The sequence below is a fragment of the Stegodyphus dumicola genome, chromosome X2, assembly GCF_044657685.1.
Source record: "Stegodyphus dumicola isolate Sdum_Otavi_A_Nest chromosome X2, ASM4465768v1".
NCBI classification, from domain to species: Eukaryota; Metazoa; Arthropoda; class Arachnida; order Araneae; family Eresidae; genus Stegodyphus; species Stegodyphus dumicola.
The window spans coordinates 40,563,240-40,670,200 of record NC_140781.1 but is presented as its reverse complement, the minus strand read 5'-3'; the positions used below and the strand labels follow the sequence as shown (position 1 = coordinate 40,670,200).

General features: G+C 32.2%; 2 protein-coding genes and 1 non-coding gene across 5 annotated transcripts; 1 reads left to right on the top strand and 2 right to left on the bottom strand.

The window, feature by feature from the left end:
* Positions 1-513: 513 nt before the first annotated feature.
* msl-2 (male-specific lethal 2) lies at positions 514-12,132 on the top strand. Its single transcript, XM_085809134.1, has one exon. The coding sequence runs from the start codon at positions 860-862 to the stop codon at positions 1,847-1,849; it is 990 nt and encodes a 329-aa protein (XP_085665260.1). The 5' UTR covers positions 514-859; the 3' UTR covers positions 1,850-12,132.
* A 171-nt stretch (positions 12,133-12,303) lies between these two features.
* Positions 12,304-104,161, bottom strand: LOC118204263 (F-box only protein 28-like). Of its 3 annotated transcripts, XR_015038921.1 has the most exons (5): positions 103,927-104,132; positions 70,036-70,278; positions 59,438-59,633; positions 46,055-46,294; positions 12,304-16,313 (listed from the first exon to the last, which is right to left on the bottom strand). XR_015038921.1 is itself a non-coding variant. In XM_085809136.1 (4 exons), exons 1-4 carry the CDS (start codon positions 104,002-104,004, stop codon positions 16,222-16,224), a joined length of 609 nt encoding a protein of 202 aa, XP_085665262.1. In that variant the 5' UTR covers positions 104,005-104,117; the 3' UTR covers positions 12,304-16,221. The 3 variants fall into 3 exon arrangements, 2 of the variants coding, with proteins under 2 accessions (XP_085665262.1, XP_085665261.1); XM_085809136.1 differs by lacking the exon at positions 46,055-46,294 and having other exon boundaries at positions 103,927-104,117; XM_085809135.1 differs by lacking the exons at positions 12,304-16,313; positions 46,055-46,294 and adding an exon at positions 26,044-26,316 and having other exon boundaries at positions 103,927-104,161.
* Positions 58,321-58,392, bottom strand: TRNAT-AGU (transfer RNA threonine (anticodon AGU)). Its single transcript has one exon. It is a non-coding gene; the product is annotated as a tRNA-Thr (tRNA).
* Positions 104,162-106,961: the final 2,800 nt, after the last annotated feature.

Here is a 106,961-nt window from a genome sequence, read left to right as displayed (position 1 = left end):
TTAAACCTGAAAGTAAATCAAAGAGGCAATTGTGAAAGAACTTAAACAAATTTTGCATCATATTGTTTATGTTAACGAAATAATGTTTCATAAAAGAAAATTTGTTTTCTTGTTTAGGAAAAGAAGATTCGAAATTAGCAGAAATCTTGATAAAATTACCACACATTCCTCACAAAGTGAAAAGAAACAGCAGAGCTGTCCGAAGAATGTAACGAGTGAAGCACTTGCCGTCTAGTTAGCCTTGACTTGCCTATGGTTAAAAAATGCGGTGGGCAATTTGAAGAATAATAATATAATTATTAATAGGAAAATGTTAAAGAGGGCAGTTTTAAAAATTATGTTATAAATTAAAAATCCGTCAGAACAGGTATGAAGTCAAGTATATTTTAAATACTTCTTTTTAATTTTTTTTTATTTTGTTTACGCTTTACTTTGTGCTTTTGCGACAAGACAGCCTAATAAAACAGTTTATTTACTTTGATTATTCTTTTATGAGTTTATTATTTGATTATTCCTTTCCGACAGATTACAACTTTTTCAAATTTGCATTAGCTGAATTATAATTTTATCTCGCTGAACTAAATAATATATTTTAGGAACTAGTTCTGAAAAACCGGTACCAGCCGGCCGAATCCACCTCTACCCATGAGTTTCTGAAAAACTTGCTTCCGTAAAGAACGAGTATGTTTGAACCTCCATATGTAAAATGCAGTACACCGGTCTGGCAACATTTGTGCTCTCAGTTTTCGGAGATATGTTAAATTAAACGGTTTCAATATTCGCATTGTAAAGCGTTTCAGTAAACACATTTTGCGAGACATATATTGTAACATATCTTATATTTCTCTTTAACACCATCATGACTGCACTGAGTCTGTACGTAAACACTTTTCGTATAGCGCTTGGAGTTAACCCAGATGATGTGAATTCTTGGTATCACATTTACGGATCACTGTCGTGTCTTCGTGAATCTCTGTTATGCTGTGTCTGTGGAAAACTAATGGTAATTCCTATGCGATCAAGCATGGCTCATTGCCAGCACAATGTCTGCAAATATTGCATAGGTGGTCAAATGAGGCTGCATCCACAGTGTGTTTGGTGTTTAGATTACAGGAAGTTTGAAGATAATGTACAGTTGAGAATTATTTTGCAGTGTTATAAAAAGATGTGCAGATACATATTGTCCAGAGGATTTTTCCGTACGTGGAATCACAGTGAAATGTCATCACCCAAGTTAAGTTTTATATCAATGGTTAGTGAAGGTGCTAAATTAGAGGATGACTATCACTATACAAGCATGGACTCTGACAGGATTTATGACAGCCAGTTAACTTTATTATCCGGTTTTGATCTTGGAAATATTGACGCTGTAAACGGGAAAAGAACTGTATATAGTATAAAACTGACTGACAGTGATTCTTCTAAGTTTATGATAAAGAAAACTACTTTTAAGGGGAATATTCAGGCAACTTATGTTGATTCCGATGAAAGTTCTGATACTTCAGGACAGGAGAGTGTAACTTTCATAGAAGAATGTCTGATGTCTCTGAAGAAAAGAAAAAGTTGTCGTTGTGGCTTAGCAACTCGAAATCCTGGAAAGTTGACATGTTGCGGTCAGAGATGTCCTTGTTACGTTGGAGGAAGAGCTTGTTTTAATTGTCGTTGCAGAGGCTGTAAGAATCCACAGAAACTACATGTATCTGCACCTTCTTTTCATACGATACATAACATTTGTCAGACTTCATTTGCAGAACCATATTTTTCTGATGGGAGTAAAATCTCTGGAGAAAGTACTGATAGTGATTATGAAAAAGGTAATTCTTGTGAACGTTATTCATGCTATAAATAACGTTTGAATTGTTACTTATTTTGCATGAATGACGTAAATTATCTTAAGTAGTTTTAAAATTTTAAACATATGCAGATTTTGATTATATACATAACTGCTCCTGGCTGAATAATAATTTATGAAAGAAGAAACTTTCTCTCCATCTGAAATATAAACACCCATGTAAACTCGTCCTCGAGTTCTCTTATTAATTAATAGTCTGATAGTTAATAAGAGTATTTAAGAAGCTGTAAAAGTTATGCATGTTTTTTCACATATTTTTATTATTTTTTAAACAGATTTCTGTAATGAATTAGATAATGTATCAAATGTCTCTGAGCAGCAGATCTGAATGAAAGAGGAGATAATGAATTTAATTAATGCTAATAATATGCAGCAGAGCTTTGTTAAATTTGGTTAATGCTTGTTTACACTTAGTAGAGACAATGTAACACAGTTATGGAGTTACCTCATTTGTGTGTTACCAAAAAACAGTTCATAATTTCTCATATACTTGTAATTGTATTAGATAAATTTAGGTTTTATATTACAATAGCATTTCTTGTTTTTATTGTGATTAATTAATACAAATTTGTATGAAGTTTCTGTGAATATTGGCTTCAGATTTTAATGGAAAATCAGTCTGATCTTTTGTGCGGTGGTTAGGAAAAGGTTATTATTGTAGATCAGTGGTCTTCAAACTTTGTCAGCTTATGGAACTTGTAGATTATAAGGTTTTTTTGGGGAATACCATCCCTCCTTTAGAAAAATATATCATAAAATAATATTTGACATAAATCAATATTTTATAGGTATTTTATGTAAAGACAGAGAAAAAGTACTGTATGTTTTATTAAAATATTTGGAAACATAGAATCAATGTAATTTACTCATTAATTAAATTAATTTACTCATTAACTCAAGCCCCAGGTGTCACTTACCCTTGCATTATATTTAGTGGCCCTGATGTACTTGAGTTTCAAAGATAACTATAAAAGTATGTTTATATTTTTTAGTTAATAAGCACCTATCAGCTAGTGTGAGTGCTTCATAATTTTATTTTCGGAGTTTTTATTTTGACTCGAAGAACACCTGGATTTCCTGGAATACAGTTTGAAGACCACTGCTATAGATTTCCTGTTCCTCAGTGGTCACCATTAAGTAATTTACTATTAATGGATGGTTAAAACTCTTTTGGCTACTTATTTCTTAGGCATATAAACTACTTTTTCCAGCCTCCTTGTTTAAAAGACTCCTTACATTTTTTAAGCAATAGGCAGGCTAGAAGATAATTAAATGAACTATAAAATTAGGCATCACCAATAGTACTGTTAGATCAAAGGCGTAGCTAGGGTTTTCAGCGCCCGGGGACAACTGAAGATTTTGCGCCCCTTTCTCTGTGCCAAGAACGGAAAAATTTCATAACATCAATTTGGCGCCCCCTGAATGCTGCGCCCGGGGACAGATGTCCCCCTTTGCCCCACCCAAGCTACGCCAATGTGTTAGATTTATCCCTTCTTGTATTGCAATCTTTCCTACAGGATATGTATTACAAGTAAAAACAAAAGACATGGACTTTTATATTAAATAATACAAATTTGTGCATGAATGCTAATGTAAAATGATTTTGTACAGTAATTAACTGCTGGCTGAAATCTAAGTTCATGTTAGATTTAGAATTATTTTTTTTATTTATTTCTTGCAAGTACAGTCAAAAGTCGTTAATTCGGACACCCATAATCGGACCTCAAAGCTAAAATCTTTCTGCACATTGACGCGTGCGCGCAAGACCTTTATGACTGCGCATATGCGTCTGCGCAAGCGTAGAACACGTTTTCGCGTGCGCGTTTAATGTATAACGGACGGTATAAGCTAAAATTATCTAATTATATATTTCAGTTAATGTTGATGATTGCATTGTTCCTTAATCTTCGAATTGGATCCGGCTTATTATTTTTTGCAGACTGTAAGAGCAATTTTATAAAAGTAAGCTTGAACTTTCGATTATGTCAAATAGAATTTCCGATGCTGGAGCTCCCAAAGGATCTACAAAATGAAAGTATGTTTCGATGTTTATCAAACAAAAAGTGGAATTGCTACAAAAAATGGATAAAGGCATATCCTTTGTTTATCTAACCGTTCCGAAATCTGTTTATCAATTTCACGCTGCTCTGCGCGGGGGGTGGAGACGTCGTGGCGCGCAATGAACTGGAAGTTGATCTGTCAGCACTATCGTTATCTTCAGGGCAGATGTTTTTATTTTATTCGGCTTATAATTCCTTACTAAATGTAGTATTTCATCTCGATGTACTCCGTCTTTGATATGATTTAAATCAAATTCCTCGTCATTATAAATATCACGAATACAAATCAAATAGTTTTCTGGTTGCAATTTTCTAATTTCGGCTATGCGTAATGTATGCTTTACGCATGCGCGTGTTGAAAGAAATGTTTATAAAGTAAACAAATAAATATTAAGCTTCTTTTTTGTAAATTTTGATACCCTTTAGATCATAACTGCTCATTATTTTATAAATTACGGTTTCATATTTTTAATTTTATAATTTTTGCATGCCATCTTACCAGATTTAAACTGATCTATAATACGGAAAAATCAATAATCCGGAATCGCCGAAGTCCCAATGAGTCTGGATTAAAGACTTTTGACTGTAGTCAGCATCTGCTTATGCTACTAATGCAATAATGTGCAGAATAACCTTTAATGATGAAAGTTCTATAGTGTCTTCAGAGTTCTTTTCATGGAAGCACTTCCGCAGAGAACCCGGTAAATGTAAACATCGCCAACTTTGGCGATAATAGTTCAAACCTGGTAACCCAGCGGATTTATCCTATTCCCTTGTTCAAAGTTTGCAACCATTCCTCTTGCGTTCACTTTGTTGAATTATCACTGTCGTTGTTCGCATTTGCAGACTTATATTATTATTCTCTTATTTATTATTATTTTTTCTGAATTTTTTAACAACGAATAGATAGAAATATTTTTGTATAATTAAGTAATGCTTTTATTTTTATTATTGATTATTGTCATCTAAAATTATGAGAATAAATCAATTTTTATGGCGTAAAATTTTAACAAGATAATATATTGTTAATGCTTTTCTAACAATAACCTTTCAAAGGATGGCAGGTGTGACATAAATAGATAATTAAATTGAAATAAAAGATATGATTGATTATCTAAGATGACAGAATAGTTTGATGTATCACCATGGTCATCAAAATTAGCAAACCACTGCTGGTGTAAGGAATGTATTGTTTTCTGTGTTAACTGGAATTTAAGACAATTTTTTTTCGTTTATCACGTTTAACCGGGTAATTTCAGTACATTAATACTAATTTATATTTTTTATTTTCATTATAAATGCTTATACATTGTGTTATGCATAATATATCGTTTTCTGTGCTAACTTGAATTTAATACAAATTTATTTTCGTATATCATGTTTAACCAGTTAGTTTTACATCTACATGCTTATTATCTGTGAATTTTTACTACCATATGCTTAATATATTGTTTTGTCTGCTAACTTGAATTCACATGCACTAAAAATCACGTTCACAAAATATCACATTTACGGCTCGGCTCATCGTCGATGAACTGAGAGCTTGGCGAGTAAAAATGCAACGGCCCCAATGGGTTCCTTCCCGAAGCGCCAATGGGTTCTCTGCGGATGAAAACCCCTTTTCATAATTACAGTGTTAGTTTTTTTATGTAAGATAATTAAATTTCTTTAATAACAAATTATTCTTATTTGTGGATACTTAACCTAGTAACTGATTATTGAAAAATGTATTTTAAAAGAAAGCTCTGTAACTAGAAACTGTTGAAAGAAATGGTTGTGAACAAAATGTTGAAAGTAAGAATTCCATGTGATAATGCAGTTTATATCGATTAGGTACTGTTAAATTTTTAAGAATAGACGTATGAATATATTTTTTTAATCATAGTAATTCTATGCTTAAAATTCAACTACACATCCCTGTTCTGGCATGCTGTGAACATTAATTCATATTAAAGTCATGATGGTAATCCAAAAGAGATTAAAGCAATTTAAATGTAGCAAATAATACTAAGTATATCTTACACTTCGAACGTTTTAGATTTGTAGTGATTATGTGGTGCGAGAGACTTCAGTGGTTTCGGTTGAGTAGTTACTTGCTCATGTCACCATCTTTTAGCACCATTGAGAAGTGTAGCAGTGCATGAGTTTTGCATGCCCTTGAATAGTAAGACCTTGGGATTTGATCTTGGGTCTAAATGTTCAAATCACTTCGGGGTCACCAAGGTAACGATCACATGATAGGAGAGACTTCTGGGGGGGGAGGAGTAATTACTTGCTCGTGTTGCCATTTATTAGCACCAATAAAAAGTGCAGCAGGGCACGAGTTTCAAATGCCCTTGATGATGGTAAAGATCTTGGGATTAGGTCCTGGGTCTGTTTAATGCGAGTTGAATTCTCTGTCACTAGTGCAAAAGTGCTCACATGCGCTAGGTTCAAGAATTCTAACTCTTTCAAATTTGTGAGCGTTGAGTTGCTCACAAGATTACAGATTTAATATTTGGGGTTAGATCTTTTATATCAAAATTTTTATTTATTACTGAAACATGATTTACAATTTTAATAAACTGTATCTACTTACAGCAAGATTTTGGGTGGAAGTGCAGAACCGCCCACTTATTTGGCGCTTTTTACAAGAGTAAGATGAATTGGATTTTTGTCAATTTCCTTTGACTTTTTAAGTAACGATACATCAATGTGTACGTGGGAAGTCAATGGATTGTGCAATTCTCTGATTTTTTTTAGTTTTTTTAAGTGAAAATAGGTTGATGTGTACATGGATACCGAGTTTGTGCAATTCTTAAAAATGCGCCAAGCAATGGGTGATTTTCCATTTTCCTTAGATTTTGTATAAGCAAGGCTAATTTATATGTGGATATTGTTACAATTAAGGATGTATACATATATTATATGTACTAATGTAATAAGTGTCTTTTGGGTTTTTATTCACTTATGCATCTTTTCTATTTGTGGAGTAATTTGTAATGCTCATATATCTATCTACATTTGAATATTAACTACTTGATGTGATAAAATTTTTCAGTTTTTCTCGGTAAGTAATCAAAGAAATATTAGAATTGTTTAATATGCTGTCTTACAAAGAAAGCTAAGAACATATAATTTGCATTGTATATATAGAAATCGGAGAAGATGTTAAATAAAATAATAACTTTAATTTCTAATATCCCCTTCAGTCTTCAATTTAGTTTGGTTATTTTCCTTTCTATCCCCAAAATAGTAATGTACTTATAATTGGGGCTCGGAACTAAAATTCCAATAAAAATGCCCTTACCGGGAGGGGGGAATGCCTTTAAGTAAAATTCCTGTAAAAGTAAACAATAATAATAATATAAAAGGCACAATTGACAATGGATTAAAACCCAAACAATTACACATACCTATTATTTTATTTTTCCTCCGAATTTTCAACTTTACCAATTGTATTACAATTACTCTGAATTATTGTGTCTTGATATTTTCGAAAGTGAAACATCTTTTGTTGTCAGTGTGTAAGTTTTAGTATTGTAAGAAGCTTCTCTTGACATCTACTTCAAATATTGGAGCATACATGAAAAAAACTGCAGTACGTATCATTAACTTTTCTTCACAACAGAGTTTGGAAGCCATAGTTTTTAGTTGAAATAGTGCTGAATATAGCAAATGTAGTGTTTGAAACTCTGCCTTTGGCCTTGTTTAAAACATTGCCTAATTTATCTGTGTGCATTAAATTCTTTTAAAAAACAGCTAATTTATTGCACCGGCAAGTTCCATATTTCACTCTTGTAAGGATTTAATAGCTGGAATTGGATCTGATGTATGCAAGATTTCTTTCTATGTTGTCTGTTGAGAAAACATTCTGTACAGTTTGCATCAAAGCAGTTCACAGTCTGAAAATTTTTACTGTAGTATATATATTGTAACATTGAACTATATTTCCCAACTTGTCATAACTTCAGTGGCTAAGGTAGATTAGGAAATTATGATTGAAAACACTGTATATGATATGGTGCTTTTAAGAAAATTTTGTTTATGTTAGATACAGGTTTGTTAATGATGGGGTAATTTGCTCAGATTTCTTCCATGAGACATATGAGCAAGACAAGTCATATGAACTAGCTTGGAATAAAATCCCTTTATTGATTTTCCTGCTTTTAACTTTATATGGTGCAGCATCACTTAAAAAAGCAACATGGCATTGTGTTCAATGCAATTTAGCCATAAAATGTTTAGTGATTTTTCAAACAACTGATAAATTGCAGAGTGTTCAACTTTTACGACTTCATCGACATTAAGTAGACATATCTTACCAGCTAAATCTGAATCCAGAGTACCTATTATCTATCACATTGCACACATGATGACCATCAGCATAATTCATTTTTTATCAATTGAAATATATTTTTTCCTTTTTTACGGTATCTGTAATTTTCTCCTTTGTTTCCAAAAATAATCATGAATATAATTTTTTCACAGCATAAATTTGTCAGTTATCATTTAGCCTGTATATTTTTCTAAAAATTGTCAAAATCCTGCTTTATTCAGTTTCTTTAGAGGGATGTCTATGGACACGAAAGCCTCATGTATTTCTTTATAAAATGATTTCTTTGATAATACTGCTAAATAACTCGCACCAGGAAAAGTTGAATTGCCTGGCTGGTTTTTCTTTGCTAGTTCAGCTGCTCATTTATGCTTATCTCACTTCATATGCTGTATGATGGTAAATCTTTTTTTTGTTGAATCTTTTCCTTCACATAGTTTACAAAATAAAATAATTCCATCTGTCAAAAACACATTTTCTCTAAACTCAAAAACAATCTTGCATAAATGGTGAAGAAGCTTTTATTTTGGGCATCATCCAAATACAGAATTACTTTCCTTCCCAGTTTGTGAATAATGGTTTTCACTGTACTTCCCAGCCAAAAATTTCTGCCAGAAAAGTTTTGGTGAAGTCTTGAGCCAGCATTGCTGAGAAGTGGTACTGACTTGATATCCCCCTTTTCCATTTCAAACAGCAAAGAAGCTGTCATTATCTGATTCCGTGAAGTGAACCTTATAGTCCGTTGGTGATAGAAAGGCATTTGATTCATGATTTCATGATTCCATTCTGAAAATATAGTAAAAGATAACATACTTCTGTTATCACATCCATGAAAACTAACGGTGGCTTCCATATTTGGCACTGTTTGCCTGTTTTTGTGTCAAGTCATAGTCTGAAATTAATTATACTATTACTGTTAATACCTAAAGCCTGACTATTGTTATAATTCTAAAAGGTAACTTAAGTCTTTTAAAAAACAAGTGGCCCAAAAATTTTTAAAGCAAAATTTAAGTTTTTAAAATAATTGTTCTTGATTGCTTCAGGGAAGTTAAAGAAGCATATTTAAAAAACATTTCTTCATGCTGTCATCATTCATAGGGGGGGGGGAATACTTTAAAAGAAATAATATCACAGTTATTCTTTCATAATTAAATCTGAAATTATAGAAACACTGATTAATAAGATTCATTAAAAAACATACACTATACATCTGGTATTGATAGACCTAACGTGATCATTGTTAGATAAAACAAGTGTAATTCTGAGAATTGTAAATGTTTAAAACCTAAGAAAATCAGAATTTCTTCTTTCTATGTGTGAGAAAATTAACATAACAAAATTCAGCTGTGAAAGCTTTCCAATGTTTTAAACTGTTGTGAAATCATAATCTGGAAAAGTGTAACGTAATATTGATAACAATTGCATATTATTTTGCAGTGATTATCGGCAACAAATCATAGATAATTTGAAATTGACATACATTTTGTAATCATAAATGGCATTTAATAAAAATTCACACTTTTATATTATCGCTATTCACAAGAATTCTGTATCCTTGAAAGAAAAGTGCTTTGAATTTTCCATTGTAAATTAATTTTTGATACTCTGACTTAACATTTGAAATGGAGTATTTCTCTCTAAGCAAGCAGTTTCATTCCAAAGCATGCCCTATGTTACATATTATAAATTCAAGACCATTTTTCCTTAACTATGGCAGAAAAATTATTTGTTGCTTCAGCTTTCATTATTATTGTTTTTAACTCAAAATACATGAAAGGAGTAGCATAACTGCTTGTGTTAAAATAGATGCAATGTTAATTCAATATTTTAACATGAAATAAGTAAAATTATGTGTCTGATCTTATTAGTATTTTTTATTGGGATTGTCTATTAAAAAAAATCTGTAAGGTCTTTCTGTATAAAGAACAAAAAACAGAAATTGAGATGCATGTTAAAATATAATTTAAGGTACAGTACAAAGTCTGTAATCTGGATGTCCATTATGCGGACCTCACAGCCACGAACTTTACGCATGCGTGTAAAGAATGCGCATACATTACACGCACAATTCCGGATTACAGACTGTACTGTATAACAAATACAGTACAAAGTCTTTAATCTGGACTCATCACTACTTCGACGATTCCGAATTAGGGTTTTTTCCGAATTATAGATCATCAATTTAAATCTGGTAAGATGGCATGAAGAAATTATAAAATTAAAAATATGAAACCGTAATTTATGAAATAAAGAGCAATTATGATCTAAAGGGTATCAAAATTTACAAAAAAAAAAAACTTAACCCATTAACTGCCAAATTTTTATTTCATCAATTTTTATTTTATTTCTGTTAGTTTACATCTAAATAATAAGAAAAACGTGTTTTTCTTTTTTCTCATAAATGCATCAATTTTTTTTCAGAAATTTTAAATTTAAGTCCGATCCCCAAATGGGGATCATGGTTGATACTATCTACTTTTAATGCCAGTGTTCAAAACAGTCTGCGTGTAATCCAACATTACATTTTCCACATTGTTTTCTTGCATTTGTTTTGCACACTGCACATTTTCTTTTACCATTTTCAGTCCGTTCATTATAATGATTACCAGAAGTTCTGATAACAATAGGAAAACGATTAATTGATGCTTTAGTGAAAGAATTCCTTCCACCCTTTTTTGCATCCGAGAGTTCTGAAGATAAAGCAAGATATCTTCTAGCAACCATCCTCCTAAAATCTAGCAATGGAATTTTATCATTTGAAATACAATACAGTGCGTGGGCATTAACCAGTGTTACGTCGATGGCATTATTAAGCAAAAAAAAAAAAAAAAAAAAATACCATTTCCCCCCCTTATTCTGTATTTTTGAACATTCCAATCCATCTTGTCTACTCCATGTATTTGTTATATTCTGATATCAGTTTGGGTTGTGGTACTTGAATATCTTTCTTCTCTGTTCTACTCCATCGCTTCACCTCTGATATTGGTTCGATAGTTTCATGATTAGACAGAAACCTTACACAACTGTTGTCATTCCACATGACAGCTAAAATTTCATTACGGGAATCAAATCTGGACTCATATGCCCCGCGTTCTTTTTTCCTTATCTCTTTGTCTGTTGCAGTAGGGCATTTGTTCATTCTGTTGAATCGAACAGTTCCTGTTGCTCTAACGTCAATGTCCTGCATATGTTTCATCAGGGAAAATTAAACAGTAGTGCTAGTTCTTATGAATTTGAGTGAACTATAATCCACCTGACTTTTAAAGGATTTCATATTCTCGAAGTGGAAAATCTTCTCTTGGGTCTGCTCTTGACAGCTCCTTTTTAAGTAGAATTTTATATGATGCATTTGAACTATTTCATTCGTCAATATTTATAATGTTATAGCTTTTGCTTTGTATTACATGATGTTTAAAAGTGTACAAATAAATTTGTGAAAATAAATATAGTCCGTTACTTTAGATGTGGTGCTTCAAGATCATTTTCCCCCTTTTGGCATACCTCATAACCATGATAATGATAGTTATGAAAAATGGTTCAATCCCTTAATTTAAGATTATAAATGGGGAGGGCATTATGGCCTTAAAGTGTCTATTTTAAAATAAGACTTAAGTAATTGTGCAATAGGCACTCATGTAGCATATCCATTCTTTATAAAGTAATTCAGTGGATGTAATCATTGTCTGTATGTATAATATCTTTCAGATATGATGAATGAATTCTGTTTTTGATTGCAATATCTGCCACCATTTGTTTTTTTATTATTTGTAATTTTATTTTAAAATGTAATTTTTTGTAACAGTATGCAAATCACTCATTTATTTTATATCGAAATCTTCTGTATTTCTGAAAATAGGAGAAAATGTATTATTCCTGTATGTGTATAAACTTTGACATTTTTCTTATCTCTTGTTTTATTTTATTTAATTACACAAATAAAACAGATGCCACATAAAAATATCATTCATGCTACAAAGGTACACCATCATTTGGATATTTTGTTACATTTCTTTTATTTAATGATAATTTATATATTTAATTTGATGCAGCTCCACAATAACATATTTAGCACACACTTTTATATGAAATTTTAAATATTTATTTTTATATTTAAAATAACAAAATATTATACAGTAATATAATAATTATATAACTAAATAAAAATAGATTGCTAGATAGTACAGGTGTAGCAGTAACATTCAGCATTCATCTTACCAACCAATTAATACCTTCTACAATAAATGATTATATACTTGCTAGAAGTTATGAAAATGTATGTAAAACGACATTTAGACCACATCATACAACGGTATACTTACAGCAAGGATGGAAAATTGTAATTCATCAACTTATTATCATACACAAAAGCACATGACCAAGCACAACAGTACACCAATTTGCAGATTACATTTTAAAATAGCACTTTTCTAGCTTAATATTACTGACAGTATAATTTAAAATTAAAAAATTTTAAAAATAACAACTAAAATAGTATATACATGTAATACATGACAATTAACAATAAAAAAATCCATAGAACTATATCATATGTTTAACAATGAACAAGACAATCTTAATAGAGTTGAAAGTAATTTCCAGGAAAAGATTTCAAAACAATTTTATGCATTTTAAAAAGATTGCACAATTACACCACCAATTATGCCTAAAGTAGCACCATCTTAAGGAATTCATGACTATTATCACTCATCAACTTGAAAAATATTAAAAAAGAACAAAACGTAAAATCTCATGAGGAGAAACTACAAAAAAGTTTTAAAACTGCATTCATTTTGCTTACTGTATAAAAACAATTCTAACACTTAAACATAAAACAGTGGTTGTACAAAATAATGAAAAGACCAGCCTTCAATTTGTTTCTGGTCAATTAAAGAAACAAGTTTAACTATTTTTTATTAGTGAGTCATAGCTGCCAACCTTGAAATCTTAAAAACCAGGAGACCGTTACAAGAAAACCGAAAAATTTTTTTCATACTATGTGGCAACACACCACTGCAAAGGAACTGACTTTAATTCACTTTATAATGCATGGCTCATGTTACTGAACTATTTATCATTCTATTCTGGTGTAAAACACATAAGCATTAAATTATATATTCTAAATTTTGTATTCTTTCATTTTAATTTTTCTTACTGAGAGAATCCTAAGTACTGGAGGAAAGCTTTTATTTGCCAAAATACTTTTACGTGCTGTGGACATAACATTAATAATTAAAGGATGTAACATTTATGCAGAGAAATTTCGTAATGTACGATATATAAAATACAAGTATTAACTGTGAATATATTACAATATTGCTTAAATCTTCATACAAAAATCTACAAATGTCTGCAGTAGATCAAGATAACTCAGATCAAATTAAATTTACCATGAATAAAACATAATAAAAAATATAATCTAGATAGATTAAAATTTAATATGAAAAATTACTATGAAAATCATTAGAGGTGAGGGAGCAGATTTTTATTAAGTTCCATTAAATTTCATTTATTGCAGGAAATCATTTTCTATAGCAAAAGCTAAAAATAAAAAACTGCAAGAAATGTCAGCTATGCTGTGCATTGCAACACAGCATGATATTTTTACTTTCCTCAAAGGACCAGAAGAGGTTTTAACATAAAAAACCACTAACCTAACCGCTTTTTTGTGTGTGTACCTGTTAGAGAATTCGTTCTAAAACAGATCCCAAATACCAATTCCCTTCACTGAGTAAATGAATAGTGTTTGCACAAAATGGAGTGGTTGTTCTTTTACAGTTCACAGTGATATGTTGTTCGAAGCATGCCAGGAACAGAGCTTTCCAACTTTTTGAATTTTTTTTTTTTGTTTTATGTAGAAAGGACATTTTAGGGAATCTCAGAATTACAGCTGAAAGAAATTAGTTCAATGCATTAGCATTTTATAGCATCAAATCTTCCAATCCTGCTGATTGTTTGATTCCTTTTGTTCTTCATTCCAACCATTAGAACTATTTCCAATCCCACTAATTCGTTCGATTCTTTGCACTCCAATCCACCCTCACTACCCACTCTCAAGTTACACTCCTCCAGTAAAGAGAACAACAGCTTTAGCAAGAAAAATGGTATAAAATATATTTAATCATCATTCATGATGATTTTTATTTATCTAAAAATAATATAACAAGGATGATCATAATAATACCGAGAGAAGGATTACTCTGCAAAACCACAAAAATAATTATTTATTCTAAAAAGGGATGAAAGCCATCAGTGGTTATTAGAACAACAATATATTACATTCTGAAGCAATGTTTAGTGTTCCTTAAAATATTTAATTTAATTTGTGGTGACATTTTACATTTAAATGAATCATGGTGCAGAACAGAAAATGCAAGTAGACTGCGTTGTATTGAATGCCATCACCAATGGCGTATTTTTTCAGAAGTCCTTTTCATGAAAGTGTTTTGGTTTTAAAGCTTTTCATTTGGATCACTAGTTTTTCCTCATGGGGTTTGAAAATTTTTCAAATTCATATGAATACTAGTTCTGTGTCAAAAATAAGTTTGGCAGCACTGTCTCACTTCAAAAATATTCAACAGTATCCACTGCAAGGAAGACATAAGCTGTTTTACTAGACAGAAATGGTCTTATAACATATTACATACATATTCCTTTTCCCAGGTGTTTTCATTATTTTGTACAAATGTCATATTTATACTACAGTCAAAAGTCTTTAGATAATTTTAGCTTAGCTTATACCATCCGTTATACATTAAATGCGCATGCGTAAACATATTATGCGCATGCATAAAAGTATTACGTGCATGCGTGAACGCATTAATGCGTTCAAGCATGCGCAGAAAGTTTGTAGCTTTGAGGTCCGGATCATTCCGGATTAACGACTTTTGACTATTTCTGGACATTATTTACACCACAGAAATACTCTTGAAATGCTTTCAAAAACTATCCATAACATTATTTTTTTAAAATAAAGTATGTTTAATCTTAAGCATAATCAGATAACTGATTTACTGTCTGCTGCTTTTATACTCAGATCAAATGAAATTTACCATGAATAAAATGTAATAAAAAATATAATCCAGATAGATTAAAATTTAATATGAAAAATTACTATGAAAATCATTAGAGGTGAGGGAGCAGATTTTTTATTAATTTAAGTTCCATTAAATTTCATTTATTGCAGGAAATCATTTTCTATAGCAAAAGCTAAAAATAAAAAACTACAAGAAATGTCAAATGTTATATTTATATATATCAAATAAATTACAGTGAAACCTCATTTATCCTAACTAAGGAACACATGGTTATTTTCAAACACATTTTTTTTTTCCAGATCATCTATCAGAATTCACTGTCAGCAGTTAAGGGAAGAAATAAGTACCTGTAACAATGCCGTGCAAAAGTACATATTACAATACATATGACATTTAAAATAGTGAGCAAAATTCTTTTGAATGAAACATATAAATTAGATTGTACCACCATTTATTTGATAAATAATATACATGAAAATCAGATCCCAAGTTTTAAATACTATGCACTGAGATTACTTTTTTTCATTATAAAATGTGAATTTTCTTCAACAGAATGAAGGATCATTTTTGAAAAATGGTATTGGCCACACTTCAAGAAGCCAGATTTTGCTAATGTGATCTGGATTTTACAGTGGTATATGTCATTATAGTATATGCCTAATCAACAATTAACAAAACATTATAAGCAAAATTTCAACCAACTTCCATGTTGAATATGAAATACACAACTTTTTTTTTGTTTGATTTAGTCATTATAAGTATAAAAGAGCATAATTTTTTTAAAGTATACAACAGCATAAAATATTAACGTCTAAGTACATAAATAAAAGAATGTCAAATTGTGCACATTTTATAAAAATAAAATAATAAAAGTTTTAAAATACGTAATTTTTCAGAACAGAAAACAAATTCCACTGCTGCTTTGTGAAAATTTCATGTAGAGATTTAAAGCTCTCAACTTCAGGTTGACGTTTTTTGTTTTTTACTTGTTGATGGAGCATTGTCATCCTCTTCATCATCACTCAATGGTTTGGGATAATAAAGACACTGACCTGAAAAATAAAATATATAAAGATTATAAAAACTAAAGTCTTAAGAAGCTAGATTGATCAGAAACTACATTTTCTTACAGTATAGAGCAATGCAGAAGTTATAGCATTTTGCAATTGCTAGTGCAATGGATTCACTTTTCTTAGTTAAGATGGCTAATAATTTTTTTCTGTCTTTTCATCATTAATTATGTTTATTTATTACATTATTAGTTTATTTATTAAACCATCATGTTCATCTCATTTATGCCATATAAAATTCAGTTCAACATCAAAATCACAAAATATTTAAAAACACCATATCCTTAGAATTCCCGATAGTGTGTTTAAGTTTGCCATACATATTTTTATATTTGCTATATTATGCCTTTAAAACCTAGTTGCTTATGTGGCTACTGCCTAAAATAGTTATCATAAAAAAGAAAAAGTATATAATAATTTTAATGAGTTCGGCTAAAGTTATTACATAAAAATATTGAATATTTTTAATTTGGAACCCTGGTGATTTTTCTATGTACTAAGCAGAAAATCATTAAATATTAATATTAGAATGGGAGACTTATAAGCATTCAATGATGAAAGCTAACATGTAGACAACACCAATTAGAATGTAAACAAAACCTACTAGAAGCTCGCCTATAGCAGTGGCCATGATAAGTCGTGACATCATACCAAGACGTTTCATGGCTTCCTCTTCATTGCATGTGGAATATGAAAAATGCTTACTCCATTTATTCTAACCTTCTTGGAGTCGAGCTTGTTATTGCAAACTGAGAGCAAAACTGAGAGATGTTACATTTATCTGAATGGCAACAGTCTTGCACACTGGAGATAAAAATGTTTTATTTCACTGCTCGCTTTCAAATCGATGAAATTGTTCATAAAAAATTCATTCAAGATTTACAAAATATGAAAAAAATAATAAAACAAATTCAAAATTCGGGCTTTTGGGTGCACCTGTTAAGGTGGAGGACTATGCCATTCAAAATTTGATGGCTTTAGGTACTATCACTTTTTCACAATGCGAGGAACATATATTCACACATGTGGATTCTCTACTATTTAATTTCTTTAAAAGTAATCCAGAGTGATAATATTTAGTATTTTTTTAAGCTGAAATTTGAAAAGTGATACACCATTTATCGTGAAACAATGCAATACATGCTACATTAAACTGTAAGAATCATTCATATTAATAAATTTAAGTTTAATAGTAAGACTGATTTTTGGACTTAATAGAAATGCTAATAACAGATTAAATATATGAACAAAATTAAACACTGCAAATGACATGTTCCAAAAATACATACGACTGCAAATAATATACAAGGATTTCTCTTTTAATTTGCAAAGTATATTCCAAATTAAGTATCTAAATCATGCCTAGTTACTTCTTAGATTTATATTTAAAAAATATCTATTAAGTATTTGATCATAATAATGAATTATATAGAAATAAATTAATATACATAACAATTAATGAAAAATAAAATACTACCAATGTCATAAAAACATACACCTGTTCCAGGCATTTTTAATTTAATCATCTTGTAATTTGATTAGTCTTCTTTTAGTGAAGCAAAATCATTAATTTTTTTTTTTTTTTTTTTTAATATAAAATCTATTGTTAATGATGTCAGTTTCTTGTAGTTGTGGTTTTATTTTATCAAAAGTTATACAGGTTTACAAATCATTTCATGTGTATCGAACACTTATTATTGCAAATTAAAAATAAATGTTTTATGCATCCCTTGCTCAATCAATTTACTTTATGTACCGCCAGAAGCAAAACTAATTGCTGAGAAAGTAGAGTTGCTAAAAATCCCTATTTTCACACTCAGTTTGATTCCAGAGTGAATACTTACTTTCATCGTATGCAACATAAGTAAAACCAGTTTATTTAAAAAAATTGCCCAAATTTCTTATGTAAAAACTATTAGCATTAAATGCAGACTGAATATCAATTTCGAATTCAATGAAGAATTTCCTCAGAAAATTTGGAAAGATGGAAAATTTTAATTTGTTTACTGTATAACAGAAGATGTTCAAAAGGGTCTCTGCAGGCTTATTTTATTACATATTGATTCTGTGCATATATATCCACACACAAAAGTCCTTAAAATAAATCATGTAACGTTATGAAAACAGCTTCTGCATAGTGGGGAGGGTTGTATAAATTATTTACAAAACCCTCCCTGTACAAAACTAATTAACACCCAAAGTAAATTTTTATACAGACCTCACCAAAGCGAATTTCTAATTAAAAAAATCATTTATTGTTTTTAATAAATTAAATAAAAATTGCCATACCTTTACATGCACACTTTGCAAAGATTCAGTAGCCAACAAATACTTTTTAGAATCTAAGTGACTTTGGACTTGGAATTTTCTTAATTGTATATGTCTGTTAACTACTTTAACCTTTAAAAGACTGTAAAGTTTGAATTGTTTTATTTAAAGAGACGGGGAATAGAAATGTACTTCCACCCCTTTTGAGCTGGAAGTGCACAGGGAACTACCGAAGATTTTCGAAACCTTTCCTTTAGGATGTCACTTTTGTTCATTTTCAGATAAGATACTGGGGAATACAAAGGAACTTTTTCTGTTTTCTACTGACTCTTATACCTAAACTAGGGAAACTCATGAAGTTGCTATTTCGTAGTTGAATGATCGAATTTTGCAAATACTACCTTATATTGAAAATAGGCCTTGGTAGCAAATATTTTCTAGGTATACCTAACATCAATAAATATTCTAATCAGTTTTAATTTGTTTTTCAAACTGAATACAGTTTAGAATTGCATGCATTGAGTAACAGTTTTAATTTATAAGTGAAAATAATTTTTCATCATGTGTTTTATGCATAATTCGGCACTAATGTTTAATGAAAACTGAGTAATAATTTTAGCTGTATACATAAATAATAACAAATCCCCTTGCATTTTAGTGATACTAGCATATTTTTTTTTTCATGAGTATTCTTTCTAATACTTAGATTTTAAAAAATATTGTTTCCCCCTTTGTATTGTAGTAAATATTTCATTACTGAAACAACATCACTGTTAATTTTTCTTTCTTTCATTTTTGTGATAATAGCTTCTTTTCTTTTTCAATGTGTGCATTCTTTTTAATATTATCCTTTAGTTTTTTTTTTTTTTTTTAATCATTTTTTGGTAAAATTTTCATTTTATTTCACATTTTTCAGATGGCAGTATTAGTGGAGAATTCGAGAGAGTAGGCGGATTATGTGAAATATGCTGGAAGTTTTTTGCTCCAACCTGACATTCCACTACAAAACTGTATAGTTGCGAGTTGTGTAAATGCCATCAGACAAGGGACAAGGAAGGTCATTGGACAACAACTATCCTCAAAGTCTGAGAGATTAAGGCGGCAGAAATTTTCTGACCAATTTTTCAGTCAGAGCCTTTTTTTCTTTTTCTTTTTCTTTTCTTTTTTTTTTTTTTTTTTTTGAGACATTGCAACTCTGGCCTATATTTTGCCCACCATCTTCAAAGCTTTACTTTGCTGCAATTTAATTTCACTCCTCTCGTTTCTTAAGTTATTCAGCAAAACCTCACCTAGACTCTGATTAGACATACGCATAAAAGGTATCTAATACAAATGGGTACAAAAAAGTCTTTTTGAGACTAAAGAAATTTGGAGGAAAAACTTTACTAGAATCTTTTAAGTAATATACTTATTTCACCTATACATCATTATGAAAAGCTTCCATTGGGTCTCCAGTTTTCAGGAAAACATTCACTGTTCATCTAAAACAGCTGACTGCTGTCAAGACTTGGAATTTGTGAAGAAATGTGGAGAAGTGATAATCAAGGAGATTGATATAACATAAGTTTTACACTGCAATGGCAGTGCTCCAATCATAATCAATTAATGTCATAATCAATTAATGGCTAGCAAAACCATTATATAGTTTTAAATTCAGAATATATCACTAAGCATAGGGAAGAAAATTATAAAAAGGTTGAGGATGAACATATTCTGATTGATTGTTTAGTACAGTGGTTCTCAATCTTTTTTGCCATGCACCCCTTTCATCACTGCTAGATAATCATTCCTCTGCCCCACTCTTTTCCAAAACTTCAAAAATGCTTATGCATTTATTTATTTATTAATGTGCTTTATAAATTAAACAATACAAAGTATAAAAAATGTTGCTAAACACCAAAACTTCAATAGAAGTAGTTTTTTTAATACTTACAAACAACTAAATACTTAACAGATAAACAAAAGGCCAAACACATTCCCCCTGAAACTATAAAATCTCTCCTATGGACGAATTCCCCCCACCCAAATTCTCGATACAACTGCAGAACTTGGGACAATGGAACTTTGTAACTGAACAAGAAATTATATCTAACTAAAAAATTAAAGGGAAAATAGCTTAAACAACTTATGGAAATATTTAATAAAAATGAACAAATAAATAAAGAAACACCTATTTCCTATTTGTAATTTTATAATTTCTACATCTTCTTAGTACATTTAAATATAAAATGATGATCTAAACTTCAGAAATTTCCTAAATCCAGAATCACTTAAGTCCTGACGATTTCAAATCCCAGACTTTGTACTGCATTTAATTTCACTTTAAATACAAATGCGTTGGTCTCTGTAATGCCAATTATTTTACTAAAAGCCGCCTTGAACCTCTCCTTAAAATTAGCAATCCATCATTAAATTTTTGGAGTGATGATGTCAGAACATACATAATTTATTGTATTTCACTTAAAGCTCTCTTCAAAATTAACACAAATCAGACCCATAGATAATTAGGGACACAAGTGACTCTGAAAATTTGCTCTTGGGATCTGCATTAGTCATCCCAAGCCTGACCACAAAGATGATGAGTAAGAGCTTATGAATTAGCATAACAACTGTTAGAAATTTTCAAGACCAGGATTTTCAAACCAGGGCTTAATTGCTAAGATTAGAAGTGCCAGAGCCTTATGGAAGACCGTCAGCAAAGAGGAACAAGAGTAAATAAATAAATAAAATGACTATTAAACTCATGAATAATTTTTTTAATTAAATAGTTATTTATTATCAAATTAATTAAAAGCTATTTAATTAATGTTTATAAATTGTTATTTAATCAATAATTATTAGATAATTAATTATTATGTATTGAAATAATTAAAGATTGAAGTAATTAAATAATTAAAATTAAATAAAATGTAAAGAGATCAACTGAAATTTAATATGCGATTTTTAATATAATTTTATTGTTAAAATAAAATTTTTGAGATAAAATTTCTACTGAAATTGTTATTCAGTTACATAAAAGAAGCGCCACAGCCGCCTTATTCAGGGCTCCGGTGTGTTCTGGCTAGAATTATGATTTATTACAAAAACTAAAAAGCACCGGAGCCGAGATCCGGCGGGCTCCGGCACAATTTAAGCTCTGATCGTAGGGTAATTTCAGCTCTGATCATCATCACAAAATTAAATATATATAAAGTATAACTGATGAAAATTCCAGAACGAAACAGAATGAGGGTATGAGTGGGTGGAAACAAAAAATCAGGGGAATCTTGGTGAGAGAGAACGTTCTCTTTGACTGCAGCTCTCTGCTGATATAATTATAGCCATCAAGCAGATGTGTGTCAGGGGTAAAATGAGTCCTGAATCTGACTCCTAAGGATGACTGTAAAGTTTCTGGTTACGCTTCCACCCTATTAGTGGATACTGTGAGTAGACGATGTATAGGACGTGCTTGAGCAGTTTACTTCAGTATTTCCATCTTTAGCCTCATTTCCCTACGAACACGTTGCGTCAATTGAAGACATGCCTACAGCATCTGTACAAGCGTTTCCACTGCTGCGTATCCATAGATTATTTTCATTTTCCGTCGCAAGGTGCCACTGTAATATTTTCGTGCCAAACAACCAGTTAGCGAGTTACGACGCTAAACATCTGAATTTTTCCAGCTTAGCGAGTATTGTTTGTTTTGGAATTGATATGGATCCTGACGTAAAATGCAGAAAAGTTTTATTTACTTTACTTTCAAAGAAACGGAGAGGGCATGAAAGGAAATGGTAGGTTAGACCCATTTACCAAAATCGACAAGATCTAGGAGCCCATCAAAATCTTATAAACAAAATGCGACTGCATGATAATGACTCATTTTTAAATTTTTTCCGGATGACTCCACAAAAATTTGATGAATTGCTATCAGTTGTCAGTCCACGAATGAAGGCCACTTCATTCAGTAATCCCATCTCTGCACAAGAAAGATTAGCTATTACCATAAGGTAAGTAGAGTTCACTATTTAAAATTCATTTTTAAATTCTATTTTCCATAGCATACTTCGTCATTTATTTTCATATTTATAAAAAAAAATAACTATTGTATAATGCAATGTATAAATCTATTAAATTAAATAGTTACTTTTCATTTTTTTAAATCTGCATGACATTAATTACTTATTGTATATATTTAGGAACAGAAATAAAAAGAAGCCAGTAAAGTAATCTGTTTAATTCCTTGGTTAAAATGATTTACAATAAAGATATTCTGAATGATAAATAGCAAACATATGATACATAAGTAGAACTAAACTAATTACATTTATTGGAAAGGGAGCATCTTTTATTTTTATGTATTTGAAAGAAAATAATTATATATCTTTCTCTTTGACATTTCAAGTTTATATTATTTTCCAGATTCTTGGCGAGTGGTGATTCCATGACCAGCATCTCCTACCTTTTTCGTGTTGGAAAACCAACAGTTTCAAAAATAATTAGACAGGTGTGTGATGCTATATGGGATCACTTGTCTCCAGTGGTATTAAAACCACCCACAACAGAAAAGTGGAGGGAAATAGCAACCGTTATAAACAATGAGTGGGAATTTCCAAACTGCATTGGAGCTGATGATGGGAAACATATAGTAACGTAGGTAACTTTTTCATTTATAGTGCTGACTGATTTTTCTAAGCCAATAAGTTTATGTAAAGGAATTAGAAACTCAATTGACCTTCTGCCTTTTATCCATGAATTTTTATTATCCAATAATCCTAAGAAATAGTATGAATCTCGCAAAAAGTAAACAACAAATAAAAAAAAAATTCTTTAAAATACATCATTTACTCTATAAGTAAAAATGTTTAGAATAAGAGCTAAAATATTGTGTGAAAGAATATTCTGAATATAATATATTCTGCTGTCAAATAAATCTAAGTAGGTAGAATTAAAAAAATTGAATTAAAAATTGACATGCAATTTCAGTAATTATGGGATGTAATACTTCTTATATTATTCCTTTGGATCATTATTTAATTTCTTTAAATATAATGCAGAACTCTGATATTTGGTGGCAATAGTTTGAAAAGTGAAACAACATTTATAGTGAACCATTGCAGAATGACAGAACAACATTAATAACCCTTCTGGGCTAATAAATAAATAAAATAAAAGAGGACAAGTCAAATATTTATAAATAAAAAAAAATTGTTAAACACTGTATCATCATTAAGTTTGTTTACATTACATCATTTGTTAAACATAACATTATCATTAGCTGATTTAGAATGACTTGTTAATTTCATGTCCTGTAGTTCAGGTTTATAGCAACCCTAAATTGTTTGTAGACAATGGTTATAAATTACATGATTTTATTACATCACCAGCAGAGTTAAAATATTAATAATGCTAAATGAAAAAAAGTAAACTTTCTTTTTTTAAGTCTATCAAAAAATCTTGATTGTTCTTCACATTGATCTACCTTTTGCCTGCTTCCTTAAAGCCACTTCTGATCACATTAAAAATATTCGTTATCAATTATGTTTCGACTTGACAATGTACTGGATATATTTTAAATATTACCTTTTTAACAGTAAACTAACTAAGTAGCTTATTTTATTTGTCCAAATTTTGATTCCAAACCTTTTATCTATGCTGTACTAAAAACTGTACCTTCATTGTCAGCTGTCTATTTCTAATGGTAGTAGGGAATGTTTTTATTTATTTACATATTTATCGCATTCATGATTCTGAAGCTGATAGATAATTATAGTTGAACTGTAAATATAATTTTAAAAGTTAAATAATGTATCATTAACGTGATGCTATTTTATTTATTGTAATATTAGGAAAAAATTTCATTAACTTTACCCACATTTTTCAATTTATTATTTTGATAATTCTGATATTTAATGCAATGTATATGCATGTATGTGTGAATATATTCTTGCACATTAGTAAATAAATGAATAAATCTTTATATCTAAAATTAATCGAAGTTTTGACCCAGTCTTATGAATACATGCTGAAAATATTCACGAATAGTGAAGTAATCACAAGACTATTATGAAAAGAACTTCCTCATTAAAGCGACTATCGCAGTTATTTCCCATAATTGGTAATTTTAATTAAAGATTTTTAATGCACAACATCATAAATCAAAGCTGTTAGACATTGAACTATTACTAAAAGCATGTATGATGTCCTCTTCAGTGAAGTAACATATGAATAGGCTTACCATACATCCTGGTTTTTTACTGTTGTCCGGTGTTGCAAAAATGTCCAGGGTTTATGACTTGAGTTTTTTTTAAATTTTAGACCTATATGTTCGATATCATCTTTTTAAAATTCTCTTACCGCCGTGCATTTCTCAGCCAACCTTGCAGCAAGCACTGCCGATTTTGACGGAGGTGTGAGTACCATCCCACCACAACGTTTTACTTAGTTATTTGGCAACACAAATGCATTCTCTAAAAGAAAATAATGATATTCAGGAAGAAAAATTCTTCTCAAGCGTAGACAATTTGGTACTTTTCTGTTTCGCCGGTGCAAATCTCGTCAAGCAGACTTTGTTGGTGACAACATACAGTATACACATAAAAAATGTTAACAAATGTTAGTTCTAAGAACTTTTTATTCAATTATTAATTAAATAAATTAAATTTGATACACAAAGAAAAATTTATAATTATAGACTGTCTCGTTGCAGACAATTGATTGAAAATACCTTTGGAATTTTAGCATCACGCTTCCGGATTTTCCGAAAACCAATCATTGGTAAAGCAGAAACTGTGGAAAGTATTGCAAAGGCTGTAGTTTGTCTTCACAATTATTTGAAAATATGTGATGACATGTTGCCAAATGCAGAAAGAAAATACTGTCCATTTGGTTATGCTGATTTTGAAGATCATGAAGGGCTTTTTCATGATGGACAATGGAGAGCATATGGTACAGGTAATGGTTTTAGAGATCTGGCCAGAAGCAGCTTCAACATGCATGCGAAAGAACCAGCCAAAATCAGAGAATTTAAAGAATTCTTTTGTGGTGTTGGTGCCGTTCCTTGGCAGATGAAGCATATTTCTGCTTTCAATTAATTTGAAAATTTTTATCTAGTGCATGTACAGTCATCATTAGCAGTTTGCATTGTTAATAATGCCTATTTAGTGCAGCTATTTTTTTAATATAATTCATTCCATAATATGCATCTAGAAGTGTGTAATATATATGTACTATTTTGATATGCAAGTTACAGATGAAAATTTTGATGTATAAATTTAATTTGCACATGTACAGCCACCATAAACAATTTCTATTTCATGTGTCCTGACTGTTACACTTGTTTGGAATATTGATAATTAAATTTATGATGAATAAATATATTTAGTTACTTATATATTAAGGCAATTAAATAAAATTTCATAGAAAAATGATTATGTCAAAATCCTCATTTACACCCAAGCACAAGAAGTTATGTATTCATATTGGAGAAAACATTTATTTTTTTAAAGTTGTTTTACACACGATACAATATATATACATATCATTCACTATCGAAATAAAATTTTCGATATGTCTTCCATAGCTTTTTTTCTTTTTTTGTCATCGAAAGTTCTGAGGACACATGATCCATACATCATGAAGTAATATACAGCATCCTTTGGAGTTGTCTCCTCCTCAAGAAGCTTGCATAATGCAGCGTTCACATTGTCTCCTCTTTTTCTTTTCTTAGCGTATAATCCTCCTTAAATGCAAAAGCAGCTTTTGAATTGACAAAGTAAATAGATTGTGATTATGAACATTAAAGAAAAATGAAATGCTTAAGGACATAAGCCAAAAAAGGCATAATTTTAAGACCTTTAAAGTCATAAGACTAACTCTCATAACTGAAATGTATTGTAATGAGAATTCTTTAAATTCTCTGATTTTGGCTGGTTCTTTCGCATGCATGTTGAAGCTGCTTCTGGCCAGATCTCTAAAACCATTACCTGTACCATATGCTCTCCATTGTCCATCATGAAAAAGCCCTTCATGATCTTCAAAATCAGCATAACCAAATGGACAGTATTTTCTTTCTGCATTTGGCAACATGTCATCACATATTTTCAAATAATTGTGAAGACAAACTACAGCCTTTGCAATACTTTCCACAGTTTCTGCTTTACCAATGATAAGTTTATTATATTAGGCAGTAATGTGAATCTAAATTATATTTATTGCATTTGATATTTATGCCACCTGACTATGCAAAGTGTGAAGCAAGATAAATATTTAATAATTATAGTTGCAAAGAATATTTAACATTGTAAATGTATAATGCTATTAAATAAATAAATACATATGCATGCACACACCAATATATATATATATATATATATAATGTTTTGATGATGAAGAAACCAATTGTTCGGAGCTGGTGTTAGCTTTTAAAAAATAAAGGAGCATAAAAATCACTGGACAGTCCAACATCTGTTTATTATTTTCTAAATTTAGCATGTTGAGATTCGCGGCATTCTGGGTTGTAATTCACAGCCCAACAAATTTTAAATTATGCAGATTACAATTATTTACAATTAATAAACAATTATTTACAATTAAACAATGGACGAGAGTGGCAAGTGAAGCAATACAGCTGCATCTGACAAGCAAATAAGCAGAAAAAAGAGGAATATGCAGTTCATAGCGATAATATTTATACAAGAATTTAACTTAACCGTACTGACTGAGAGTTCCTGCACACTGCAGATATGATTACATCTGTAGGATTAATTTTCAGATGATGCACTATTATTTTTAAGATGGGAAAGGGACATATCCAAATTACAAAAGAAATGTATAGGGCCATTGTCACTGATTTATTATTTAAAGTAATATTCAGGCATGAAAGTGCAAGTTGGCAAAAAAAGCTGAACAACGCGCGGACACAAAAACTAAATGCGCATGCCTGACCTAAAAAAACACACATTTTAATAAAATATCAACCTTTTAATATAAAAAGTATTAAACATATACATTTAATTAAACTAAAATAATACTCGTACTTACTATTTTGCTATTAATTTTATCTTCCACTTGGAAAAAAAAAATCAGTAAAACACCAAGAGATTGTAATGAATTAACCTTCTTTAAGATGCTCTTTTATGTAACTTATTTTAACAATTGATACATGATTGATACATAAATACTGTACACAACATTACAACATGCTAATATACATATTTATGTTATATATTACTGCCCATTTCCAGGCAATGACAAGTTTTAGAGATAATATATATATAAATGTTACTATAGCTTTCAATTATCTTCACTTTTAGTTCAATAAACAGATTTATATAAAACCAGAAACAGTAGTCATGTGAGATAATATAGTTACAAAATAACATATAGTTAAAGGAGGAATATAAAAAATAACTATTTTGTCTGTCTCACTCGATCCTGATTAAAAATTTTTAGGGAAAAAGCTTTTTCTTTTTTGCTACTTTTGCAGCCAACTTTTCTAATTTCCGTTTGCGAGCTAGTCTCAATTTCTTATCAGCAGCTTTTATACAATCCATTGATACTTTTTTATTTTCTTCTTTATTTTCTGCAATGTTTAATTACTTTTCTTTTTTCAAAATTCTCGCTCCTCCTTTTTTATCTCTAGCTCTTCTTTGTACAAATTATGATCATTCCTTAAATTTTGACATAGAGTTTTGTGTACTGGAGAATGCAAGTGGTTATCCGTATGTCCGACAGATGGCGCCAGCACCGATCGCTGAAATTATTGAAGTCAACTCTTGTTTGACGGTTGCTTGCTCTTCTTTGATTCGATATTCGTACGTATCTAGTTCCGCTTTTCCATATAAGCCCCACCTACTTCGCCTTGATGTAAAACAATGTATTTAGCGATCTCTGGCATGATGTAAAGTTTCTTTAGAAAGAAAAGAGGAAGAGAGAGAGCTTGTCCTCCGTTTACCCCTACCACACACACACATTTACCGATCGTGATTTCTCAACGGTTTTGCATCGATCTCAGAAAAAAAAAGTGGAATTCGGTGAAAACGTGGAAAACTTTCATGCCTGAATATTACCTTGTGGAGTTGACAGATTTGATTCCCCATTAAAAGGGGAAACCTGTGTGGCTGAGGTACTGCATTTCCCAATGAAAGAAACTTGGCTGCAGTTTCCAAAGGCTTCATCGTTAACGCTATCATTTAAATTATCCAGCGACACATTTGTTTCGTCTGTTGCCTTTTCTGGCAATTGAATATTCAGTATTGATCTGGAACATAAATAATGCAATGTGTATCTATCTATCTATATATCTATCTATATAAACATATAAAAAGATAATAAACGTTTTTGTTTAAAATCGCCAAAGAGTTCTCGACTTATGGTGCATTTTGCAGATAATTAGAAAGTATCTTAAAAGATTATATGAAAATGCATACTTGAAATAACAAGTTTGTAAGTGATAAAACTGTTAAATAAGTATTAACATTTCATGACAATATGAAAGCTGTCATGCTGCTTAAAGGCTTAAAATAAATTCATAACAAATTTTAATACTTAACAACATTATTAACAAGTTGGCTGCCACGGCACTTTTTGGATTCCAGTCCGAGAAGCCAAATCGATTTAATATTATATTATTAAAAATACTAATTATGATTCTTAACAATCATTAAAAAGTTTAAAGGATTTTTTTTTTTTTTTTTTTTTGTGTGTGTGTGTGTGTGTCTGTGTGTAGAAAAAAGGGTTCCATGATTTATCTCGTAGTCGGCTTTTGTTAGACAAGGCTCTTCGCAGAAGCCCACTAAGAGTTAATAAGAATAAAATAAATTGGAATAATAAGATCAGAATAAGAATAGAAATAAAAAGATAAAATAGAATAGAAATAAGATTTAAATGAACCGAATATAATTCGTGACTACAACAACGGAATGTCTGGCATTGACTGATCAGATCAAATACTACACAGCTCTTCAAAAGACAATTAGGTGGTCAAAAAAAGTTGCACTACATATTATTTAGATATATATACATAATGCACACAAACTTTTTCACAAAGTAAAGTGTTCCATGGTAAAACTAATAAAGTTCAGAGAACAATTTGTGAAGACACTGACTGGCAAAAATATTGAATCAGCTTCAGCTAAAAAAATCTAAATTGGACGACCTACATTATTTGCAAAGTATTCTCCATACTGCAAATAAGCAACGGCCGACAAAGTCTTGTTGAGTTTCTACAGGAGCTCAAAAACGCAGCGAAGCGTGTTGTCCAAGAAGCCAAATCGATTTAATATTATATTATTAAAAATACTAATTATGATTCTTAACAATCATTAAAAAGTTTAAAGGATTTTTTTTTTTTTTTTTTTTTTTTTTTTTTTTGTGTGTGTGTGTGTGTGTGTGTGTGTCTGTGTGTAGAAAAAAGGGTTCCATGATTTATCTCGTAGTCGGCTTTTGTTAGACAAGGCTCTTCGCAGAAGCCCACTAAGAGTTAATAAGAATAAAATAAATTGGAATAATAAGATCAGAATAAGAATAGAAATAAAAAGATAAAATAGAATAGAAATAAGATTTAAATGAACCGAATATAATTCGTGACTACAACAACGGAATGTCTGGCATTGACTGATCAGATCAAATACTACACAGCTCTTCAAAAGACAATTAGGTGGTCAAAAAAAGTTGCACTACATATTATTTAGATATATATACATAATGCACACAAACTTTTTCACAAAGTAAAGTGTTCCATGGTAAAACTAATAAAGTTCAGAGAACAATTTGTGAAGACACTGACTGGCAAAAATATTGAATCAGCTTCAGCTAAAAAAATCTAAATTGGACGACCTACATTATTTGCAAAGTATTCTCCATACTGCAAATAAGCAACGGCCGACAAAGTCTTGTTGAGTTTCTACAGGAGCTCAAAAACGCAGGGAAGCGTGTTATTTCTGTCCAGTCTATGAAGAAAAGTCTTTGTGGTGAAGATTGTTTTAAAATTTATCACAAACAATAAATATATTCTTTTTTTTAACTAATAAATAAACATCGAATGTATATTTTTGATTCATTTTCAATAAAATTTTGATTCTTATAAGCCAAACTTTGATTGTTTATTTTCTTCAAGGAGGTCGTCCATTGATATTTACACTTATAAACTATGAACTAACTCATAGCGGCGCAAAAGTCGCAACTCCAGAAACTACGACATATTGGGCGTTCTGAAGAAGGGCACTAATACAAGTTATCTTGTGCTAGGCAGTCAACGTGTTATTTATTAAAAGACATATTAACTTTCTTGATACTCATAAATATAGAAAGATTGAAATGTCATGCCTATCAGGTAAATGTATTATCATAAATTAGACTGCAGTTGTAATAAATATATTATCCATCACTATATGGTACTGAAAGAGTTCTCACACCATACGTCATCAAATGCTGATAACATTACAGCTATATTTGTGTTGAAAGTAGACGTATTGTTTTCCCAGAAGTAACAAAATTTACTTATTGAACAGTTTTTTGGGGGGGTTATTGTTGACCAGCACTGGAAACTACAGGAAACAGTATAGTGTACCAGGATATCATTAAACAAGTCATTGTGATTCTTGAAGCCTATGAACATCATTACTGATTTTTGGTTTGGTTTTGTGTAATTATGGCAAAGCTAACAAGGGATATCTGGCCTAGAGGTTGGGATGCCTTCATGGAGGACTTTATAAGAGAAATATTATTTTTTATGCACGTACACCATATACAAATTTTCAGTATAGCTTTAAAATTCTCGATAACAATTTTTATATTAACTACATTTCTTTAAAAATAACATATGATAACATTTAGTAAAGAGCATCCACTTATTTTATTTGCTACACTGTTTCTTTAAAAATAATACATTGCAATAACATTTGATGGCAAAGTTATTCAAAACAAATTTCTCTGATTTCTAAAATAAAGATTAAAATTTTGTCAGAAATTTTAAAAAAATATATTAATTATAGATGGGCTTAATTAAAAAATTGATATCTGTTTAAATTTTGATGTATATATTACAAATAATGATTAGGAGCATTTTTGAAAGTGTAATGAACTGTGCAATATTGATTATCATGAAGTTTGCTGTTAAATATAGGTCTCATATAGCAATTTTAGACAAAATTAAAATAAAACTTGATTACTTTAGCCTTGCGTATGTGTCTTTTAAGAGACACCACTTTGCTTGGCATTCTGCCTCTAATAATATTAAAATTGGTAAATTAGACATGTAATAAAGCAAATAAATCTGGGCATATAAAATGGATGTAATTGAAAACAAACCAACATGCTACAATGCTGATAAAAGAAACAGAACTATGCTACATGACTGTGTTCCTTGATTTTTGCTATATTATCCATGTAGGAATAAAGTAAATACATAAATATAATGATAGAATAACAGCTAATATAAAAAAATATCCACAAATTTATTTTTATTATTATTTTGGAGCAGATATGGTTAATTACAAAGAAATATGTGAGGCAGTATTTTTTTTTTTAAGTGGTTGAATTTCATATTTCTCATTTTCCTCCTGACTGCTTTAACTGGCATTGAAACTGTGCATTATTAAAAAGGCTTTCAAAGTAAGATGCATATTAAAATACAGTCAAAAGTCGTTAATCCAGACTCGTCGGGACTTCGGCGATTCCGGATTATCGATTTTTCCGGATTATAGATCATCAGTTTAAATCTGGTAAGATGGCATGCAGAAATTATAAAATTAAAAATATGAAACCGTAATTTATGAAATAAAGAACAATTATGATCTAAAGAGTATGAAAATTTACAAAAAAAAAAAAAAAAAAAAAAAAAAAAAAGCTTAATATTTATTTGTTTACTTTATTAAACATTTCTTTCAATGTAAGTTGCTTCGTTTTTTTATGGGATAATACATTCTCTTTAATTCTATAAACAGACATCATTTCTTGTTCAGTTACAAAGTTCCGCTGTTCAAGTCCTATAATTGCTGTGTCTACCGACTAATTTGTCAATCGAAATTTTTTCGTTTTCAATAACCTCTGTCACTTTCTTCGCTATCGGAAGCGAATTGTAATGACGAGGAATTTGATTTAAATCATATCAAAGATGGAGTACATCGAGATGAAATACTACATTTAGTAAGGAATTATAAGCCAAATAAAATAAAAACATCTGCCCTGAAGATAAGGATAGTGCTGACAGATCAACTTCCAATTCATTGCGCACCGCGGCGTTAAAGATAAACAAAGGATATGCCTTTATCCATTTTTTGCAGCAATTCCACTTTTTGTTTAATGAACTTCGAAACATACTTTCGCTTTGTAGATCCTTTACATATTAATAAATATATATGAGAAATTCTATCTGACATAATCGAAAGTTCAAGCTTACTTTTATAAAATTGCTCTAACAGTCTGCAAAAAATAATAAGCCGGATCCAATTCGAAGATTAAGGAACAACGCAATCTGCAACATTAACTGAAATAGATAATTTTAGCTTAGCTTATACCGTCCGTTATACATTAAACGCACACTCGTAAACGTACTTTGCGCACGCGCACAAGCATATCCGCATCTGTAAAGGTCTTACACGCATGCGTCAACGCGACGCATGCGCAAAAGGTTTGTAGCTTTGAGGTCAGGATTATAGATTATTCCGTATTATGGGTGTCCGAATTAACGACTTTTGACTGTAGTTCATCACTCTCCAGATATTACCAAGATGCAAAAACGCAATATTACAAAAGTCTTGTTGTACGCAATAGTTTCAGATAGGATTACAAAACAAAAGTCAGCTTGTTTTTAGGTTAACATGTATTTGTAGTTAAATATGCACAATTTACACTATAAATGCTTTGCATATGTCCATCCATTAAAAGTAAAGATGTGTAATATTTTTAGGTAATAGTATACCTAAAATACAATTGAAAATTAAATGGTGCCAAATTTATAACAATATGTTTAGATGCTTTTAAGAGACTGAATAGACTAGATCCATTTTAAAATGATAAAAGAACTATGTGAAATATTTCCACTTCTTATTTTATATAAATCATCCTAGATCAATCACTCACAAACAAGACCTAATGAAAAATAATTTTGTTCTAGCCTTAAGTGTAGGAATAAAAGTTATGTCATATATCTCTTATAATGCAGGATAACTATCTAAATTGCAAAAGAAGCTTAATAAAGTATACAGAAATCCATCTCTTTATACATTATGCATTGAAAATTTTATGTTTAAGACCAGATTGCAAAGTTAGCCTTTAGATCATTAGTAAAAGTTCATGCACATATAATGCAAAATAGGTGATTAACCTACAAAATAGTATGAATTTACTGATTTCATTTTAAAAGATTTTGTTGCAGAATATAAGCATATCATGCCTATTTGTATTATTGCAACAGATATTATTAAGCCCTTGCCTTGTTGAAGTGACACAATATGAAAACTAAATTCCTAAAATTAATTTATCATCAATGAAATTCTTGTTTTTCAAGCATTTTATGTTAGTGACTTATAATTAAAATACCATTTTATGTTAATGGTTTATGATTAAAACATTTATTGATCTAGGTAAAATTGGGACATTACTTTAAATATGTTAGTCTAGATACTGGTTATTTTTAACATCCTATAAAGGTAACTAGATTATAGGAAGTAACTGAAAAGTGTCAGTTAATAATATTGTTGCGCCTGCGCACGCATTTCATTACTAGCGTCTGCGCATGCGCCTTGAGCTCTTGAAGTTTGTGACATGAGATCGTGTGCTAAGAGCGTGTGAGAGAATTCATGGCTTCGAGTGGCCATTAACAATGTAAATTAATGAGAATAAAAGTGAGATATAATACAGTCCATTGTTCCTGAGTAAAATAAATTATAGTGTAGTGCCTGTGCAAAACATCGTGGTCCATCCTGGTCCAGAGATCTATGGATTATGAGTTATTTACAAGTAACAAGTAAGTCAGCCGTTTCGATTTAAAAATAAAGTGCCATTTTATTATTTTGAGATACTGTGTAAGAGTTTTGAGAAAATTTATAGTATTTATATACTGTGTTTAAGTAATTGAGAAGAATTACTTATTATCTTGTGTTATTTCATTAAGAGTACAATGTTGATAAAAGGTGCACTTAAAGAGGATTAGCTTTAAAACTGAATATAGAATTAAGTGAAAAGATAACTGTTACAGATTTAAATTTAGCGATTAAGAGCAGTGAAGCTTTTAAATCCGATCCAAATTCGGTAATAGAGTTGGGTAATTCCATAGTAGAGCATCGTAAATCTGAAGAAGCTAAAGTATTACAGTTAGAACAAATTAAATTAGAGAGATGTAAAACAGAACTGGAAATTTCTCGATTGCGAGCTGAAAGCAAAAGTGATAATAATGATCAAAACGAAACTAAGGGAGAAACTTCTGATTCCTTAGATTCTCTTATTAAAAGTATAAGAACACTAACATTGAAGGTTCTGAGTAATCCTGAAAACTGGAGTTATTTTTTCTCGTCTTTAGAAAGAGCTTTAGCGACAAAAAATGTGCCTGAGAAATCTAAAGCGGAAATATTGTTAAACTTGTTAGGGGAATGGGCTTCGAACATTATCGTGTATATTAGAGATGAGGAGCTAAGTGACTATGAAAAAGTAAAAGCTATTATTTTAAAAGAATTCGAACCTACACTACAAATTGTTTTAGAAAATTTTAAAAAGGCCCAACGCCTAAATGAGTCTCATGTGCAGTTCGTGTCGCGATTAACCACAAATTTTGAATATTACTTAAAATTGAGGAAAGTGTTTGATTTTTAGGAAAGTGTTTGAAGCAGTTAGTAATATCAAACAAATTGTTTGAGACATTAGATTGAGAAACATCAGCCCATATTTCTGTAAGGCAAGCTGAAAGTTGGTTTCCGCCTCAACAAATGGCAAAGGAAGCAGATTTATTTTTCACATCTCGTGGAAAGTCCCTTGCCACAAGTGTGGACAGTTTTCAAAAATCTCGCAACAATTACAAAACGTCGAAAAATGTTTCAAAGGTATTCCTTGCCGATGTAAAAGGTTTAAAAGGTGTTCTTTGTGAGGAAAATTATTTTTTGGCAAAATGCCCAAATTTCTTGAAACAACTGGTGAATGATCGGGTTGAAATCATCAAAAGTCATAAATTATGCTTTAACTGTCTAGCATTAAATCATTCTGTCAAAAACTGCAAATCAAAGTTTTCGTGTTCCGTTTGTGGGAAAAGACACCACGTGACACTGCATTTTCCAGTAGAAAATAAATCATCGAAAGAGAAGGAAAAAAATAAAAATGAAACAGCAAGTAGTTCCAGTGTGCTTTCTCCCTAGCACCAGACTTTCTGTCTACCAGCGGTAATACTCCGCTTACAGCGACTATTGTAAACAGATAAAAAAAAAAGTGTTCTTCTGAGCACAGCTATTTGCTTTATTAGTGATGGTATGGGTAAGCTACATTCAGTCAAAACATTACTTGATGGCGGCAGTACTTCATCGTTTATAAGCAGAGACTGTGCGAATAAATTCAATTTTGATTCTGAGAAGGTAAACATTGCGATTTCCGGATTAAATGATTCCTTGTTTACAATTCGGAAAAGAGTTTCGGCATGCATTAGCAATAAAGATAAAAGTTACACAAGACATTTAGTCTTATTAGTAGTACCAAAAATCACGACTTGAAGACTTAATTCGTTCAAGGAAAATTGATATTAAAATGCAGGATTTTTGTAACATAAAATTAGCTGATGAGAATTTTAATGTTCCAGAATGTATAGAGATGCTTTTAGGAGCTGAGGTTTTCTTTGAGATATTAAAATCTGAACAAATTCGATATAAAACTCGAGTCTTATTTTACAAAACAGCGTGTTCGGGTTTATAGTGTTGGGAAGCATTACATCAGAAGAACAGAGCCGTGTACACTGTGGGTTAATGAAAACATCTAATGACTTAGAACAAACAATGAGAAAATTTTGGGAAATAGAGAAAGTCGAAATAGCCATTCCAAAAAATAAAGAAACAGCATATGTGAAGAACATTATGTGCAAACTCATAAGCGGAATGAAGAAGGGAGATACATTGTAACAATGCCACTAAAGGAAGATCCTATTTGCTTAGGAAATTCAAAAGATTTTGCCCTTGAGAGATTAAATTCCCTATGGAAAAGATTAGTTAAAGACCCTGAATATTTGAGTCTGTATCAGGACTTTTTAAAGGAGTATGAAGAGCTAGGGCATATGACTGAGGTTAAAGAGAAAAATGAGCCTAGGGTAGTGTACTATATGCCACATCATGGGATATACCGACCTCAAAAAACAACAACTAAATTGAGAACAGTGTTTAATGCATCATGTTTAACATCAAATTGAATTTCGCTAAATTCTTTACAACGTAATGGAGGGGTTATTCAAGATGATCTCTTTTCAATCATGCTTAGATTTAGAAAGTACCCATTTGCATTTACGGTGGATATTAGAAGAATGTATAGAATGATTGAAATTAACCCTGAACAGAGATGCTTGCAGCGAATCCTGTGGAAAAAAGAAAATGATGTACCTGTGAAAATCTATGAGCTTAATACTGTGACTTACGGTACTGTTAGTGCGCCATACTTAGCTATGAGAACTCTTAAACAACTGTCGACTGATGAAGGTCCAAAATTTCCATTAGCTGCGACAGTCTTGCTTAAAAATTTTTATATGGATAATGTGCTTAGTGGAACGGAATCTTTGAGTACAGCTAAGGAGCTTAAATCTCAGTTAACTGCAATACTGAAGAGTGCAGGAATGACACTGAACAAGGGGTGCAGTAATCATGCTGAACTTGCGGAAGAAGATCACTCCTATTCCTTTCCTAATGAAGCAGAATCTACAACACTTGGAGTGTCTTGGAGGTTGAGAAGAGACTGTTTGTTTTAGATTGAAACTCGATAATGACATAGTTGTTACCAAACGACAGATATTGTCCACAATTGCAAGATTGTTTGACCCGATTGGTTTACTAGGGCCAATCATAAGTAAAGCCAAAATATTCCTCCAATGGTTGTGGTTGTTAAAGCTGAATTGGGATGTATCACTACCAAAAAAGGAAGCTGATGAATGGAAGAAGTTCTCTACTGAATTGGAAGTTTTAAGTAAAATAGAAATCGAAAGGTTTATTCTTATTGCAGAAGTAGACTATGTGGCCGTTCGAGAGTGCCACATAGTCTACTGTGCCGTTCGAGAGATGGAGAAGTGAAGACAAGGCTAGTGACGAGTAAATCCAGAGTCTCGCCTAGTAAACGAGTTACAATCCCGAGACTGGAGCTTTGTGCGGCAGTCCTACTTGCAAAGTTAATTGTTAGAGTAATATCTGCATTAGAGATTCCTGTGAACAAAGTATCTGTGGAGTGACTCCATGATCGTGCTTGCGTGGATACAAAAGGAACCTTACCAGTTGAAGACGTTTGTTGCAAATCGAGTGGCAACAATTCAAGAGTTGACTAATGGTCATCAATGGCATCATGTGTCACCAAAGGAAAATCCGAGTGATCTTATATCAAGAGGTTTGGATCCCAGTAAACTTCTACAAAATGATATGTGGTGGAAAGGCCCTCTGTTCCTGAGATACGATGACTACCCAAATAGAGAGATTCCGGTGAAAGTCGTTGTGAAGGACTTTCCAGACGAACTTAAAATCCTTAGTGACTCTAATATTTTTCTTAATGTGAAACCTAACCCTTTCATTGAGGATTTCTTAAATTTAAGTAACAATTACACTAAAATTATTCGTGTTTTAAGTTTTATTTTTAGGTTTGTAAACAACTGCAAGGGGAAGGACAAGGTTTCAGGTCCTCTTCAGAGCTCAGAATTAAAATTAGCTGAAATTAAACTGATTAAGCTAATTCAAGATAGTAAATTTAAAAAAGAAATCTCAAGCCTTGAAAAGGAGGATAAGGTACCTCCAGATAGCAAGGTAAGAAGTATTTTTCCATTTTTAGATCAATATGGAATTTTACAAGTTGGAAGCAGATTAGCTAAATGTAAGTTGAATTTTGATAGAAAATTTCCTATAATCTTACCAAAGAATCATAAGTTGACTAATCTAATTATTGTGATGTTTCATAAGAAATACATGCATATTGGTCTGCAAGGCTTACTGTCTATTGTTAGACAAGGGTTTTGGCCCTTAAACGGGCGCAACACTTGTAGAAAAATAGTACAAGTGTGTCGTATGTTTCAAAGCAAAACCAGTGCCCTGTCAACAACTTATGGGTCAACTCCCCCAAGAAAGAGTCAGCCCGAATTTTCCATTCAATTGTGTTGGAGTTGATTTTTGGTCCTTATTTTATAAAATACCCACATCAGAGAAAAGGTAACAAGGTGTATGTGTGCATTTTTGTTTGTTTTGTTACCAAAGCTTGCCATCTTGAGTTGGTAACAGACCTGTCTAGTCAAGCATTTATTGCAACCTTAAAGCGTTTTTTCAGCAGGAGAGGCAAGTGTGCACGCATATTTTCAGATAATGCAACCAATTTTGTTGGTAGTAACGCAGAATTAAAGAAATTGAATAGGCTAGTCAGCAAACCAGATGATGAATTAGGTAATTATTTATCGAGTGAGAGTATTGATTGGTCGTTCATTCCCCCCTAGAACTCCCAATCATGGAGGTCTTTGGGAGGCAGGTGTCAAATCTGTAAAGTTTCATTTTGAAACGCCTAGTAGGCAATTTAAAACTAACCTATGAGGAGTTTCTTACAGTAATTGCTCAAATTGAAGGCATTTTGAATTCTAGGCCCTTGCATCCTTTATCATCTAAACCAGAGGATTTTGATATCTTGACACCAGGCCACTTCCTGATAGGCAGACCTATCACAACTTTTGCAGAACCTAATATTTTAAACGTTAACGATAATAGATTAAAGAGCTGGCAAAAATTGACTAAAATAGTGCAAACAATTTGAAAGTATTGGAGAAATAACTATTTGAGTGCAATGCAAGGAAGAACTAAATGAGTATTATAGTGTAGTGCCTGTGCAAAACAAATATTCCATTAACTTTCAAAAAGAGTTTTAAATGTTAATGAGGAGAAATGTTTTACTCGCTAAAATAATACCTTTGATTTCGGGTACATTCGGCATAAAATATATTGATTGATTGATTATAACATGAATATGTATAATAAAAATTTTTTGCCACGCTTTAATTGCAGTTATACTTCATCTGATTAAAGAATTTATATTTATTGTTGAATTATCATTTCTGTGCGATTAAAGCCATACACAATATATTTTAATTATGTAGTTTAACATACCAGTAACGCACAAAGAAACAATATTCAGAAAAATATTACTTACCACTAATATTTAAGTACAGCTGATTTCTTGCCACGCATTCTTTCTTATAGATGTGTCTTTATATTTATAGCTTGTGACATCGTACAATACTGGATGCTTCTGAACTTCCTCAATTATCATTTTGTTCACATCCATTGCATCCACCATTTTTGTTGTTGAAAACAAGAATCGGCCAATTCGTTGATTCCATTGGCTTCTTTACTGCACGTGACCCTTCCGCATTGTGGAGATGATGGATAGAAGTTGTACTTCATCCATCTATCATCTCTCACCGCACATCGACCGGATTGCAAATGTCAATCAAAGTGAAGTCGCTCGCAGATTGGAGAAATGCATACGCAACACAACGCAACGCATATGCAGCAGTGGAAACGCGGCTTTATTGTACTCGCTGTCATTTAACACTCATTTAAGAACACAAATTTTCCTTCCTGTGAGGATAAGTAACTGTAAGCATCGATAACAGTACACTAGATACGATGGCATGGTGAGAAATTTACGTGTTCCTACACGAACTTCCCCAAATTTATTGCTTTTCTTAAAGGGAAAGGTTTCTGCATGTGAGTGAGGGGTTACTTGAATGTCTCATGTACTTACAAGTTTGTATTTCTAGGGAAATAGAGTATTGCAAAGTCTGCTTATTGTTAAACTAAAACATAAGGTATTCTAATTTTTTTTTCCTTTAAATTTTGGTTGTTTTATAAAAAGAAGTACCAGAGGTCATCTTATTTAGGGCTCCGGTGCACTTCAGCTAAAATTGTAATTTATCTTTAAAATTGAGAAGCACCGAAGCCGGGCTCCGGCGCAATTTAAGCACTGGTTCAAACTCAACCTGTAATTTTGAAGTTAATGAGATGTTTGCTTATTTCTTCATTTTTGGAAAAGGAATTATACATTCTTCAATATGCTTCAAGCACTATTAAAATTCTGATCGAGAGCACATAATTGCTTTCCTGTTATTACACACTTCTTTTTACCTACAGGACAAATCAGTCGAAAGGATGCTTAAAAGATTTACAGTGGCTATTTACGGCACTGTGGAAACAAACTACGATACATCTTAAGAATACTTTTTTTATGTTGTTTATTCATCATAGACTGTTGTAAAATAGAATATCTCACAGCTGTGTTCTTGGAATCAAAGTACAATTACAAAGATTATAGCTAAAACACACTAGATTCAACTCATAAAATATTTAGGCAGAAATAAAAAAATATTTAAATTATATTTTGCTTTTTATAAACTTACTTTCGTTTCCAAATAATTTTTCTTAGTTGCACCTATTCTATTGTGCACCTATGAAATGGTGCTGCATAAACTGGCAATTTTATTTCACTGCCTTGTAGCTGCTCGTAGAGCTAGATTTAGTAGTCTGAGATCCTTCATTACAAAATTAAAGGGATGCATACAGACTTTCCTTTGAACCTTATATAAGTTAGTTGCATGAATGAAAATTACAAAATGCTGTGATATTTTAAAAATATTTCTCAATATTAATTCTTTTATTGGAAGCGAAATAAACATTTCAAATACAAAAATTACCTTAATCTTTCTATTATAGTATTCAGTTATTTTCTTTTAAGATTATAAAATAGTGTTCCTTTTTAACTGATCAAAAGCGCAACCATTTAAAATTCAGTTATGTTATTGGCAGCAGTGAGATTTGTTATATATAAAAAGACGTTCCAATATATTTCAATATCCATCTATATAAGATTAAAGTAGTTGAAATTGTACGCTCAAAATGGATATTGAAATAACAGTTCTAATTCCTTAACACTAGAACGGCGGTAGGGGTCATTTTTACCCCTGAATACTTTTGACTGTTGATTACTTTTGTTTTATTGGAAGAAATCGTTTCGGATTTTTTTACTTTTCCTAAATAGATAACAAATATTTGTAAACAAATTTTCAGCATTCTAGATTTGTTAGTTTTTGAAATATTGGCATGTATTCCTAGAATGGCGGACGGGTTCATTTTGACCCCCTTACTTTTATTCCTCTTTCTGCTCGAGGCATTGTCAAATAACCCATGAAAAACATTCACTGATGAGGATTTTTCAATTGCATTCATACTATAGTTCAACCGCCTCATCCACAACCATGAGCGCAAACACGCATGCGCCATTCGGACCGAATTATTCTCAAAATAGGGTGGAAGGATGGGGACTTTCTTTCCCTCCAACATAGCTCTTTCCGGAGAAGAGAAGACCTTTCATGTCGCAGCAAGTAATACCGCCCCTTTTGGACGAGTCTGTGTTTTGGCAGAATGCCAACCAGGCTTGTGCTTCAGATGGTCGAACTATATCTCCCAGAGGGATAAAAACCTGTGTGGTCTCACTACTTTGTAATGTCTACATAAATCTTTTTTTCCTTTGTTTTTAATTATCTATTCGTTTGAAGAAAACACTCCAAGGAAGGTAGATGCAGGGTTTTTCATGCTTACATTTCTTTTCAGAAATAGTTTATTTTACAGATGTATTTTCCCGTTTGTTAGTTCAGTTTACTTATTGCAGGTGATGAGAGTTAGGACAGATGTTTTCTTGGTAATTCCAAATCAGTATTTCAGTGCATATGGATTCTGCTGTCACGTTCATTATCACCTTTCCTTTACGCTGTGAGAATCATATGCTAAAATATATTCCCTATTGTTTTCTGATAGTCTCATGTTTTTCTGTTTTTTTCAACTTTTACAAAATATGTCTAATAATGAAAAAGAGGTCTTACGAATGAAGACATTAAAAAATTGTTGCGGGAGCTATCTGAAAATGAGTCTGAGGGAGGTGAAATTGATAATTTTCTGTAGAAACTGAAGATGAATTCCAGATACAAACTATTAGTGAATCCGAGGACAGCAATGTAAAAGAAGAAGAACTCAGCAGAGATAAATGGGCAAAAATAGATATAAAGAGAAAAAAGTGCCAAGTACAGAGATGCAATGGAAACAAATCTCAAGAATATTGTGCATCTTGTTCCAAAGTTGTGTGTGGAAAATGCACTGGAAAAATTGTTAAAAATTATTTTATTGTTATTTTATTATTATTAATTCTTAATATGTAAGTGTAATCTCTAATATTTTAAACATTAAAAAGAATTGAAACGAAATGCTTTACATATTCCATTCAGCTACACATATAATGATATAACTGAAACATCAGAGAACATTTCTCATTTCTGGATTTAGAGAGGGAATCATCCTCTGAGTAAGTACATAAAAAAATATTATTATATAATTTGTGTTTTATTTTAGTTAACATTAGTTTTAATTTGTGAAACCATTTATTTGAAATCAATTCTTATATCAAATTAATTAGTTATTTGAGTAATTGTAGTATGATCCAATTAATCGCCATGTACTCGATACATTTACAGTATTTTAAAAAGTCAATAAATTATCATGTGATATTAAATATAAATTAAGAAATACATATAAAGTACATATTCATGCCAATTTGTGGCATTTAAAATTGTTTTACCGCTGTTATTTCAGCACTTTGCTCGAAGGGTCAAAATGACCCCATACTACCGTTCCAGTAGGTAACATTTTCCCATCGTTCTAGTGTTAATTAATTAGCCCACAACGGACAAGAATTTTGGCCAGATTAACGAGTAGGCAACTAATTTAAAACATATAAAATAGAATTTATAGATTGTAAATAAGACTAAAAGAGTATGCATACACGCATGCTGTATGTAAGTATTTATTTATTTTAAGAAAAGACACAAGATGCTTTAATTTCAGGGTAAATTATTAAACTGTACAGTCATTAGGTTGTTTTGAAGCAAAAGACATGAAAAATGTGCAATGCCCTCGACAGGACTTGAACCTAGACCTCTCAAATATGCGCCGAGTGTGCTACCGTTACACCACAAAGGCATGCTGGAAGGAGAGAGAAAATACCTTATATACTCCTCTTTTAAAGAGCAATTTGGGGATTAGGGGACCCAATTACCAAATCCTCGCAGTGACAAGTTATTGTCCACCATCTTTTAATACAGGTGTCACTGTAGAGAACCAAGTTTTTTTTTTAAAGCAGGAGACATGAAAAATGTGCAATGCCCTCATCAGAATTTGAACCTGGACCTCTCAAATATGCGCCGAGTGTGCTACCATTACACCACGAAGGTATGCTAGGAGGCAGTGGCAAAACTAGAACTCTTGGGCCCCTATGCAAAAAATTTTCCGGGGCCCCTTTCCCAATAAATTTAATGTGCTTCAAAATAAAAAATAAAAAAATATTTAAAAAAAAACATGAAAAGTTAAAAAAAAATCAAAGATTCCAGGAGCCAATGTTTTCATGAGGATTTTTATCACATCTGTATTAATTGTTAAAAAATAAAAGCACGTTCTTGGGGAACCAGTTGAAAGGTACGTAACATGAAGAAAGAATAAAAAGGAAAATAATTTCCCTTGACCAACTGGTGAAATGAAAATTTGCTTTAAAGTCTGGGTATTTGACGTCAGATGATTTTAATTCAGTTACTTAAGATGTTTTGTGGGAGTGCGAGAGACAGACTTTTCTCTCCTTTCACTGAGATGCATACTGATAATAAATGAATAAGTCTATATAAAAAAAAAAAAAGGAACATGTCGACGTATAGCATTAAGAAAAGGAAGAAACCCTAGATTTGCGGAGATTTTTATATAAAATCCAAGAAGTTTGACATACTAATGTTTTAAATTTTTAAATAAAATCTGCGCTGTCTAAGTTTTTTCGCTTCATTTAGCAAACTTATAAATAATTAGCTATATTATAAACTGAGAGACAAGATAATTGATAAACGTACAGAAAAACTATTAGATTAATGTTTAGTACTCTGTGATTTACTCAGCTTACGAACATGATTTATGCAATAATATACAAGTAATAAATAAGAACTTTTATAATGTAAATGATACATTTGTTAAATATAAAACATATTTATCATAAACTTCATGAAGAAAACTATTTGAACATACATTTTTTGTAGAAAATACGTATGGTAAAGTTTTTTTCTGTCTTTTTAAAAAACCTTTTGGTACACTAAACTAATTGAATATATGATTTTTATAAAAAATATGAATGCTAAAGTTTTTTACTGTTTTCTTTTAATTTTCCTCTGTCTGTACTGCTCTTCTCTAATTTTTCCCTCCCTCAATAAGTGTAATGATAACATTGGTGGCCAAAATTCATCATAAAGGGGAAAAAAACTTTCTTTTAAAATTTGCGTCTCCTAACCTTCATTTCCACAAAATTATTTATCAATACTTGAACGTCCATTTTCTCAGCCATCTCAGCTTCAACGCTCAATAGTGAAAGGTTTGACAACTGATCTTAGGTCATACTGTTTCTTAAATATGATTTTATTAGTTTCAGTATTGAAAATGACCTCTCACTCATAGTGGTTACTGATAATGATAAATACAATATAAGTGAATTGCACACTCCCGAATAACTGCTTGTAATGTCATAATATTTTATCATTGCTAATTTAGCTAAATCCTTAACGGATTTCAAATTTTGGATTTCTGTTCTGAAAGTATTTATAAAAAATAAAAGTTGTACTTCCAATGCAAGTCTTCTTTATATGTTTTCCATATTTTTGAAAAATTATTAATAATTTCCGTATTTGTTAACAATGACAGTGTTTTAGGTTCTTTATTTCTCTTTTATTTTTCAAATTTAGTTTCTATGCCCCATTTATTTGCAATAAACTCAGCTTCTTTCATAATGTCTTCAAACTTGTTTATCATATCTTGCATATTAATAGAAACGCTTTTTAGATGTTGATGAGCTCCATTCAAGATGATTGATTTTCGATTGTCGAGCAGATGGATGGGTTGATCGATCCTGCACTATAGTGCAGGACGTGTTTAAAAAATTATGTTTTTAATTTTGGCCTGTTATGATGTTTCTTAATGTATGGAAACATAGATTATATTTATATTTCATATTTATCATAAAAATAGTTCATGTTAATATAACAATACATTATTAATATTAGTAGACATTTGCATTGTTAATGGTGATAATTTTAGTTTTATTCAGATAAATGGATTAAAAGTTTAGCTGACTTGAATTTTTAGCAAGTTTTAAATTATAAGAATTTAGTTTATGATTAATTTAGATATTGCAAATCAATAACTTACCTTTATAATGAAGAATTATATTTGACATCACTTTGAAATTTAATTTTAAAGGAAAACTTCTATTTTTTCTCGCCATAGACTAGAGAAATGGCATTAGAATAAGAGCAAGTTTAAGTTCAGTTTACTGTTCTGAGTCATCAGCCAATTTACAACTATACTTGAGGGGTAGCTTTTCACACTTCAATGCAGCTGTTTAACGAAGAAAGGGGCCCCGCCTCCACTATAAATTTCCAGTGTCTTCTGTTAAATAAATCGATATCATATGAAGAAGCAAGTCGAAAAATAAGAAACGTATCTTTTCACATTTTTTATTGAAACTTAACAACACGTGCACAACATTACAACGGCATCCATAGCTCGCACTCAGAGAAGAAGCTTGGTGTTGCCAATATGGTAAATATAAACGTACCATACTAACATGCCTCCTTACATTTATGTTTACTAATTACAAACAAACATAAATATAAGCAACCTTTTCATCTTTACCATTTACAATTAAGCATAGATATAAACAATAACATTATCCACTTAACACAAATTATTTAAAAAAAAGTTTCTTTCATTAACTTAAATGTTAAAATCAAAGTTAAACACAATTTAGTTTACATAAGGACATTACAAAATCTCTTTCATTTCAAGCAAAAATATTTAAATAAACATCACTTAAATAAACAGTATACAAAATTTATTTCAATTTCAAACCTTCTCTGAATTTCATAAATTTAATCTTTCCTGAAGACTTAGTAAAGATATCTGCAATATTTGATTCTGAATCAATCTTTACAATTTCAATTACTCCATTTTGAACATTTTCGTGAACATAATGATATTGAACTTCTAGGTGTTTTGAATTTTTAGTGAAGTTCCCATAATTAGCAATGGCCAAAGCTCCTGAATTATCTTCATAAATTTTAATGGGGTGAGTTATATCAGAAAAAACATCATTCACAACATTTTTTAAGAAATTAATTTCTGTCACAGCCTCAGATAAAGCAATATATTCGGCAAAAGTGGAAGATTTTATCACACAACTTTGCTTTTTGGATTTCCAGTAAATTGTATTACCAAATAATTTAATAACAAACCCAGTAGTTGACTTCCTGTCAACAATATCACCTGCCCAATCAGCATCAACATAACAATTCATAATATCAGTTTTAAGATTTTTACTATATGTTAATTTTAGATGTTTTGTTAAGTACAAATACTTTAAAACTCTCAAAGCATACTTGAAATGTGTCTCAATATAACAATTTTGAAATCTACTTAAATATATACGCTGAAAGATATGTCTGGTCTAGTACCATGACTAATATACAAGAGTGCTCCTATTAGATTTCTATATTTGACATTTTGATTTAAATTAGATTGGCTTAGTTTAAGATTAGTCTCCATTGGTGTATCATAAAGCTTTGAATTTTCAATACCATACAGTTTAGCTAAAGATTCAATATAATTTTCCTGACTCAGTGTTAAGATATTACTTTTCTCATTATCATATTCAATATCAATTCCAATGTAGCTTTTTACTTTATTTAAATCCTTCATTTAAAATTTATTATGTAGTTGTTCCTTAATATCATTAATTACCCGAGTATCTCTGCAACATATCAACAAATCATCAACAAATAAAAGAATATATACAAATACATCATTTTCAGATTTTACATAAAGACAATAATCATATTTACTTCTACGAAGTCCTAGACTCTCAATATACTCGTTAAAACACTCATACCAAGCACGAGGGCTTTCTTTCAACCCATATAGTGCTTTCTTTAATTTATACACTCTATTCGAATTATTGTTATAGCCTTGTGGTTGTTTAACATAAACTTCAGACACAACATAACCATTTAAAAAGGCAGTCTCAACATCCATTTGATGAATATTTAAATTATACTGACAAGAATATGAAAGTAACAGTTTTAAGGTTTGCATCTTAATGACAGGGGAGTAAGTATCCTCAATACTATCTTTTTGCTGAAAACCTCGAACCACTAATCTAGCTTTAAAAACATTACCTGGTTTTCTTTTGAATACCCACTTCACATCTACAATTGCTTTATCCTCTGGTTTAGTCACTAGTGTCCAAGCGTTATTTTTAACAAGACTGTTCATTTCACTGTCCATTGCCTCTTTCCAATGTCCAGTCTCACTGCATGTTGTCGCCTCCTCAAAGTTACCTGGAACTGTAGCATCACAAAAATTTGCACTAACACAGTAGTACCCGAATTCTTCATGAAATCGAACTGGTGGTTTGATTTGCCTTCTTGGTCTCATTCCACTTTTTGTTTCATCTTCATTTATCACACTGTCCTTGCAGTTATCATTACTCTATTCACATGACACTTCTTGAGGTTCATTCTTCTTATTTGTATCATCATTCTTATCTTCATCATCACAACCTACACACATTGTCTTCTTCAATAATATCAACATGCCTGGCAACTATTATTCTGTTATTCATCAAAACTCTATATCCAACTTCTGTATATCCAAGTAAAATTCCAAATTCAACCTTTTTATCCCACTTAGACTTAGACCACTTAGACTATTTATCTCTTCTTCTGGTATTCTTACATACACTCTACTTCCGTATAATTTCAATTCTTTAGCAGATGGTTTCCCTATTGAAAAATATTTCATATGGTGTCTTCTTTACAACAGTATTTGTTAATGTCCTGTTTTTCAAATAAGCAGCAGCTTTAATTACTTCAGGCCAGTAATGTCTGTCAACTTTTGCTTCGGCTAAGACATTTTGCCATATCCAGTATAGTTCTGTTGTAACGCTCAGCAGTACCATTTAATTCATGTACATATGGTGGGCATGACTTTATCTTGAAACCTTTTTCTCTTGCAAATTTGTATATCTTGCTATTCATATATTCGCTACCATTATCACATCTTAGTTCTTTGATAGTCTTCCCTGTTAAATTTTGAATTTCATTTACATATTCAATTAAGCAATCAGAGACTTGATCCTTAGATTTGATACAATAAATTTTTGCCAACTTGCTATAATCATCAATAAAACTCACAAAGTATTTCTCACCATTACATCCACTTGTTCTGTGAGGTCCATTTACATCTGTATGTATAATCTCCAGAATATATTCTGCTTTTCTTCTATTATTCTTGAATGGTAAATTGTGCATTTTATTTTCAATACATATGGTACACTTCATATATTCAGTTTCTATTTCTTTAAGGATTCCTTCTAATAGCTGATCTTTGCACATAATATCCAGATATTTAAAATTTACATGTCCAAATGAACCGTGCAATTTTTCTTTTAACATTAACTTACTGTTGTTCAAATTTGCAAATATTTTACTATTTTTAACATAACTCTTTACTTTATATAATCTTTCTTCTTTCTTTGCTATTGCTACTAATGAACCATTGACATCATATATTTTAGAGAACTTTTCTTTTGAAACTATTTTATGATTATCAGTAATCTTCGAATAACTTAATAAATTTGCTTTCATTTCTTAAAATACATTCTTCAATGTTATGATAGATTCAGAGTTATATACAGGAAAAGAAACTATTATATTGCCAACCTTTGTAGCTTTCAAGATCCTTCCATCACCGACATTCACTTGAATAGGATCCTTCAAAGTGACTTGCTCTTTCAAATATTCATCACTGTTTATAATGTGGTCTGTGCATCCGCTATCCAGTAACCAACTGATTTCATTTTTATTCGTCACAGAATTTGCACTGGAACTTGTCATGTTACTTTCGATAACAATGGTGTGAAAACTATTGCCTTGATGACTGTTTATTTTCTGATTAGAGTATGTTCCACATTCACGATGTCCACTAAAAGCACAACTACGTCCTCGATTGTTTGAAGAACTTCGACCACGATAATTAGTGGAGCCATTACCACGATAGTTCCTTTGATGGACATGCCAACAATTCTTTTTAAAGTGACCAGGTTTTCAACAATTATAACAGACATTCCCTTGTGGACCTGATTTGCTTGTTTCAATTTTGAATGCATTTGATTTTTCTGCTGGTGCACAATCTTGATAATCATTTTTCTCTTCAAGTAATTTAGATTTGATTTTGCTCTTTAGGTAATCGACTGTTCTGTCCTTCTCTGGTAATACATCTATTAAGTCACCAATGTGACTGTAATTTGAAGGTAATGCTCTTAGCATATAGTTCAATTTTTCTTGTTCCGTTACAGTGGCACTGGCATGTTTCAGTTCGTTCACATACTTCTCAAAATCATCAAAAAATATATTTACATCAGGATAATTTTTCAGTTTCACACATTCCAAGTTATTTTGACAATTTGTAGAGATGTTGAAGTTTTTAAATACATTGCGTCAAATTTCGTAATTATATCAAATGCAGTCTCACACTCGTGAATATATTCCAATTGCTTGTTTGTTATGGCGCCGTAAATGTAATTTGTAGCTTGGATATCCTTTTCTTCCCATTTTTCCACGTCATCGTTTTCATTTACTTTTCGCTGAACCACATCTTTACACTTTTTAAATTGAAGAAATTTCATCATATGCACTTTCCAATTAAAATAGTCCGAACCATCAAATAGCGGTATGCTGATATCACTGCTTCTTGTACATGCCATTTTTACGCTAGTACTGGTAACTTTTATAACAAATTATAAGTACTAAATTCTTCATTCATATTCACAAACCACGAGAACTGCTATTATGTTAAACAAATCGATATCATATGAAGAAGCAAGTCGAAAAATAAGAAACGTATCTTTTCACATTTTTTATTGAAACTTAACAACACGTGCACAACATTACAACGGCATCCATAGCTCGCACTCAGAGAAGGAGCTTGGTGCTGCCAATATGGTAAATATAAACGTACCATACTAACATGCCTCCTTACATTTATGTTTACTAATTACAAACAAACATAAATATAAGCAACCTTTTCATCTTTACCATTTACAATTAAGCATAGATATAAACAATAACATTATCCACTTAACACAAATTATTTAAAAAAAAGTTTCTTTCATTAACTTAAATGTTAAAATCAAAGTTAAACACAATTTAGTTTACATAAGGACATTACAAAATCTATTTCATTTCAAGCAAAAATATTTAAATAAACATCACTTAAATAAACAGTATACAAAATTTATTTCAATTTCAAACCTTCTCTGAATTTCATAAATTTAATCTTTCCTGAAGACTTAGTAAAGATATCTGCAATATTTGATTCTGAATCAATCTTTACAATTTCAATTACTCCATTTTGAACATTTTCGTGAACATAATGATATTGAACTTCTAGGTGTTTTGAATTTTTAGTGAAGTTCCCATAATTAGCAATGGCCAAAGCTCCTGAATTATCTTCATAAATTTTAATGGGGTGAGTTATATCAGAAAAAACATCATTCACAACATTTTTTAAGAAATTAATTTCTGTCACAGCCTCAGATAAAGCAATATATTCGGCAAAAGTGGAAGATTTTGTCACACAACTTTGCTTTTTGGATTTCCAGTAAATTGTATTACCAAATAATTTAATAACAAACCCAGTAGTTGACTTCCTGTCAACAATATCACCTGCCCAATCAGCATCAACATAACAATTCATAATATCAGTTTTAAGATTTTTACTATATGTTAATTTTAGATGTTTTGTTAAGTACAAATACTTTAAAACTCTCAAAGCATACTTGAAATGTGTCTCAATATAACAATTTTGAAATCTACTTAAATATATACGCTGAAAGATATGTCTGGTCTAGTACCATGACTAATATACAAGAGTGCTCCTATTAGATTTCTATATTTGACATTTTGATTTAAATTAGATTGGCTTAGTTTAAGATTAGTCTCCATTGGTGTATCATAAAGCTTTGAATTTTCAATACCATACAGTTTAGCTAAAGATTCAATATAATTTTCCTGACTCAGTGTTAAGATATTACTTTTCTCATTATCATATTCAATATCAATTCCAATGTAGCTTTTTACTTTATTTAAATCCTTCATTTAAAATTTATTATGTAGTTGTTCCTTAATATCATTAATTACCCGAGTATCTCTGCAACATATCAACAAATCATCAACAAATAAAAGAATATATACAAATACATCATTTTCAGATTTTACATAAAGACAATAATCATATTTACTTCTACGAAGTCCTAGACTCTCAATATACTCGTTAAAACACTCATACCAAGCACGAGGGCTTTCTTTCAACCCATATAGTGCTTTCTTTAATTTATACACTCTATTCGAATTATTGTTATAGCCTTGTGGTTGTTTAACATAAACTTCAGACACAACATAACCATTTAAAAAGGCAGTCTCAACATCCATTTGATGAATATTTAAATTATACTGACAAGAATATGAAAGTAACAGTTTTAAGGTTTGCATCTTAATGACAGGGGAGTAAGTATCCTCAATACTATCTTTTTGCTGAAAACCTCGAACCACTAATCTAGCTTTAAAAACATTACCTGGTTTTCTTTTGAATACCCACTTCACATCTACAATTGCTTTATCCTCTGGTTTAGTCACTAGTGTCCAAGCGTTATTTTTAACAAGACTGTTCATTTCACTGTCCATTGCCTCTTTCCAATGTCCAGTCTCACTGCATGTTGTCGCCTCCTCAAAGTTACCTGGAACTGTAGCATCACAAAAATTTGCACTAACACAGTAGTACCCGAATTCTTCATGAAATCGAACTGGTGGTTTGATTTGCCTTCTTGGTCTCATTCCACTTTTTGTTTCATCTTCATTTATCACACTGTCCTTGCAGTTATCATTACTCTATTCACATGACACTTCTTGAGGTTCATTCTTCTTATTTGTATCATCATTCTTATCTTCATCATCACAACCTACACACATTGTCTTCTTCAATAATATCAACATGCCTGGCAACTATTATTCTGTTATTCATCAAAACTCTATATCCAACTTCTGTATATCCAAGTAAAATTCCAAATTCAACCTTTTTATCCCACTTAGACTTAGACCACTTAGACTATTTATCTCTTCTTCTGGTATTCTTACATACACTCTACTTCCGTATAATTTCAATTCTTTAGCAGATGGTTTCCCTATTGAAAAATATTTCATATGGTGTCTTCTTTACAACAGTATTTGTTAATGTCCTGTTTTTCAAATAAGCAGCAGCTTTAATTACTTCAGGCCAGTAATGTCTGTCAACTTTTGCTTCGGCTAAGACATTTTGCCATATCCAGTATAGTTCTGTTGTAACGCTCAGCAGTACCATTTAATTCATGTACATATGGTGGGCATGACTTTATCTTGAAACCTTTTTCTCTTGCAAATTTGTATATCTTGCTATTCATATATTCGCTACCATTATCACATCTTAGTTCTTTGATAGTCTTCCCTGTTAAATTTTGAATTTCATTTACATATTCAATTAAGCAATCAGAGACTTGATCCTTAGATTTGATACAATAAATTTTTGCCAACTTGCTATAATCATCAATAAAACTCACAAAGTATTTCTCACCATTACATCCACTTGTTCTGTGAGGTCCATTTACATCTGTATGTATAATCTCCAGAATATATTCTGCTTTTCTTCTATTATTCTTGAATGGTAAATTGTGCATTTTATTTTCAATACATATGGTACACTTCATATATTCAGTTTCTATTTCTTTAAGGATTCCTTCTAATAGCTGATCTTTGCACATAATATCCAGATATTTAAAATTTACATGTCCAAATGAACCGTGCAATTTTTCTTTTAACATTAACTTACTGTTGTTCAAATTTGCAAATATTTTACTATTTTTAACATAACTCTTTACTTTATATAATCTTTCTTCTTTCTTTGCTATTGCTACTAATGAACCATTGACATCATATATTTTAGAGAACTTTTCTTTTGAAACTATTTTATGATTATCAGTAATCTTCGAATAACTTAATAAATTTGCTTTCATTTCTTAAAATACATTCTTCAATGTTATGATAGATTCAGAGTTATATACAGGAAAAGAAACTATTATATTGCCAACCTTTGTAGCTTTCAAGATCCTTCCATCACCGACATTCACTTGAATAGGATCCTTCAAAGTGACTTGCTCTTTCAAATATTCATCACTGTTTATAATGTGGTCTGTGCATCCGCTATCCAGTAACCAACTGATTTCATTTTTATTCGTCACAGAATTTGCACTGGAACTTGTCATGTTACTTTCGATAACAATGGTGTGAAAACTATTGCCTTGATGACTGTTTATTTTCTGATTAGAGTATGTTCCACATTCACGATGTCCACTAAAAGCACAACTACGTCCTCGATTGTTTGAAGAACTTCGACCACGATAATTAGTGGAGCCATTACCACGATAGTTCCTTTGATGGACATGCCAACAATTCTTTTTAAAGTGACCAGGTTTTCAACAATTATAACAGACATTCCCTTGTGGACCTGATTTGCTTGTTTCAATTTTGAATGCATTTGATTTTTCTGCTGGTGCACAATCTTGATAATCATTTTTCTCTTCAAGTAATTTAGATTTGATTTTGCTCTTTAGGTAATCGACTGTTCTGTCCTTCTCTGGTAATACATCTATTAAGTCACCAATGTGACTGTAATTTGAAGGTAATGCTCTTAGCATATAGTTCAATTTTTCTTGTTCCGTTACAGTGGCACTGGCATGTTTCAGTTCGTTCACATACTTCTCAAAATCATCAAAAAATATATTTACATCAGGATAATTTTTCAGTTTCACACATTCCAAGTTATTTTGACAATTTGTAGAGATGTTGAAGTTTTTAAATACATTGCGTCAAATTTCGTAATTATATCAAATGCAGTCTCACACTCGTAAATATATTCCAATTGCTTGTTTGTTATGGCGCCGTAAATGTAATTTGTAGCTTGGATATCCTTTTCTTCCCATTTTTCCACGTCATCGTTTTCATTTACTTTTCGCTGAACCACATCTTTACACTTTTTAAATTGAAGAAATTTCATCATATGCACTTTCCAATTAAAATAGTCCGAACCATCAAATAGCGGTATGCTGATATCACTGCTTCTTGTACATGCCATTTTTACGCTAGTACTGGTAACTTTTATAACAAATTATAAGTACTAAATTCTTCATTCATATTCACAAACCACGAGAACTGCTATTATGCTAAACAAATCGATATCATATGAAGAAGCAAGTCGAAAAATAAGAAACGTATCTTTTCACATTTTTTATTGAAACTTAACAACACGTGCACAACATTACAACGGCATCCATAGCTCGCACTCAGAGAAGGAGCTTGGTGCTGCCAATATGGTAAATATAAATGTACCAAACTAACATCTTCCCAAGTTGAGTCTTAGTAAAACTTTCATCGAAGAATTTACTGTAAAGATGTCCATTGTCCATTTCCCTTTTAAAATGCTGAAACATCTGTTTTTTTCTTTTTCCCTTCAGTCAAATTGTACTATTATTATTGTCATATTCCAATGATACCTAATACATCACCTACAATATCTTTCTACATTTTCTCTGTACTGTAAATGCATTTCAGTTAATGTATAATTATTAAATATTTAACAGTAAAAATTATGGATATTCGGATATTTTTAGGAAATTCTTCACAAGTTTACGATGAAATCATAAACAGGTAGAAACAAATTTTATTGATATGTATCCAAGCAGCTTTGAAAATGATTGTGTAATACGAAATGGAAATTTTAAAATTAAACACAAAATATTTATGGTATGAGGATTTATCTAAATTTAAATACCCACTGTAGCAAAATATGATGATTCTCTTCCAAGTTTCAAGGTCCCAGAAATGTTTAATAATTTAGAGTTAAGCTTATTGACACTAACATATATTTGAAGATGAGTACTCACACTCTGTCGCATGGATTCTAAAAATAGTACACATAAATACTTGTTTAGGAAACAAGTATAAAATTTCTTCATAATTAGTAAAAATAAAATTGTATGAAACAAGTTTTGCGTAGTTCGTAGAGAAATACGCAAAACTTCATTTAATGAAAATAGGTTTGTTGTACCCCAGGTGATCAGAAAGCAAAAATTAGTTAGGAAAAGGGTATATATTTTAGGAGTATTAATATTTATGATTACTGTTGTCTGTTTTATTTGCATCTTAGAAAGCTAGTTATGTCTCGGAAAGTAATGACCTCAGATTTCCAGTCTTTACATTGCTTATAAATTAAGCAGTATCAATTTTTTTATCTTATTTATTAATTTATTAATGACAAAAATATAAAAAATAAATATAATGTAAGGGAACATATATTAATGGAAGCTATGTATGTCTTAGATAAGTTATGCAGTGATGCTGAAATGAAAGAGAATAATGTACAAAGGGATTTTATGAGTGAAAATCGCATCATTTACTATTAAAACGTGTTAATTAAATTTTTTAATTTTCAAAAATTATTGAAATATTGCAATAACGGGGGAGCATTCTTTTCTGAAATATTCCATTCGTTTGTGCAGTGAAAATAGCAATGTAATTCGCGTTCTTTCAGATGTTGAAATGCAACATAAAACTATTAGAGCAACGCTGCCATTGATATGTTTAAATATTTTCAGTAATTAATTTATCGAAATTTACGAAGTAGTATATACTTTTAGTTGTGTGATGTCATTTTTATTATCATTATTATACTATTATTGATTATTTCACGTACTGAATGCTGTGGAAAGTAAATTAAAAGCAAAAGTAAATTGTAAAATTTCATTTCAAATAACAATCAGAAAGTACTCTATGAAGACGTTCTTTCCCTTAGGCAAATAGACCTCGAGTGCTTTATTATTATATAATAATTCAATTCAATTCCATTTAAATAACGTACAAATTATTGCGCATTACTCAATTATACGCTTAAATGTTTCATGTTGTTAAAAAAATTTAATTTATTATATTTTTTTCAAACGAAGAGAGATTAATATATTACTTTTAAAACAAATTTAATGTCTTCAGAATTATCTTTTACAGATAAGTGTGGATTTTTGGTAGATGGATAATTTACTGGTTAAGAAACACTACAGCTCTTCTCTTTTCTAAAGCAAATCAAGTAAATCCTCAAACGAGTTCTGCGCTTTCAGATTTAATTCTCGATTAGGGATTTTAAAGAATTCCTAACCTGCATTTTATCTGCAATGTGAGAATATTTTGAAAATTTTGATATGAAAAATTCGATAAATATTTATTTACTCATTATTTCAAGTAAAAATATTCATCCATTCCATTTCTTACCCCCATGAGTGAAAAAATAATGAATTTCGATAAATTTAATGAAAAAAATTTCATTATTCATTATTCATTCATTATTATTTCATCATTCAGGACATTAACTGAAATATTTGGCCGCTTAAAATGTTTGAGCATCTGTGTGTTCGTAGCCTGTCGTAAAACTCCCGCCCTTTTTTTCGGATCTTGAATTCATTCAAAGATCCCTAAGCCGAACGAGAAATCTCTCCTTTCCAAATGTAGTGCCATAAAATCTTTGCGTTTCCTGGACTAGAACGGCATTTCGACGTGGGGGTGGGGCAAAGTCCTTTCATGCCACAACTGCTCAACTTACATCAATGATTTTGTGTCCTTAAGAAAGAAAAGCATGTATTCTGGAATTAGCAATTAATACTGGAGCTGCAGGGGGCTGAAGCTGGAGGGGGGAATCATTCGTAAAATGATTCCCCCCTCCAGCTTATTACTGTAAAAAAACAGAGGGAAAAAATCAATCCGCCTTTAACTTTTCCATTTTGTAATGTCAATTGTGCTTCTAAATCCAAAATGTTTCTGTCCCTTACCTTGCCTCTTGGTGCGACTGCACAGGTTGCACGTACCATCATTTTTTACATTGTGAGAATTATACATTCAAACATGCAGATTTTTCCTTATTTAATTTCTTTAAAAATAATACAGGGTGAAATTATTTGGTTGGCAACAATTTGAAAAGTGATACGCCGTTTATAGCAAGCCAAAGAATCATTCACATTAATAAATTCAATTTCAAATTGAATATTAGGACTGATTTTTGGACTTGCGTTTAATGGAAAAGCTAGTAAGAGATTCAATATATGAACAAAATTAAACGCTACCAAATGACATATTATGAAAATTCCAAACTGCAAATAATATATCACGATTTCTCTTAACTTGCAAAGTTATTTCCAAAGTACCAGAATCCTGTCTAGTTACTTCTTTGATTTATACTTGTAGAGTCATTAGGTTAGTTAGAAGCAGAAAAGATGAAAAATATGCAACTGCCTTCGCCGGGAATCGAACCACGGACCTCTGGAATACTGGCCCAGCGTGCTACCGTTACACCACGAAGGCACGCTAAGGAAGTGGGAGAAATACCTTATATACTTAGAAAATATGTCTACTGATTATTCGATCATAATGCTAATTATACAGAAACAAATTAATATATAAATAAGTACTTTATAATAAATAGTTACAATTAATTTCCACAGCCGCCACATTTTATTTGGGACTGCAAGAAGAGAATTCTTTCCTTTAGAGGGTCACCTTTAATAATTTTCAGGTTTGAGACTAAGGAATACAAAGGAACTTTTCCTATTTTCCGCTCACTGCTATCCCTAAACTGGGGTAGGTCATGAAGTTATTATTTCATAGTCGAATGCTGGAATTTTAACTTTTGCACACACTTGAATTTAGCTGTTTCGGGTGCTTCCAAGGGCCTCCTATCTGCATCATACAGAGAATTGCGTCACTGCACCATACAGGTAGGGGGCCCGTAAAAAATTAAAAGAAAACAAATTCTATTATCTACATATACTTAAAGATTTTAAAGTTAAAAGTAAAATCAAGGTGTCAAATCAAGGCTATTCCTCAACTATATTAATGTTAACAATCGTGCAAAAGAGGTTTAACACAAAATCAAAACATATCAAAATTAAAATAAGAATTTATAGTAGTACAAATTTTAAAAATAAAAAAGAAAAGTAAAAGGGAAAAAATACAAGATGAAAAATATAAAAATAATAATTAATCTTCTTTTATTGAAATTCTAATTCCGAATCCATCAAGGGAAAATGAATTAAAGCTTCTATATATATGTAATGGAATCTGTCTTTTAAGTTTAAACATGTAAATGTAGTTAGTTCAGCAGGACATTTAAGGGCCCCCTAAGCCTTCGGGCCCCTATGCTGCGGCATTCCTTGCATACCCTTATTTACGCCACTGCTAGGAGGAAGAAAATACATTATAAACTGATTACAACATGCTTTGCTATAATTTGCAGTGGAAATCTGATTAGTGGAAAAATTCATTGTAATATTACCCTGTCTATTGAACTAAGGCTTCTTTTTAAATTGCTTAATGAAATAAAAATTAATTTATATTAAAAAAAAATTACCATTAGGCATTTTCACCGTGATCACTTTTTTTGGTGCTTCATTTATTTTCGGTATAAAAGGTGGGAATACATGTTTGCAGCAATATCTTATGCATCCGTACACCAAAGCTCTCCCTTCTTCTAGACATTCACGACCACCAACAGCATCGTTTGCAATCATGACAATCCACATTAGCGCATAAAATTTATCTATGATCTGAAAATAAATTTTACAAAATGGTAAATTTGATATTAACACCCAATAGCAAACATTTTATCAGAACAAATACAGATTGTTTCCAATATTCTAATTTTCCTATATGCAATCAATTTTACCCACATTTTTAAACCACATTATTTTAAGCTTATGTAAAGTTTAGATGAAAAGATGTGGACATATTACACTATATGGTGTATTTACACTGAAGTTTAAATGAAGAAAATATTTTCATTTATTTCAAATATTTCATTCAGTGGCTGTGTTCTACAGCCTGGGTCAGACAGATTCAAATAACACTTCCTTACATGATATGGAATAAAATGTGCATAATCAATTCTCAGATTCTTGGTGAATTATTTTCTCTGCAATTAAAAGGAAAAAAGCAAGAATGTAACGGATATTGAAATTCTGGAGCATATTAACAACATTAAGCAATAGTCTATAAATGTTATTATGCAACAGTACTTTCCTGCATTAAAGGCAGAAGTATTTCACATTCTGCACAGAAATAACAAAGATAAAACATTATAAACCTTTAAGCAACTCCTTAAAGCATCTTTTTTTTTAATCCAATGGCAGGCACTTGCTTATTCAGCATTGGCCATGCCTAAGGCCAGAAGTGGTGGCCATTTTAATGTGGAGGCACCTAACAGGTGATCACCATTGCCTCCTATGAAAGGATGCACAGTTAAAACGATGCCTTCTTTGGGATTCGTACCCAGTCCCTTCGGTACCACAGTAGGCTCCCCAAACCACTAGATCATCTGGGCAGCTTCTTAAAAAAAAGCATGTAAAACTCGTATACCTTGCTTTGTACTCACTAGATTATGTGCTGAATAAATTTCATCTGGGCTAAATGGTAATTGCGGAACAGACATATGTCATTTTCTAATGCATCTACTTTCACAAACAGTGATAGCCTACTTATTCTTGATGAACGGGCCTTTCCTTGCCAAGTTACAAATAAATTGTGAGAAATTATAGAAATAAGAAAGAGCTGGGATAAATATTGTTACGGAATTGGTATTTAAATAGCTAATGTTAGTGGAATTATAAATTAAATAGTTTTATTCCCCGTGCAGTGCAGCGTGTGACAAATATTAAAAGAAAGCTGAGACGGAAAATTAAAAATACAATAGCACATGCATTTAACATTCAATAAATATCTCTTTTTGATTTCAAGAAATTGCTAGAACAATCTAGCGCGAGATTTAAAAAGCTTATAAAAGGGAGGAAAACCTCTAAATTCAGATAGTTGTTTTATGAGATTTGCTTAGAAAACTGCTGTTATTGACTGAAGTGAACTTGCGGTGAAATCAGACTAGCTTTCTCTATTTTGAATTTGCTCTGTTGAATGTTTTTAGTAGTATAAAAGATAACTACTGTGAGATATTGGGATATTGTACGAATATCTGATGAAATTTAAGCATTTTGTTTTATTTTGCATTCAATTCATAATGAACCCGCACACAAGCAACAATATTTTAATCATCTCATATTAATATAGTCTCGTTGGACGATTACTTCCGTACACTGCTTAATAAGATCAAATACAATCTCAGTACAATAATACAATTACAAAATATAAGGAGTCTCAATATCTCACACTATTTGAACTACCTTAAGACTGTGTCATCAGAAACACCACTTTGTCTACAAATACAGCAGAAATTTTAGGAAGAAGAGTCTCATTCACATTTTGCATTTTCTTTTAAATAAAAGAGCATAATATGACTATATGAACTTTTCGGTTCTCCATTCTTAGTACTACATTAAAATAAAACTTAAGCAATAACACATGCTAGAATTATGCAACATGAGCAGGACAGACCATATTTATTAATACCTGCTTCTAACAAGATTCCTCCTTATCACCAGTAACAAAATAATTCAAAGAAAACATGCTTTGATTTGCAAAAATGCAAAACTTTCCACATGATCTAATTACTAGTTTCCTTACATAAGAATTTCACTGTTGATTGTGTATGATACTGAAATTTATCTATATGATCAATATTATCATCTTCATGTATATTTTTACATACTGCTCACTACAGAATTAAAACATTTCAAGATAGCTAAATACTAGATAGCCAATCCGAGATAGCTAAATACTAGTAAGAAAGGAGGTGTGGCTCACAAGCAGCAAACAGTCACAAAAAAAAAAAAGGATTACAAGGCAAAGTTTTAAAGTGAATTGTTTAGGTTATAATCTGATAAGTGCACAATAGTAACATTTTAATTGTTGCAAGATATGCTTTCCCACCATTTTAGTCATGTGAAAATTTTTAATACAACAACTAAGGAAAATACAGATAAATTAATGCTGATTTGAAACTAGCTTTTCCTTCACATTCCAAATTCAGAAAAGTAGTCATGCAGTAATAAAATGTAGTTATAATACAACATTAATGAATACAAATGTGTGTATAATATGAAGCATGTTGTGGTGTGTTAAATGTAAATGCATATGTAGCAATCTCGAGAACAACTCAACGCTTGCAAATTTGAAAGAGTTGGAATTCTTGAAACTAGCAGAACGGAGCTTTTTTGGGCTAGCGGTAAAGAATACTCCTTGAAATAAACCGCTCCAGGTTCGGGTTTGGGTCCTGCTCATGTGATGCTGCACTTCTCACTGGTGTTAACAGATGGCGACACAAGCAAGCAACTACAGAGGCTTCATCGAAGCACCTGATCACTACACATGAAATGCAAATTTATGCACAGAAAAATCTATTAATACATCAAGCTAATGTTTAGAAAAGATTAAATGTTGGTACAAATATTGGATGAGAATTGATTTTTACAAAAGGAAATACAGTCACATGATACCACAATTACTGCTTACCAGAAATAAACAGTGGCTGAGAAGAGACATAAGACTGGAAAAGTAAAAAAAGCTTTCGTGGATGAGAGTAGACATGGATTGGAATGGTAAAAAATCTTTGGTGGCTGAAAATAGACGTATGACCACAAAGGATTAAGGGCAAGAGCACCTTTATGCTGGAGGTAAGTCCCACTTTTTTTCTTGGGAAACACAAAAATGGGGGAAAAAAAGGAAATAATTATTCACAGATATTTTAATTGTACTGTTAACGTATTTTAATGAGTCAATTATGATTTTAATCAATACATATTGAGAGCAAATCATGGAAAATTGGCAGGAATGTAACTGATGAAAACGTTTTTTTTTTTTTTTTTTTTTTTTTTTAACAACAGGCACTTTTTTTGCCTTTTTTTGACACTGCACTTTCCTAAGGCCAGAAGTGTTGGCCATTTTATTGTGCGGCCACCGTTACCTCCTATGAAGGGACGAACACTTGCAACAATGCCTTCTCTCTGGGATTTGAACTCAGGCCCTTCAGTATTGCAGTTGGCTCCCCTAACCACTTTACCATCTAGGTGCAACTGATAAAAAAGTAAAAGGTAGGATATTTTTATATCAAGCCAAAAAGTGAACAAATAACAAAAGTTAGACCTGATATTTAAGTAAACAGTTTATTTATAGTCTACTTATGTTATTAATATGTTTTAAAATATTTTTGTATTGTTAGGGAAGATAATTAGCACTCTTATGGAATAAATTGGTTTCAACAATTACTAGTATAACAACATGTATTGTATAAAGCATGTCAAATGGTAATATCAGAAAAGGAATAAGTGATTATGGTGACAACATAATACTAATTGTTAAAAAGCAATTCATTATGCTATCGAAGGTATTTAAAGGTATAAAAAGATGAGTTTATATTTGATATCTGATGTCATATTGTAATACATATTTCAATGGTTATCATATGAAACAAATATTATTCAAAGTTTATACTTGCTAAGTGAGTAATTGGTGTATGAATAATTGGAAGCACACCAAAGGCTGTAAAATCAAACTCTATCCATACTAATATATGTTTAAATCTGTAAAATAGAAATATTGAAGGTTGCTTTCAGCCCTAAAAACAAAAACAGAGAAAAGATGTTGGAGGAATCGAGTGAAAGCATTAGGAACATGCAAACTCAAATTAAATTAAAAAAATAGAGCTACAGTTTAGAAAGGTATAAACTAGAAGAAGATGCAGCTAAAGATTGGAAAAGAGAGATGGAACTTCAGAAAAGACAATTTGAAAGAAAACATCAGACAAAAAGAAGTTTGAAATCCAAATCAATAAGTTAAAGGATAATGAGGAAAAATTGAGCTCACACAATAAAGCAGTGTTAGATTCATAAAATAAGGGAATTGATTTCCTGAAGCATTTAAAGATGAAGAGAATCATGATTAATCTCTTATCCAAAGCTGAGGAATGGCCATTCTTTTTGCACTGTGCAGAACTTAGGTTAAGCCTCTACAAATTCCTGAAGAACACAAAGGTAAAATTATTCTGCAGAGTTTAAAAGTGAAATTAAAATGTTTGATCACAAAGCTACAAGAAAAGAATTCCAATAACTATGCCAAGATAACAAACGCAAAGAACTCAAGTTCCATTTCAACATAAAAACAACTTGCAAAGACGTACGAAATAATATGAAAAAATGTACACTCAGTGCATAATGAGAGTTGAGGCAGCATTTGACATCTACTCACAATTCAGAGAAGTTTAAACTTTTTATACTGGATTAATTAAAATATTAATTACCTGCAAGCATTAAAGCTCAGATATTTTTTAAGGTGGTAAAACCTAGTTAATCCCAATTGAAGCTCACTAAAGATTTGGACAACTTTGTAGCAGCAATGCGCAGATATTATAATACAAGTGATCAGGAAGTTATTAAAATGGGACGAGGTAAAGCAAGGACAGAAGTCTGTGTGGGGCAATAGCTCAAGGGATTCTTTGGGTCTTTCCCTGGCGTAGCTATGGGAATAATAACAGCTTTCATCCATGCACTGGGAAAAGCATGCTCCTTCTACACTTGGCTGTAGATTGTGAGAAGGCTAGACAATGGGAAGAGCAGGAAAGATGCTTCAGCATTTCATAACTGACACCATCTAGATCCATACTAGACTTTCCTGAAGTGTCTAACAAAGCTCTCCTGAACTCAAACTTTGTGAAATCACCATTATATGCTTCCAAGCTGGAAGAGCCAAAAGCAATTGAAATTTTCTCAAAGTATAGCTTGACAAAAAGAAATACTGGTGGAGAGTTTTTGTTATTAGTAACAGTGGTAAATGTCTACTAAAATGGTTGCAATTTTTTCCGTGTTGCTAATAACTCACTCATCTTTTTCCAGAAAGGAAAGTGAGTGGTCTTTGTAGAGAATGAATGGTTTTTTGGCCATATCCTTTCTTAAGTCTTTCACACGCTTGTTTACTTGACATAGATGATATTTCAAACACATAGAACATCCAGGAATCCCTCTGGCTCTTTCTTTTTAAATTTCTAGTATTTGCTTTTGCTTTTCTTGAGGTCTGATAAAGTACAGCACCTACAAAAAATTAACCTTTTTTTTTTTTTTTTTTTGTTACTTGACTCACCGCATTTGTAGTTTCACCATCGTTGTGGGTATATTTTGGAAGCCTTTTTTTTTTTTTTTTTTTATGATTAGATATATAAATGCAACTGCCTCAACAATAACATCAGTAACTCTATTCACTGCTTCATCAACAGATACCTAGTTCACCATTTCTTCCATAAGGTCTGCTAAAGATGAGAAAAATTCCCAATCTGCTCTAAGCAAAAGATAGCGTTCATGTCTTGGAATTTTATTTATCTTGCAAAAAACACAAAAACAGGAAAGTGATTACTATCATTTGTATTTTTTCCTCCACTAAAAGTGGAAAAGCATAAGGATGGCAGATATATGGCTAGACTGATAAGGTGAAATGTCCTTGTAGGCTGCTGGAAGTAGGTGTATTGATTATTATTCACTAAGCAAAGGCCCGGCTCTTCAATAGCTTGCTCAATTTGAGTTCCATATAATCTTTCCCCCCTACCTTCCAATTATGGATTACGGCCACCGAAATATCCTACAACTGCAAAAGGCTCAGGCAGTTATTCCATAAGATTGATTGATATGCTTATTACGTGACAGATAAACTGAGCAAATTGAAATCAATACTGTGACAATGACCTGTACTGCAACAACCTGAAGGCAAATACTGAACATGGTGGCATTAGATGGGTAGTCAAAGTAAGGTGAGTAGTCTGACATCCCCCACTGGTACGATCCGCACCAGAATTATCCTTTATAATAAAACAGTGCCTCCATAGTTTAACAGGCTCATCTGATTTTTAAAATATCACCTATACTGCTATACAGACAGGATGACTTACATGAATCAAATGTTTGATAGTATCAGGACTATGACGAAAACTGCGACAGTTCCACAAAATAAAGGTGGCCATCATGTATGTTCTCTCTGTGCTGCTTTTTGGTTTCAGAAAATGTTTTGGGATTGTCATTCCCTCCTCTATTTGACTCAATTTATGTCAGATTCCATGATGTCAAAGTTGATTATACTTTGGCTTCTTGAAGGTTTCACAGTCTTGCATTTTTTTAGGGTGGGGAGGGAGGCATCCTGATTTTCCATTTTCTGTTTACTTTTTTCTTTAGCTGTAGGTTAAGGTTTTATTGTTTAGCTGTTGTGTGTTATTCAAATTTAACATCTTATGTATATTTAACCAGCGAGCATGCGCGTATGCGCATAATTTATGACAAATTCAGTTTATAATGCACGTTTTTTGCATATTGAAGCTGAGACGTCTGAAGGTCATTTCTATTCCTCCTTTCTACCCTTCCCCACATCATGGAATGTGCCAACAAGAAGTCATTTTGACTTTTTTTTTAACTGAGCTTTTGTGCTACGTGGCAGCTTTTTCATACAAGTTACGACACGCGCGTGGTCATGTTTTAAAATTCGGAAAATATTTTTTTTTCCTCAAATATTTTGTAATTTTGTGTTATTAATTGCTGTGTATTATTTTAATTTGACTACATTTGGCACCGTAAATTTTATATCGGTTTTCAAGGCAAAAAAAATATGTGCAACCAGCTGATTTTGCTCAGATTCTTCAAGAATTATCTGATAAAGAAGAGGAAGACAAGGAAACATTTGGATGGGAGAACAATACCGATTTCCATTCCTTATTTTCTTTTGTTTCTATTTTTTAGAAATAAATAAAAACATTAAAGTTAGTTTAAAGTGCGTTTTTGAAACCAGTAAGAAGTACGTTTACTTGCAGAAGTAAGTAATGCTAAACTTACTTTTTTCCCTACCAAGGTGTTTACTTTTTTATTGTCTATACTTGTCTTTGATGTGTATTAAAATTAGCTTCGATTTTAAAATATAATTATTAAATAATAAATTTAAAATTTTCTATAATGAATACATTTCCATCTCACTAACATAAGAACTTAAAAATAATTTACTTATATTTGATTGTGATATTTGTATTTTGCAATAATAAGATTAATATTTTATTTCTTAACAAATTTATTATCAATATTCACTCATTTTCTGTCATTTTCCATGCCAAAAACGGTAAAATAACGGATGTCATAAAAAATATGATGTGCGCATGCTCATGTAAAATTGGCAAGTGCGCATGTTGGAAGGTTAAGATAGTATACATAAAAACTATTTTAGTGGATTTTGTAGCTTCAACGTAGTTAGATCAAAGTTAGGTTATATGTTAGATCGAAATTAGGTGCTAGTTGCTAACTTTCACACTTCTGGAGATCGCAACTTTCTGTTGACTTTAATATTCTGAACATCTTTTTCCAGTTTTCATGTAGAACAAGTCCTAGAAAATTCTGCATGCTCTCCACTGTGATTTATGCAGGATTTCCATGGGATGATGTTCTTTGTATGGCTAAAACACTGGCATTGATAGTCTCATGGAACCACTAAAGTACCCAGTTTTAATACATCGTGTTTCAAAAAGAATACACGTATTACAAAGTGCTATTTTGTCCAAACTGTTGATCACTGAGCCTCGGCCCGGCTATTGGCGAAACGAATACATAGTCTAGTTTATATTAATAGCTGCTAGATGTCAATTGTCTTCTGTTTTGCGTGGTAACCGTCACATGTTTAAAATGGCTACTCCACAGCAGAAATCATTTTGTGTTCTCGATTTTGTGAAGTACAACTCTGTGATTACAGTGCAAAGACGTTTCAAGTTGAGGTATCAAAGTGAGCCTCCGAATGGGTGGAACATTCGCAGATGCTATCGACAGTTTGTAAACACAGGATGTGTATGTAAAGGAAAGAGTCCTGGCCGTCCTCATGTTCCCGACAAAAATGTTGCATGAATTCAAACTGCTTTCCAACATAGTCCTTCAAAATCAACTCATCGTGCCAGTCGGGAGTTACAACTGCCTACAACAACAATTTGGCATGTTTTGAGACGTTGGTTGGCTATGAAAGCCGTACAAGTTATGTTTGTTACAGGCTCTGCATTCTGATGACAAATGCAAATGTGTGACATTTTGTAACGAGACTTTTTATGGTATTGACTTTCACACGACGCATCGTGTTCAGTGATTAAGCGACATTTTACGTTAGTAGTCATGTAAACAAGCACAATGTTCGAATTTGGGGCCTACAGAACTCGCATGCAGCCATTGAACATGTACGAGATTCGCCCAAAATCAATGTGCTTTGTGCAATATCCCGATCATCTGTTTACAGCCCATTCTTCTTTGATGGAAACACGGTTAACGGTCAGCAGTATCTTGTCATGTTACAAAAACTGGTTGTTTCCGAGACTGCAAGTAGACAACTTCATTTTTCAAAAAAACGTTCTTCAGAAACACAAAGCAAATCATACTTTGGAATAGAACTCAGGAAAAGTTCACGTTCTTATGCACCGAAACGTTCAAGCTAACAAATCTCGAAAAACTGATAACTTATACTTTCTTTTTAATGGCATTACTGAATGATTTTAATTATTGATAAACATTAGCAATGATATAGCTTTTGCTTTCTTTTTAATGTCATTAAAGGATGATTTTAATTAGTTATAAACAGTAGCAATAATTTTTAACTACAGAATGATTGAATATTTTTCTGCTGTCAATATAGATGATAGTTTTCATTTAATAATTCACATTACCTTATTTCAGGTAAAACTAACTTGAATTAAGAAACATGTGACGTAAATACATCCAGAAATATATTTTAGCCAAAAAAAAAAAAATGTCTCTAACTATCAAAACTCATTTGAAAAAATATCTAGAGATAAAAAAAATTAATGAATTGCTTCTTAAAACTAATACTTGTTTAATTTTATAGAATTCATTAGCTTAAATTTTTATAACCATGCAGAATTCACAAACGAATTTATTTTACGTAAATTGGTTAAATCCGAAAATCATTTAGTGTGGAAAAGGACAAGGGAAAGGGTATTTGGTGCAAATATGCAACCCAATATTCAGTCAGATGACACTATACAATTTTGTCATCAAGGGGGAGGGGGAATGAAAGATTTCAGAACAGCCAAGATGCAGTATCAAGTGGGCAGGACACCAAAATTTCACAACTGGTCATACAATTATAGTCGCACTGCGCTAACTGTGCAGCTCCACCCCAGTTTTGATGGGGAATATCCCACAGGACAGATTCAAGTCTCTTACCTCTCTTCTTCAACCACTTGACAGAAGTTTTGGCTTTCCAGTGCTTTAAATGTGCCACCATGCTGCAGAGACACTATATAGTTACAAACAAAATGTTTGTAAACCTGGGATTCAAACCCAGGCCTGATGATACAGCATACAGCATCACTAGCCACTCTACCAATCAGAACTGCATACTGTAAGAAGACATGAAAATTCTAATTCATAAGAACGGTTTAATTTAACCCTGTTTACTCGGTATGAAATGCTCAGAGCAAGAAAAAATATATCAAATGGCAACTACGAACCATGTCTGGAGTGCAAATGATTAATATAATAAAATCCTAATTCAGAGAGATACCAACAATATTAACAAATTGTAATTCTTAATTATATTTATTATATGCAAAATTTATTAATTGACAAACATTCAATCAATTATTATGTAAATGCTTTTAATGTCATTTATGATATAAGCTTTCATTTAATATAATTTTTATACATTTATAAAATCATTCTCATATTAAAACATAATAGAAATTATTATTCAACTTATTACAATAAAAATGCTGGGTATGTATTTTTAATGCAATAAATTTATCCTAAAAATGCATACAATAAAGAAAACAAAATTTAAAACTAAAAGCAAAAAGACAGAATAAATTCCACAAATTAAGATTATAAATATCAAACCATAGTTTGTAATTTTAACAAATGAAAACGTTCATCACGTTCATAACAGTTACACTAAACATACTTTCAGCAACTTTTAAACAACTAAGAATATTTTACACATTATTTGTACAGACTATAATATTAAACATGAAGGCACAATTTAATAAAAACTTACTTTTCCTGGTATAAAGCAGCATAGCTTGAACCACACATATTTCCTAAAATACATGTCAATCATAGACAAAAATGTGCGAGCCTCATTTACAATTTCACAAAGTTCTTTCCAAAGATCTACTCTTTCATCTTCCTTTTTGACATTAGCTTCAAGTTCCTGTAGAGACTGATTACAGTAACTAAGAATTTTATCAAAGCCAGAATTCAGAATGCTTTCAGATGCATCATTGAATCTTTTGCATACCTGCAAATTTTTGAAGAATTAGACCTTTTCTTGTTACAGGACAACAAATACCAAACAATTTTTTATAAAAAGATATATTGTTACCATAAATAAATGTTTTTGATCGCTTATAACATTCCTACTAAATCAAATGGAAGAGAAACATACTAATGTGAAATTTAAAACTAAACAAATAAAGTGTCCTTTGTTTGAAGGTGATTTTGAATAAACTTTTTACTGCAAGAAAAGTTGGATACTTCATGAATATTTGCACCTCCACCAAATAAACTCATTGGTTAACAGTTTATCAGCAAGCTAATAGAAGAAAGGCAACAGACATTTCCAAAATGGTGGCACAATAAAAATTCCATATGAAAGCAATCAATAATTTTTTTTAAAAAAATACATCAGTAATAAAATTATCTTTTTCACGAATTTATTTTTCCATTGTTATTCTTCATATGCACACAACAATTTACTTCCACTTAAAAAAATCACACAACTGCACAAATTTGTTATCCATAAACGTTTTTTTAAAAAAATACATGGCTAATCTTTGGAATATGGTAACAGGTAGTTTGGCGACATTTTGGTAAGGCGATAAAGGTTACTAGCTAGGACTTTAGCAGTGTACATGGATAAAGTCAAGAGTGTGCGCAATGCCATTTTTGTGCAATTCTGGGATGTTTCTTTAAGTGAAAATAGGTCAATGTGTACATGGATACCGTGTATGTGCAATTCTTAAAAACACGGTAAGCAGTTTGCGATTCTGCACTTTCTCCCAGTTTTGCACCTAATCTTTGTCATGATTAAGCATTTTTATTCCATAAAAGTTCTAGTATAAGCGTAATTCGGGTAGAATATTGTTGGAAAAAATGTTGAGTTAAAAAAAAAAAAAACATGCCTTTACTTCGTGAAAACAAAATGGCGTCCAAAACAAAACTAGCAGTTTGGTGTAGCAGGGTTGGTCGCCAAATTTTCGCGGAAAAATCGCCAGGTTACCATAATCCGAAGATTAACCAAATACATCAGTAATAAAAATTATCTTTTTCAAGAATTTATTTTTCCATTGTTATTCTTCATATGCATACAACAATCTACTTCTACTTTTAAAAAAAATCATGCAACTGCACAAATTTGGTATCCATTCAACTTCAGCATTTAGCAATGGCCAAAAGACATGCTATGTACATACCTAGGTTGCACATTTATACTTTTTGATGGCACTGTTGGTTTCCACATAACTACTTTAGCAACATACTGCTTTTCCGTATGAATACTATTTTCAACTTTTCACTGAGGAAGCAGATAATCCCAAAGTACCAGAAAGTCTTTTTCTCAGTGTAAGTAATGTCAATACAAACTTTATAAAGTGTGTCATTTTATTCTCTGCTTTGCTTATTGAAATAACTACATAAAAGATATATTTCTTATGCTAAGAAAATTTTACCACAATCATAATTAACTGATGATGAAAATATGCTGTTTTGCTGGAAGTCTCAAGTTTGCATATATATCTTTCTACAAAAAAATACATAATGCATGTCATATAATGCGAAGGATCTGAAAATTATGTATCATAAATTGCAACAAATATAGGTTTAAGCAAGGCCAGCACCTATGCATTGCCATATGTTAGGTATTGCCGGGCTTTGCTAACTTTTAAGCGTCTGTCTCAATTTTGAAGGTGAATAACCTCAGTGGCAGTCAAACGGTTCCCCACCTCTCTTCCCCTACCACCAAACTCTTGAGAGATCATTCAGCTCACTGCCTGTTTAAAGTGTCCCCCTTACCTCCCCCCACACACAATACACTTACAAACATTGATACCTTCTACGGGATTCAAACCCGGGCCCATTGGTACAGCAGTCAGCATCACTAATACAGTCAAAAGTCGTTAATTCGGACACCCATAATCCGGAATAATCTATAATCCGGAGCTCAAAGCTAAAAACTTTCTGCGCATGCGCCGCGTTGACGCATGCGCATAGGCGTTTAAGCGTGCGCGCAAGACCTTTACGACTGCGCATATGCGTCTTCGCAAGCGCAGAATACGTTTTCGCGTGCGCGTTTAATGTGTAACGGACGGTATAAGCTAAAATTATCTAATTATCTATTTCAGTTAATGCTGATGATTGCATTGTTCCTTAATCTTCGAATTGGATCCGGCTTATTATTTTTTGCAGACTGTAAGAGCAATTTTATAAAAGTAAGTTTGAACTTTCGATTATGTCAAATAGAATTTCCGATGCTGGAGCTCCCAAAGGATCTAGAAAACGAAAGTATGTTTCGATGTCCATCAAACAAAAAGTGGAATTGCTACAAAAAATGGATAAAGGCATATCCTTTATTTATCTAACCGTTCCGAAATCTGTTTATCAATTTCACGCTGCTCTGCGCGGGGGGGGGGGGGACGTCGCGGGCGCGCAATGAACTGGAAGTTGATCTGCCAGCACTATCATTATCTTCAGGGCAGATGTTTTTATTTTATTCGGCTTATAATTCCTTACTAAATGTAGTATTTCATCTCGATGTACTCCGTCTTTGATATGATTTAAATCAAATTCCTCGTCATTATAAATATCACGAATACACATCAAATAATTTTCTGGTTGCAATTTTCTAATTTCGATTTTGCGCAATGTATGCTTTACGCATGGGCGCGTTGAAAGAAATGTTTAATAAAGTAAACAAATAAATATTAAGCTTTTTTTGGTAAGTTTTGATATTCTTTAGATCATAATTGCTCATTATTTTATAAATTACGGTTTCATATTTTTAATTTTATAATTTCTGCATGCCATCTTACCAGATTTAAACTGTTGATCTATAATCCGGAAAAATCGATAATCCGGAATCGCCGAAGTCCCGACGAGTCCGGATTAAAGACTTTTGACTGTATATTACCTGGGTGGCCATATAGTTGAACTTAGTTGCCTAATAAATATACAGATGTAATAAAGCACAATATTTCTTTGTTAATGGGATACCAAATATAAACACTGGTTTAGAATATAACTAAATGGTGGCAACCCTAACGATTCCTAAACTATGAAAAAATTTACTATTTTATTTAATCTAGAATAAATGAAAAAAAATGTGAAAGCTTTCAGATTTTACATTACACCCAAAGGGACTTTCCAATACAGTGTCTCACGTGCTGAAGATAAAAATGTTTTCTGTCTGTACAGATTTGCCATTGCTCGCTTTGAAATTATTGAGTTTGTTAATCAAAAATTTGTTAAAGTGTTACAGAATATTAAATTGATAATAAAAAAAATTTCAAATTCTAAATTAGGGCTTCCAGATCCTTATACTCGGTGGAAGATTACGTTATTCAAAATCTGACGACTCTAGGTAACATACTTTTATGCAGATTCTTCATTATTTAATTTCTTTAAATATAACACTGGGCGATAGTATTTAGTGGCAATAATTTGAAAAGTGAACAGACATTTATAGTGAATCAATGCAAAATGCCAAAACGAAATTAATAGCCCTTCTGGGCTAAAAAATAAAGACAAGTACAAAAAAGGGAGAGATTTTTTACTAGATTATTTTCAGAATACACTGAAGGCATAAAACTGCCGATTCCATTTAACAATGCTGAAAACGTGCATGCAAATGCCACATGAATTCAGTAAAGTAAGAAGATAAATGATGCCATGCTCATGTTTATTTTGCCATTTTGCATATGGCATCTTGTAATGGAATGAATATCATTATATTTGCAGATATCTTGCAAATGTTAATTGCAAATGTTCAATTTATCTGCTCAAGCAGCAGAAAAATCTAAAAATTTCTAAATTTATAACAAACCAAAAAAACTATATAACTTCTTTCCCTCATTTTGCAGTGGACTGTTCCGAGGTGCTTTGTTCTCCTTCCTCTAAGTTTTGAACCTGGACTTTGCCAGCACTAGCAGTAAACAAGAAAACTTTGCAGTGACTTTTCAAACCACTATGACAAAAGAATACGTAATCCACCCCAAGCTGTAATCTTATATTTTTCTATACATGTTCTATGTTGCATTTCTAAAGTAAACATTTTAAAACGATTTGTCGGGTCAATCATTATGGGAGAAAATCATCGTTCCTGGTACAAAAATGCCACCTAATTTTGCAGAAGTTTATGGTATGGTGTTCCATGGTAGCTTGCTGGCTTATGTCAATGTCTATGTTAGTTGATGCAATACAGCTTTAATTCAACAGATAAGTGTTTTTTGATTTATGAATTATCTATGTTAATGTTATTTTGTCACATAAATAACCAGTAAATAAAAATTAATAGCCAGTTTACAGAACTGTAGCTACTGTAAGTGTAAGAACTGTAGAACTGTAAAGTGAAAATTTTTCTTTGTTGCAACTGCTTCGAAATCATTACCTGATACTAGTAGAGTATGATGAAGGTCTAGCGTTAGGAATGGAGAAAAATAAATAAGCAGAAATTCATCTGGATTAACATATATGGAAAATACAAAATCATTATAGGCACAGCAAATGTTACATGGTAAGCATGGTAAAGTAAACAAGTGACAACTGAAAATGTTACCAAAAACAAGAAATAAAAATCGTGTTGCCACACATGTTGCAAAATACAAATAGGAAATATAATCACAAATTAAAAGTTATTAGCAACACTCCCCTTTGATTAAATTTCCCCCAGTCCTACACTGAACCTTTGATTGAACAAGGCTTTCTTTTGCACACTCTTTGTCAACATGCCTGCTACATTTCAACTAGAAGGCACATAGGTAAAGTTCAACAATTTCTCTTCAACCTTCTCTTTCAAGAAAAAATGCCCGATTTCAATATGTTTGCAACGCTCTGAAGTGACATAGTTTTTGGCTAAAGAAATGGCACCCTGATTATAAACAAATAAGTTTTGTGGAAAATTTTAAAAATTTTCTCCCACAATTTCCTTAAAAAATTTTTGGAACCACAGTACTTCCTCGGCTGCGTGGCACATTGAGAGGTACTCGGCTTCAACTGTTGACAATGCAGTCGTTTGTTGTTTCTTACTGCTCCATGAGACAGCTCCACCTCCTAGTAATACCACATAGCCACTAAATGATGGTCTATCAATTTTATCACCAGCCCAATCAGAATCGCAGAACACTTCCAAATCCTTTCCAGTCTTTTGGAAAGTCAGCTATAATTAATTGGTCTGTTTTAGGTAACGAAGGATATGTTGTATGCCAGCCCAATGTTCCTTGCTTGGCCAATTATTGAATTGCCTCATGTAAAGAGTAGCAAAAGCTAAATCCAGCCTTGTTCCTCCTGCTAGGTACAAGAGCCCTCCAACAGCCTGCCTATATTTTAATGCTCCTTCAGCATTCAACATGTTATCCTTAGTGGCTGTTACATATTTCATACCTGGATCTAATGGTGTTAATGCTCCTTTAGCGTCTTGTGTATTACTTGTTTCCTAGAGCTCACTAGCATAGACATTTTGGTCAAGAGTCACACAGCCTTTGGTCCTTTCTGCTTATCCTAATTGAAAGAAGGTAAGATACTTCTCCCAGGTTTTTAATTTTAAATATGGCTGCAATATTGTCCTTAAATTCCTGAATGATAAAATCTTTGCTAGATATTACAAGGAGATCATCCACATATACACCTACAATTAAATCCTTTTCTTTATTGAAGTAAACGCAGGGATCTGCTCTGGATCTTGTTAGGTTCGCTGATTTCAGAAATTTATTGAGGCAGATATTCCACTCTCTTCCAGACTGATGAAGTACATAAAAGCTTCTCTTTAGCAAGCAAACGTCTCTATGTGTTTTCGCATGCAGACTCACTGCTGGCTGTTCCATGAAAATTGCCTCACTCAATTTTCCATTTAAATAGGCTGCAATAACATCCAGTTGATGAACTTGCTAGTCTTGCTCAACTGAGAATGCTAATAAAGTTCTAATTGATTTTGTTTTTATTATAAGAGAAAACGCCTCTCTGTAGTCAGTTCCTTCAACTTGGGTGTAGCCACGAGCAATTAAATTAGCTTTATATCTTTCCAATTGTCCATCTTTGTTTTTCTATTGAAGACACACATTTCGCGATTTTCCTTTCTTCTGGCCTAGGTACTATGTCCAAGTTTCACTTCGTTTTAAATTTTCAAACTCTTCTTTCATGGCTAACTTCCATTTTTCTGCATCTGGACTAGTTAACGCCTCTTCTAAAGTTTCAGGATCATTCTGGAAAGCTTTCTTGGGTGTTGAGCCTTTATATTTCTGTTTCTTGGATTGTCAGCTGCATAGCTTTCTACTTGTAATTCCATTTATTTCTGGAGGATCTTCTTCATAAATCTCTCAATTTTCCATGATATAATCCTTTGTCCACTTAGGCACTGACATTTGTCTTCTGGGTCGAGCCTTCTTTTCTGGTGTATCCTCCATTTCCTTCTTTTCCTGTTGAGAGCCTTTGTCTATTACTTTGTTTTCAACTTCATCATCTTGAGACGAGTTTTTCAGAAACTTGTCGCAGGGGCAATATTATAATGTTTCCTGTCATGGAAGGTTTCTCTTCAAATATGACATCTCAGGAACAGATTACTGTACTGGTTTCTTTGATGTAAATGCAGTAACTTTTATCTCCATCATACCCAAGGAGATAGCCTTTAGTTGCCTTTTTGTCCATCTTTCACCTCTTCTGAACTCGAACATGAGCATAGCAAGTCGATCGAATGATACTCATGTGTTTTATTCTGGGTTTCTTTCGCATTCATAGTTCATAATAATTAATAACACAAAATTACAAAATATTTAAGAAAAAAAATATTTTCCCAATTTTAAAACACGACCTCGCATGTGTCGTAACTTTTATGAAAAAGCTGCCACGTAGCACAAAAGCCCAGGTAAAAAACAGGTCAAATGACTTCCTATTGGCACATTCCATGATGTGGGGAGGGGCAGAAAGGAGGAATAGAAATGACGACCTTCAGACGTCTCAGCTTCAATATGCAAAAAATGTGCATTAAAAACTGAATTTGTTGTAAATTTTGCGCATATGCGCGTGCTGGAAGATTAATGTAGACATATGATCTTCGGAGCAAATTTTCTTCAAAAAGCTGATCCTTCTGAATTTTAAATATCGCAACTAGTTCCTTCATAATAAGTCACTAAGATGCTTCATTTTGCTAAAGATGACAGTCTTAAACATCCTGAAATTGCAAATATCAATTGTGATGCCAATTTCTGTCTCTTATTCACAGAAGAAAAGAGTTCAAATGCAGATAAAAACACTTAACAACCAGTTGACGAAATATAAGACTGTGTTCTGACAAGGGGATGATGTAATTTCCTACACTGAACATCATATTAAAAGAATGAATGACCTTCTTATCGCTGATTAATTCAAAAAGCAAGCCCCAGCAGAATACAAAGATCACTTTCTCACCAAAGCCTGTAAACAAAAAGAACTTGTTCAAAAGAAGCAATATTATCAAAAGCAGTAAGCGAATAAAAGGGTATTTGTTTAAATCTAGAGATCAAGCTCGGTTTTCCAAGTACCACTGAAGTAAATCCACAGAACAGAAAAATATCCAATCTTCATCCAGACAGCCCTTACATTCAAAGTTTACCAACTACCTACGAGATTTAAAAACTAAGTGATTTTCTGGTAGGTGTACAGGATTTCTGGGCCTTAAGACCTTGCCATGACAAAAATCCACCAAATGTTTCCAAAATCTTACAGCTGGCTCCTACATCACCGCCAGAGGGAAAGTTGCAACAAATGGAAAAAATATATAAATTTTCCCCTTCATTTTGAGGTTGACTTGTCACGGGGACTTTCTACTTGTCCCCTAAATTTTGAATCTGGGCTCTGCCATCCCTGGAACTAAACAAACAAAAACTGGAGCAGTTACTTTTGAAGCCTCCATGGCATAAAGTTATATAATCCCTCCCAAGCTGTAATCTTATATTGCTTTGTAATTGTTCTATGTTATGCTTCTAAAGTAAATATTTGTAAGTTACTTTGCAAGTTATTATTTTGGGAGGAAATTATTGCTTCTGTTACAATTTCAATTTTTTTAAAAATGACCGCTTTTTATTACAGTTTTTCAAAAATTTACAAGTTTAGGTACAATCTCATCAACCAGCCAAGTAGGGAGATTAAGTGCCAAATATGGATAACAGTGTCCTTTAAGATACTATAATAACGATTAGTGACTGGCAACGTTGCCGAAATTCCGGCCAATGGTCGATAGGATAATACTAAGTCGACTGTACCTAAGTTTATACTGTTATAAATTTTGTACAAAGATAAGTGATTTCAGTGGAATTGTATGTGAAATTGTTGTGTTTCTTTTATATAATGTAACATAAAAATTTTAAGAAGCGAAGTTTGCTACAAAAGTAAGAATACAAGGGCAAGCCTACTTAACATTGAGTGGTATCTCGCTAATTTGGCGAGATATAGGCAAACTGACAATGGCGACTAATTTTCGCCACAAAATTTAGTGAGAAACTGCTAAAGGTCACTGTGTGTAGCTGTAACTGTAATTCGGTCCTCACATGCCTTCCAGTAATTTCGAGAAGCAGAAAGTACTAGAAATACTCTGTGATACTGTGAAAACCTCTATGAGTAATTCTATGGAAAGAAGTGTTTCTTTTGATAAAATACATTTTATCAGCCTATCATCGGACCTGTATGCATTCAATCTATTACAAAACGATATGCACGCAACAATACTAATAAATACTAAAATTTAAAATTTTAACTGTTACAAAATATCAGATTAAAAACAGTAAAATTATGAAAAACCACCTCGAAACTACAATACACGAAGAGTACTTGTTATCTACTGTCGACCATATGCCAAATTTGAAATTATCACCAAAATATAGCTTCAGATCCTTAAAAAGAGAATACAGTAAAAAGTCCGTAATTCGGACTCGTCGGGACTTCGGCGGTATTAGGGGTTTTTCCGGATTATAGATCATCAATTTAAATCTGGTAAGATGGCATGCAGAAATTATACAATTAAAAATATTAAACCGTAATTTATGAAATAAAGAGCAATTATGATCTAAAGGGTACGAAAATTTACAAAAAACAGAAAAAAAAAAAAAAAAGCTTAATATTTATTTGCTTACTTTATTAAACATTTCTTTCAATGTAAGTTATTTGCTTCCTTTTTTTTGTGCTAAACGCGCATGCGTAAACGTATTACGTGCATGAAGAGAAATTATAATCTAAAGGGTATCAAAATTTAGAAAAAAAAAAAAAAAAAACCTTAATATTTATTTGTTTACTTTATTAAACATTTCTTTCAATGTAAGTTGTTTGCTCCGTTTTTTGTGCTAAACGCGCATGCGTAAACATTAAACGCGCATGCGTAAACATTAAACGCGCATGCGTAACATTAAACGCGCAAGCGTAAACGCATTACGTGCATGAAGAAAAATTATGATCTAAAGGGTGCCAAAATTTACCAAAAAAAAAAGGTTAATATTTATTTGTTTACTTTATTAAACATTTCTTTCAATGCAGCAAGTTGTTTAAGTTGCTTCATTTTTTGTGCTATTCGCGCATGCGTAAAGCATACAAAAAAAATTGTGGCTTTGAGGTCCGGATTATAATTATTCCGGATAATGGACGTCCTGATTACGGACTTTGCACTGTATTTTGTAATTTGTCACTTCCTGAAAAGTATTCATGATGCATTGCACCATGTTGCCAAAAAAAGCAACCCATGGCATTATCAAAATGTACTTACGTGGCAGGGCTAGTACGTACGCAAGCATAGCAGAAGAGCACCGGTCATCAGTGTTTGCTTTTGTTACATTGATGACAGTTATTACTGTTTGTTTTTGCTGCAATGAGTGCATTTTTATTTTCTTGTATGTAATCATAATAAGTTTACCGGCTGCCAGAGTCGTAGCTAGGGTTTTCAGCGCCCAGGGATAACTGAAAATTTCGCGCCCCCTACTGCTTGCCAAGGATGGAAAACATTAATTCTAAAATGTCGTAACATCAGTTTGGCGCTCCTTGGATTCTGCGCCCGGGGACAGATGCCCTCTCTTGCCTCTCTCTAGCTACGCCCCTGCCGGCTGCTGAAAAAAAAGGTGTTGTATTTCCTTAGAAGCATGCTACATACTAATAGCACAGTATTTGCCTGACAGTAGAAAATGGAAATAATCCCATTCTACAAAACTGTACTATGTAAATGATCAAAATTCATGCGCCACTGCCATATTTGTGCAATTCTCCGATTTTTTTATGAGAAAAAAATTGCTGTGTGCACAGGAAGAATGACAGTGTACAAAGTACCAAGTTGTGCACCATACGAAATTTCCACATTTCTCTTATGTTTTTGAAGCCAAAATAGATCACAGTGCACATAGGAAGAACAGTGCAAAAAAAGGGTCAGTGTTTTACTATGGAGGTTTCTAGCATTTTTAATTTAGTAATTCGGTTCCTGTTTTATGTAATTCTCAGTGTGCCACCATTTTTTTAAATGGCTGCTGTCTTTTGTGTTCTCAGATTGACACAAAAATTAGTCTCCAACAGTTGAATTTTCAGGAGGAGGTTGCGGATGAGAAGGTACATTTATCTGATATGTAAAGAAAAACTACTTTATGGTGGCATAGAAGTTTTTACAGGTTAAAAAATTTGCAAGTTTTTAAATAATTAAAATATAAAGTAGCTTAGTGAAAACATACATAAAAAATTTTCTAATACGCAAGATTTAACTTGATTTAGTTTCCTCACAGAAAAACACGACTATTGTGCACTAGAACATTGGGAGTGGAGAGCATGAGGAAGCACAGCTGTCTTCACAAGATTAGAACAGTTCCTATGGAGGTCCGTTCAAGCTTGGCAGGGGCTGTTGTAAACCTCGACTTGGGTTGCATGTGTTGCTAGACCTTAAATAATCAAAGTGCCGTCTTCTGGGAGTTCTGATCCCTTTGGAAGACTAATTGGAAGTTGGCACTTATAATATATGGGCTGCTCGATGCCCTTGGTCTGAGCTTTCTCTCCGTATGATCTATCTGTACGTATGTATGTGTAAATTAAAATCATGAGAGTGATTACTAAAAACTGTATATAAATTAAAACTGAATACACAGATCAGAAATTAAACATGAATAAAAAATTACACCTTGGAAAATAAAAATGTGGAAACAACCAATACTGCATATTACATTGACAAAAATGTTTGAATAAGTTAAAACCACATAAACCCTCAATTGTTAAAATCATGCATAAGGAATTCAAATCTAAATACATACACAATTTGAATGTGTTTTGAAGAAATGGAAAGCCTTGATAAATAGAAATTAAAAAAAAAAAAAAAAAAAATACAAGAAAAAATTAATAATTGTTATTAGGAAACTAAAGAGTTTAGTTAACATCTTTATATTTTCTGATGCTTTCCAAAATGGGATTCGGAATTCTTTTACAGGAAAGATATTGTACAGTACAAAGTCCGAAATCCGGACTCGTCGGGATTTCGGCGATTCCGGATTTGGGATTTTTCCCGGATAATAGAACATCAATTTAAATCTGGTAAGATGGCATGCAGAAATTATACAATTAAAAATATGAAAACGTAATTTATGAAATAAAGAACAATAATGATATAAAGGGTATCACAATTAAAAAAAACTTAGTATTTATTTGTTTGCTTTATTAAACATTTCTTTCAATGTAAGTTGTTTAAGTTGCTTCCATAAAAAATTCTAAAAGTTCCTTTTTCTTATGTCATATACAGTTGAATTTCCAATGCCATACTCCTCGCATAATTTTGAGACGGATATGCCTTTATCCATTTTTTACAGCAATTCCACTTTTTGTTTAATGAACATCGAAGCATGGTTTCGCTTTGAGGAAGCTCTTGTGGCAGCTCCAGAATTGGAAGCTCTTTTCAATATAATCGAAAGTTCAAGCTTAATTTTTATAAAATTGCTGTAATAATAACAGTCTGCAAAAAATAATAAGCTGGATCAAATTAAAAGTTTAAGGAGCAGCGCAGTCTACTACATTAATTGAAATGCCTTAGAATCAGTTCAGATAATTTTAGCCTAGCTTAATAGCGTCCGTTATACATTATTGGCTGTGTATCACAAGACTGGCGACGAAAGCCAAGTTGAATTAAGCCTGAATTGTATTAGTTATTTACAATACCCACATTTATTTCTTGCACATGCTTAAAACTAATCTGAGTCCTGAATAAATAAACTCCCACATACACTTTATCTAGGGCTTTATCTAGGGCCGGCGCTAGATACCGCCTGGTGCAGTCTCTAAATTCTGCTACAAAGCGCCTTCCTAAGTTCTAAATTTTCACCACGCCTAAACTTTGGATCCCAGTGCTTCCCCCTCCCCCTAAATTATAAAAAACTTCTCATCCCTTAATTTTGACGCTCGGTGCTTACCCAAATTCCAAAAATTGTGTCTTCCTTAAATTCTGCCACCGCTTCTTGGTTTATGGTGAATAACATATCAGTTATTCTTAATTAAAATAGCATTAAATGTTTGGCCTATGAGTTTCATTATCAAAATCTGGTTTTACCATATGAAAAGAAATTTTTGTTGAATTTTCCCTCGTCAACATTTCTTAGAGCATTTTAATCTATAATCATCCCCAAGCGTAACGTTAGCAGAAAAGTTTGCTTTACTCTTGTAATTAAATTACTAATAAAAAAAAAAAAAAGTTTAGACATCACTGCATAAGTTATTACTGAAGCTGTCATGTATTGATAAACATGTGTTGAAAGCAAAATATAATAAATAATGACTCGCCAGGTTGGCGTCAGGCATATAAAATAGGCGAATGTTTCGGTTTGAGATGTGATGCCAAGCAGACACTCAGCTGTGGAACCAAATTATTAATCTCACAAATTTATGCTTACATGATTGTTTTTTTATAACGATGCATTTTATTTAGTGCTTAAGTGAAATTAAGAATCGGAATTTTTAAGTGAAAATCTCCACACGTTTTATTATGGAAGGAAAAATCAAATGCGCATGCGTAAAGCATACCAAAAAAAAAAAAAAAGTTTATGGCTTTGATGTCCGGATTTTAGATCATTCTGGATAATGGACGTCCGGATTTCGGACTTTATAGAGAAAAGAGAGTCCTGGAAAATATATATATATAGTAGTAAAATATTTTAACTTAGTAATGACATTTAGTTGTAAATTATAACACTACTTAGTTAACAATTTGTATTTTAAAAGCAGGTGAATTTCAGAAAAGGTTCTATAAAATTTATAATAACTGAGAAAGAAATCTTAATTTTGATAGTTTTAAAATTTTATTGAAACAATGTGAATGGAACTACAATGATTGAACATGTGTGTTGCAGTGCATAGAATATATAATGCAGCAAGTATGCTTAAGCACCATCAGCATGCAAACATTATTTAATGCTTTTATAATACATGTCCATGTTTAGAAATTTAATTTGATAAATTTATGGTACTTTCTATTTATCACAGCTTCTGGCACTTAAACAATACCAAGAATTCTAATAGACTGTTCAAAGCAGCAACAGTATTTAAGGTTCCTCTTGCAATAGATGGCCTTAAAAGTGATTATAGTTAAAACTGCCATCCATTTGGCCAAAGTTTATTAATAGCTCTGAGTACAGCTGTCACTTTGGAACACTGCGTTAACCCTTTCCCGCCGACAGTCACACGTATGGTGCCAGCAAGAAATGGCGTGCCACTTCCTGGCGTGCCAGAGCGTTTCCTCATTCCCACCTCGGTTGTTACATATTACTGCCAGTGTCCTGGACCGTTTTAAATATCAGTAGATGACATCTTCTGTCCATTACATTGAACTGAATATAGTTTTAAGATTACTGACCTTCAATTTGACCACATTCTGTATAACGTTGGTGTCAGCTGCTGTGGGGGAGGAGAGAATGCGTAATGTAAACAAACTCGGTCTTTAACTCACCCCGTGATATAAACATTTGCACTTCCTGATACCCCTCCGAATCCTTTTTTAATTCTTCCTTTTATCGCTTATATTTCTCGTACTTCTCTTTTTATCTTGGAAAACCTCAATTCCAGTTTATTATGGTTAGCAAATGTTATTTATCAGACAAAGGACGCACTTGCATAGTAAACCAGCCAGTTAGTGACATGAATGAGGGTGATGATACAGTTTTAAACAGTTAGATTCTCATATGGACATTTTGTCACAGATTGAATGTCTGCTTTCCAGTTCATATGAAAGATTTTTTTTTACAGTAAATAGTCTTTCTTGTATTTTTTTATTAATTTAAATGCTTATTAATCTATTTCATCAATTAAACCTTCAGAATAATTTGAAGAGGGTTTCTGAAAAGTATTTCTCGAAGCAAGCAATTTTTTAACTGTAGTTTCATATAAAGTAAAAGGAGAAGATCATTAAATGCTAATTTTGACATATACGATAGCTGATATAATAATCTAAAATAGTACCGAGTGGACGCAAAACCCATATCTCGTGCGACGATTTAACTCCTATTCGTCCCGCGGGAATGTCTTAAACAAAGGCCCGCAGTCTCAAAAGGTTTAAAAAGGGGATTTTGATGCTGTTTAAATAATGAAGGCGATAATAATATAGAAGAACCTAATTTATTGCTGATGGTTTGTGAAAAAGAATAACAGAAATTTGAAATAACTTGGGAACTTTATTAAATACTGCCTAATTTGAGAATTTCAATCTATAAAGGAAATACACAACTGTTATTTAAGTAGAGTAAAATACACTCATGTCCATAAATTAAGGATAATTCAAAATCAGGCAAAGGAAGAGTTAGAAGCAAAACAAATTTGACTTATTTGAAAAGCTTATTTATTAAACAAAAGGTAAAGAGCAAAAAAAGATGCTATATGTTTGATATTATTAAAAAAATTACCGATTTTTTCTCCCTGGAGCAAATTACAAAAAAAAACCTACTTACAAAAAACCAATATTACATGGTTGGTATGATTGTTAATACATTGTATGTCTCCCAGACGATGCAATATAGTCCGTACAACGCCTAGGCATGCTGAGTATCAAATTATCGATCTGATCTTGGGGGATATTACACCACTCAAAAAGCAATGCTCTCCGAAGTTCCGGTAGACATGTAGGAGGAGGTTGACGGGCTGCAACTCGTCGGCCGAGCATGTCCCACACGTGCTCTACTGGATTCAAGTCCGGTGAGAATGCTGGCCAGTCCATACGGGTGATATCTTCCGATCGAAGGCATTCGCTTACGACGTTTGCACGGTGAGGACGGGCGTTGTCATCCATAAACACAAATTGTGCGCCCATGGCGCCCCGAAACAAACATACATGTTGTTCCAGAATGACGTCCCGATAGATTTGGCTTGTCATAGTTCCAGTTTGAACATGCAGGTCAGTTCTGGAACCCAGACTAATTCCACCCCAAACGAGCACTCCTGCACCACCGTAACGGTGTCGTTCAGTGATGTTTTCTTGGTGCTAACAGGTACCTGGAGCTCCCCATATGAAAGTCCAGCGAGAATCAGACTGCAAGCTAAACCTGGACTCGTCGGAAAACATCACACAAGCCCACTGTTGCGGTGTCCACAATGCATGCTCTCTACTCCAGGCTAACCGCAGGCGACAGTGAGTTGCAGTAAGTGGAACGCATCTGACAGGTCTACAAGCATATAGACCAATCTGCCCTAAGCGTCTGTACACGGTCTGCCTTGAAATTGTCGTGCCAGTGGCTGAAGAGAGCTGACGAGACAGGTCTGAGGCTGTGCTCCGCCTGTTTCTTTTGGCAGTAACTGCCAAATACCGGTCCTCAGTCTGCGTTGTAACTCTGGGGCGACCTGTGCTGTAACGTCTACTCACATTACCTTCATCTTGGAATTGTTGCCAAAGCCTGGAGATGACACTCTGGGCAATTCCAAGTTCGTCTGATACTTCCAGTTGGGTACGCCCACATTCCAGACGGCCGATAATTCTACCACGTAAATAATCATCCAAATGCGCCCTTTGTGTCATAACTATTCGGTTATTGCACTGAAATGCTTATAAAGCGCCTGCGAATAATTTTACTTCTTTGCCTGTACTCCTTATATATCACTCTCATACACTTTCGTCATTGTGACGTACCATCGGTGCCATCTGGTTACTTCCTGAAATTTGCACATGATTCTTGAAGATGTGTGTAGTGATAAGTTTATTTTAGAGTTCGATTTCCGCGTGACTCCGAATTATCCTTAATTTATGGACATGAGTGTATATATATACACACAGATGCACGTACATACACACACACATATATATATATATATAATGTTTAACGGGGACTTGAATTAAATCATGAATAACAAAATTTTAATTGCAAAAGAAATAAATTAAAAGCAAGTAATTAAATTAAATGCAAGTAATCATTGCCATTGATCGGAAATTAGTTGACTTTTAACTCCCGTTCAATGAACAATAATTAAAAAAAGGGAGTAAAGGACGAAACACCTTCGTATTTATTTCTTAATTATTGTTCATTGAACGGGAGTTGGTTTGTTCCCCTTGAAAAGTCAACTAATTTCCGATCAATGGCAATGATTACTTGCATTTAATTTAATTACTTGCTTTTAATTTATTCCTTTTGCACTTGAAATTTTGTTATTCATGATTTAATTCAAGTCCCCGTTAAACATTTTTAACAATTTACATTCAAGTTACTTCAAAACATCTTTCAAAATAGAACTTACTAAGTATGGATTAGCATTAGAATTTTATTTTACACACACACATATAAATGTATGTATATATATGCACACATTTTTAGCCTTTATATAAATCTATACATACATATAAACACACGTATATATGCATACATTTTTATCCATCATATAAATCTACACACACACACATATATATAGTGAAATTCGTGTAACATGAAACTAAGGAGACTGAAATATTTTTCCATGTTAAAAGATATTGAAAAAATAAAAGAAAAAAAACATATATTCAACAAAATTAAGTTTATTAGAGTTCATTTATTTACATAGATATGTATATATGCATGTATTTTAATAAAAAGCAATGAAAGAAAACATCCACAAGAGCTTAATGAAATTTAAAACAAAATTTTCAAGTTTTTTTAAAAACAAAACATTTATCGGGTTTTTGGAAAATAATAATCTGATATTTTTCTTTGCATTGTCTTTCTTAGCATCAAATTGTCAACAAATTGTTCGATGTCATCCATTTTGTTATTCATTTCACTATTGGAAAGTGTGTCTAAATAACTACGCAAACTTTTCATTATTCGTAATTTCGGATGACATGGAAACAGAAGCTGCATTATTAATCTCATTTTCGTCGTCGGAATCTGCATCAATGACACTTTTTTAGGGTACTATTCCGTTTTGAGGACCGTAAAAAATCGCCAAACTATTGTTGATGCCAGTGCTGCCAAAAATAATTGCGGCAACCCTAACGCAAGAAAGGAAGTATAATAGTAAATAACTATCTAAAGATTATTGTTTTAATTTAGATAAAAGGTTAATTTCATATAATACTTTTTTATTATTATAATTTATATAAAAAAAGGCTAAACATAACTGAATGGAAGCATAAGAGAAAATAACTATTTCAGATCATTATTACAATTTATATAAAAAAAAAGCTAAACATAATTGAATGGATTCCTGCATCGCTATTTTACTACCGAGTTATCGCTAAAGCATAATTTCATCTCGTTGGTTGTTCAAACACAATTTCTATAATGAATGATGCCTTTTCTTTGAAAAAATTCTCGGTAAAGCACAAAATCGCCCACTTGTTTGTTTGGCGATTTTTACAAGGGTAAAAACAATTGGATTTTTGTTAATTTTCTTTTACTTTTTAAGTGAAAATAGGTCGATGTGTACATAGATAAAGTCAAGGGTGTGCGCAGTGCCATTTTTGTGCAATTCTGGGAATTTTTTTAAAAGTGAAAATAGGTTGATGTGTACATGGATACCAAGTATGTGCAATTCTTAAAAACGCGCCAAGCAGTGGGTGATTCTGCACTTTCCCCAAAATTCTAGTGCAGACTTTTCGTCATGTGCAATTCCCAAATTGTTAAATCCATTAAGATATCAAAAAAAGGATTTATAAATTTAACTAGTATTGCAATGCCGTCTTAAGAAATATAGAACTATCTAAACTTACGCAAATTTTAAATCAGCGCGCACATGGGCGCGTTTGCTAGATTAGGTGCTTTTGCGTACACATTTTCGCTGCAATTTTTTACGTTCCTCAAAACTGAATAGTACATTTTAGCTTTGAACAAACTCCGAAATGTCTTTGTCTGCCATAATTGGGGCTGTACTCACATTATCATATCTATTGCAACGAATTCTTCCGATGATGCAGTAGGTCAGTTTAATAATACAGAAACTTTCTCAAGGATTTCATTAAATGCCAGTTCAGTTTCAATATACTCCTTCTCCATTTCAGGTCCGAAAGAACCAGAAACTTTTGAGAATTCTACATGATTAAAACAATTTTTAATCGTCCATGGAGTGACCGAATTCCATGCAGAGTCCAACATATGAATAGCATCTAATAAATTGATCGAGAAATCTTCATTTGTTTAGATTCCGAGTAAATATTGTGCCCACCAGCGGCTGAGCAGTAAAATCGCTGAACACTGGTAGTTCGGTCCGAGGTTCGAATCCCTCGAACGGGCTGGCCGCATGGGCGCTTTCGTGGTTTTCCCCAGGTGTAACGTGTATACGAGTCAGTTTCCCTTAGAAAGTCCTCCACGAAGGCATCCCTGCCCTTAGGCAGACAGCCCTAGTGTGCTTTGCCATAATTCAATACACCACCGAGTAAATATTTTCGAAGCAGGTGCTTCTGGTAGAAAAATTTCATGTTTTGATAATCCCTTGACAAGGTTGCAAGACACATGGTGCATTCGGAGGCAAAAAGATAAGCTTTATAGCTTTCAATACAGCGTTGGGTTGAGCGTTGGGTTTATCAATTATCATTGCAACCTTATGCTTTTCTCATAAGAATCGCTCATCTAACTTTACGATCCAGTCGGTGAACATCGTAGCTACCATCCATGCCTTTTTGTTTTACTGTATATTCGACCGGTGATGTTCTTATATTCTTAAAACATTGCGGTTTCAAACTTTTGCCAATAACAAATAAAGGTAGTTTTTTAGAGCCATCCGAATTGCATTCTACAAATAACGTAATCTGTTCTTTAGAGTTTTCTCTCTGAACACAACTGTCCCCTAAACAATAAAGTTTTATTGGGTAAGCAACTGTAAAATAACTCAGTTTCATCCACCTTAAAGATATCTTTCGCTTCATATTCTTCATGTATTGAAGGCAACGTAGACTGGAACGGACTGGAACCAATTTGCTGTCATGTTCCGTAAAACTTGATTAGCTTCACCGCAAACATTTTTTAGTACTATGACATTTCTTTTCGTGAAAAAAAAAAACGTTCCAACAATCCTGGATTTGCAGAAAATGTTATACTCATTTATTTAGCAAGTTCATTGCTTCTCTTTATCATTAGATGTCCTGATATGGAAGCATTCCAAGATCTCGATTGTTTGAACCAAACAAGTAAAGCTGTCTCTAAATCCTCGTACTTGGCCGTTCTCACTCAGGCTCAAACTTCCTCCATTCAAACATTGCCGCAATTTGCTCTTTTTTTTTTTTTTTTTTTTTTTTTTTTTTTAAATTATTGTAGATAATGTAGAATTAACAATACCAAAATCTTTACAGATTTCCATTTTAATCTTCTGATTTTGATCAACAGCCTTAAGAAGCTCCATCTTCATTTTAAGCGAAAAAGCAGTTTGCTTTTCCCCTGAGCTCTTTGCTATTTCTGCTCGTAAAAAATTTCGGCTAATCTTTAGAATATGGTAACAGGTAGTTTGGCGACATTTTGGTAACGCGATAAAGGTTACTAGCTAGAACTTAGCAATAATCTGAGAAGTACACAGTTCGAATCACAGATTATTTTGTCTCAGAGGAATGAGAGATCATAAGACATGTAATGTGACATTTTCCGAAAAATTCCAATGGGGGATTTAGCTAATAAGCACTTAGAAACAATTTCGCTGCTAAAGTGCAGAATCGCCCACTTATTTGTTTGGCGCTTTTTACAAGAGTAAGAAGAATTGGATTTTTGTCAATTTTCTTTGACTTTTGAAAATAGGTCGATGTGTACATGGATAAAGTCAAGAGTGTGCGCAATGCCATTTTTGTGCAATTCTGGGATGCTTTTTTAAGTGAAAATAGGTCGACGTGTAGATGGATACCGTGTATATGCAATTCTTAAAAACGCGCCAAGCAGTGGGCGATTCTACACTTTCTCCCAATTTCGCACCTAATCTTCGTCATGATTAAGCACTTTTGTTCCATAAAAGTTCTAGCATAAGTGTAATTCGGCTAGCAGATTGTTGGAAAAAATGTTGAGTAAAAAAAAAAAAAAAAAAATGCCTTTACTTCGTGAAAACAAAATGGCGTCCAAAAAAAATCTAGCAGGTTGCTGTAGCAGGGTTGGTCGCCAAAGTTTCGCCAAAAAATCGCCAAGTTACCATAATGTAAAGATTCACCAAAATTTCTTCCAAAACAGAAAAAAAATGCAAGAACCAAACTCGCTGATTTTTACTTGCACTGCAATATACTCATCACCGAATTCCAAAGCCAACTGATGAGAGATGATATGTTTTTGTGTGGTGTTTCTAGGGTGGAGGGTGAAAGTAACTTTGATAAAAAAAAGTGGCTCATGTTACAGGCTATTCCTAGGGTATTTTAAAGCCAAGTTAGCCTCCTTTCTACAAAAACATGTGAAACCACCTCTTTTTCATTTCACACCCCTCTCACCTGCGTGGCTGATGTTTTCCGTATTTCGTTCATTCCCAGAAAGGAAATCTTTTCGTGTTAAGCGATTTTCGTTTTGTGTTAAGAGAAGACAAATGCATGAGAACATATAGTAGTTTGACAGGACTGTTATATTATTTCATGTTAAGCGATATTTCGTCTTAATATCATTCTGCTGGGGCTTCTGAGCTGAGACAGCGTGTGTGCAGTACGCATAGCAGATCTCTTCTACTTTTTTGACGAATACTGACCTAGTAACCGTAGGCGGTCAGTGATTGATTTTTGTAGCTACCTTCGGGTATTCCAAAATGTCCTTTTATAGGACACCTGGTGATTCTACTGATGAAGACGAGCTAAGTGAAAGGAGTTCGATCAGCTCTCTCAAGGCAAAAAGGACGTTCCCGATGCGAAAAGAGGATTTTACGCTCTCTCTTAAGGGTAAGAAATTGGTGAAGAAAAAAACCTAAGAAGGCTACGGATAATAGAGCTTGCACAAATACCACTGCGGAGATGAACAAGTCTATAGCGGACGTGGATTGGGAAAACATGACAGCCATAAAGAAATTTCTGGATGAGAGTGGAGTTAATGCGATCGTTGATTTGATGCTCTCGCCAAGGGTTCAGGTAGCGAAGAAAAGCAGCAGCTGAAGGAAGAGAAAGAAAATGCGTGGATTTCGCCAAGGAAAACTGCTAAAATTGTTGAGGAAGTGGAACGGATGGATATTACGAAAGAACACACATTTGAAGTACTGAACGAAGCCGAAAACCTGGAAGAAGGCAAAGCCAGTAAGGAGAAATCGCCCCCACCGATTGTATTTCAGCAGCGCGGTGTGGATTGGATGGTAATAGACGAACTTCTAAGAAAAGGATGCAAGGAGGAGTTCGAGGCGAACATGAAGTCTACGGCAATCTACGTTTATGTTAAATCGATTGAGGCTATTGAAATGCTACGAGAATGTTTCAAGAGAAGAGCAAACCATATCATACATTTTAGTTACATAATGAGAAACCTCTACGAGCGATACTGAAGGACGTACAAGACACGGTGAAAGAGGAAGCAATATTTGATGATTTGAAAAAGCGGCAATTCCCTATTGCAATTTCGAAGAGGAAGATCAAAGAATTTCGAGAAGCTTCCCATTTTCCTGCTCGAGCTGAAGAAGAATCAAGCAGGCTATGCAATATTTAATTTGAACAATATGTTCAGTTTCAACAACAAGGTTGAGAAGTATCATCCGAGAAAAATGTCAATACAGTGCTACAGGTGTCAGGAGTGGGTCACTCTCAGCACCTGTGCACTAATCCAAAGCGATGTTGCAAGTGTGGCAATTCCCACAGTAGTAAAGAGTGTCCCCCTTATATAAGATGAAGCAGTCACCTGCATTTATGGTCAGGAAAATCATGTCAGCAGTTATCGCGGTTGTAGATATTATAGAAGGAAATTTGAGAAGAAAACTGAGAAAAAGCCCACCACTAATGAGTTCGTAAAGATTGATGATGACTTTTCCATACTCCCAAGTAAAGCGTCGGTAGCACCGAGAAGGAAAATAGCACTTCCCCGCAGTGACAACGCCAAGGAATTTATCAAACTTTCCCCAGATGATCTTGGAGAAGCAGTCAGTTGACTGAGATAGAAAAGTCAGCAGCTTCCTGCGAAGCATGATTGATCACATTGCGAAAATTCGTGCTGCAAAGTCTACTGCCGAAAAACTAATAGAGGGATTTAGAGCAGCGATGATGCTTGTGAAGTTTGCAGATGATGAAAATTAAGGATTAATTCTGTGAATCTTAGTAGGCCATTTTCATTATTACGATCATGAACACGACTATTCTTTATTGCAACTTTTATCACTTGTTCAAATGGATGTGAGACTTTTCTAATTTGTGTTTTTCACCTGTTCGATTTATGCTCCGGTTATTTTTTTTGACATAATTCGCAACTACTTAGCCGTTCTACAAGGGGTAGGGTTTTCGTTAACCCTGGCACCCTGGTGTTACACCATTTCTCTTCGTGTTCGTATTTCGTCTTAAGCGTTTCACGTTAAACGTATTTCACTGTATATATATATATATATACATATACATGTGTGCACATATATATGCATACATTTTTATCCATCATATAAATCTACATATATATACACGGTACTACTCTTATATATGCCCTCAGATGCATGGCATCACAAAATGTGGCGATATGTGTTCTGCACTGGTTTTTGGCGCGATGTTGTTTGTATGACAACCGTTTTAACGTTGAAACTTTATTTGGGTAGAGCAGACTTTAATAATTTAATTTGTATTATCGCCAAGTTTTTGTGGAAGACTGAGTAGTTGAATGTTATGGAAACCCTATTGTGACGTAATCGGGTGCATGATTCTGGGAAATTTTGAATCATGGGATGTTTTGTAAGCGTTTTTGTGGTGTGTGTTGGTTTTATTCTTACAATGTAGTAAGATTAATTTGAAGTTTCTCTACGATTTGGAGCGAAAGGGGAAAAGAGCTTTAATTGACTGGTGTGTAAATGAAGGTTTACTTAGTAGCCATTATAAGTGTCCTGTACGTAGGAAGGATATGCGTCTAGTCGAACGTAAAAAACCGTTTAGATGGATTTGTAGGAAGAAAGGTTCAGATGGTCATTATGTGAAGCGTTCGATCAGAAAGAGTACCTGGTTTGAAAAAAGTCATTTGAGTATGATTGATATTTTGATTTCTACGTGGCTTTGGGTGTACGAAGCGAACTCGAAAATTATCGTAAGTGAATATTTGCTTTTGGTAGTGCTTAAATGTATAACATGTTTTCCTTTTTTATGTTATTTTATTGTTTGGTTTAAAATGTATTTTATTGAGATTATGTATTTTTTGTTTGCCTATATTGTAGAATTTGGTACTCCTTTGACTTTTTTAAGTGAAAATATATCGATGTGTACGTGGACAAAGTAAAGGGAGTGCGCAATGCAACTTTGTGCTATTCTGGGATTTTTTTTAAGTGAAAATAGGTCGACGTGTACATGGATAAAGTTAAAAGAGTGCGCAATGCAATTTTTGTGCAATTCGGGGATTTTTCTTAAGTGAAAATAGATCGACGTGTACATGGATAAAGTCGAAGGAGTGCGCAATGCCATTTTTGTGCAATTCGGGGATTTTTTTTTAGTGTAAATAAGTCGATGTGTACATGGATACCGAGTTTGTGCAATTGTTTGTCTTGTTATTTTGACTTTGTGTAGCGGCGATTTTTGGCGCAAAAATCCCCGAGTTTCGCCAAAGGGTACCCTAAACTATACTTTTACCCTTTATTTTGCTGGAGTGGTTGGTTGGTTTGGTGAGCATTTTGAAATGGAACATTGATTGAACATTATGAATTTTTTTTTTCACATCAGTGTTTGTGTATATATATATGAATTTTGTGTGTATATATATACGGATGAAATTTGTCACCAACCGAGGGTGTGTATAAGAGTAGTTCCATATAGCACAAATTTTGGAAGCATTGATGTAACAACACTGAAATGTAACTGTGCAGAAATACTCATTGTGTAGCTACTTGATGCCTAGAGTGCCCATCCATTTTGATGAAGAAAAAACAGTCGAGCCTAATTACATTCTATATTTATTTAAATTCACAGTGGTGGACACAATTCACTTAACACTCTACTTGTGTCTATTAAACAACATTATAATTTTGATACTATGCCGATAAAAGCGTGATTGCAGCAACGTCTGAACAGCATGAACATGGCTGTACATGTCTACATGGCAATCCTTGCCGAAAGATTTTTTAGTAAAATGATACTAATTCAAAACCCCACTATCCAGATGTTAAATTATGATTTTAATGATGGGGCAAACAGAAAGCGACCGCTTGCGGTACTTTGATATCTACACTAATCAATGCTAACTTCATATGAAGAAATTTAACTCAAAAAAAAAAAAAAAAAATTATGAAAAAAAATAAATTTAAAAAATATAACTTTATATGCATTATCTCCTTCTATGAACACTTCATATGCCTCAATTCTTATTTATGTATACTTCATACCTTGTGTGTATAACCATGTACCTATCACTTTGCTATGCACTATTTGTCTACAATTTTGTCACCTCATTTTTATCTTGTGTATATATTTCCCAGATCTTGTGTTTTGCTTTGTTTAATGTCGTCACATAGATTTATTTATGTATTTTTATATGTCACACATTTGACTAAGGCAACTACTGGCATTTCTTTGCTTTGCACGGTACCATAAAAGGCTGATCTTTGGAATATGGTAACTGGTAGTTTGGCGACATTTTGGAGGCGATAAAGGTTACTACCTAGGACTTTGGTTATAATGTGAGAAGTACTCAGTTCCGATTACGCATTATTTTGTGTGAGGGAAATGAGAGATCATGAGATATGTCATGTGACATTAATGGACGAATTACAGTTCTTTAATCGGAAAAGAGGGGAAATCGGGAAAAAATCTGGAAATTTTGTATTTAGCTTTATTCTGTGTTGTGTGAAACAGTGTTCGTTAATTTTTGGATCCCATGGCCCTAACTAAAGTGAATTCGAAATGGGTATTTAGTGGGACTGAAAGGGGTAGTAATAAGTGTTTCTTTAAGGTTGTGCGAGATAGAAGTAAAGATGTTTTATTAAGTTATTTATTTTACCTGGTACCTTGCTGTGAACTATAAGTATGATTTTAAAGATCCTGAAACAGGCGCACATACGCTTGCTTTTTATTTAGCGGAGGAAATAAGAAAAGTTTATCGGACACGTAATCAAGATTCTGAAGAAGATTAGGTAAGTTAGTATTTTTAATTATTTGAGGATATTATTTTTATGCATTGTTGTTCTAAATGTAAAGAGTAAATAAAATAATATGGTATTATTGGAAAATTGTTATTAGCAATGATTTTTATATTTTCAGTAGTGTTTTTGAATTTAATTATATTTTAATTAAATGATAGTTATTTTGTGAATTATATGTTTGTAGGAATTTGGTATACGTTAGAGTGGAAGTAAACGTGCATGGAAATAATTTAAATATTTGACACTAAGTATTTGTAACCATTTGTAATGTTTGCGGTATGAATTAGTTGGTGACGTTTGTAATATAATAGATAATGTAGAGGTAAAAGTTTTTGGATATTTTATTTATTTTATACGGGGAAATGTTCATATTTGGAAAAGGTATATACTTTTTCGCGATCAGGTAATTTCATATATGTTCTTTTTACTGGGTTTAAAGATTTAGAAAATTGTTATACATTTTCGTGAAATTTTTCTAATTTATGGGAAAAAAGCAGTGTACATGGATATAGTGAAGAGTGTGCGCAATGCCATTTTTGTGCAATTCTGGGATGTTTTTTTAAGTAAAAATAAGTCGACGTGTACATGGTTTACGTGTATGTGTTATTTTGAAAAACGCGCAAGGAGTTTGCTATTGTGCACTTTTTCCCAATTTTGCAGTGAATATTTGTCATGATTAAGCAGTTTTGTTAGATAAAATTTCTAGCATAAGTGTAATTCGGCTAGTAGATTGTTGGAAAAAGTGTTCAGTAAATAAAAAGAAAAGAAACATGTCTTTACTTCGTGAAGACAAAATGGCGGCGGAAAAAAAAAATAGAGGGTTGCTGTAGCAGAGTTGGTCGCCAAAAAATCGCCAAGTTACCATAATCCAAAGATCAACCCTATAAAATACTTACACCTTTCTCCACCTGAATTGGTCGATCGGCTACAGCCCTAGCACGCTGGTCTCTTTCGTCTCATCATATCTTTTCGCTATGTATTACCCGTGAGATTATGCCAATTATTGCTCATCTATGCTATTCATCTGGTGGTGTGTGTGGTGTGGTGTATTTAATTATGGCAAAGCACACTAGGGCTATCTGCCTAAGGGGAGGGATGCCTTTCGTGGAGGACTTTCTAAGGGAAACTGGCTCGTATACACGTTACACATGGGGAAAACCACGAAAACGCCCATGCAGCCAGCCCGTTCGCGGGATTCGAACCTCGGACCGAACTACCAGTATTCAGCGTCTTTACCGCTCGTGGGCTGCTATTCATCTGCATCTAATAGTTAGGACTTTACTTAAGTTCGAAGCATCGCAGAATCAAAAATCGGCATTCAGATACTCCAGGGTAGCGCCAAGTCGCGCGGGTACCTTTACCGCGAACAAATGTTTGCCTGAGTCGAACGGCATGAAAGTGTTTAGCGAGAAGAGAGAGTTGCAGTAGTAATGCAGAGGTAGGGAAGGGAGTCAGTTTCTGCTAGTTTTGCTTTACAATTATTTTGACTGGGGTTACGTAAGATCGCATGATTAATTTGAATGATGCTGTTTGGATTTATAGTGCTATTTCTAAGACAGAAAGATGAGATTATAGTGAATTAAATTTAGAAGTTAGCTTTCATATTATTTGTGACGCCAAGATCGGCGCCAGAAAGGCACAATTTCAAGATGGCCACTACACAAAACCAAAATAAGAAGTCAAAGAATTGCGCAAACTCTGTATCCATGTACACATTGATCATTTTCACTTTAAAAAAATCATCAGAGAATTGCACAAACTAGGCCTTAACTTTGTCCATGTACACATCAATCTATTTTCATTTAAAAAAAAAAAAAAAAAATCAGGAAGCTAAAACAAAGTTAAAACTATCATGGTAACCAGAAATGAGGTTTCATTGACAAAATTTAACAAAATTTGTCACTAATCAAAGGGTCACCCAATTCTACACTAGAGCCTAATATTCTAATAATATGTACTGAAACTAGAAGAAAGCTGCATTTATACTTTTTATAAGTGTTTGAAGTTCATCATGTGATATACTGCATTGTTAAGCATATTTAATGTTTTCTTTCTTTTTCTTATTAAATTTTTTATCATTCATAGCAAATTTTGTTATGAGAACACTTTTTGGAGAAATTTTATTGTATTATCTTTATATTTTAATTTAGATGTGTGATACTTGAAGGGTAGAGATATTAGCTATATTTGTATTGAATTATATGTAGAGTGCAATTGGCATATGTATAAAAACTTATTGAAAAGATTGTAACAATTGTAAACTTTTACCGAATATCAAGGCTTGAACAAAAGAATAACTTCAGAAATCACGCTTCAAATGTCACGCTCATAACGTTCACTTTGAATATAATCACAAATTTTCATAAATATCCACCAGACACAATTTTCCAGGCTACATAGCATTTTTGCCAAAAAAAAAAATTTAAAAGTCAGTTGCTCATCCATTTTTAAGACTCCGAATAAGCTTTAGTAGTGGTCAAAGCTGTTTCAAAAGCTTTGGTAGTGGTTCTTTTGGCGATTTTTTTAATTGGCGACAAACTAGACCCGGCTTTGAGGATTGGTAAAAAATGGCACATTGTCAACAAAACCCGTTAAGAATCTGTTAGATTGACTCATTGCAAATTGAACTGGATGCACATTTTTTTATTCATTCCGAGTAGCATCAAAGCCACATGGTTATCTATCTGGTTACAGTTACATATGAAAATTTAGAAGACACACAAATACAAAAGAAATCTGAAAATTACCACACTTGGCCTAAAAAATGAATAAATGCTATTACAGTTATTTAGCAGTGAACAAACAATTATTCCATTTTTCTTTCTTAATTTAAATTAATTTGCTTAAATTCCTGATCTATCACCAAGCCACTGAAATACAATTTCCACATCAAATACATCGACTGGTGCAGCCATCTAGTGGCATTTGCCCAACTTAATATATATGTGTCAACAAATCTCTATACTAAATAACAATTCTAAAAAAATAAGCTCTCGATTAGAATGCTGCAAAAAACAGCCTTTCTCTAATTTTCAACACTTCTAGTACTGCAATAAATTCTTTAAATATGAATTTATGGCAGTGATTATGTTATAAGTAATGAAATTTACAAAAGGTCAATATTTTAAATTATAAAATAATATTAATTATATTAATATATTAAATAATATTTTAAGTACTTAGTTAATATTTATATTATATTAGTATTCAGATAATATTTTAAATTTACAAAAGGTTAATTTTTATGTTATGAGTAATGAAATTTACAAAAGGTTAATAAATGCATTTAAAACTAGTATATGTTACTTTAGTTTCTTAGACTCTGTTATTAAAATAAATATTATATTAAAAAATATTTCCAACTGAAGGAAATCAAATTAAATTATAAATAACAAGTAAATCTTATCAGTATTAGAAATACTTTTTATAAACAAAATTTTGTAAATGGTAATAATATTAAGAAGTGTGTATTTTTTAATCACTCAATTTATTACAAGTAATTTATGATTATAATTTAGAAGCTAAAATTAAATTATCACGATGAGTAAATTTTGTGCCAATGGTAATAATACACAACAATTGTCACAGCCGATGACTTCTGTAAAATATTCGAACAGTCATTGGAATCAACTAGTGGTGGAGTGATAAGCTACTGAACACTGGTAGTTCAGGCTGGCTATATGGGAGTTTTTGTGGTTTCCTTACATGTAACGTGAATCTGAGCCAGTTTCTCTTAAAAAGTCGTTTATGAAGGCATCCTTCCTCTGCTAGCCTACATATATATATTTATTTTCTATTCATAAATACAGATCCCTACATTTTGTTTGCCCTCTTACAGTAACTATCAGGCAGCAAAAATTAGCTTATTTTAACCCGCGAGCGCGCGTGCTGGGTCTGAAGAACCCGTGCGATTAAAGAAACCTTTCTCAAAGCGAATCTTGCGCAAGTTGTTGAGGTCTAGTGTAGTCATGTTTTAGGTCCACCTCTCTATGTCTCCAAAGTTCTTTTGTTGGGACTTTATTCGGAATCCTGATTTTGATGCACGCCTATTCATGTTACTATTTCATAGTTGATTAGTGATAGTATAGAAAGTGGCAAAAATGTGACGTTATTTATTATACAACGAAGAAATAATGCAAAAGTTATCAGAGGTATCAACTGGCGAAGAATGTACTGAAAAAATGAGGATGGAAGTGATCATAAATTTTTAATTCACATGATTCTGATTCAGACAGTGATATAAATTCTGAAAATGAATGTGAGAAAGAGGGGAAATTTTTGGAGGGAAAAAATTACCGGAAGCAAAAAAAATAAATAAATAGAAAATGCATTGTTTGTCCAGCAAAAAAGTACAAAAAAACGAAAACGCATTTCGCTGAATGTGAAAAATATTTGTATTTGGAACACACGAAAACACTTTCTTTAATATGCTGCTCACATTTGTTGTTGCATTTTCATCTGTGTCTATAGTGCTAATAAAGAAAATAAGAATCGACAAAGAGTAAAGAATATCAATACGGTACTATTTTTTCCCTGTGCTAATAAATAATTAGATTTTCTATTCCCTTAAGAAATTTTGTTTCATAAAGCATTTGGAGAAATTAAAAATTTTAACTTGCATATTTTTTTTAAATTTTATCATAAAATTTATTATTGACATAAATGTCACATTGTTTCTGAATATTCACAACATGTTCTTCAAAAAACAAGACAACTGGGTCTTTTGGACCCAGTGTGCGAGCTCGTGTAACTCATATGAGCGTGCACGCTCGCGAGTTAATAAAGAATGCTTTTAATTATGAGTTAAATGAAATATTTTGAAAAGCAATGTTAATTTTTATGCTTCTATGCTTTACACTGCTATAGCCCCACATCATTTTTATACAAATGGTTTAGAGTTGTGGTAATATTTATAGTCACTTCACTTTTTTCATTCTGTAACAGTCTTTCCAACAGCAATTGAGTGATATTTCTTAATACATGAAATTAACTGATTTCTTAGAAAATAAATCTTATTTCTGAAGTGAAGAAGTGTTGTATCTATAGGTTGAAACATATGGTCAATATGTTTGCAAAATCCTGTTGTTTTAGACAGCATTAAAATAAAATAAATAATTTGTATATGATGCAAACAAAGATGCATTACACTATTTCATGTAGTGAATAATTAATCAGGAAACGAAATATAATGTAAGGTTCCGTTATTTTATAACCAGAGTTATAATATGTTTGGGATCTTTTACTGTCATTTTCCCCATCCGTTTTTCTCAAGAGAATCCAACTAAAGATTTTAGCTTGCCTTTCGAGGCCATGTTACTAGGTTGCTAGATAAGATAAGATTTGTCGTCTTCAGTCTTGAAGTATAATTGCTGATGGTTGAATTCCATATCAGTTAAGTTTTGAGCCAACTTCACATTAAATTGATTTGTATAGCATTAAATTGATTAATAGCAGGGCTGTGGAGTCGGAGTCAGGCAGATTTTGGGATAAAAGGAGTCGGAGATGGAGTCCCTAAAAACAGGTCGACTCCGACTCCAGTTTTCATTGGACAGTTTGAATTTGAAATTAAATTAAAATGAACTGAAAAAAAAATTAATGACAAGCTGAGTTATTATTTTTATTTATAGACTGCATACATTAATTAATAGTTATTTTCTATTTTATTGACCAATTAATAAATAAATATAAGGGAGGAGGATGGATGTGATATTTGCCATTAGTGATTAAACTGATTCATTTAATTACTTCATTCTTCACAAATTTCACTGATAAATTTAGGTACGTAGCAATAGGTCCTAAAATTGCCTTCTAAAATGCCATTCTTAGGAAGCGAGCAGGAAAAGGAGCAATTATTGATCAAGCAATGCGATAAGGAAGTACATATTCGATGATAAAGAGTTTTTAGAATTAAGAACTTTTTTAGATGTAGATAACCCTAATGTTTCACTAACAGAAAGACAATGGAATGATCTTGCAGAATTGGAAACTTCTTTCTATACCATATATAGCCACAAAAAAGCTGCAATCTGAAGAATTGACAGGAGGCGAGAATGGGATGTTTGTTCTTTCTGAAATGGAGGGTTTATTTCAGAAGAAATCATTTCTTCAATGAAGAAAAGAGAAATTAGTTTGCTAGACAATGAGATCCTGCTGGGTTCAATATATGGAGATCCGAAACACCGAATTTTCGTGGATGATGAACAAATTAAAAAAGCGAAGAAAGTCATCTATGAACTTTCATTAAGAATGAAATTATTCTCAGAACAATTGGAGAATTCGAATCAGGACAGTCAAACTGCAGACATTGAAATTGAGTTTTTATCATCCTTTTCCATTGATGAATTAGATTCTGAGAAATATTTTTGGATAATATTGAAAAGGCTAAGGCAAAGCGAATGAAAATAAAAAACAAGAGCCCTTAGATATAAAAATGGAAAAATACAAACAAGATTTCTACATGGCCTTTGAAGAAACAGAGAAATATGATAGTGCTTGCAAGACACCTCTTTTAGAACTTATAAAAATCTATCCTGAAAAGTTAAAAGTAGCCCTAACAATAACTGCTCTTCCTCCTACTCAAGTTAGTGTGGAAAGACTCTTCTCAGCTCTAAAGTTTATTAAATCGGATCTATGGTCCTCCAACAAAGAAAATCTTGCCGAAACTATACTGTTTCTTAGAAATAACTGATGCCAATTTTTCCATTTCATAATAATTGCTAATTAAAATAAATAATTTTCTATGCCATCAAATTTTTTATGTAGCATCTATTACTTCTTTTATATTAAAAAACTAAGCTGTAACCCATGTGTATATGTTTACATATATATATATATGAGGAAGTCATTAAAATTCCAGAAGTCGGAGGTTGGTCATTTTCCCTACCGACTCCACAGCCCTGGTTAATAGTTATCTGGCCACAAGTGGTTGACTGAGTCGTAAACACAAAGTGTACCTTCTGTTCTATACATCTAAACTTTATAACAGAATAAGAGTATATCTTAACTTTATAAGAATATACTTAAGCTTTATAATAATTACATTTAAAGACATTGAAATCAGTATTTAAATGCTTGCCATGTTTTTATATATAAATTGTACTCTTACTTTTATTATAGAGTTTTTATTACAAAAATTCAGATTTCTGCAAGATTAAACATTTAAGTATTGTAGAAAATTTGCATAAAATTTATAACAAAAAGTCAATTGTTTGGTCAACATACTATTAATAAAAGTAATGATACTCAGTGTATGTTATTCATATACAGCTATTAGATTGTGAAATTTACAAATTTTGAGAACTGTAAATTATAAGCAATATATTCCATAATCTAAGCAAGATTATATTTTTTATAGTCAGACAAATTATAAAAATGTTATAAAAGCAATAATGAAACCTGATTTTGGTCTTTTAATTCATGCAATTTCACATCCCTATAGTTCTAATTTAAGAAATGAGTCAAAAAAGTATTTTTAGACCATGGTAATTTTGATCATTGTCCATTTTAAGAAACATGTAAGTAGTCTAAATTTGCATGTGGTTAATTAGCAAAGGAAACACCAAGAGTTTACCTCTTGGTTACTAAAAACCTTTTTTTTGGGGGGGTGTAGTTTATAATATGCAGATTTGACATTTGAAGAAATTTCAAGAATCATGTGATCATCTTTAAGAAAAACTTGCAATTTATCCCTCGCGAAATCAAAGCTCGGATACCTACCTAATGCGTTAAAGTTACGTGGGCAGAAATGACGGCATGTGTTTTAACTCAGTATTTAGAGTTACCATAAATAACACGGTTATCATAATTTTTCATTTATCGCTCCTAAATATCGCCAAAAAGGACTAATACTAAAGCTGTGCCGACCTGGCAAAATCGTAAAAAAGAAAGTTCAGAGATGACAAAAACTTTACGATCCTTACAAGCTTTTCCTACCACTTTTACCTAATTACATCATATTACTAGAAATACCATGTTGCAAAGTTTTTATTTGATAACAAAATGCGGCATGTCAGATGCTTGTGACAGATTATACATGATTTCTAGATATCATAATTGTACAAAATGAAAAACTTACTAATCTGCATCGACTAACATCATGGTACGGCAGAAATGATATGATGTGTTCAATCACTTCCTGCGGTAAGGAATCCATTTTCTTTCGACAATTTAGATATACAAACCGGCGTTATCCTCGGATGCGTCCACAAGCAACTCCGCTTCTTCTAATGAGTAAAACACTCCTTGCTACTAAAGATACGAGATAAATAGGCCTGCGCACTGGCGTCTACGGCACTGCTTGGGGACCAGCATTTGCGCAGGTTAGCCTCCTTTCTAAACACCGTTTTCCTCAACCAACTTTCAGTTTACATCTCATCCTAACAAAAAATTACTACAGCTTATATAATGTTTTATGAATCTTACATGAATATGAAATACTTCCACTTTCTTCTCATGCTATTAAAGAATAATTAGAAAAGAATTGTTTTTAAAATTGTACCGAAATGAAATGCAATGAAAGCAATTTCAATTTTATATATATTATTTTAGAAACATTCTTGTCACTCTCAAGAAGGTATATATTGAATAACAAATTTTATTCAAACTGATTGGAAGATACTAAAGTAATAGGCATAAAATTTAACAGAATTCAATGTAAATGAATACATGCATTTAAATTTCAGTATAGTTCCTTTAATGATTTGAGAGAATATATACGGGTACGGATTAGGAGGTTGCTTATATGGGCTTCCAAGGGGCCTTAATAAGCTAGATAACAAAATTAAGCCTCTGGGGGCACATGACTTTGACGTGCTAGCATGTGAAACTCCAAGGACGGTCGAGAAAGTGAGGTACAAGTGGGGAGACCATTGACCTACTGTACTGCATGTATGCCAATCAGATGAAAATTGACAAGAGACTGTAGTTGCTTGAAAAGTTCCCTTTTTTATAATAACATAATGGTAAAAAAGCAAAAGCAAGAATCATTTTTTTTTTAGCGCTCGCTAACTCCTTCCTGATTTCAGCCATGACAACCTTCTAAACTAAACTCAAACTATAGGTGAAGGGAAAGTAGTAGGAACGAGCTACAATTCCGCAAATCGGAACCCGGAAGTGTGTTGTACGTTATCACCGGAAGTGTACCTACGTCATCGTTACATTATCTTTGCTGACCAATGGCATACGAGCAGGGTTAATATAGTTCTAACGGTGGTTGCCCTACTCTTTGATTTATCACTGCTTGGCAATTAGAATAGGTAAATAATATCGTAAACAAGCACAGCAGTTATCGGTAACAATTTGCTATCGCTGTCATATGGTATGCACTTGAACTTTAAGGATATAGGAAAACTGTTAAACTCTTGAGTGTTTTTTAGGCAGAACATTTTTAAATTCACAGATATTGTTCTTAGTTTGTAAACGTTCCCTATTACATATAATTCACAATGTTTGACAGAAAATTTACATATGATATTACTCTGTGTCTTATATTGAATTAAATTATTATAATTTGAATACTGTTGTTATTGTATTGCTACGCATCTACTTGCACTCTAAGTGAAATAAATAACAGTAAGAAAAAGTAATTAAACGGCATAGAACAACATTTTGGGTCACAGTATATTTCATATTTCGGTTATTAGCAAAACAGTTATTTGTAATGAATGAAAAGGAATAGAAAATCGAACTAATTCTTAACAATATTTATATACCACATGTACGAACTGCTAGGACAATAATATTTGACTTTCATTTTTATGGATAAAAACTCTCTACAAGAAATTAAGAAATATTATTTATTTTTTCATAAAAAACGTACTGTTTTGCAAAAACTTATAAACATCTTCAAGTTGATTCTGTTGATATTTTCATTAGATCTCATCAAAGAGTTTCATATTTTTCTATCAGAATGTTTTAAAAATCATTTTTTCATCATAAAATGTCTGTATACATCTAGGTTCAGCAAAGAATTTTGTGTAGCTGGTACTCTTTTCATTCACATTTTTCACACTTGTAATCTTTTGTATTCCAAACTTTTGTATACTGTAGTTCTAAATTTGATGTACTTTGAAGTAATTATCTCACAATTTTGTGCATTTATTGAATTATAATAAAGTTACTGTGTTATTATTTCAGTTACATTTTAATTAATATTTTCATTCTGGGATATACAGTCTCAAACCTTACCTAGTGGTGCAGTGTTCCAGATTTAGAAAACATTTTGAACAAATAAGATCTTACTTCAAAATAGCTTTCTGTCCATCTTATCAAAAGAATGTAATCTGTCACTGAATAACAAATTTTCTAAAATTCCAGTCTTGTCATTTCATCCTTTCGTCTATATTCTAATTTGTATTAATAACTTCTTACAATCCAAGGTACCCTTCTAATGTTTTAATCTGATGCTATACTGTAGGCTGTTTTCATATTTCAAATAAACTAATTTTCCTGTAATTCTATATATTCTTTTATTATAATTTGTCTTATCTTGATTCAGATTTATTAATTTGATTATATAATTTTATATTACTTGCACAATACTAACAGTTTTGGCTCAGATAATTAGACTTTTTTAATTCTTTCCAGACATTGTTTAAATATTCATTGTATAACTGAAAAGCTGTAATACTAAAGGTAAATAAAGGAAGAAACTAAAGCATATTTCATGCATCTTCTTCTTGTCCCTCTTTTTTAATTCATGCAGTGTATATATTTCTCGTTGACTGTTCATTATTTGGCTCTAGTGTAGAATTGGGTGCCCCTTCGATTAGTGCAGGGGCGTAGCTAGAGGGGGCATCTATCCCCGGGCACAGAATCCAAGGGGCTCCAAACTGATGTTACGACATGTTAGAATTAAATGTTTTCCATCCTTGGCAAGCAGTAGGGGGCACGAAATCTTCAGTTGTCCCTGGGCGCTGAAAACCCTAGCTATGGATTAGCGACAATTTTTTAAAAAATTTTGCCGATGAAACCTCACTTCTGGTTACCATGATAGTTTTAACTGTGTTTTAGCTTCCTGAATTTATTTAAATGAAAATAGATTGATGTGTACATGGACAAATTTAAGGCAGTGTGTAATGCCTAGTTTGTGCAATTCTAAGATGTTTTTTT

Bases quoted from the DNA above. Each gene is read 5' to 3' on its own strand.
- LOC118204263 (XM_085809135.1), bottom strand. From the start codon at position 104,004: ATGGATTCCTTACCGCAGGAAGTGATTGAACACATCATATCATTTCTG. The intron at 59,634-70,035 runs GTAAGTTTTTAT...ATTTATTTTCAG, and splicing joins GCTGCTTTATACCAGGAAAA to ATCATAGATAAATTTTATGC. The intron at 26,317-59,437 runs GTAATTTTTTTT...TTTGCATTTAAG, and splicing joins CACGGTGAAAATGCCTAATG to GAGGATTATACGCTAAGAAA.
- msl-2 (XM_085809134.1), top strand. From the start codon at position 860: ATGACTGCACTGAGTCTGTACGTAAACACTTTTCGTATAGCGCTTGGA.